General features: G+C 42.1%; 2 protein-coding genes across 5 annotated transcripts; one reads left to right on the top strand and one right to left on the bottom strand.

Moving 5' to 3' along the window:
- The first annotated feature begins 15,584 nt into the window (after positions 1-15,584).
- Positions 15,585-77,549, top strand: TRIM71 (tripartite motif containing 71). Its single transcript, XM_037385707.1, has 4 exons — positions 15,585-17,543; positions 56,894-57,061; positions 67,398-67,532; positions 69,806-77,549. Exons 1-4 carry the CDS (start codon positions 16,653-16,655, stop codon positions 71,255-71,257), a joined length of 2,646 nt encoding a protein of 881 aa, XP_037241604.1. The 5' UTR covers positions 15,585-16,652; the 3' UTR covers positions 71,258-77,549.
- A 2,516-nt stretch (positions 77,550-80,065) lies between these two features.
- Positions 80,066-116,481, bottom strand: CNOT10 (CCR4-NOT transcription complex subunit 10). 4 transcript variants are annotated; one of them, XM_037383465.1, is made up of 19 exons: positions 116,305-116,481; positions 110,162-110,253; positions 107,317-107,478; positions 106,649-106,799; positions 105,497-105,642; positions 104,517-104,603; positions 103,135-103,218; positions 102,291-102,408; positions 100,362-100,511; positions 98,867-99,069; positions 94,691-94,812; positions 93,858-94,034; positions 91,151-91,231; positions 86,018-86,131; positions 84,043-84,173; positions 83,339-83,374; positions 83,101-83,228; positions 81,706-81,781; positions 80,066-80,369 (listed from the first exon to the last, which is right to left on the bottom strand). In XM_037383465.1, the coding sequence occupies exons 1-19, from the start codon at positions 116,324-116,326 to the stop codon at positions 80,215-80,217; spliced, it is 2,235 nt and encodes a 744-aa protein (XP_037239362.1). In that variant the 5' UTR covers positions 116,327-116,481; the 3' UTR covers positions 80,066-80,214. The 4 variants fall into 4 exon arrangements, with proteins under 4 accessions (XP_037239362.1, XP_037239360.1, XP_037239361.1 ...); XM_037383463.1 differs by lacking the exon at positions 116,305-116,481 and adding an exon at positions 115,701-115,964; XM_037383464.1 differs by lacking the exon at positions 116,305-116,481 and adding an exon at positions 115,161-115,485.
- Between the last annotated feature and the right edge of the window lie 26,776 nt (positions 116,482-143,257).

Consider the following 143,257-nt stretch of genomic DNA (forward strand, 5'->3'; position numbering starts at 1 on the left):
GCCTGCAGGGGAGCAGTGGGAGCAGAGGCGTGCAAGCGCAGAGGGGAGGCAGAGGAGCAGGGGAAGCCACATTCAGCAACCTTCTCCTGCAATTGTTGGGTGTACTCAGAGCCATACTTCTGGAGCCGTTCTCCTACCCACTGCCCTTGGTGATGATACTGAGTCCCCATGCCCTTTATCCCTGCTTTCCCCCAGTTAAGCATTCAGCTGCTCTGCAGAGCAGCGCGGACCAAGCCAGTCACAGTTCCTGCTTTGTCACCCAAGCCGCTAAAGGATCACAGCAGGCATAAGGCAGGCTGGCGAGTCAGACGGCCCTTCATTCCCGTGTGGTTTAAGCAGCAAGTCCCAACAAGATGCATGTTATCTTCCAAAGGCATGGGGAAGACCTTGGAGCAACACTTAGTTCAGAGAACCATGTCAGAAGATAAAACCCCCAAGAGAAATGAGAGACCAAACAAGCTTCACTCAAAAACAGTAGTTTCACCTGGTTAAACTGTAGCACATATCTGCAGCACAACCTTGGCATCGCACTGAACACAAACAACATCCAGTGAAGCCAGCCGAGCTCCCCAGGTGCTTAAGATTGTACTTGAGCAAAGCACGTAAGGAACACAAGTGGTGCCAGCTTAGGCATACAGAATATGTAATAAGTCACAGAGAAGCATGCTTTTTATTGTGTTTTAAAAGAAGTCTGTGCTCTTATTTCCAAGTAGTTCCAATCCTGCCAATGGATACGACCCCGTGCACTCGGGCTTTTTTGGGAGATGTTGTATTCACTCCAGTGAAGTTATGCTGGCAGAAATCGTGGTTCCCTGAAACTTAACTGTTCCCCAAAAAGCCTATTAGCTAAGGCATTTGCCATGTCTAAATACATGTTTTCATTTAATAGTGGCTACCCTGCTATTAAAAGCTTTTAAGACAACCCCAACCTTGCTGCGAGCATCCAGCTAGAGCAAACAGGCAGACAGCCCGGTGGAGCACTGGCGAGCACTGAGAAGGATGGCAAAGGGAACAGGACAGGGCATCAAAGGGCTGCTCTGCCCAAAAACCAGAAGGGAGCATGGCCCATTCCTGCTGCTACAACATCCCTGCTCTGCTATGAGGGTGAGAGCTCGAGCATTTTGCAGGGCTTGCTCCCGGGAAATGGTTTAGCCCAGAAAAGCAGAGCAAACTCAAGCAGCATCATTCTTACCCTGCAAACATGTCTGAGGTTAATTGGCATGGCAAAGCATTTTGAAAAGCACCAAACCTGACGTAGGAGCTTTACCCATCCCTGAACAGGTGTAAACTTCTAAGCATTAAATTACTTTAAAAATTCCCTCTGGGCTTAAAAGTCACTTTGGTGACTCATGACAGGAGGCTGGTGTTTCCAGGCCTTTTTAATGCAGTCCTGGGGGAAGGGAGAGAGAGCAGAGGGAGACAAGCCTTTCCTTGCATGGCGGCGTGCTGGTCCACAACCTGCAGGGAGCCCCCTCGCACAGAGAGGCTTTTGCCAAGACCTGGCTGGTCCCAGGGACACCTGGGCTCCTGGGAAGGGCTCCAGCCCAGTGGGAAATGGCTGGAGATGGCAGGCAGCTAGGCTGAAGCACTCCCAGAGATTTCTTTGAACCTAAGGACTTGGACTTCATCCTGTAACGCCTTTTTGGTAACGAGCTATGTCTAAATTCTGTCTCATAGCAGCCAGCATGTGTCAGTGCTGGCTCGGTGCTGCCGTTTGCCAATGAAGAGAGCTTCTCTGGGAATTTCTAAATGGTCTCATAATTATATGCCCTTGCTCACAGGTCTGCTTACCCACAAATACCAACGCAACACTAATTAACTCCTTGGAAATGCTCTCTTAGCCCTCAGTTCCTGCTGTCTCTTTCCAACCCTGCTGATGTTTCCTCTTTGATAGATTTTATTGAGCTCAGGAGAATCCAAACATTGCAGGCACTGCATGAGGAGGGCAGGGCTGTCCCAAGAGTCACTCCCATTTGATGGTTACAATAGGTTTTGACTTCTTTTTGAAACGGTCCTTCCTCCACCTTACAGGTTTTTTCCCTCGGTAACCCCAGAACCTTTTTTGAAAAGATACAAGCTGACACAGTTGGTTGATGTCAGGAAAACTGTCAGTTACTGTATGGGCAGAAATCAGCCTTCTGGGAGATGCAATACATTATTCATCATCTTCCGAAGATCATCTAAAGGTCAGGCTATTTCGGCCTCAAGGTGGATAAAATATATGTTCAGCCTTATGGGCTGACTTATGGTTCCTGTATCTGGAAGCCTCAGGTATTACGCAAGGCGCTTGCATCAGAAACCTGAAAAGCAGAGAGGGCTTCATAGCTTTGCAGATCGCTGTTGCCAGGATCAGATAGCCATTTATGGGGTTTGGGAGATACCCTCCATCCACCATGTTGGGAGAGAATCCGTGCTTCAGGTTTTGTGAAAAGATAGAGCTTTTCTCTTTTGTTGCTGAGGAACTACAGTTTTTCTCCTAATTTTTTGATCTGCACAGTCAGAGAATAAACATCTAACAAAACTTCATTGTAACAGACAAATATATGCATTCAGTTCAGATCGGCTACCTGCCAGGGGCAGCGCAGCAAGGTTCCCAAGGGCAGCTGAGGCAGGGCAGATGCTGCCTCAACTCTCAGCTCCTGCCGTCAGGGTTCCTTAGACATCCAGTTTCCTAGGGCTGCTCAGTGCTCTGGGAGTTTTGTTTTGACAGTCACTTAGTCAATCATCCCCCTGGCCATGCTTGTGGCCAATATTCAAAGTATCTTTGGGAGCTTTTTAACATTACGGGAAGTTTAAAATATTTCCACCTTAAAAACAAAATACAATTACCCAGTTAGGTGGAAGCTTTTAGGGTTTTGTGTCAAGCTGTATCAAGAAAAGATACAAAATCAATTAAAAGATTACAGGTTTTTCACATCTGGGATTTAAAAAGACACTGACTGAAAGACAATTGGTTCCAGCATAGCAATTACCAAATAGAAATACTGTTTGCATCCAGAAAATACAAAGCATTCCCTCGTACCTCCAGAAATACCATAGAATTTTCCATCTGCTCTGATGCTGCCTTTGTTTTTACTGGTGAAGATAGCCACATCAGAAGGGCTTAAACTGGACCAGATTTTCATATCCAGATTTGTGCCTCACATTCATTTTGCAACATACATGCAATTAAAAGGACTAACAAACACAAACAGAAATGGAAACACATCAGGCTACTAACTGCAGCAGTGGTGTAGGATAATGTGTCATCCTCTTCCACTTGAGGAACATCTGTAAACCCAATACAGTGACTTTTTTCAATTGTTTGAAAAATAGACTGTAATGCCATGGATTAGTCATTGGTCAAGCTGCAAAAGTTCTGCAGTTTTAGTAGCTGTCATTAACTGTCACTGTCACCCATAACCACTATTTGGGGCTTTGCTGGGTTGCCATTTTCCAGGCTGTGCAATGCTGGCTGTGATGCCACGAGTGGTGTGGTGGCTTCTGCAGTAGCAGCGATCATGCTGCACAGGGATCTTCACTTGCTCCTTTTATCTTACTTGAAAGCTGCTTTGTACATCCGTCAGCTTCAACCAGGTCTGTGTTTGATCTGCCGATCGATGCCTGACTTGAGGTCTGCCGTTAGCATCAGCTCATATACTATCCTGTTTGGGTTTGGTTGGCAAGATGTAAAGCACGGTACTGTTTCTGCTCTCTGCTTTGGTAAGTGCAAAGCACACCTGGCTGGGATGGAAAATGCAATACACCAGCACATGCACCACTGCTGGAGAAGGGCATTAACCTGTCCCAAATCCAGACTTAGAAACATGCTAAATAGCCTGGAGTTATGCTGGGGACCACTCTGCTGTTCCCCACCATCAGGTGCACATAGCAAGACAGGGCTGGGTGCTGGGGGTAGACTTGGTGTCATGTCGACTTGCAGTGCATATAAACTGAGATGTTTTTACTCGGCGGCAGCAGCTTTAGCTGCCATCAGAAAGAAAGGCAGAGTTCATCTGGGTGGGCACCAACCCCACCAAGCTGTGATGGCACACAGCTTCCTACCTAGCTGACACCCAATGACAGACCTGAAGAAGTATCATTCAGTGCCTTCTTTGCCTTGCTTTTATTGGCAAGGTCTCAGCCCACTTCCACAGACTAAGGCAGAGAGGCAGTGCTCGTGCTACAGGAGGGTCAAGCTAGGGACCACAGAGGTAAGCTGCATAAAAGAAGTCTGTAAGTCATGGGACCAGAGGGGATGCAATTGAGGGTGCTGGGGGTGATGGTCTATGTTGCTGCGAGGCCACGCTTCTCTCTGGAAGGTCATAGCAACCAGGAGTGGTCTCTGATGACTGGGGGAAGATTCCTGCCTTAAAAAAAACAAAAACAAAAAACCCCAAAATAACCCCAAAACACTGAAAGGAGACTCTGGGGAAGAACTACCTGGTCAGACTCAACCCAGTGCCTGGGAAAATTATAAAGCAAGTCCTGAGGGACTCTGTGTCCATGTCATGAAGGACAGGAGAGTGACTAGGAATAGGCAGCATGGTTTCTCCAAGGGCAAAGTGTGCCTGACCAGCCTGCCTGCCCTCCCAATGGAATAAGCAACCCACTCTGGGAGGGTTGGGGAAGGCACTGGATGCCGCTTTCCTTGGCTGTAGCAATGCTTTCACCATGGTGTCCCATAACGTCCTTGTAGCCAAACTGAGGCAGTATGGGCTACATCGATGGACTAGAATGTGGGTGAAAAACTGCCTTGGTGCTTAGGTTCTGGAGGGAGTAGTCATGGATTCAGAGTCTGTCAGGCATCCAATTATGAGTAGTGAGTTTTGGGGTAAATACTGAGGCCAGAAATGGTTTATACCAACATCACCCATGACCTGCACAATGGGAGATAACACCTCCCCAGCAAATTCACAGACAACGTTAAAACAGGAGAAGGCCATTAGCCTGGAAAGCAGGGCTGCTGTTCAGACGGACCTGGACAAGCTAGAGAAATTGGGCGACAGAGACCTTATGAAGTTCAGCATGGACAGATGCAAAGCCCTGCATGCACCTCATCTGGAATAACTCCCTGCAACAGTGGGGACTTACTGCCTGGGCAGCAGCTCTGCAGAAAAGAACCTGAGAGTCCCAGAGAGCAATGGCTTGAACATGAGCCAGGAGTGTGCTCCTGCAGAGATGAAGGCTAACTCCAGACTGTACGTAACCTGCATGTAACCAGCAGGTCAAGGGAAGAGATCCCTCCCCTGTTTTCAGTAGTAGTGAGACTGCACCTGGGGTATTGTGTTCAGTTTGGGCTTCCCAGTGCAAGAAAGATATGAATATGCTGAAGCAAGTGCAGCAGAGGGTCACTAAGATGGTTAGAAGACTGGAACATGATGTGTGAAAAATAGCCAAAGGAAATGGGTTTATTCAGCCTGAGAAGACTGGATGGACAAGAGGCAGCAGTCACAGGGTTTAGCAAGGGAAATCCTACTAGGATGTAAGGAAAAACCTTCCTTTTTGTAAGAGGTGGGTCAGCACAGGAGCAGGGGTACAAAGAGGCTGTGGAACCTCCATCCCTGAACATTTTCAAAACATCCTGGTAGCATTTTCTCTGTCTGCTACCAATGCAACAGCCACTCTTGCAGGGACTACAAGAAACAGACATTTTTACCTGGCTTATTCTTAAATGCCTAGCAGGCGCCAGAGCAACAAAAAGTACCGTTTACTGAGTGAAGAGCTGAACACCTCTTAGGAACAGAAATGATGTGACTGGCCCAAGGGCAGCGTGAGGGCAGGGAGCTGAGTGCCTGGGGCTGCAGCAACACTTGGTCTCATCACCTTGGTATGGGACTTCCATCACCTTGGTATGGGACTTCGTGAAATGATTGAGAAAGCTGCTAGTGGCCACAGTTCGGTTGGAATTTGGCCTGGAGTGAAGTCAGCAAGAAAGAAAAAAGCCTCTAACATCAAAGCTTTCCTTTCAGGGTCAATTTACATCCTGAAATTGTCTGTTGTCTGAGTCAATCTAACAGCTCACTGCTGAACAGGGAGGGTTTGTTTACCTCCAAGGACCCCAACCCTCTCCTGCTCATCCAGTTCCCCAGTCCCACCACCTTCTCTGCTCAAGCACTCATCAGCCCCTGCTGTCAGCTGCCCGGGCTGTCCAGAGATGAGCAGCAAAGAGCCGGAGTTAGAGGGAAGGAGCAGGACTTGCCCCTTTCTGAAGTGTTGAGCTGTTAGATCGGCTCAGTCACCTCCTGTCACCTCCTGCCAAAGGGCTGGGTGGGAGGGAGGGAGAGAGGGAGGGAGGGAGGGAGGGAGGAAGGAGCTAAGGGAACTGTCTTGCTGCAAAAGAAAACCCTGCCATTGGAAATGCACAAGACAAAATTTCCCTAACCTAGTGCTGGCAAGATCATTTGAACAGGCTCAGCATGGAAGAGATTCCCTCATACGTGGTGGCCACAGGTGTAGCAGTGGTCCCCCCCAAAATGCTCACCCTCTCATGCCACTGGCAGTGCCAAGGCAGGCAGGCACTGGCTGCTCTGCTAGGTGCACAGTGGATTGCAGGGTGCATCTACTGCCTGCAGAGGGGAGGTCACTGACTCTGTCCCCTCAAGTGCCGGAAGGCCGAAACCACAATTCCCAGGTGGATGTTTTTCCTCCACCTACCTAAGGCCAAGAAAGCAGGATTTGCAGCTATCTAATGTTGCCTGGCATAGGGACTGGCAAGGGGAGGTGACTCCCTATTTTTATGTAAAAGAAGCCAGCAGCATGTGTGGGTCAAATTGTCTTTCTTGCTTCATGCATCGCCACCTAGAAGGCTGCTTTCCTACCACTGCAGCACATCAATCTTTCAGAAGTTTCCTGTCTCAATCTCCAAATCACTTATTTTTGATTATTTCTAGTTCTACTGTACAGCCCATCGTGTCTTGAGGCCATGGGACAAAAGCCAGGAGTCCTACAGTGCAACTGCTCACTTAATTCCTTGGGTGTCTTCCCTGCTGATACATAGCAGAGATTGGCAACTAATCTATATATAGTACAGCACTGCAGCCGAGACACAATGGCTGCATTCAGCGTGCATACATGATGATGTCAGCAATGGCTGTTTAATTGCATCATGGGAAGTGAGGGGAGAAAAGAATTGGAAGAAAAAAAAAAAAAAAAAAAAAGAAAGGGGGCCCCTGGCCCCTCCACTTTACATAATTTCCTTCACTGCCAGATGGAAATGCATGGGAATGCTGGCCCCGCATCTCAGGAGCTCCCTCCCCGAAGCCTGGCATGGCCACATCTGTTTCCCTGATTTCCTACACTTCTGATCTTCTTCACCTGCCCTGCACCCCACCACCTTGGGCGAGCTTCCTGAGATGCTGCTACCGCCATTTGATTTGGCTTCCTGAGGCTCGCTCCCTCCTTCCTTATTTTTACTTCTCCAGCTTGCAGTAGCACCCCAAGGCCGGTAGCTGTGAAACACCGCGGAAGGGTAGGGTCTGCACTGCAGAGACCACAAGCCCCTCGGCTGCTTTTATTTAAACAAATGAGCATCTGTACTGCCAGGCAGCGGTTCACAAAAGGGGCTGTCAGGCTCAACGCAACTCCACCGCTCTGCGGCTAGCAAACAGAAGATATACAAACTTCTCTTCCCAGCAGCTGTCCGTCATCATAAATGCACATGGGTTTTATTTGAAAGGAGACACAACACCCTGCTTTAGTAAAGCGAAAAAGGGGAAAGATCCTCAGAGTGACAGCGTTCCCCCCTCCGAGACCTACAGCATCAGCCAAATCAACGGCTTTAAAATTCCCCTGAACCCCTGCCTTCCCTTTAAAGTTCCTGCTCCAACAAACAGGACTCATGGTATCCTCCATTTTAAGAAAGCTTCCCTTTGTCTTATCCCCCGGCCTATTTATAACTTCCGTGGTGGAGGTATCCTGGGAAGGATTTACACCAGCAGGCGCAGGGCCCGTCTGCACACAGAGAGGAGGCATGCTGCAAAGGGACATTTAACAGCCTTCAAGAAACGTGCAGCTCTTTGGGGCTAAATCTCTGGGAGGAGGCTCTCACCGAAAGGGTTTCAGCTGCCTGTTTTCCCAGCGGCACGTGAGAGAGGCTTTGGGATGGGATGTGAGTGACAGGCTGCTTTCGTAAGTCCACTTTTATGGATGTAGGGATGCCACTGGGGTCCCGCATAGGAAAGAAGATGGCTCCTACTTTGCCCAGGCAAGAGCTTCTCCCTTCTCGGCTCCCTGGTGGAGCAATGAGGAGAGGAAAGGCCTTTTCATGGGTCACTTCAAGTTTCCGAAGACTTTGCAGGGAAGCCGGGATCTGAGACTCTAACTTTGTGCACGTACCACAAGCGCACAACAGCCTCATCCTGTAACCTGAGTCTGGAGGAACCACACGATGCAAGGTAGCAAAAGCTTCCTCCGGGTCCATCTTACAGCTTTCCCTACAGGAAACGTAATTATAACCATGATAAACACCCACATGAACCAGGAACTCTGATTATCGCCCTGCATGGCTACTTGCTTGTTCGTTCGCTCTCTTAAAGAAGCGTATTACCTTTGCATGTACTGTCACTGACCCGTGTTGGTTTCAACATATAAAACTCATGACATTTCAGGTCCAGGTTAGCCCAAAGCCTGTTTCCTTCCTGCCTCCACTTTTCTCTCTCAGCATTCAATCGATACCTTTGGAACAGCCCTGCCTTGATGAGAGCAGCTGTGGGAGAGAGCCACACCTGAATGTGGGTCAGGATTAGTGCTGCATGTAACACAAAATCACCTGAGGGCACATGCTGCAAATGAGAGTCCTGGTTTGCCGATGATGCTCAGGGAATTACATTGCATGGCCCTGAGGGAGGAGCAGACTGTCCCCCAGGGAGTGAGGAGGAGGCAGAAGGGGACCGGCAGCACTTGGATGCAGATAACCCTAAGATGTAGATGACGTCTCTTTGCAACCAGCTGAAGAGATGGAAGATACTAGTGTCCCTCTGAACAGGCTGCACAAGCGCTTCATCTTTCCTGGCACAAGGTCAACTGTAGTGATGCTGCAGCGTGTTAGGGGACACTCACATGTCCCAGTTTACGGGCTGAACCGGGTAATGAATAGCTGAGGGTGCCAGGCTTCCCAGCTCCTGCAGCCAGATCTGGAGGGGAACAGCTGCCTGCACCCGGAGTTTACACAGCTGTGGAGAAGCATTAACAGCTGACAAGCCATTCTCCCTTAAGCCGTAGCATATACCACCTCTTGCAGTTAACAGCACTCCCCCAGCTGAGTAAAAGGATCTCGTGGATGTGAACAAGAAACAAGGTAGGGCGGATTTCTGAGTTACAGCCGAGTTAACTGTGCGGAGAGGATGAATGTGGAGTGAGGTATGGGAGCAGCAGCAGTGTCAGGAAATGGGAGGCTAATAACAAAACATTTGCAATTATTAGCCCATAATGTTGGCACCTGCTTTCTACCTCCAGCTGCTCAGAGTTTGTGTTTCTTGACCTGCAGATCATGTTTAAAAACCATACCTACTCTGCCAAGCTCTTCCTGAAGGGCGAAGTGATCTGATGGGACATTTTGTTGAAGGTGAGTTTGAGAGCCTTTAATACTTACTTCAGCATCAGTTTTTGCATGAGGCCAACATCCAGTCAGTGAAGTCACTCCTTGTGGGCCAAAGCCTGGATCTAGACCATTCTTAATGGTAGGCATCACATTTGAAAGCTGCAACAGGGTCAGAGCAGAACCAGGGTGAGAAGAACAGACATTTGCGTCTTCTGGCCTTGAGCCCATCCTTGGGGGGCAATAGCTGCACTGTCATCATCAAAGATTAAAGCCAACACAGGTACTTAGTTTAACAAGAAATCTGATTGAACAGATGGTGAATAGAGGGAGATTTGAGATGTCTGGAAAAGGAAACTGGTTTTAGAGATGCAGTCTTTAGAAGGTAAAGGTGCTAAATGTCCTTGTGATGCTAAATCTCACTACGTGGTTAGAAATGGGTGATTTTTGGACAGAATTTCTGAAAGGAAGAAGGCATCAATCAGAACGCACGGAGGGCGGGGGGGAGGTCATTCAGTTTCCTCTCAGATGCATAGCAAGCAGTAGGACAGCTAGAGCAAGGCTTAAGCATAAAGGTGTGCTGGGAGACTCTGTCAATAGAAGTAAGAAAACCTTTAGCACATGTAGAAATTGCACCTTTCCATCAGTTGTCTGCAGAGCTCAGTGTTGTAAGGCAAGACACTAGGGTTTTTTTTCTCTCTGGGAATGGAGAGTAGAGGATCGATCCCTAAACCTGGTTGTGTCTCCAGGCTTAGAAGTTATGTCAGCTGTTTGAGTGCAAGATCTTTTCTTCCCAAAGCCAGCCCTTGAAGGCTGTAGAGATGTGAAGATGCACACCAAGATCTACAGATTTCACTTGCACATGTGTATAGGGGAGGCTACCTCTGCTCTCCTGGATCCCATCACATCCTAACAAGCACATCTTTAATTTAAACTCAAGGTGACCCTGCTGTAGGGGATATGGATGGGTGGAGGAGGGGATGTCAAGAGCTTGAATTAATATGCTGAGCAAGCCAGTTCCCAATGTCTATGGGGACAATAATTACTGCTTCTTTTCTCCCCAGCCCTCCACCCTGCTCAAGATCCAGCATACCATACAGGAAGCTCAGCAACACATGCAGAAAGTTGAACTTACTACTGTACTTACTAATGGATCCAATGACAGATATATGGTTGAGCAAGAGGCAGTATGCAAGAGCAGGCATGGCAAATTTGGAATCTGAGGCAAATTTAGAAGTTTGTGTTTGCAAGAGGAAAAATGAGGAAAGGAAGAAAAAAAAAAAGCACAAATCAGGGCTAAAGTGGTTGGACTTAAGTGGCACAGTTGTCCATGAAGTACAGTTGTGGTGAAAGCCAAAAAAAAAGATGGCTATTCCTCTGAGTGTAATGAATAAATTGCTAAGAGTGAGCTAAAAAAACAACAGCAAAACCTTTCTCTTTCATTTATCTGCACTATTTGACAAATGTAAAATCCCCAAAGACTACACCAGCATCAAGGTCTTGCTGTAGCCTTTCTCTATGGATAGACCTGTTGGAACTGCTCCCTTTGTACATTGATTTACTAGTCACGTTCTTGAGCGTGGGAGGCAGAGATCCAAGCTGGATGCAGTGCTGTGCCTCTTGCCTCTTTGTTAACAAAGTAAGAAGGGGATTCTCAGGTGCACCAGGACAGGGAGTTTTGGGTTTTTATAATCCCTAGAAAATAATATGCAGAACTTGAAGTGATGAACCACTGTCTTGGCTTTTTATGTACTCAGACCTCTGTGGTATAGCAATACTGAAGATGGAAATGTTTTCGGGGTCCTTAGGTGTGAAACAGCAACAATGACAACAGAAGTTCAGTCCTATATGTTCATTATTACCTGTGCACGTTCAGGGACTTGCGCCAGCTACTTAGCGGCTTCTGTTCACAAGCCCTGCTGAGCTTTGAGCTTGCACGCTGCCTCAGCGCTCAGTACAGCAGGGCAAACAGTATCTGGCTGCTGGACCATTTCACGCAGGTGGTATAGGGGAGAGCTCCTTATGTGAATGTTTGCCTCTAAAATTACAGTAAAATATCCCCAAACCCACAATTACTGTACCTGGTTCTATTTAACAAAGCTTTTAACCTCCAGACCCCCGGCTTTTCCAGCTGTATTGCTTTTGGCAGGAACACCGTTCTGTTTGTCCTGTAGTGTTGCTGGCGGAAAGCAGATGCTTTTCTTCAAGTAAATGAAGCTTCCAAGTATGGACAGTGGAAAGCACATCCCGACATTGGAAGCAGATGCTAGAGAATGACTCAGGTGCAGTCTTCAGCCCCGATGTCCTATTTTCCAGAGAAATATAAAAGGAAAAGGAGGAGAAAAAAAAAAAAAAAAAAGCCACGTATTTTTAATGCGTACTTTAGCTGCAGTGGCTGGGCAGTTAGTCAAGGACAGATAAATGTTGCCAAATAGAGATTTTCCAACTAGATGGAAGTTGGCCAGTATCTTCGGAGCTATTTTTGTGCTCATTAGGTGTCTCTGAAGATGTGGCCGGTTGTGCCCAGATTTTAGCATTGTTAGAATGTTTTAACGGTTAATGTTTTAACACAGTTCTGATGCCTTCTTGACACAGTTATGATTTCAACACAGTTTAAATAATGGGCTTACCTTTAGTACAAACTACACTGTTTCAAATTCAGACCAGCAACAGTGTATGAATGGGGAACAAAAGAAAGATGAGAAGAAACGGGTGTGAAAAGTACTGGAGAGACAGGAATAAATGCAAGAAACCTCAGCAGAGCAACACAAAGGAGAGCGAGCAGAATGCAGAGAAATGCCTCAGAGGCTCACGTAAGCAGTGAGATTTCATTTATTTGGCACAGACGGACAATAGCCCCGCTAACCAGGATAGCTATTGTTCTTTTGTTTTTGAGAAACAAAAAGGGTAAATGTGAAGCACTAGCTTCCCAGGGAAAAATCATAAAAATAAGTTCTCATCCTGCTGTCTACCAAGGAACCAGAAGCCTCTCGTACTTCACCTATCGCCCTCATGCTGTTGTTCACCCACGTGTTTGTCAGCTCAGAAAACAAATGAAATATATTGAGGCCTTGCTCTATCTGAGGAGAGCCAAGGATTTCTTTAGAGCAGAACACGTTAATTGGATCGAAAAACATTGAGTCAATGCGCTAAGCAGAAAAACACACGGTGCTATCTGCTGTGTAGTCAAGCATACAAGTGCTCCAGCAGCTAATGTTTCAGAACTGAGTATAATATTGGCATATCCCCTTTAGCTTTGTTTCAGTGGTTTTCATAATGAAGACAGAAAGCCACCCAAAATCAGAGGAAGCCTCAAAATGTTCCATTCCTTTGGCAGCAGTGGAGGGAGAAGAAAGGGAAGACTTTGCTTTAGAAAGACAGAGGTGCTCAAATACGAGGATGACAGCTGGGGAATAAGGACCCACTGTTCAGGGACAGTGAATTGCTTATAGCCTTTACAAGCTCAGGGAGGGTGTAAGCTGTAAACAAGGTTCGAGAGCTTTGGCACAAATACAGTGGATCCTGTCAGTGAAAAGAACCTTCCATAGCATATAGGTAGCCTCATGCACCCATTAGAGCCATCTGAAGCATGGACGTGCAGAATTCTCCTCTTTAGCTGGTTAGCTGGAAAGCAAACAGCTGTCACTGAGGAAGGCAGGGGTGTCAGATATGCCTGGAGACATGCATCTGGGAATTTCTGCCCAATTAAAATATTTCTGAAAGCAAAAGATGATGGTTTTTACTGAGGCAGCTAGTGGAAAGCATCATCTAGGAAACCTAAACAGATCAACCATGCATTTGTTGTTCGGGGAGTTACCGTTCTCCACAACGAACTAGCTTCATCTGGAAAAGGACAAGCTCCACAGCATCATAACCCTCTGCAGCAACCACAGGACAAACAAACAGAGCTGAGGCAAAGCCTGACGATTTTTTTTAACCTCTGCTAGCCAAATCTGTGATGGGTTTCACCTGCATGCTCAAATGTGAACATATGGATATGCAATGTAAAGAACACAGCCCCCGAGCCAAATCCTTTAGTGATACATAAGGCAAGTTCTCAGCTGAATATACTACTGAGGGGCATAATAAATATTCATGCTTGTTTACACCTTAACGCACGTTAGTTGCCCCACGGACTTCATCAGTGATTCCCATTGCTTGGTCTTGCTGAAGGACATTAGCGCTCCTGAGTTTGTCTCAGTTTGCTGAAGGGCTTTTGGAGAGAGATCCTCACAGGCACAGCTCATTGCTGCTGTGTTTAGTCCTGTCAGCAAAAGACTTTTATTTTTAAGCAGACAATTTAACTGAGTGTTATTTGTGTTTAAGGCCTAAATAGTATTAGCTATTTGTATGTCTAAGGCCTAAACAGAGGAACATAAATCAATATATTTTAATAGACAGCTTTCCTTTTCTGTGGCATTTTTGCAAATTTGTTATCATTACTTAACACCAATTTGGTTCAAGTTTATTTCGCATATTTACACTCGCAAATCTCTGTTTGTTCCTATTGTTATTTTTTTTTAATTTTTGCTTTCCCATCCCTAAGCCAGTTTCACGTGTTAAAACTTTTCAGCACGCCCAGTTTTACTCATTAAGGGTGCGATGCAACGCGTTCGGGCCGGCTAGCAGGAGCCCCACCGAAACAAGAGGGTGGCCACTCAGCCACGCCGCGGCTGGAGCTTGCCCCGCAGCAGTCGCTGGTCGCCAGGCCTTCGATTAAACCGAGGTAATTGTTGCGTGTTTGTTTCCGTTGGGTCTCGCAGCACTGCAAACGTCGTCGCCGCTCGTTTTTTGCTAACTTCATCGCGTCAGTTTAAGGGAGAGGAAGCGCCTGCCCCTGGCCAGCAGCAACCCTCGGGCTCGGGCTCGCCCTCCCGGGCACGGCAGAGCCGGGGCGACCGCAGCGGCGCGGAAGGAGCCGCTCGCTCCAGGCTGGGCGTGAGGAAACCATTCACCCAGCGACTGCATGCAGAGAGCTGCGTTAACGCCCCGGTGCTCGCAAAGCGCGGCCCCCCGGGCCCCGCTCCTTCTCCGCTCGCGTCTCAAACCGGAGAAGGGCGAGGGGGGCCGGCGACCGCCTGAGCCGCGTAAAAGCAAACCTGGAGGGGCGGGGGCCTGTGTGTGTGTGGTGGGGGTGCCCGCGGCGCCGAAAACGGCGATATTAAAAAATCGCGGGCGAGGGCGGCGGGGCTGGATGCGGACGGATGGGGGCAGGTCGGGCAGGAGGAGGGCTAATGTTTCCTGCCCGCCGCCGCCGCCCCCCGGCCGCCCCCCGCAGCCGGGCGGAAGTCAGCCCGCGCCGTCGGAGCTTAAAAGGCTCCCGCACGCCGCGCCGCCCCAGTGCCGGCGGCCGCAGCGGGGCCGGAGCCAGCGCCGCCGCCAGCCCTGCGGGCCCCGCGCTGCCCCGCGCCCTGAGCTCCCTTCCCCCCCTTTCCCCCATCCCCCGCCGCCCGAGGGCCGGGGCCGCCCAGCTCTGCCCCTCCGCACCCCGCCGGGCCGGGGGAAGGCGCCCGGCGCGATGGCTCTCCCCGGATCCCACGCCGCCCGGGACGGTGCTGCCGCATCAGTGAGTAATTCCTGCTAATTCACCCCCCGGGGCCGGTGGGCTCCGGCTCGGCAGATCGCGGGGGAGGCGGGCGTTTTGTTTTTTGCTGCCACCCCCCTACCCCACCCCATCCCCTCCTCGCTCCCCCTCTTCGGGTTTTATATTATTTTTGTTTTCTCAATAAAACACCACGCGAAGAGGCGAGATGACAAAGGAAATGTGATCCCAGGCGCTGCAGGGGCTCAGAGCGAGCGAGAACCGGAGAGGAGGAGGAGGGGGCGAGCGTAGCGCGCTCGGATAGCATTGCACAGCGGCTCCAATTTGTGCGAGCGAATATAATACACCCCCCATGAATAATTCAGGGCGGCCGGCGGGGACCTGCCGCTGCTCCTCTGCCCGGCCGCGGCCGCCGCAGCGTGTGCGAGTCGCGCCGAGCCCGCGGCGCTGAGCGCCCGGTCCCGCCGCCGGGCACCGCGTGTGGCGGGGCCGCTGCGGGCTCGGCGCTGCCCTCCGCGGGGACCCCGCTTAGAGGAAGGCGGACGGCGAGCCGGGATTTTTGAGAGGCGAGAGGGGACCGCTGCTTTTAACCGTCCGCGGAGCCCTTTTCTTCTTCCCATCTCCTCCCTCTCCTCTGTGTCCCGCCAGCGTGAGTCTCTGCCGGTGGGGTGGGCACCAACGCCGCCCTCCATCCCCACCCCCCAGTCATGCGGTGGTGGAGCAGGCGTCGGCGGGGGAGGACTGGAGCCGGAGAAGTCTGCCTGGCCACTGTGTTTCAGTGCCTCTCTCTCTCCTAGAGCTGCTCTGGATTGCAAAAGTGGAGGGGGGAACTGAAACGAAATTTCCCCTTCCCCCCCGACAAGCACAGGTTTAAAGGAAAAGAGGAAAAAACCCCACGCCCCAAGAAGAAAGCGCGAAACTTGAGTTAAGCCCCTGCAGCCCCTCACCCGCGTCCTCCCCGCCCAGCCGGAGGGACTTGCACTGCCGCCCCGACCCCGTCCTGCGGCCGTGGGAACCGGAGCCGAGCCCCGGCGGACAGAGGTCCGGTCCCCGCTGGACGCGGCGGGGATCGGGCGGTCGGCGCCCATGCACTTTCTGTTTAGGAAGACAAGTAACCAAACCACGTTGTCAAACTGCTGACCCAAGGGGGAAATGAGAAGACTGTGTGAGGTATTGACCGCTCTGGGAATCGATACAATTTGTCTAATGCAACGGGGGATCGGGGGCTGAGTACATGTGAGGGAAGAGAGGCTCCATTTGCCGAGGGAGAGCGGGACAGCTACACCTTGATACCAAAAATACCCTCTCGCCAGCAGCAAGCCCGGCAGCGGCGAGGTACGAGGCGAGGATCCAGCTCCCTGCAGACGCCGGATCGATGACACCGTATTTGCAAAACCGGCCAATCGATCCCACTTGGCAAAACGACTGATCGATGCCAGCTTGCTCGTAAGCCGCTTGCAGAACTACCTTCTTCTCCCCACGCCTTTACAGACGCCCCCCGTCTTTTTTTTTTTTTTTTCCGCCCACGCTTCTGTTCTGTGAGGGAGGGGAGGCGCGTTTTCACCCCCCATCGGGGAGCCGGGCCCATCGCAAATGGCTTCGTTTCCCGAGTCCGACTTCCAGATCTGCCCGCTGTGCAAGGAGATGTGCGGCTCGCCGGCTCCCCTCTCCTCCAACTCCTCCACCTCCTCGTCCTCCTCGCAGACCTCCAGCTCCTCCGGGGGCGGCGGCGGCGGCTCCTCCTGCGGGGGCCCGCCGCGGCGGCTCCACGTCCTGCCCTGCCTGCACGCCTTCTGCCGCCAGTGCCTGGAGGCGCAGCGGCACCCCGGCGCGGGGGACGCGCTCAAGCTGCGCTGCCCCATCTGCGACCAGAAGGTGGTGATCTCGGAGCCCTCGGGCATGGACGCGCTGCCCTCCTCCAACTTCCTCCTCAGCAACCTGCTGGACGTCGTGGTCGTGGCCGCCGCCGCCGACGAGCAGAAGAACGGCCGCGCCGCCGGGGCCGGCCCCGCCGCCGGCTCCGGCGCGGGGGGGGGCGGCGGCGGCGGCAACAACCGCCACCACGGACGCCCGCCGCCGCCGCACCGCGCCGCCGGCTCCTCGCCCGCCGCCGCCGCCTCGGCCGCGCCCTCCTCGACGTCCTCCTCCTCCTCCTCGGGCGGCGGCTCGGCGGCGCTCCTGCTGCGGCGGCCCCACAGCCGGCAGGGCGAGCCCCGCTGCAGCTCCTGCGACGAGGGCAACGCCGCCAGCTCCCGCTGCCTCGACTGCCAGGAGCACCTGTGCGACAACTGCGTGCGGGCGCACCAGCGCGTGCGCCTGACCAAGGACCACTTCATCGAGCGCTTCGCCGCCGCCGCCGGCCCCGCCGCCGCCGCCGGCCCCGCCGCGCCGCTCGCCCTCAGCCCGCCGTACCCCGCCTCGCCCTACAACATCCTCTCCGTCTTCCCCGACCGGGCCAGCTACTGCCAGCACCACGACGACGAGGTGAGCGAGTGCGCGGCGCGACGCAACGCGGGAGGGGGCGGCCGCGCTCCCGCCCCTCGCCGGCGCCAGAGGGCCCCCGCACCCTCGCGGCGGGCGGGCCTGAGGGGCCGGGCGCGACCGGCCGCGGCGCTTCGTCCCACCGGGTCCCGCCGCCCCGCGGGGCTCGGGGGCCGGAGGTGGGCTCAGCTCCGCCGGGGGGGGTGGGGGGTAGGGCCGCCCTTCCAACGGGCGGGCGGCGAGGCGGCGGCGGTCCCGGGCGGCCGCTCGCTCCCGGGAGGAGGAGGTGAGGCGGGGAGCCCGCGGCTCGGTGCGGGCGGCGGCCGTCGGGGCCTCGGGCCGCCGGTGCGCGGCGGGAAGCCGCTGCCGCGGTCTCTGAGGGAGTCGGTATGTGGGGCGCGTAGCCTGGGCGGCGAGGCCGCGGGCGGGGAAAGCCCCCCAAGCCCCTGCCGTTTCTGATGCGAGGTTCAGCTGCTTCGTGGGGTCGGCTTTGTGCCGCGTTCGGCGTGTGAGATACCGAGGAAATAAACCGAATACGTAGGGAAGGAGGGTGGCCGTGACGAGGGAAGGACTGTGTGTTTTTTTTTTTTAAGGCAGTCAGAAATTAGCAGAGATGGGCATCCTTGCCACAGCAGCTGCATCTCCTGCTCCGGGGCAACGTTGGTGCAAACGGGAACTTTACGGATGCAAAAACGAGAACTCGTTTTATGTGTGTTTTGCTTACAAAGCTTTGCTTGCAAGATTTTGTTTCTGATGATCCTAAGCGTTGTTTCACAGAGGCTGCGGCTTCTTCAAAATGTGCTTGAAGGTGTCTTGAGTTTCATTGGGACATAGTTTCTTGCTGTGATAGTTTGAAACTTGATTTCCATCTGAAACTGGAAAATGGCGGTCTGCTGTCCCCCCCTTCTGCTCTGGGGGTCAACGCGGGGGATTTTGCTGGAATTTTCCAGTAACTTCAGTGTTGGAGGTGGTTTCCTCCCAGTATGAAATCGGACAGCACAACAAGCAGCTTCAGGGGAAAAACCTGCCTGAGAACAGGGAGAGTACCCATGCTTTTCGTGGGATGCTTGCTTAACTGATAGGTGAAGGCGTTTAGACTAGCAAAATGTGGTGATGCCTTTGTCTCCAGTTTGCAAGGACACTTACTCCTATCCCACTACTGTACCTCTGAAATAATTTTCTAGAAAGCTCTGGAAGAGCTTTTCTTGTTTCTTAAAGCTGCTGGTGTCAGGGAACAAGAGTATGAATTTCGTGGGAAAACAAAAAAAAAAATTAAAATGACGTTTTGGGAGTGGTGGGGTGTACTTAAGGGGCCAGGAAGTTTAAAAAGAAAAAAAAAATCCAAATCGAAACGAAAAAAAAACCAAAACCCAACCAACCAAAAAACCCCAACCCAGCAACCTTATGGCAGTTGGGCTGCTTGCACCTTTTTGTGGTATCTTCCTGCTAGTGGGCTTCCCAAAGAACATATATAATACTGAATGCCAGAATGAAATGAAACACGGTGTTCTTAATATGCTAAACCCCCCCCATGTTTCTGCATTCATTCTGGAGTATAACTTTGGACTTGCAGTATGGGCTAAAAAGCTGTCTAGTTCTTGTGTTCTCAGTATGACAAAATTCTGTGTGTCAAATGAAACAATGGAGAGCTTTTGGCCACAGCGTAGAGCATCCAACTTCTAAAACAGATTTATTTTCCACCATTTGGTGAAGAGTAGCTGGGACAGGAGCTTCGAGGTATTTTGTAGGCTGTACAGCTTTTTTAGAAGTAGCTTGTAAAAAACAAACCCAAAAAACCCCGTTAATTTATTTTACATAACTAATTTTATAACTGATTTTTATTTTCGACACTGCTTTGAAAAGATTGTGTGTGTCTTAGGATTGGTTTTGGGTGTCCTTGTGTGTCCTGTAGACCTAGGAATTGTTTTAAAACAAGTGAGCGTTTTCAAGCCTCCAGCTCCTGTTGAGAAAGGCTTTTATTCTGCAAATTAATGATCTACTACTGTTCTTGATTAGTGAGTTTTGGTGGTTCCTTAATGTGGGTGTGCCTGATGAGTATTTGCAAGTATTTATTATTCACTCAAGGGGAGACCTTTGGGGGGGGGGGGGGGAGACTGACTGTTTGGAACAGTTTATACTGTAAATCTTTCTCACTTCGGCTGAAAATGTGGGCAAGGTGTACAATTTTTTTGAGAAAGGGTGGCTGCAAAGCTGGAGGGTTATTGCTTGTTTAATTCTAAGAATGCTATTTACAGCCTCATAAAAGGAACAATAATAGAAAGGCAGCCTTCCAAGAGAGTACTTAAATGATGCACTGAGGACTTCGGTTGTCTAATAGTGTAAAAACAAACCTAAAACACATAGCAGGAATGGTAGCTTGAAACCTTAATATTAGTTATAAACTTTGGTTCTGCTCAGTGTGTAAGTGGGAAAAGCTGGTGACGGAGCAGGATATTCCCTCAGAATAATGTCGTGCGTGTAAGTTTGAGCACAGGTAGATCACAATCTGTAAGCTGCTAGGAGTTCTTTCAGATGTGGAGTTCTCCTTCTCCAGGATGTATCTTCCTCACCTTGTTTGAGATCAGTTAATAAGGCGTTTGACTGACCCTGTTCCTGAGGCTTTTCTGGGCCAAAGCAGCTGGCTACCTTATTTTTTGCCTCCTTGCATAGAGCCTGATAATCCTGTCCTTCCAACATCACTGCTTCACTTCTTACCTCTTGGTTCTGTTCCTCTCTGGTCTTACCGCCCTTCTTCCTGGGAAGGAAGCACTGTCCATTCCAGAAACATTCTGTTCCCTGTAATTTTCCTTTCTTCCATCCCCACTTCGAGACTCCCTGGAGTGAGGAGGGGAGTAGCATTGTGGGTGGTTACTTACTAGGTGTTCCAAGTCTCAAAACAAGACTACAGATACACATTTGCAAGGCAAGATCAACATAGTTGCTTATCCTTTCAATAGAGGAGTGCAGGCTTCTGCTCTTTACGGGGATGTCTGGAGCAGTATCTCTAGAACCAATGCAACTAGTCTCGGTTGAGCTGTTTACTCGTCTAAAAGAACAGTAACCTGTTGTGTGCTATGAGTACATACAGTCACTGACAGCAGAGAATATTGACTGTTACTGTAGTAGCAAACACTAAAGAAAATGGGACTCTGAACACTTGCTTTCAGGGTGGCTAGTGTCTGCAAATACTACAATGATGCATGAAAGGAAAGCAAGTAGACTATTCCTTGGGGGGGTTGGGAAGGCAAAAGCCAATCTTTCTTTGTTTATTCAAAGTTTATTTGAATTGCAGAGGAGTCTGGCCTAAACTGAACTAGTATGAGGGAAAAGGAGGAATAGTGTGGCTAGGAAGGAAGGGTAGGTTAGATAGTCTCTTTTGTGTCACGGCTTGCCATCACTGCCAAACACTGAGCTTTACTCCACGGTGCTCTTAAATGCTGTCCACCCACATGTTTCAGCAGAACAGTTGGCTAACACAAAGGGAATATGGCTTTCTGTGTCTCTTGTGCAAGGGCTATTTATATGAATATGCACATATGCAGTATGTGATGCAGGTTCTTGCCATTACTTTTTCTAACGAGTGGTTAGGGTTTTTCCCTCCTAACACAATGATTACAATGATTAAAACTTTTTCGGAGTGCATCCTGGAGGCAGTGGTCTTAGTATGTGTACTTCATTTTGCTGCTGCTGTTGTGGCTGCTATAGCTTCAGCTTTAGAGGAGAATGTGCACATGAGCTAGAGAAATCCATACTTGCAGTATATGTAAGAAACTGCATATGCTGCTTTATACTGATGCATCCACCCTCCATTTTATCGTACTTTCTGTGTCTTTTCTTTTATAGCAAACATGCATGCAGATGCCCAATCTGAAGACAGTACTTTGGATTCAGTTACTGACACCTGTGTCTTTTCAGTTTTTTCCTGGTGAAGAAAGCAGGGCAGCAAGTTATTTTGTTCATATGTGGTCTGTGTAATGTGGATTTAACATCTTTAGAATGATGAAGGGTTTTAATAATCTCTTAATTTCACACTTCTTTTTTTTGTTTACAAATAATGTTAAGATATCTGGTGCTAAACAGGTTACCTCTTGATTTACTGTGCCTTACTTTCCTTTTAGTTGTCCCTTCCCCAGCATACTTTCAGCTCCTGGCTCTTCCCTATACATAAAAGTACTTTATTTAACTGCTTATTTTTTATAAGAGAATAAAAGCTTTGCCGGGCTTAAAACTAGCTTTAATACCATACTGGACAGAATCTAGATGTCCTTTCCTTCCCCTGCTTTGCCCCGACTAATGTTGAAATACTCTCAACATTTTAGGGTAAATACAGCACAGTTGTATGCTTTTTTTCCCCCCCGGGTAATAATCCGATATCATTATGCTACTGTCCTAATCAAATGTGACTTCAGATAGTTTTCAGTGAGTAAAAACTGGAAGAAACTGAAATGCCTTGTCTGCTCAAGCAACTGTAATGAATTGTTTTTACTTTGAGAAATCTTTGAAAAAAACAAGGGTATCAATACAAGAGAAACTTGCAGGCTGCAGCGTAGACCTGTGAGGTTAGACAACTTTCTTGAGAAGATAGATAGGACTGGAGATCTGCATGCAATCTCCATGAAATAAGCATGAAACTAGTCTACTGTATACTGACCTTAATTTTCTTAAGCTTCGGTTTTGCTAAAACCGATGCCTTGAAGTGTATCTCGTAAGCTGGAGAGAGGGTCTGACTGAATTTTTGCTTCAGTTTAAGTGATGAAATCTTGCATCTTGTGTAGGAGTTTCTGCTTTCAGCTAAACCTTCAGAGCACGTGAACATGCTTGCTATATCATGCTTCCTTAGAGGAAAACTACCTAGTTCCTCTGTTTTAAAGCTAAGAAGGTATCATTCCTCTCTCGATACTGACTTGACCCTGTCCCTTCCTAGTTCTCCTCCCATACTCCCTTCCTTCCTGCAAAGCTGTTGGTGTCTTTCCATCAGACAAAGAATCATGATGTGTTGAGAGCACAGATCTTAAGCTGTACGAACAATGCACCAAATGTTAAGACTAATGTTACCACAGATAAGATTTCACAGAAGGGGTTTATTGTCTTTAGCTGTAATCCACTATCAATAGAGCAGTTAAAAATATAACCATGGTTCATAATTATGTAGTACATAATTTTTAGTGCTGCTGTTACCCTATCATTCCAAGTCTTAATTAAAAGTGTAGAAATACTGGATGGGAATGGGACTGTTGCTTGGCAATGTGAGTATTGGCTAATGTAATGAATGGATGTCCCTGATCCTAAAATATATTAAACATATGTCCTTGTTTTAGCTGTTCTCATGGGCTTAGCTGCAGCAACTTCCACGGGTTGTTTTCTGCCTTCCCTGGCTGTGCTTGTGGAAGGGCTCTGTGGGTGGGATGGGTTTGGTCCTCTTACCTAACAAATTATGCTTGTGCATCCAAATAAATTCTGAAAGTCACAGGATAGAACAAAAACATGCAAAAGAATTGGAGCAATACTGTCTGCTGGTTTTAAACTTTATTTCAAAAGCTTTACTATGTAGTATCATTTTGGACAATTTTATCTCTCCCTCTTTCCCCTTCCCCCTCCCATCTTAAGGAAGAGAAATTTGTATGTAGCTAATACAGGAGTAGTACTTCTTTCCTAAAGTTCTTTTGACTCTAAGCTGCTACTTTCCTCTTCTTTATCAACCCTCAACAAAACAGCACATTTTTCAACTATGAAGCCTATAGTTGAGGAACTAAAAATGCTGACCAGCTTTTTTTAGCTGGTGTAAAACTCAGCCACAGATGAGGCTCACAAATACACGTTCTATGTTGTCCTACTGTGCTGCTTCTTGGATATGTATGCAATACTGACACTTCCTCACAAGAATTAATTCATGGTTACATGTTCAGCTGTAAGAAATAAGAGCTCCATTCCTGCTATTTCACTTGAGTGTATAACATGCATTTCTAAAACCTCAGGTGGTGAGCTTGTTGGATAGGATGATGTCTGATCAGCAGTTTTCCTACACATGTAGGTGAAATATTTGTGAAGTGACTTAAGACTTGAACTGGAAACTTTAAATGAGAAGCTTATTGTTTTATTATTCTGCATACCTTGTGCTATGTTTCTCTGCACTAGTGAAGACTTGGGGAGGAAATGGCTTACCTTTCAGCCAGTAGGTAGGCAACTTGAGGCAATCTCTAAACTTGTCTCACTAGCAGTGGGTGCAAGTCACTTTTCAGAGTTATAAATACTTTAAAATTTAGGGGACTGTGAGCTATGTCTTCAGTGCTATAGTGGAAGTCGTCCCTACTGAACAAGGAACTGTGAAATATCTCAAACTTTATTTCTGAAATGGACAGATTAATCCAGCCAAAGGCAGCTGTTGTCATCTTACCTTGGTAGTTATGTCTTACAGGGTCCTGTTTGTTACTATGGTATAATTTTACTAAGATCAGACAAGTAATGACTAAGGCTGCTCTCAGTACCAGTACTTTCCAAGACTGTCAAAATAGTGACTGCCTGCCCATGGATCTCAGTGTTTTGGGGTAGAATAAGGGCCCTTTAGTGAGCTAACGGTAATAGGTAATAGCTAAACTTGCGTTGCATCACTTTCCCTTTAATGTTGGTCTCCATGCATAAAAAGTATTTAAAGGTATTTTGTCAAGTTTGCGAAACTTTATCTTTTCTAGTTGCTTGCTTGTATTACATGCCCACCCCATACATTTTGAGGATAGTCAGTGTTGTTATAAACTTACCTACTGGAAATATTTTATTTCCCTAGTTAAGGTGTAGTAAAGGTACAGAAATACCAAATGCTGTGTTTGGCTGAATTAAAAGGCTGGCAGGGACCTGAGATCCAGAAATCAAAACTACATCCGAGTATCCCGCTGAAATGTTAGAGCTTGTTGTGCTCTCTTCCCCTTGTCCCATGTTGCCTTGGGTTTTGCAGGTTCTGCTTGCATGTTTAGGTACTTGCTGTCCAGAGTGGCAGGCATATGCTAGAAGGCTAATTTTATACAGCCTTTTGTTCGGCTGCTCTTGGTTAACAAAAGACAAACTATTATTTAGGGGGGAAATGTCACTATCGAACTTCAAATCCTCTCCTTTCCCTCCCCCTTCACTTCAGTGGTTCTTGCTGCTCATGCCATTCATGCTGTCAGGTGTACAATATAAAAATCCCTTAGCTTAAATCTTTGGTGCAAGATTTGGTGCAAGCTTGAAAGCTGTCTGCATTATAGGTGCCTTTTTAAGCTTTGCGATCCAACCTAGTCCTGCATCAAGGGACTAGAGAGTGCTGCTGCCTTGTGTGGGGGCTGTGGTCTGTGAGTTGCCAGTGAACTGGTCGGTACTGGTCCCTGTCATCTGACAAGGTTACTATTCCTGATCTTCTGTAACATTGAGTAATACCACATCAGGTGATTGAGAGTGTGAGAGATAATGATCAAGTAGCTTCTAGGGGCTTGCTGTTGCTGTGTCTGTCAGTGGTTTGAAAGTCAGCTCTGTATTTCTAAGATTTTTAAGTGTATGAATATGGAAGGCAGAGCGAGCCTGTTACTTTGAGGAAAATCTTGTTAGAGAATGGAAAGAATCCGATTCTATGATCATGCTTCCAAGTCGCCTTTTTCCTTTAGAAGCCATGCTGGTAAAGAGTTAAATTTCACCCCCCTGCAGCACACCCCGCCCCCACTGCTATATACGGTGTGCCCAAAGGCGCTGGAGATTTAATACATTGAAGTTGGAGCGTGAAGGGGGTCTGCAGCCTGCTAGACAAAGTCACTCAAATTTCAAGAATACTTGATCCATACAAGGATGTTACTTGAGAAAGGCATGACTTCTCTGTAAGAAACTGGTTGCCAAACGAGCTGGCTGAGTGTGTCCTAAACACAGGTTTTTTTGACTAGATGAGCAAATTGGAAACCAGATTTTCTTTAATTGATGACTGATAAGCAAGCCAGCTAAAGTTGTGAGAACCATCTCCCTCCAGAGAACAATGGTTATTTGTAGGGGAAAATTAAAATTGTGACTCTGCCGTTGAAGTGTTTGCAAGTCATAGAAACTATTGTGCAGATAACTAAATTATCAATTGTCATATTGAATTGACTGAACAAATGGCAAATATAACTCCCTCTCCAAGTTACTGTAGAAGCAGCTGTAATATCACAATGGTGTCCCAACACAATGCATTTGGTGTCAGCTTCTGGTAAAGGCTTTTAAATGGATGGGCAAATATTTTGGGAAGAGGGCCAGTTTGTGAAGAAGTAAAAACAAAATTTGGAACTGGAAATGTTAGACAGTGGTCTGGAGTGGATTCTACCCTGAAAGAAACAACCATCAAACTAATAACAAAACATTAGAGAATTAAAGAGGGTGAAGCACAAAAGAATTATAAACACTGAGGTCCCATTCTTCCCAGTGATGCTCTTGTACTTAATAAAATGGTAATAGGGGAAAGATGTAATAACTCTTCTTGTTTGTCCCCTCTTGTGCTTAACACAATTGTGAGGGGGTGGATGTAATACTCACCCCGCGCCTGTTTCCCCCCCCCCCCCCCCCCCAATATGTAAGATAAGATGATTACTGATAAAATGAGAATTAGGAATTAGATTGGGGTTATAAATGGTGGCTGTGACAGTGTCCCAAAAGGTAACAGCATTGCCCTTCCTTGGAGTGAAAATATTGTCTGCTTTCTCCATTCTAGACAACATATATTTTAACCGACAGTACCATTCCGTGGTAGCACACTCTCTTTTCTAGCATTACTTATTTTTTTTCAAGGACTCTGAACCTGTTACTACTAGAGCAGAGAGAACCAGTGTACGAGCCTTGAGCTTTCTGTTGCTGAAGCATGGCGCCTTTACTTGAGTTACCCTGTATGGTGGTTAGCATGGACGTTAGTGGGCAGTCTAAGCAGGCTGGTGTGAGTGGAAGCAAGCCTTGGAGGGTCTTGAGCTGGTGTGCTGCTGGAGGGCTGTCTGCTCCAAACGTCTAGCTGCTCTGGAGAGGTACTCTTCACAATGACAGGCTGCATACATATGCATGCAAATCTGATGTACTTGATGGCCTAAGTTTTAGATGATTGACTTGTCAAAACGAGCATGATTTTATCTTCATGATATTGCCTTTCTGGCAAAGGTGGTGTTGTCCCATCTTTGCATCTTATCAAAAAGTAACTTGGGAAGCACCTCTGAACTGTTACTCTCTAAACAGTAGCAGCTGTGTCAAGCCAGCCTAACTTTGGTACCAAACCCAAGTGGAAATCCTCTAAGGCAGTGTCATGTGAGCCTGAAGGGGTGGTGGTGGTGGGGCTTCCATTCACAGTGGCTTACTCTTGAAATAATATTTTCAGGGAGCAATTGTATGCTTTGATTGCATGTGATGCTGCTAGTTACAATTAAAAAGTATTATCTAGGAAAATGGCCTCCTGGAGAACTGCTAGAGAAATTCGGCTGGAAATTCTGAAGCACTGCAATTAAAATTAACATGGCATGTACATTCACTTCCCCTTGCATGAGCCTTCGGCATTGGCTGGATATAAGTATGGTCAGCATGTCTTTGCAAAGACTGGAGTAGTTGGTTCTTTGGCCACTTAAGCTTGTAGTGGCATTACTATACACTCTGGCTTGGATTAAATCCAAAGGCCCTCTTTCACCTGAACACCTTGTCAGTTCTTCCATTATTCTTCCTATGCCTCTGAGTCAGTGAAGTGAATTCTAGTATGTGATTACTGCCAGTTTTTACTAGTGTTCCTATCTTGGTCTCTGGGCAACAATGACAAAAAACTCTCTAAATTAAGGTTCTCCCATTTCTACTCTCAATGTAAAAGTGCAGGTGTTAACATGAAGCTTGCTTTTACGAACTGGAACAGAAAAATCACCTTGAACCTTTCTTTCAATTCATGGTTTCATTTTCATGTCAATCATTAGATGCTGCAAGCAATTGAATCTTATTTTTCTACAGGAAGGACCACAATTTGTATGGTTCTAGAAATAATTTAGGGTGTTAAACTATTCACTAGCTTTATTTTGATTGGTTTCTGATTTGCTCATCTAGCCACAAAAAACTTCATTTGGAGGACTTAGCTCAGCTGGCTCATCTGGCAACCAGCTTCTCACAGAAGTCATGCCTTTCAAGTAACATCCTTGTAAATACAACCGAAGGTTAGCATTTTCATTCTGTATGCTGTTGCTTCTGAAACCTATTCTTAATGCCAGCCTACACCGTTCAGCAAAGAACAGGGCTGCTAAGGAGCTCAAGGTGATGAAACCCCTCAGCTGCGTGGACTCCCAAGCAGGGTCCAGGCACAGAAAGCTGCATTCATTGCAGGGGAAGTGACATAGTGTTTGATACACAGGCAAAGCAAGGTGGCTTACACAACCCGGCTAGTTGCCATGCTAGCCTTGGCACAGGTATCCCTTGTCATCTAAATCTGCATGTCCCTTCTGCTTCAGCCTCTTTCAGACAGTCAGTGTTCTGTATCTGATCCGTTCACGCATTGTTTAGCAAGAAGTAGCAGGGTGAACTGGCTCACATGTAAGAAGATGAAAGCCAGTGCCAAGCTGGCTGAAATCGTTGGACAATGGAGGCAGCAAAACCCTGCAGCTGAAGACTCTGTAGGGAAGAAGGAAGAACACGTACTGAAGTTCCTCTTCTCTTATCCAAACCTGTTGACCTCCTGTCCTTCCCCAGCTCCACCTTGAATCTAACCACCCAAACTTTGAAAAGGAATTAAATAATTTGGATGCTTTCAATGAATGCCTTTTCTGTTGCTGTTCATTTGTCTTCATTATATATTGTCAGTATACCTATATAAACATTTTAAAATACTATTTATGAGGGTTTGGCTAGCATAGTAAGACCGACTTATTTTTTCATAAATGAAAGATAAGTCTTGACAGTTGATCAATCAAGGAGTAATGTATTGAACCAGTATTCTGTCAGAACTGCTGTTTTGTCTTCACCAATGTTCAATACAGCTATTTCAGAAAAAATATGGGAAGTGGTATAGTGTATAGCTCTATGTTAACTGGTCCACAAGGTGTCCTGCCATTTAAATTTATATCTAAAATTCTAATGTGGAAGCCTTGATGTCCTGTCTTGTTCTTAAACATTAGTTTTCTAATGAGCAACAGAAAAAAAACCCTAGTCTCAACTGAAAACACCATATAATGCATGAAACAATATTTTGGCTGGAGGAGAAGACTGTATTTCCATCAGTCTTTATTGTTTGAGGTTTAAATTCATCTTAATGCCATCCAAGGAGGACACAAAAAGGAAACACTTCTCATAAGCTAGGGGATAGATTGGAAAGAGGAAATGTTGCTTGTTAAAACAAACACCAAAATAAAAAATAGAACAGTGATACCTCCCAGCTGAGATCACTGTGTGCTAACCAAATATGCTTTCAGCAGATGAGAGACTTACTGAAGTGGTATGCTGTCAATCTTGTTTACTCTTCGAGGTATTTGTCAGCATATGAAAGAACAGTGTTCTCCTTGCAGAATTCAAGTGCATTTGGATATGGCTTACCTTGGGATGGCCATCTGCTGAACTACTCATGATAACAAATATATTCTTATAACCTTTTTCCAGTTGTCTGTTCTTGGGTGACTGACAGTTTGGTTTATTCCTTGTTTTTGAGAACAATCCTGTCATTCTAAGTTGTGGCTTAGTTTTACTACAAAGCTTGCTGGGATGAGTTTTCTGAAGGTATGTGTAAAGACATAGTTGCCACCTGTATTAGGGGATTCTCATTTTGGAAATAGATTGGCAGTTTTCCATTTGGCTTCTGTGGCAGAGATACTTTGACGGACAGCTATATAGTCTGTTGCTCTAAGGAGAGGAGTAGAGGGAAATAATTCAAGGTGACATCCTCAGCTGTGAATCTAGGAACTTTTTCTTGTATGCACATATTCTAATGAAGCAGCACGTTTTTGAGCAGCATGATGTGAAAAGATACCGATTACTATACTTGTGATCTAAGAAAGGAAACTACTCTTCAGACACCCCTGTCTGACCCAGGCAGACTGCTGCCAGCAGTTCACTAGGAACAAATGGCTGTTGTTGAAAGATACTGCCTAAATCAGTGAGAGTCAGAACATCGTGGTATGTGGGTTGTTTTTTCCCCATTTCATGTATCTTGTTTTTATCTAAGCAGGGGAGACATTCCTGCCAAATACGTATGCCATGGCTCTTTTTCTGCTACGACTAGGTAGAAATGTTTTCAGAATGAAAGATCTTTATAAATTAAAGTTTAAACAAACAAAACAAAACCAGCCAAAACAAATTCTCAAAACACCCAGCTCTCATGTGGTCAAAGAAGCCACTTCTTGGGGTAAGCTGACTGACTCGTTTCATGTTTGATCCCATATGGAGTTACGGAGGGAAACCATTCCTTGAGTGCTTTTGTTAAATAAAGCTGTTGCCATGAATTAAGCAACACTGCCCTGGAATGTTTCTGATCATGGTCTTGCAGAGCTTGTGACCTTTGCACTGAACATGTGAACTGAAACTTCATCTTCCAGTGTTCAATAACCATGTTAAAAATTCAGAGGTGAGGCAGTCTTGGGATTTCCTTAGGCTAGCTTAAATGCCAAGTGAAATTTAAGTACTGGTTTATACAGTTACTCTTCCTGTTTTGTAAATCATAAGTCAAATTGAAAAAAACCTAAAATCTTTATTTTAAAGCTGAGACTTCTTTGTCAGGTTAAAAAAAAACTGTACAGACCATCTCTTATAATGCTTACCTTTGTTGGAGCCTACTAAACCACTAAAATATTGCTGCCTTCTTGTCTAGAAGCATCCAATTACTATTAATCTGGATGTTTGTAGTAGTATACTACTACTACTACTTAAAGCAGTTGCTTTAAATAACAGCTGGATGTAGCACCTGAAGAGGCTATTCCGTTTAACTGGGCTGCAGCTGAAAGGGAGAAAGGAGCATTTTAAAACCTGTGTCTCTTGCAGGATGCCACTGGACTTCCTAGCCTACTAGAATGCTATAAACATCAGTATGTTTCTTGTTTACCAGATAGAAACACTGCCACCTCTTGGCTATTTGTTGTTCTGGCTTTTTTAAGAATACTTTTTCTAGTTTCTTGTGGTGTTTTTCTGAATAATCAGGTGATGGTGTGGTGAAACGACTTGCAATTTTGTATGGCAACTGTAACAATTTACTGATTCTACCCTGGAACAAAAGGAAGAGAGGGTACTGCTTGGTTCAGTGACAATCAACTTTCTGACCCATCTCTCTGTATTACCTCCTGTAAAAATATACTAGGCTAAGTTGGGCTTCTGTCCTTGCTAGATTAGCAGACAATGCCAGCATCTGAAAGTAGTATCCGGCACAAGGGGATTCAGCCTTTATGCCCTAAAAAGGGATTGATATAATATTTCCTACTGATCTGAGTTTTGACCAAATTCGAATAAACAATGCTGATCAGATCCTGAATTCTATGGAGTTGGGGAAAGAAGGTTATGTTAGATTCTGACCATGTTTCTGATGGCAGTTTTGGTGAAGCTGGCTTGAGGAATTGTTTAAAATACTGCAGTTTCAGTATTTCCTATATTGTGTGGGGTTGTAATAATTAACCCTTAATTTGGGGAATACTTCCCAGTTGAGAGGGCAGTTATGCTTCTATCCAAATGCCTTTTCTTGCTGTAAGCAGCCTTGTCTTTTCCTATAAGCACCCAGTGTTGCACTGGCCATTCGTCTGGTTGTGCGGTGAACCTTACTCCTGACAATGCATAGAGAAGGGTGACTTCTTTAGCCCAGTCCAACTTGCCAAATACGAAACCAGCCTTGAAGAACACCCCCGATGCTGGCTCTTACTCTAACAAGCCAATCCAAGGGTTCTGGGAAGGCTTCCTCCTTAAAACCTGCCTGTGTGAGAGAAGTTGGACCTGACACTTCTCCCTCAGAGGATTTTTCCTTTAGAATAATTCTGGTGCAAAGCAGCAACATCCATATCACAAAAGGGCTGTAATACCATTTAGCATGATCCCTACCCCAAGCAGCAAGTTTTAGTGGAATAAAGAAACTTGAGACAGAGACAAGGTGCTTAGGGAACATGAGAGGACTTCAGTGGTTGAGTGGGATTGTCAGGATGCTAACAACATCCTGACTTCTATATTAGCAGCAAATTAATTTCTAGATGTGTAACTTAAGCTCCATGATGGAGGTAGAGGGTCCAGGTTTCCATCATCTGTTCAGAAGTTGCAGCTCAAACCCCTTTACTAAAGGTAGGCTCTTCCCTACACCCTCTATCCCAGCCCCTTCAAGCGTGGGGCTGGGAGGTCATGGTGGAGAAGCGGCTTTGCTCTCTTGTATATCCCCATTGTATGCACCTCTCAAAGATGAGGCAGGTGTAAATCCAGTTTTCTGTGAATGAACTTTGGAGTCTAACTTCTGGGATGATGGTTTGGAGTCTCTTGTGGGGAGCTGTTCAACTTCATAGAGCAGAACCTGAGTGGCTTGCTAAAGAGAGCACGGATGAGCCTGGTTTCCCTCCTTGGGTGGGATGGTGGTGGGGTGGGAGTTTTTGCTCCAGTGGCTCTTAATATTACTAAATTCTTTATATTGAGTTAAAAAAAACCAACAGAGGACTTAGACTTTTGTGTTACAGCAGTACAAGCTGGCAAATAAGCTGGTGTTGCTTAATGACATACTGTAGCCATAGTAAATAAGGTTTTACTGTGCAAGCTATATGCTTCCTTTTTTTTGCGGATTTTGGAGTGAGGAAATAAGAAAGGATGAAAGATACTACATAAGCTTTACTAAGCCTTCGCTTGCATCTTGACTTTTTGTAAGCACCATTAGTTGTCTAGCTGTGTACAATGGTAAGGTATAGAAGAGCTCTGAAATACCATTCTTGGATTTAAATGGCAAGTAATATGACAGTCCCAGTGGTTTCTAAAATGCTTTTGTTCAATCACCACCACCACCCCCCACCCCCCCCACGTCGTGTTTAGTTTTGATGGCACAGGTTAAAGTTGCATTGTGCTGATGCACCATCACTAATAAAACTGCTGCTTAGTGTCTATTTTCCAGCATCCTTATTACTGTGGAGTCAGTCGTACTGTATGAGCAGTAGTGACTGATTTTTAAAATGGAGACTTGCTGGAGGGAGGAAGAATTGGCAAATACAGTGCATCTGAAAATTACTGGAAAACTAATTTTCAGAAGTGTTTTTGTAGTGGCAAGATTTATTAAGATAAAATGTTTTAACTGAATAGTTCTGGCTAATTTGTGATAAAAGTGAACAGATAATGGAAATTTCAAAATTGCTTGCAGCTATTATGATGGTTAAGTATTTTAAATGGAAGAACAAAACACTACCTTAAGATTTTTTTTCAGTCTCTTTGACAAAGCTTAAGAGTTTTTAACATCTCAAAACATGTTTGACCTCCCCACCCTTAAGCCATTTTGACACACTTTACCATTGCATTTCAACAGGAAAGAAAGATCCTTTTTATAGCCAAATGGCTTCCTCCTCCTCTTCTCCCTCTTTTCCCTTCCATCCCCCACCCCAGAGTGCATTTCTAGTGCTCAGGCTTCAGCTGCTGCCTGGATACTGGCTACATCTGTCTTGTTTAGATGGTCCTAAGGAAAAACAGCACAGAATGTGACCGGAGGGCCAACAACAAGATATGTTTCTTTTCAAATTTGAAAGGAAGCACTGCACTTGCTTCTGCCTGTTTCCCTAAACTTTTTAAATCAATCATGGCTAGGGCTGGTAAATGCCTTCTTTTCCCTCCCTCCCTGAAATGGTCAAAATCCAAAACATTTGAACAGGCTAACGAGTTAAATATGGTGGTGTTCACAGGAGTGTTTCCCCTTGTACAACTTCGAGTTTGATGAAATAAACTCTTTTATGGGCTCTTGCTTTGAGACAGCCATTGGGAAACCTTTCAAAGAGGATAGTGTTGCTCTGGGTGGAATTTGGAGGTTTGCAACTCCATAAAAATGCTTGGACTGACAGCAGACTGGGCTTTTGTATTCACATTAAAAGGGACGGCATTAAAAACTGATTCTGGGTCTGAGCAGTGCTTGGTGTTTTGTGGGGATTGTGGTGCAAAAGATGGTGACTGTCAAGGAAAGAGTAATTATGCGGGGCAGATAAAGGACAGTGTAGTTCCTATTTTGGGGGGGGATTTTCTGATGTTTTTTAAAATGCAGGATGAAGGCTGGAACAATGACAATCTATGCCAGTCAAGAATGGGGTTGTAAACTTGTGGGGTGGTGGTTCTGTTTTTTAAAGGTTTAACAGCTTGGGGGGAGCAATGCAACCTGATCCTGTTCATGAAATTTAGCTATAGTTGAAATGGTTTTGCCCTTGTGACAGTATCTTGTTACGCACAAAATAGGAGGAGACTGTCTTAAAACATCAGCATGTTCTCATGCATTTGCATCGCAACCTGTGTGTGTGTGTGGCTGGAGGTGCTAGCTTTTGGTTAGCAGTCCCTTTACCACCCCCCACCCTGGATAATGTGTATTATAATGAACTGTAGGGAACAGAGGAGAAAAAATTAGCAGCAGAAGAAATAGCTCTTGTAAGAGCTCATGTTAACCCATGTTTTAATGGTTACTGCTACCTTTATCTGTTCAAGAGCTTATTAGCCATTTCATTTTTAATATACTTATATCGCAGTGAATAGATGCGTGGGCTCTATTCTGTTGTTCATTGTGTTATTTCAGCATCATAAGGACAAAATAAATATGTAGGCTTAGGAGATGCAGCCTAAATAGTTTGCATGTTACTGATGTGAGAGGTGTCCGTTAAATTTTGTGGAAGCCCTGCTAGAGTGTGACTCTGGGTTTCATTTCAGCATTTCCTCTGTAGTAACAGTGCTTGAACTTTGGAATCCACTTTCCTGGCTTTTGTGTGGGGAGGCAGAGCAAAATGGATGTTTGCACTGAACTGGGCACGTGCACTGAGCTTCAGATAACAATTATTCGGCTTTTTAACATCCTTACATTTGGCATGTTGAACCAGCCACACAGGGTTGTCCTACATATTCACGCACAAGGTGCAGAAATTAACCTGGTCAGCTTGCAAGAGCCTTAGTTTTCATTAAACCACGTGTTGCTGAAGATTGGCTTGTGATTCTGTGCAGAGATGTATACTCTAACCCCGCTCTGAGGCTGCTTTGGCTTGTGTTGGGGAACAAAGATTCTGAAGCGTGTGTCTAGGATGTGTTAAAAGGGCAGTCTCTCTTTCCCGATACATGTTGCAGAATATGTTGTAGAATGGGTAGCTTAGGCCTGGCCTAAAACGTAAGGAATGCTTTTAAAATGTGTTTCCTTTGGATTGAATAGGGAAATGGACTTGCAAAAAGTGAATTCAGTAACTGACTCTCTGTCTTCCAGACTTGAAGGGGTAAATTTCAGTTTTGTTCACTGATTTAATAAAAATTAGTGGCCTGACATCTGTTGATTCTCAGCAGACCTGAAAGAGGTCACAAACTAGAGTAGGCTGTGCCTGCTAAACTGTGCCTATACTGATGGGATTTTAAGTGCTGGCATAAACTGACATGTACGCTAGCTGGATTTTGTCTTAACGCAAAGAGCTGTGGAGCCCCCTGAGTCCAAACACGCTTGTAAATAAACTAGCTTTGTCTTCAGACTGCCCTTGAGGTGTGGATTTTCCTGGCTGAAATGACTTCCTAATGCCAAAGACATCCCTGTTTAAAACCTGTGTACTGTTTTACAGTCTGTGCCTTTCCCCTGCAGAAAAATGAGGGGTGGGGGAGGGGAGTGCAGATCAATATATTAAAAAGAAATCAAGGGCCCATAACTTGCAATTTAGTAAAAGTTGAGAGACTTCGAGTTTCTGACTTGGCGTGCTGTGAGGATTGGTCTTGCTGCCAAAATCCTGCACTTGGGCCATAGCTCTGTGTGCAGCCCTCTCCCTCTTCCTCCGGCGTGGGGTGGGAGGAGGTGCTCAATGCCCAGGTTGCTGGCGAGGTGGACCTGAAGGATAAATACTCACTATACACAGAAGCAGCATGGGATGGACGGGGGGAACGCTGCAGGCATTAACAATACCTTGTGTTGGAATGTGCTAATACAAATCTGCCTTTTTTTTTTTTTTTTTTTAAATTCCTGGTCATTGGAAGCTGATGTTTGGCCGCTCCAGGCTGCCCTGAACACCTCCAGCTCCTCAAAATGGAGGCTGTTTGCTGATACAAAGGCAATCGCAATGCTGCCGGAGGGCGTTCCCTCCCCACCACTTTGCTCCTTCAGGCTGTGGTTCTGCAGTGGCCCCAGCGAGCGAAGTGCATGCTGCTGCAGGGAGGAGGGGCAGGCTGACCCCTCTTGCTCTCCAGCTGACTGCTTCTACCACTTGCTTTTGCATCAGCTTTTACACCTGTAGTAGTATGCCTATCACTTCCCCACCATTGGTACAACGAGCCGTATTGGGGAACCAAGCTGACTTGAGAGCAACTTCATTCTTTATAGATTATGGACAAGTTCAGCATAGTCTTCAGCCAGATCAGTTCTCTGATGGCACTGCAAAGTGCTAACGCTTGCACGAGGGAGCTGACTAAACTGGGGGGATGCAGATGGGGTGACGGCTCTCTAACAGGAGAGTTTGCCTGAGTCAGCTTTAAAGCAGTTGTTGCTGCATATTTGCAAACGTAAATCTGTAATGTCATACTACAGGTTGCATCATGGAATTGATAAAATGCTTTTTATAAATTCATAATCTTTTTTGGAAGTAGAACTGACTTTCCCTGACTGCTTCCACAGTGCAGCCCCGGAGACTTGTAATGCGGACGAAACTAGAGGGAAGAAATGGTGTGGGGTCGGGGTAATTGCCTGAAGCTGAGAATCTCTCAGGATGGCATTGCTTCTGTTTAACACTGTGAAACCACAGTACTGAACAGCTATCTCTTGCAGTAAACTGTGAACCACATGTGCCTTCAAGTCCAAAGTATTGCCTGCAGTGAATTCGCTTGCTCTTTTTTTGTTCAGCACGTTAAACTATGCTGCTAACAGAAGAGCAGTCTTTATCTAGAAGAGGCGTTGGCTCCACTGCATGAGCTGAACACAAAGTCAGTGTTAGAACTGAAATCTGTAGTAGTGGGTTCTTCCCTTGTTCCTCAGTTTACTGAAGCCTTCTGCAAATACCGTCTTAGAATGGAGCTCTTGACACTTTCAGAGCTGTTAAATTGTGATCTTTCAGATGTGCTGTTTGTGTCTGGCACCACAACTTTTCACCTGTCTTCTAATTCAACACTTGTTTTTTGAATCTGGCTTTAGTGAGCAAATGTAACTTTGGGTTAAGGGAAGAATATTAATATACAGTGTAACTGGGGCTTCTGTTCACTGTAAGGGTCTTTTGACCTGCTTATTAGTGGGGGCATTGTTCTGGTAAGCCATTCCAGGACCCATCCTGCCAGTCTTCTGCACAGGATTAATCATTTCCTCTTGACCTCCTGCTCTCTTTTCCTAACATGTTGCATTGATCAGAATCCTTAACTTGCAAGTTTGCTCCTGTTTTTTAAAAATGGGAGGAAAAGGAGGGGGGAAGGAATGCAAAGAAATTAGATATAATGTCTGCTGTTAACATTTTTAGTAAGCTTTTTCCCCTTTTTCCTTCTCGACTCCTCCCTTCTCCCAAGAAAAGGAATCCCTTCCTGGTATGTATTAGCTCCAGATCTCGAGCATCTTGAGTGCCTCTTTTTCACTGGAGTTACTTTTTTTTGAGCGTGCAACTTCCTGCAAGATCAGCTTTGCTTATAAAGGTCATATTTAACGCTTTACCTAGCTGAGGCTTTCAGCTACTGATCTATCTACCAGATTAGAGCACTATATTAATCTTCTCAGTCTGCACTGTTTCTGTCATAGGTAAGGCAGTGTCAAGAATACTGTATGGGAGTCTTAATTTCCCTCTTTCTTCTCTGCCAGCAGAGGAAGGTATTTGTGAGATCTTACAGGGTGCTTCCTAATAGAAAAAACTCGGTGTTTGTCTTTGCTGACATCTTTGTTATGCCTTTAAGGGAGCTGTTGACTTTAAGGTACAAGGTCCTGCTGCCAGCCAGTCTTAGATTATATCAGTAGCAGAAAGGAATACTTGTTCTGTTCAAAGCACCCAGCGGTCCTTGTGTTCCCTACTGCCTCTGGCTGGCAGCTGACCCAAACTTCCACAAGCAGACCTCCCTACACTTCAAATTTCTCTTCTGAGATAGTTGTCCTGACCCACCATGTCTAAGCATGAATCTGGCTTTTGAGAAGGCTGCTGTGGCTTTGCACTTCCTTTTCTAAGGTGTTAATGGCAGCTCCAAGGGAGAGTTAAGCTGAAGAAAGCCAACAGCATAAAAACAAAAGTCTGTTTCCTCTTCTCATAGAACCTCTTTCTGTAAGGCTGCATGTCAGAGGTAGTCTTCCACTCTTGGCCCTTGCTTTTCTCCAAGCAAGAAGGAAACCAGTGGGAGGACTTAACAGCCCCTGGAAGTGATCATTTAACCTGCCTTGTGTCTGAACAGAGTGATCACCTTGCTCAGATCAGGGGAATGCTGCATGTTTGCGCCTGTTCCCAGGAGCACTTTGTGCTACTCCAGGCTACCTGGGGATTCATTGTTGCACCCCAGTTTAGGCTTGGAATGGCTCCAGAGGGGACTGAACCATGTGACTGACAAAGCACAGACCTGAACCACACGCTTCTGAATAGCAGAAATGGCAAAGCTGGAAGTAGACCATGAGCTGGAAAGTAAAAATCGATGAAGTTCTCATATCGGAAGCAAATGGATTAGAAGCTCTGCCTCTAGTGAAACTCATAGTCCCATGGAGTGAGAGCCCTGACTAGAAAGCCCATCCACTAAGTCCATGGATTGGGAGGCACAATAGCCCTTTGTTCTTGGAACTGTTTGGGTTAGCTTTTGTTAACTACTGGTTTTGGAGGAATCTCCAAATTACATTTTGTTTCCTGCCCTGAGGTAGGGTTATGGGATCATCCTCCCAGTAAGAAAACTGATGGCTGGTAATATCTTCTCATTTCCCAGAGCAGCATGTTAGGACCAAGCAAAAAGACCACATCACAACCCCCCCACCCCCATCCCCTTTTGTTGCTTTGTGTGCATCACAAAGATTTGGAAGTAAAGAGGACCTTTTAACCAGAACACCTCTGTGGAGATGGAAGTGGGCCTGTTGCCTGCTGGTAATAGACAAAGTAAACAGACCACCTGCACGGACCTGAAGGAGGGTTCTGGCACTATGCATAGCAGGCCTGGGGGTAGGTGAGAGGATCAATTAATCTTTCGTGCTTCTCCTCTCAAAGTACTATGGGGTGGGGGTGTTTTCAGCCATGCCCAAGACTTTACATTAAGTGGTTGTTTTTAGCTGCTGTTGGCCACCACACCCGAACACCCAGGCTATTGACCCTGGCTTCTACTTGCTGGCTGTTGTGCTCTCCACTGGCTCCACTAGCATCTGGCTGTAGTGATAAGAGACTTAATAGCAAAGATGAGGAGGAACATGCAGTCCAGAAGGGGGCCTCTTGGTTGCCCCTAGTCTAACTCCCAAAAGCCTGTCTTCCTTCTCCCTAACCTTCATTGTAGAAGGCTGCAAGATCCCTTGCTGTCGTTAGGTGATATCAAATGGACCCCTTCAGTTGGGGTGCAGAAGGGGATAGTTGCGTGACATTTTACCCTGTTCGTGTGTTATATTGATTGTGGCAATTATTACCCTATTCAATAAAAAGGCCTATTGACCAGATGCTTGCAAAAATAATTGTTAATGATACTTTAGGAGTTTATTGTGAATGGTTTCTAGGTCTAGAGTGTGGTTTTTTTTTTTTAATACTGTAAGCTTGAAGTCCTGGCTCTAGTCCATTTACAGAGATGAGAACAGAGGTCTAATGTAACTTTTTTTTTTTTAGCAGAGAAAGTATTTTTCAGTTACGCATGGCAGCCAGAATAGGGCTGAGTCAAGACCCCAGGGCTAGTCAGTCAACTGGATGATTCCCATCTTGTTTCCCTTCCATGCTGTCTTACCTTGAAGAGCAAATGACTACCTGTAAGGCTGGTCCAGCATTTGGCTGCAGGTTATGGTCCAGAGAGTATATTTAGAGCCTCTGAAGAGCTCTAGGGCATAGTTGTAGCTCAAGCAATAAACAGAACTGTCTTTTCTGAAAAAAAGATGAAATCCAGGTACTGATATAAGTTTTTTGTGGCAGAAGCTGTGTCACTGCAGTATCCAATTCCAGAATACCAGTTCTGGAAATAGGCTTATTATCCAGTCGAAAACCTATGTAATTTAGTGACTGGCCTTTTTGAGAACTATTTTTTAAAACAAAAAAAGTGAGGAATAGCTATTTCTATACATCTTACACCACCTGTCTCAGGACCATTGAATGTAGTGTAACAACAGCCATAAGAGTTAACTCAAGTTGTAGCTTGCAGACTTGATGAAAGCTTTGGCCTTTCTCTCTCTTGGAGGGAAGTTTGCAGTGGTAGAACATACTCTCTATCTAGGAAACAGGATACACGCAGGCTGCACAAAGTGAGGGTAACACTTCCATAGTGGTTCAGTAGCAAATTTGAGCTGCTGCTAATGTGAATAAACCAGAATGTTAGCTAATCAGTTTGGTGGTTTTTTTTCTCTCTGAAAGATTTTGATGAATAGCGTGTGTGTATGTCCAAGTCTCTGTAATAGAAAGGTTCTGGCTACTTGTTTTGCTCCTTCAGTGTTACCCAAACTGGGTACCTGCAGAAGGGATTAAGATCAGCTGACCATCTGTACCCCTTAATTTGCCAGCCGGATGTACTTTGAAGCTGCTTCCTCTAAGAAAATTACCAGTGTGGTCTTTCAGTGTTCTGCTTTGGTGTAGTATTTGCTATTAAAGCAGACTTAGATAATATTTCACTGGTTTGAGCCTTATAGCATAAGGTTCTTTTGAGAGGTCTTGCTTCCTGTTAGCTCTGTGACCTGTATATAACAGTCTGTATGTTCAGAATGTGTTATGTTCGTATTGGCTGTGTGATCATGAAACCTTTCCTAGAAAGAAAGGGTGTGGGAAGAGGCTGTTCTGCTCATCCTTGGTAAGGTACTCGTTAAGGGTGGTGAGCTTTTCACCTTGCCAGTGAAAATACTGGTTGTATTTTTTTTTTAAAAAAAAAATCCAACATATCTGGGTGGCTAGTCCTTAATTGCAATTTTCTGAAAATACACCTGCTTCCCACTTGTGCATTAGGGTTTGTGGAGCTATGACTCGTATTCCATACCTAAAGGTGCTACTGTGACTTAGTTTCTCTTGTAAAGAGCTTGTAGTGACTCAGTGGCTCATCCTGGAACTGGGCATAGGATGGAGGGGGGGGGGGGGCGCTCTTTGTGTTCTGTTCAGACAACTTGGTGCTCCCTAAAATGCAAAGGAAAGTAATAGCTTTACATTTTATCACTCTTAAAATAAAGTGTTGGCTGGCTGACCGTTTTTTTTTATACTGAGAAAATGGCTTGAAATTGCTTAAAATATGCATGTCTTAAATTTCTTAAACATAGACATCTCTTAACAGCTGATTGCATGAAAACTGGTTTTGCATGTGTGTGCACGTGCTCAGCTGCTAATGGAGGATCAAACATGCTCTTCAAATGTACCTTGGTTGTGTCGGAAAGCCCTTTGATACCTGTGCTGCTCCGTGCCAAGCAGCAGTAAAACCAACTCCTTTCTAGGAACTTGAAGCAGCCAGGCCAGAGAACTCTGCATGTACAACACAGACATTCAGCAGGGCAGTTTATAAGGACCAGTTGGGAACTATTACCAGAGAGGGCAGTCCCAGATGAAATTTAAGATCGTGGAAGTTAAGGGAAAGACAAAACAAGAAACTGGCCTTTGCTTTCGATCTTTGCTACCTCAGCTATGTTTAAAAACAAACAAACAAAACCAACAAAACCCCAAAACACCCCGTGATCATTAATGGAGATACAAGTAGACAAAATGCAGTGTTCTGGTCCTTCTCAGTCTGAAGAAGCATGATCTCTCTCAGATACATTGTTTTAAAAACATGCAACTAAGTAAATGGCTTTCAACTAATTTCTGAAAACTTAAATCCTTACAGGAAACATGTACAATATTCTAATATTCTCTAAAGTGCATTCACTAGGTTCTTAAATTCTACTTGCTCTCCCAGCTAGATGAATAAAAGCTACTTGAGTGATTCAAATGCTTGAGGGTCTTTGCTTTAAAGTTTGAATAACTTCATAATTTGCGTTTACAGCTTCACAGTGCAAATTTGGTCTGGGGAGATTAAAGAGTTAGTTTAATCTTTGCCTGCAAGAGCTTAAACTCCTCTTGCCTTCCCACCCATCCCTTTCAAGGATAATATTCCACTGTGCCAGATTGCCCATATTGCCACCAGAAAATTGCTTGGACCACTTCTTACAAAATCAAAGGTCACCTCCATGCCTTGGTGGCAGCTGGGAAACTAATGATTTAATGCTGCTCTGACCTTTGGCTTCCTAGTCCGTTTGAGTCTGACCCAATGTTTTAATTTTCCAATACTGCTGGGCAGTTGGCTTTTGTCTGTTTCCAGATGTAACTTGCATATTGAGGCCTGTTACTGAAGTGAGAACAAAACAACAAAACATCTTGGCCTACAAGGGGAAGGAAAAACAACAGCACCTAAATGTTTTCATGCTACAAAAATCAGCTGTCTAGTGAGATTGACTCTTACACAGCTAACAAGGTCAGGTTTAGAATAACAAAATGTGAATATTTGTCCAGTGTTTACATCTAGACTTGAAGTGTTTTAGTGGCAGTCTTTTGCTGAAATGCTGCTTTTTTTACAGGTCTGGAAGAAGTAACAGTGAAAACGTAACAGAGTGAAAACGGTAGCTCTTCTCCCCTTCTGCCCTAAACCTCTCCAAATCATTGTTTGGGGTTTTTTTTTTTGTCTTGGAAGAAAAGTCAGTGTTTGATCTGATACTGGGAAGCATCAGAAAAATAACCAGTTGGTTCCTGAAAATGTATGTGCTTGCTGTTGGTGGGGGCATAGAAGGCTAAATTGAGATGGAAAGCAGTTGTGACCTGGGCTTTCAGCATGATTAGGAAGTTCCTGTTGTGTTTTTTTTTTTTTAAACCACTGCAACATTTGATCAAGAGTACTTTGTCATGGACTTTTGGTGTGTCTATTCACCAAAAGGTGAATATTGCATTAGGATTTTGCAGTACCGGTAATCTTGCAGCCGTTGCCAATACAGTTTGGATTTGCTAGTAATGGTATGATAATGGTGGGGAAAGCACCCTAAGGTAGCCAGCCTTTTCTCAGTGATTGTTTGGAAAGATTCCCCTTGAGTACTGATGCATATGGAAACCCCTCTTTGCCTGAAAGTGCAAATAGCTTGTTTTGTCTGGTCTATCTGCCCATCACAAGTACCAATCAGGCTTGATTCCTGCCTGAACTACACTGCAGCTCTCAAAGGTCAGCTCCTACCCGGGCTTGTGTGCAAGAGGTTAGTTTTGCAGAGCAGATGGGCTCCTAAAACTTTTATGGTCTCCAGTCAAATCACCTCAAGCTGTAATCTCATTAAATCTTAAGTGAATCAGTGGGTCTGGTTATAACTTGAAAGCAGTGTTACAGGAAGCGATGGTCCTGATGCAGTAGGTCTGTCTTGGTTGTAAGCTACCAGAGGTACTTGCCTGTGTGTGGCTCTTAAAGCTGCTCTGTTACTTTGATAGCAAAGGTGGTATGCGGGGTGCAGCAAGTTAACCTTTTGGTTAAGGTTAGGTGGTAGAGATGTAGTTTTTCCTGAAATACTTACTGTGTGAACTTAAGGAGTTTTAATTCTTCCTTGCACTCTTGATCACACGTGCCCATTACACTGTCCCAGTAAGCCATTCGTGTCATAGAATAAATTAACCTAATAATCTATTTAGGAAACTTAGCAGTGTGCTTAGCACGGTGCACGCAGTTGCTGAAAGAACTGCATGATGACACTGTCCAAATACCTGGCCTTTTTATTTCAGCATAAATGTTTTGAGGAGTTCCTGCGCTAGAAAACACTAGAAGAATATGCTAGAGACAGGCAAGTAGCTTCCTTGAAATAAAAGTCTTTTGGCCAAGCAGGCTTGACTCAATAGGTTTAATTGTCTTGAGCTTGGCAGTCTGGTTAATCGTGTTTTGTTCTTCTGCCTGGATTGCTGAATATATATATATTTTTTTTAAAGAGAGAATAAATCTAATCTATGGCCTCAAACTTCTTAGCAGGCAGGGGACGTGTAGGACTAGTTTGGCAATACCTAAAAAAAATTAATGATCATGGCTTAACATGCAAGACTTGAGTGTACACAAGAATGTTCATAAACACTTCCTCCTGATTGTGCAGAGATAATAAACATTTCTTCTGCCTTGCCTACCTGCTTCCTCCCTCAGGGGTGTGTGTGTGTGTGTTGAGGAACTATCCTTGTGCAAACTCAAGCTTTTTGGTGACTTGGTGTACCTAAACTGCAGTCAGATTCCTGCTGGTGCTTGCCAGAAACAGTGTATTTCTAATGACAGTGTTCTTGGTGCACCTTCACATACTTTCACTGTAAGAATGGTCTCTTCCTTAGAATATATATATATATATATATATAAAGACTTGTATTATATAAAACCAGACAGAAGACAGTGTAGATTTTATCATAAAATAGCTTTTTTGTATTAAGGCTAGTGCATGTTTTTCTCTTGAAGAATTCGGCAATGGTTTAACTTTCTTAGCCACCCTGTCTCCTTCGTTTGGTAAAGTGAGTCACATTTGACACTTCCCCTTTAGTTCAGCCTGGTTAGCCTTTCTTCCTTTCACTGATGATTGAGCACGCCTTATATTTGTATTTATCCTGACTTAAAGCTCAAACAAGGCTACGGTTAAAGCTTAGGGTAAGATTAACTTGCCTGCACAGTACAAAGTGACGTAAAGCTAGTGTTACATGGAACAGTTGATGCTGCTGTTGAAAAGGATGGTGCTTTCACTGAATGATTCAAAGTATTTAAGAATTTTAAAAACTCTAAATGCTTTCCAGTTATTAAAAGGCCCTTGAAGTGAACCATAACAGGGTGGCACCAAACCACTACAGTTTGGTTAGACCAAAACTGTAATGCTCCAAATCAGAATTTATTTTATGAATACATACCGTCATATACTTCACGCATGGGAGCCTCTTGGAGCCGGTTAAAAATAGAGTGTGTGTATCAATTGTGACTTAAACCTTGACTGGGATGGAATATTGTCCTAATTCTCCGAAAACTGAACCTGCTGCTTAATAAATGGTGTCTTTGGCATGATGACTAAGTACAACTACTAGTATTTCTTATTGACTGTAAGCACCTCAAATCTACCCTGCAGTTTGAAGGAGTAGTAATTCTACTCTCCTTCAGTTTTCACTTAAGCATTCCTGAATGAATATTCAATTATCTTCCCACCTCTCCCAAGTTCCAAAGGAAAGCTATCTTAAGTAGCTTTCATGAGTAGTAGTGTCCATGAGGAAAGGGTTATTATAGTAGGATGCTGTGCAGCACTTAAATCTATGATGGAAAGGCAGAAAATACTTCTATTCAGGCCAAAACCAAAAACCAACAAAAAAGGCCACTTTATTGGAGGGGGGGGGGGGGGGGGGGTGCGGGGTGCGGGGCGGTGGGGAAGAGCAGGGAGACACATAGGCTTTAAACTTGCTTGTACCTGTGTTTCACCCATATGGAGATAAGGGTGAGGCAGGTAAGTGATTACTTTAGGAGTTCTGAAGCTTATGAAGTCTTGCTTCTGCTCTGTTGCTGGAGAGGCAAACAGCTAGAGAAATATGAAGACATACTTAAATTGTCCATCAGGACTTGTCTTAAATCTTCAGAAATAAAAATGTCTCTTATTTCGTGTTAATGGCTTGTAAACAAAGGCTTATCTGTTCTTACTATGCTATAGTGATGGAGAAAAAATTATTCTGAGTAAATACTTCTGACTTCCTGGAACAGATATCCTTATTCTTAGATGTTTTTCTTTTATGATTTACAGTACCTTTTTGGCAGTAACTGCAGCGCTGTGTCATTATATGATAGATGGACAAGAATTTACTCATTCACTCGCAAGGGATTAAAGAGTAACCTGCAGTAGTGTTTGTTATATGATTATTGAAATGCCCTGTGGCTGTTAAGACAGCTAGGTCTTCCAAAACAAACATTAAATACTAGAGTTCAGTTGGAAGTAATAGTGCACTAGCACCCATAGGATAACACTGTCATGAGGAGTCTTTCACAAAATGTGATTGTTTAATCCTCCTTAAAATTAAGAGGAATTGTAACAAGCGTATTAATCTGACAAATTTGGTCTGGCAATCTACTACAAGCAGCAAAGCTTTGATCCTCAAGGACAACATTGTTTCTCTGAATAAGATACTTCAGGGTATGTGCCAAGTCCTGTGCTGGGAACAGATAATGATTATTTTTGACATGGATGGTACAATTTGATGGTGTTAGCTGAGGAACCCTGATACAGTGTGTACATATAATATACTTTTAGAGACTACTGCCTGCGTCTGGAGCAAACCAATTTTTTTCTTTCAGTGCAATCCAAATTTGTTTTTGCTTAATTAAGATTTCTCATTTATGAGGAATCCCAACTGAAACCTCAACATGTTGTAATTTTTCTTCCTGCTCTGAAACATGTGTACTTTAAGCTAGTAAAAATTTTACACTTGCATATTTTTAGTGTGTGAGCACTTGAGAGGATGATGGTATAGAGGGAGAGCTTGAATGCTTTTTGAAAAGATACCTTCCAAATGTTCATGTTCGCCATTTTTTTAATTTCGGTGATGAGAAGTTCCTTCGAAGGCCTTATTTTGTAAGGACTTGTTGTGTGGGTATATAGTAATTGTAAAAATAGTGTTTGAGGCTGAGTAAAGCAAAGAACAGAGTGGGCCAATTCAGTGCAGCCTTTGTGCTTTCCAGAAAACCTGTTCCACATAAGCAGTAACTAAAAACATTGCAGTATAAAACACTTGGTATGGGTTTATATGTCAGTTTTCCCAGACAACAGTCTTGCCTGTATTTCCTAATAAAGGCTATAGTTGGTCACATTCACTTTGACCTGAGCTTGATGTGCACATGGCATTGGTGGTAACTGGGCTTGTTTAATAGGCATGGATTGTTTCACAATTAAAGAAGAAAAAAAAATTAACAGCTCCTGCTGTGATTCAGTACCATGGCTGCTGCTGTTACAGCTTTCCTCTGAAAGCAGAAGCGGTGCAAAGCAGAAAGGGGAGGAACAGCAGAACCACGTTGTTCATCAGACACCCAGGCTGTTGTAGTAGCCAATACCTAATGCTGGGGTGGTGGAGGGAGGAGAGAAGGACGGTGCTTTCTTCCCCCTTCCATGTCTGTCTCATGCTTGGCCAACTGGGCTGTTTCCCACTGAGAAAATGTGTGAGGGAGGAATTCCTTCCTCTTGATATCACAGGTGACCAGCTTATGCCCTAAATGCATAAATTCGTGTTGCTGTTATTTGTTCCACTCCGTAGTTCAAATTACCGTAGGATCACTATGGTTCTGTTTCTAAATTTAAACTAATAAAAGTATTTAATTTTTTGTGTACATAAGAGTCTGAGCCTTACCACAAGGAGTCATGCAAGCAGCCTAATCCCTTCAGTAATTGCTATCTCTGTAGTAATATTAGCTTGCCTAACACTAGGTAAATCTCTGTTGAAAAGCTGATACTGGAAACGGGGGGAGGGGCAGTATCTTGTACAAGTATGTGGACTGATTTTGCCTACCAGGCTGTTACTCAAACTGGAATTACCTGAGTCTAGTGATTGTGGTGTTAGGTATCTGAATCACTTCATTTTGTTAAGTGTATGTTAACGACCCTCTTTGTTAAAAGGACTTTGAATTCCTTAGTCTAAAAGTTGATGTATTTTTTCCTTCATCCTAACACAAATAATTCTTTTTTTTTTAAAAAAAAGGTATGAAGAGATGCTTTTTTAAATTTCATAGAGAATATGTAATTAAAATTACTTTAAATGAATGGTAGAGACAAATCTTCCCCAAACAGATTATGCACTTGAAGATAGAAACTGAAGATGTTGAGCTGCCTCAGACTTGTGATATCCTGTGGATGGTACTTCCATATAAAAATGGCTTTATCTGAAACTTACTGCTTTTTGAACACTGTTGTTGCTCATTGAGCTACTAGTTGTTTTGACTCTGGTTGGGTTTTGCGCTCTTCCCCCATTATTGGCAGTAAGGCCATACAAGCAAGGGGGAACAACTAGACAATCAAGGTGCAAAGTAGGTTCAGAATTCATAATTGCTTAGTTTTCTAGTATTTAGCTTTCTAGTGTTCTCTAGTTACTGCGGTCAGAATTACAGTTTAAATTCACGTGGTGGTTCAACTGGGAGTTTTCAAATTGCACTTTCAATCTTTTGTAGCAAATACGTACTAGATGATGTAATTAAGCATTAACACTGGTGAAAGAATAAGTGCAAACTCATGTTCTAAAGAATACTTTTCTAAGCCAAGATTTCTAGTACTGTTTAAAATAAAAGACGAAGAAGCAAAATGCAAAAACCTACCAATCAAAAAAAACCCCACATGGAAAAAAACAACTACAGAAGAACCTATCACGAAGTTAAAATAGGCAAAGGCACAGTTTCTTTGGGTAGACATGTTCTTTCTCCTTATACTCAGTTTTCCCCTAACAATTGAGCATTTTGCATTTAAAATGTCTAGCTAGTCTGGTAGGCTTTCTGATCCACCTAGAGAAGCCCTCTAAAAACAGTAATGGGAACCTGTTGCACCAAAGTAAATATTCTTCAGTAGTGGTGGTTTAACTGCAGCCTAGCTCTAGAAGAAAATTAATCTTACAAAAGACCTGTTTGTGCTGGGATCAGGAAACCTCTCTGGCAAGCTGCACGAGGCCCATCTGCTTCAATTGTTTCACAATTACCTTGTCTTCAGCACGGGGACTAGCTGGCCCTTGAGTAGAATCTGAGAATTTTAGGGTTGTTTTCTCTTCCCACTCCCTTCCCCCATCAAATAAAAAAGAATAAGGTTTGTTTCCAGTATATTAAAAGACAAAAATGTTTCCTAGCTATTAGTGAGGCATATAATAGCATCCTTGCCATCAGCTTTTCTTGTGAAGGTCAACGGGTGCCAAGGACCTGAATGGAGGTAGTGTTCTCTGTAGTGGTGTAGGGACAGCATGGAGTTGAGGAACATAGACTTTGAGAGCTGAGGCCTGTACTGATGTTAGTCACAGAGCTGGATGCAGGAGCCTTGTGTGTATGTGGATTCCTAGCCTAACCCCTCCTGTGCACAGAAGGAAAAATTTCAAGAGCTCTAGCGCTGAGCTGTGCAGGAAAGGGGAAAATGTACTGGTTTGTAAAGACATTGAAGTTTGGTTCTCTCTAAAAAACAAAATACCATGTGCAGTAGCAAAGCAGTTGTCAACTCATTACAGTTTACAGCATCACTGAAGTCTTGGCCAAGCTTTGGCTGAGAGCTTCAGGACACTAGCTTTCAGAGAGCTGAAGAGTTAGGGAGGTGCACTGAAGGATTTGCAGGGACTTACAGCAGTGACTTGGACAGATGGGCCTGAAAGTAGAACTAGGTCTGCTCTAATGTCTGCTTCCACAGCAGGCTATTTGCTAGCTTGAACTGTTGAATATTTAGATCCACCCACTGTCCCCTGTGCCAAGACCACCCTGCTGCTACTCGTGTCATGTAGATTTGGCACAGAAAGCTGCATTTAAACGGCTAATGAGTTGTGTGTTGAAGCACAGGCTGGTCCTCCCCTATTGACATCTGTAAAAGAGCTGACTTACCACTGGCTGAGCAGTCTACTAGCTGCTGATACTGTTGCATCTTTCCATAGACGGGCTGCTTTACCTGCTTTAGTGCTGAAGCAGATGCTGTGACTTTTTTAAAAAAACAAAAGAAATTCAGATGTTTCTTAACCTAAACAATTCCTGTTAAAAATTGCAGTTTGTAGACGTACCATTATGCAGTAGTTAAAGGATAGACCACTGTGGGATAACTATACCTGTGCCACCTCAATATTAATGTTAAAGAAGACTATTATGCCCTGCTTATGCCTATTTAGGAAGAACTGGAGTGGTAAGTTAAGGTGGGTGTGAGATGTTCTTTCCAGTCCATTGGTGACTGAAATGTTGAAGTAATGCGTTAGATCACCTGGCCAAGTTACTTTGCACCCAAGTGCTTTTAGAAAGCTAGCTGATGAGATGGGTGAAATCCAGGTGAGTGTTGTAGTGCTCCCTCCATATTCAGAGTGGATGAACGGGGTGGGTGGGGTGGGGGTACTGGAGCTGGCAGAGATGCTGCTGAGAGAAGTGTTTTGGATGCTGCGGTTCCAGGTGGGTGGCTGTAACCAGGAGCTACAGTCATCACGTGAAGTTTTGTTTATAAGATTTTAACTCAGGATACAATTTTATAGCATGCTGGAGCCAGCAGGTCCTTAAACCAGCTTTGTCAAAGGTGTGACTTCCTGTCTCCTACCTCTAGTTTGTGTAGCCTGTTGGCCATGTGATGATGTGGCCTTGAGTGAAGTGGACCTTGATTGTCACTTCTAACCCATCCTTCTGAATTGGCAAATGCTGTTTGCAAATGGTCTCTGTTCCACTCAGTTGTTAATACCCACTGGGTTTTCTAAACTCGATTAATGGAGCTATGTGTCTTTCAAAAAACCTTTGCTTTTAACCTAGATGATTTGACTGACCCAGTGTTGTCACATCACCACTCTCTTAAATATGCAGCTGTTTTTAATGGCTTCATGACATCACAGCAGGATCAAAGAACATAAACATTAAGAATTTTAAGGAGTATGGTAGTCTGGTTTAACAGCTTATCTGACTTGATTTGGGTTGGATACTCCAGTTCATCTCCAGTTAAAACTTGAGATGAACACTGTCGATGAGAAGATTTACACAGATTTCCAGCTGTGAGGTTGGTGAATTACCAGCGCTGAACCATGCAGCTTAGTATTATGGATCAGCTGATATTTAATAGATAGTTGTCGTCAGAGGTCTCAGTGTTCTTAGTTGTGGGTTCTTTTTCTTCCCTTGTGCGGGCCCTACTGCTATTCTGATCCCAGGGTCAGTTGATAGAAAGTAGTTTATTCAAAAACTAACTTTCTGCTGTTTCTGTTTGTTCTGGAAGAGGATCCCCAAATATCTTCACTAAGATTGGAGGGGTAGTGAAGAGGGGAAGAAAGGAGGGAGGCAGGAGGTACAGGGCTCCCTTGTAGCACAGATGGCAGTTTCTGTGAGGTGAAATGGCAGCCTGGAGCTGTGTGTGGTTTCACAGAGGGAGCAGTGCTGGTTAGATTGGGCTTTTCATTAGTGAGCTTCCTTCCCCCTCACGTGCTGGGCTGGAAGATACCTGTGTTGGCTGAGAAGCTGGGACAAGGAACCAAACCCACTGGGGGCATCAGGGCAAGGAAGGGTATTGACAGTAGCGCTGGAAAAATTGCATGTGCAATTACAGCTTTATTTCCTACAAACAGACTTGCATGAGTCTGAAAGTCATCTGTTAGCTGGGCTTTTATTATTCCAGGTGGGGTAAGGAAATAAAGCTGAATTTAACAGAAGGGCTGAATCATCCTCTTGCACTTGATGAACTTGTAAATGGACCAGAACTGATCTCTGTTCATCCAAGTGGCAAAAGACGGCAATAAATAGTAAACTGATTTCACTAATCATACTTGGTACAACTTTCTTTGTGTGCTGTATGCCCTGTCTAGTGTAGGGCTGTAATGCTTCAAGATGCCCATATTTTTACAGAAGTTTTGTTCAAATATTGGCCTGAACTTGAATTAACTCTTCTGCTGTGGAGACCTTGTGGAGTTGGTGTACCATTTCCCGTTACCACTGGATGCAGCAAGGAAAATTGGTCTTAAGCCAGTCTCTCCTATGCCAGAACATTAGGTCAAAATACAGATTTGAAGAGTAATTTGATCATTAACTGGTACAGAGAAACATGAAGTTTTTAAGTATCTCTGAAAGCAAAATGTTTCTGGTATACTGGGAAATAGCCTGTAGTTCTGATGTGTATCACATGGCTTGCTGGTATCTTCGGTGTTTATATTTAGTATTTAAATTTAATGTTATATTGGTGCAGAAATAAAGGTTCCTGAAAATATTACTCTGATGATGGTATGAAGAAGTTAATTGTCACAAATTGCTATTAAAATGGAAACTAAGGACCAGCTTCCTACAAAGTAAAAAATATTACCTGTTTCCACTTAAATTTGCAACAATTATCTGAATCAGCCATCCTGGGTGGTGTATTTATATGCTGTTAAAAAAAAAATAATTGCTGCATGCATGATGCAGGGAGGCAGCTTTTTCTCCAGTTTGGGGGCGGCCATGGAAAGCAAAAAAGCAAACCACATTGCTGAGGAAGGAGGACCAAAATTCCTTGGAAAATTAGTTTATACTAAATTCATAGTCATCTAAGCTTTACACACTACCTAACAAAGCCCCTGGTGTTTGAGTTATTGTCAAGGGAACTAGATAATAAAACACCTTCAGTAATGGAAAATTTTAAAACTGACTATGGGAAGTATTTTCTTTTTTTTTGGTCATAAACTCAAACTAAGTTAACTTTCAAATATTGTTCTGAAACTTCTCCAAAAGGTGGAAACCAAAAGGCTACTGTTCATAAGCTTTTTTATTGTTAAGGTTACAAGGTAGCTTTTAGAGCATCAGGCTTATATTTTAAAATAATGTGACCTTATGTGTGGCTGCCTTGTACAAACTGTTAACACTCTAGGCTTAAATGGTATCATTAAAAGACACTGAAATGTCACGACAGAAAACAAATGCTTAAACGTGGCTAGATTCCACGAGCTTTATTGGCAACGGCATGCATGTTTGCTCTTAAATGTGCTCTGAAATGAGAGAAATCGAGTGTTTGCAAGCTGAGAGGAAAAGGGCACTGTGAGTATTGCTGGAAGAACACTTATTTAAACACAGGTTAAGGACAAGCCTCCTCAGATGCTGTTTCTGCTGAGTTCTCCTCTGTCATGGTGCCTACTACATTCCATTGCTTTTGTCTGGGCTTGGTATTTGGGAAATTTTGGTGAGGGCTGGAAGGTGGAGGGGGGGGGGGAGGGGGGGCATGCTGGAAGCTGGTCAGCAGTAAGGAGAGGAGAGCTGGTGTGGGAATTGTGGAGTGGGGTCAGGGTTTAACTTTAGTGGCCATTCATCAGATGATGATTGATTGCTGTGCAGTCCCAGGGGACATTTAACAACATCTCCGCCCATCCCCCTGCCCCCTTTGAAAGCAGATGGACCAAAAAATGGGGAGAGCGACACCCAGGAATTCCTGCTGTTGTAAAATGTTTTTACGGTGCACTGTACAGCCTTTCCTGAAGCAATCACATTTATGGCCTTGCTGTTGTATTTCTTGGGCTGCTGTGGCTGTAAAAGATGAATAGCCCTGTAATATGGTTCACTGATTCTGTTTAAATTGAAGTAGGCTCCCTTTATTGTTTTGTGTCTAAAATTGTATGCCACCAATTCAGGAAATATTTCCTGTTTGGGAAATAATCAACCCATAGCTGATTTATTTTAAAATAAATCACTTTTAACTATCTCTCTAAAACTGTTCCCCTCTTGCTTCTGACTTCTTCCTTTATTTTTGGTGGAAATTCTAAAATACTAATTAATTAAGAAGCAGTTCTTAAAAAAAACCACAAAACCAAAACCCCCCACATTACTAAACTTGCTTATGAATCTATTTTCCCTTACTAGATTAACAAAATGGGAGTTGGAAAGGCACCAGTTTTTATCTTAAACAATTGTATATTTACTTACATAAAAATGCAATTGTTTTTAATTACTACAGAAAGAAAGAATTAATTAAATGCAATTTACACAACACTGAATTTCTTTGAAAGGAGAAATCTGTCTCTGCTTTCTAATTTCTTTCTTCCTGCCTATCAGAATGTTTGTGTGGCTTGGAAAAAACAGCAGGTTTGAAGGTTTTTGCGTATAAACCAGGTTTTGATACACTTGGGGAAACAGTGAAATTAACAGGACAATAGTTACTGCACAGCTTGATGGATCTCTTGACTGTATCATCTCTGCCTCTTCAGGTAAGGTAGAGGGGGGCAAATTTTAGGACTCTTCTCTAAGTACTGTGGGGTGTGTTAGTGTGTGGGGTTTTTTAGTCAAGTATCGTAAGCTGATCTCTGTTATGGAAGACTTAGTATTACTGTTGCCTTCCTTCCCACTGCCCCTGCTTATCCGTGGTTCAAGACCAGTCTTGTTATTTGTCATATAATGATCACAGAAGGAGCAATATGTGACTATTCTAACAGTGCAACTGAAATGTGGGACAGCCTTTTCACATTGCTGAAATTGGAAGCTCTGCCAGCCTTTTAGGTACACTACAAGTGCATCAGATCTGAACTGAGAACACACTTGTGCATTGTACTACTTTTGTCTGTATGTGTTTTTGCAGGCGGTAGCCTGCTGATGGGGGTGGGGTGCAGGTTTGGCTTATTTTCTCTCCCTTCTACTTAGAAATAGGCATAGAAACTTAAAACGTAGCAGTACGTGACCTTTGTGGCCATGACCTAGGGACTGGGATGTGAGCAGGCTTGAGCTTAACAACGAATGCCTGGTTGTGGTTACAAGCACAGGCAAGCTGGATGCTGTGCTGCAAGCTGGGTTAGCTGGGCTGGCACAAATCCCCCTTGCTGTGGCACCCTGCGCAGCCGAGTGCTTTCCAGTTCAGTTCTCTGGGAGCATGGCCCCACTGCTGGGTAGAGCTGATGTACAGCCTCTTGGGTGCTCCTGACGGTGAGTATGTGAGATTGACCACAGGAGGGGAATTGCCCTTGTACCTCTTTAAAGTTTGGGGGGGGTTTATTGTAGTTTGCGTCCAGAAGGGAGTTTCTGGGGAGTTGCTAGTTCATCTTGAAGCTGGCTGACTCTTGCAGTTGTCATCTGGTGGCTAGCTCCCCCACCGAGAGCAGTAGGGGTTACACATTTGTGTGTTCTCCTGTGTGTGTAGTAAATGACAGTGCAATGATGGAGATAAGTCCACTGCTTTCTACTTTTCACCCAAGCCTGGTAACTCTTTTGCTCTCAGATTTAAATCTAGGTTGTTTTTGCCATTTTGTCTATTAAGAAACAAATACGAGGCTTTATCAATGGCTCTGTAGTATTCACCCAAGACTTTCCGGTGCCCTACATGTCCTACGTAACTTGCATATTTCTGAAATGAGATTATGGCTCTTTTCTCCATTCTAAATTCAGGAGTGATGTTTTCCACCACATTGTGGTGGGTGGCAAGAGGCAACTGGACAGCTTAAACTTAGTTTCTCTTTGGTTTGAATGGCTGGATGACTTTTTATCACTGGATGCTGACTTGCAGCAGGAGTGCTTGGGTGATAGGACTGATGATCTGTGGTGTTTTACTGAGCTTTTGCTTCTAGTGTTGACTATTTTGGAGGACTAATAACAGATTTAACTTGCTTCTGGACTTCTGTTCATATGGTCACCATTTTCCTTTCAGCTGCTGTGCTTGATTGAGGCCCCAAATCCCTGCTGTATGTTTTAAAAGTGTAGCTGATTCATATGACTTAACTTGATACCCTGTCTTGGTTTTCATTCACTCTCAACTTCTCAGTTGTTTAAGTGGAGTCATTCAGCAACATGTAGTAAACATTCCCTGTAATTTCAACAGCAAAATTACAGAACTGCATGAGTAAGTGAACATTGTATACAGATTTAGACAACCGCAGCATAAAGACAAGGAACCCTAGTCTAGCTGAGGAAGATGATGCATTTGAACAATGAGTTTCAGAGCCAAGGCAGCTTTTTACTTAGAAAAGACAGAGCATGAGAGATACTGCTTGAGAGTTTTAATATTTGAACAGAAGCAAAACGTAAGTGTTCCAGTTTCTCTACAGCAAAACTTCACTTCTTAAAAAAAAGAGGGGGGCAGTGTTAGTACAATCTGACACGTGTGCACAAACACACACACAGGCCTTTTGAGAACTTAATCCATCTACCATTTCAGCTGTTGTGCTTATAGGAGCTTAAAATGTCACTTCATGCAGCACAGGCAATCTGAGGGAATCACCTGTCCTGTCCTCCCCCTTTCCTTTTCAGGGAGAAGGGAAAGGGGGATGTTATGCACCATATCGTGAACCGTTAGCTGGAATTGGGAGTGGCTGTATGACAGCTGTGAGAAGACAGGCATATCAAACATTTGTCTAATCTTTGTTCTGTTCTTGCTCCTTTCTGTGAGGTAGATTTCAAATAGCTGACGATGGAGAAATTGTTTGTGGTTTGAAACCTTGTTTGCCATTGTATAGTGGATTGTTGGCTCTTCTGTGGTAATCTAGATTTTCTAACATCACGCTCTTAACAAAAATAGTGTATGCAGCTAAGGGCAAGACTTTGAATACAGAACTTGTGTTCAAGTGTTGCACTTCACTTGCATCTTTGAAAACAAAACAGCTGATTCTGCATCTAAGAAAGCAGGCTTCCATGGAAGACGCTATTTCTATGTGCTGCTTCCCTCTACTGGGTGGAATGGGAGCAGTTATGGCTGATGAATAGATCCCACTTCCTAGGCTAACATCTTGCTGTAAGACTTCACTATGATTTGAATATAGGGGTTTTAGGGTACTTTGTGAATAAATGGAGTTTTATTGGTTATCCCCAGGTCACTGTAGCATTCAAATACTCTGATGGGCATGCTAATGTTCCAGTCTTGTTTTCCAACTCGAGCATCTCTAAGTATCACTAGCCTCGAAACACTATGACATAGCAAAGGTTTTTTGCTTTGCTGTTGGGAGTGGCAGGAGGGAGTCTTAGTCTTGCCTGATACTGTTACTACCCTGAACACAAGAGGCTTGCATATGTTGAGAACACAGAGGTTGCTTCTCAGCACGCATAATGTGTTTTCCCCTTCTGGGGGGTGGGTGTGCTGGTGCTGCAGCTCTCCAGTGCATTGATTATTAAATGACCCACTTAAGAGAATGCAGGATTTGTGTATGCAGGAAAAGTCTTCACCTGAAGCTTGCCATAGATGGCATCTCCAGTCTGCAAGCGTTGGCAGATGGCTTCCGCTCTTAAGAGAGGCGATGTGGACACTCTTCCTAGTATTGTATTGCAAAGAAAACAATGACACTTCCATCTAACCGTTAGAGTATGATTTGGAGCTTACTGGTAAGGATAGTTCTTCCTCTGTGGAGAAACAATTGTGAAGTTTTTGCCTATTGCTACTGCTTGTAACAATCTTTATAGTTGAGCTGTTAAATTTTTATTTACTTTTTTTTTTTTACATCCTGGCTCTGTTTTGTCTTCAATTCTTCATTAGATAGTGATATAGATATTTTTTTCCCCCTCTTTTCTAGGTACTGCATTTCTACTGTGATACTTGTTCTGTCCCCATATGTCGGGAATGTACCATGGGGCGACATGTGGGTCACAGCTTTATCTACCTCCAAGATGCCCTACAGGATTCCAGGACACTCACCATTCAGCTCCTGGCAGATGCTCAGCAAGGACGACAAGCTATTCAAGTAAGATACTCCCAACTCGAGTACTTTATTTCTACTGCCCCCCTTCCTCCCCGCAGCTTGTCTGTTACAGGGCAAGGTGTCAAGGCAAAAAGCTCTCTGCTTCTGCTGTCAGTCTTCTCACCCCTTCTGTTCTCTCAGATCTCTGACAGAAGTGGCTGTGAAGTTGCAAACAAAGTGCTGTTATGAGTTTTGCATTCTTGCAGCATAATGCTGTCATGTAAATCACAATATATATGAAGCTCTTTACAAATGCACTTGAGCATGAAGCATTTTGAAGAAAGTTCTGGTCTTGTATAGCAGTGTCAAGCCTGGCTTTGTTTTTACAACTGAGACTTAGTTTCAGATGTCTGCTAGAAGCTGTACAGTCAAGACTCTTAACTACCCATGACTCTTGTTATGTCTTCGGTGTTGCCACCAAATGTAAAATATTAATCAGCTGTTGGATTTGTATGAAATTTCTACCCTGCCTGTGCAGAGGATCTGAAGTTATCTGCATACAAAGATTACTCTACACACACAGATGCATAATATTAGCTGCCTAACCTCAGCTATGTTTTATAATGCAAATATAAATACCTGGTGAGGACTGAAAGGCAGGTAGTAGTATGGTGCTTCAAACAAACCACAGAAGGAACTTACATAGGGCAATAACCTGCAGGGATATGTAGATAGTTAACTTTTGCTGAGTAATACCTAGTAGTAACTATTGTATGATATTAGCAGTAGTTTTGCCTGTATAAAGAGACTTTGAATGGGGAAAGCATATTGGGAAGCTTCACACTGCTATCTTGTAGCTTTGTTAGCCTCAAATGCTCTAGATGTGAGCTGGATATTCTAAAACTCAACACTTAGGATTTAACTAACAGGATTTTTTTGAGTAAACATTGGTAGAATGCCATAGATAGGAAGTAAACTTACTTTCTGAATTGGGTGTGCTTTCCTGGCACATGCATGGTGCAAACAATAATAATTAAAAAAAACCCCAAACAAACAAACCTTTTGTCCACCCATCATTGCTTGTTTTTAGTAGATGAGGAAGTAAGCTTGTTCAGTGGGACAGCAGCAGCTAACTTTCTCTGTAACTTGTTAAAACAGAACCACAAACGCCAAGCTTTTGGAGCTGAATAGCTAATTTAAAACTGCTTCTTAAGACAGAATCCTGCAAACCATAGCTTCTTCCAAGATTTGTTTTAAATTGGATCATAAGGCGCTTCAGTATCCATACTGAAACATTTCACATCCCCAAAATGAGCAAGAAGGAAAGGATTATACTAGTTTAAAGAACCTCACTGGTGCAGTATTATGAATTTCTCCAGGCTGTCCTAGACAAGGGCTTGTCTGTTAGTAATTCAATTACTGCTTTTGACCTCTAGGGCTCTAAATCATCTAACTGGTGCGGATAAATCATCTAAGAAGGGGCTGTCTCTTGGGGTAGAATCTAGCAGAATATCATTGAGTACCACTCTGCTACTATTGCATGAATGCTTTTGTGCCTGGTTGCTTCCTACTGGGTTTAGTTTGCTGATTCCTCCCCCACTTTCTCCTGGCTTTTATGTTGGAGGCTCCTGCCATTGTGGTGAGCCGACTGCTTTATGATGGTACAGGTTAAAGGTGGGTGGTCCTGGCTATGCTCATGTAACTTGGAACAAGCAGCTCAACTGAACTTAGTTTGTGTAGTTTTGCCCTCGTCTAACTACAGCCCATCCAGGTTAAGAGACTATCTTGGAAGTGTTAACTGGGGGGCAGCTTGTGTAAAGTTTCTGTAAAATGAGCTATGTTTTTCAAGAATCAAGTAGTTTTATTAGTTTAGTGGGCTTTTTAATCTGGACCACTGTATAGAAAGAGGGTAGTAAATGAGCAGATCAGTGATGAAGTTGAGGAGGTGGTAATCTGGGGGAAGAAAACGGGAAGACTATACAACTCAAGACAGCTCTACTACCTGAGCAATATCAGCAACAACTGGAAGAGCATGTGGTGCAGTGGAAAAGTTGATGCAGTGAGCCTGCTGCATAAGAAAGTTTTCACAGAGCAGAGCTTTCCTTGTTCTTGGGGTGACAGGGCTGTGAAGCTATATATTTATCCTAGGGAGGAGACAGCATGTCAGCATGAATTTAAAACAAACTGTAAAGTAACTAGACTCTAAATTAAAAGCAATTGGCTTGAGTGCTTTTCTTAAAGTTTGGAAATGGTCAACAGAGAATTAAATGCTGTTACAAGCTGCAATATGAGGAAAGTAGACTGGAGCTCTAAGAGGCTTGAAAAGTAATATGGTGTAGTAACACAAGTGGGACTGATTCGTGCTGCAGTACTAGTAACTCTTAATAGGCTGGCAAAGTGATAGCTCTCTGACATGAGATGTTGAGGTGGATGAGGACGGGTAGTTGAGAATAAAGGGGAAAAGGTGGAATTTGAAGGGTGTTGCAGGAGAGGGGAAATCAAGCCATGAATCAACTGGCTGGAGAGTATCTGGTTAACCAAAGTTGAAGGCTTTTAGGAAGAAATGTTTATTTAAACTCTTCCTGCAGCTTTGGAGGAAAGATTGTTTTTCAGACTTTAAAAAAAAAAAAAAAAAAAAAAATGCTGTGAGTTGGGATACATTTCAGCCTCTTGATCCACTGAAGCCTGACATTGTCACTCCTGAAAAGTCCAAACCTCACTTTTCAAAAGGACTTGAAGTCCTCTGTAAAAAATAATAATCCTGGCAGCAAGAGGATTGATTTTTTTTTTTTAAATTATTTTTTATTATTATTATCCCCCCCTCTGCCCTCAGTGGGGTCCTGCAGCAATGGAAAGCTTCCCTGTGCTGTGCTGGTCCTGGCCTGGATCATGTGTTTCTAAGCCTGACCCTAACACAAGAACTTGTGCTTGTGTGCCAGAGTGAGCTGATCCAGCTGAAAGGGTAATCTTTTTGTGGGATTACTTTTTGGCTGGGTCAGTCCCCTGGCTGGTTCACTGCAGTGCTACAAGGATTATTAATGATGCCAGGGAATGGAGCAGAAATGCCCAACACTGTTGCTTATAGGACCTCTTTCTTGTCTCAGTGGAAAGGTATCTTCCTTGCTGGAATACTTTTTTAGCCTTTCCCAGGGACTTGAATTGGTTCACAGGATGATATGAACGCCAAAGTTGACATGGGATTAATGGGGTAAGGGGACGCGGGACCTGATACCTTCCTATATGGGGAGCTTGTCCTGCTGCCATGTTTTACCTCATAAAAGCGCACATTTAACTGTCTTCTTTCAGAATTTTTTCCAAGGACTGGCCACAAACTGAACATAAATCTCTTATGATGAAAGATAGATGGCTTCTTCAAAATGTCATGTTCTTAAAATACATCTATACATGTGTAATTGTATATATGTATGTATGTGTGTGTGTAATCTAATGCACTTGCATAACAGTAAAGCATTGAGCGCTCATTCCCATTTAGGGTCGATTTCCAGGTGAACATGTTAAAATACAGTTTGATCTGTTCGTGTCAGTTGTCTTAAAAGTGATTTTATTGGAAAACAAACATTCTTTCCCAGCCAAACCTATAGTTGTTTTTGGGATGTTTGACAGCGCAGGCTTCTGCATGTAAATTAATGCAGTGAGACTGGTCATGCCCAGCTCAGAGGGAGCCACTCGCCTACAAGCATGAAAGGCTTGGGGGGGGTGATGGTGGGGCGGTGGGGCAGGTCAGCCCTTAAAGGCAATGCCTCTTCTCCCAAATTGTGGGGGAGGTGGAATGAAGTAGACCAACACCTTTGTTCTAGAGAAGTGGGGGAGGGAGGTACTGTAGGAAACTTGGCCAGCCAGAGGAAGAAGCTGATCTCTTGCCTTGAGCCTCTGCCCTTCAGTGGAGGCTTCCCGGTGGGTTGCCATGTGGATCTGTGCTGCCCGGGAGGTCGATACCTGAGAAGGATGGCACCGCTGTGCTGCAGGGGATCATTCTGGGCTTGTCACGTTGAGTTAGCTCAGGCACCCTTGTGTGTGGCTTTGAAGTCGGGCTTGCAGGTTTTTGAGAATCTGAAATGAAGCTTTATAAACAAAATGGAGTTAATTGTGCTTTTTTGAAGTCTAGGATTTATATCAAGAGACTGAATTTCTTTGTACTTCTAGATATTGTTTTGTGTTGTGTTTTAGTGGGTTCCTTAGTGTAACACATGAGCAGATGGTTATTGGAGAAGAAGGATTTGACATGTGTCACTGTCCAAGCTACTGTTCTGCCTAGAACTGTAAGCAAAAAGTCTGTTCTTGCAGTACAAACCAGAGTGAGTGAGTGTTGGTTTCTGACATGAGTTAACATGGCTTCTTAGCTCTCCCTCCATCAAAAGTTACTTTAAAATTCTCTTTACGTCAGAATTTTTCTTTTAAGTGAGAATTTTTTTAGTGTTACACTTTCTAGGCTGAAGCCTTAAATTGGTCCAATTACAGTGATTTGTGCTATAGCTGTACTCTAGTATTACTGCAAAGCCACTGCTAAGCCTGTTAATCTTGGTCTCTTTACTGCAACTATACTTTATAGGAACTTCCAGTTAATTTTTCTAGTATAAGAACATTAGAAAGTTTATATCCAGTTCTTGTTGCTGGAAAAAGCTGGTTGTTATATGTCCTGGTTGTTATATCCTCATCTGAAATAGTGATAACTGGAAAATTTATGTGAAACAAACTCTCTGTATCTTAGTTACCATACAGAACTGAAAACAAGCTATGGATGGCACACCTTCCACTTGGTGGAAGAGGGCTAACTTGAGATACATGGAAGGGATTCCTTAAGATTTTTGTATTTAATGTGCTTTTAAAAGCTAGAGACGGGTTTGCTAGAGAGTGTGCATCTCAAAGCTTTTTTTTTTTTTCTTCTCTTAACCTCTGGAGAGGAATTTCAAACTTTGCACCTTCACTGGAGAACTTAAACTAGCACACTGAAATACGGGAATAAATGTCTGAAAAATGAGACCTCCCTTCTATCTTTGGATGGATGGAATTAAAAATCCCAAGGACCTTTTAAAAAATGCTTATGCAAGGTAGTGTTGATGAGTTGCAGTATAGCTAGCATAAGCAGCTTTTATGTGTCTCATGGTGTTGCCTCAGTGGTGAGCTGTGCTGCAGTTTGTTCAAATGGGTAACTTTCTGAACGGAATTGATAGAATCTAACATTGTGGCTCAGCTTTTGGATTTAACAGGCTCTGCTGTTTCAGAGATCTAAGTTAGCCTCTTTAAATAACTGTGTGCAGCGTGGATATATCTGGACATACTGATTTAATTTCAGTATCAGACTGCAGAAACCATGCAGTGAGGGCATCAGCACCTTTACAGTAGCTCTGCGGTTCTTGTTAGTAGTCCATCAGAACACATACTTTGTAATGTTTTTTCTTTCTCCTGGAGTCATTATGTGCTTCTGATCATAATTTTTCATTTAAAAAAGCAGCACTAGTGAAAACTTTGGAGTAGTGGTATTTCTAGAACACAACATTTAATTACTCTGTAGGAATAGTTAAGTAAAGATAAAACGGTAAAAAGGTTTTTTGTTAACTTGAGGCTTCAGTTCTTAATGTCCAGTGGAAGACAGGAAATGTGAAAAATGGCTGAAAACCACCATTCTGCAAAATGGCAAATATGATTTGGTCCCCCCTGTAGTCAGCCCAGATACCCAGAAGCGCAGCCAAAGGTACTGCTTTGTTACTTCTGGCTCTTGCAGTCTGTTTCTTCATAGCTTTGTGTTGTAGCATCAGTGGCTGTGTCAGAGCCACTGTAGCAATAGCATGTTACTACTTTTCACCTCAAGTGGTTAAATGTAGCTAAAGGGGAGCTCAGAGAGGTGCCCACCTAAAAGGGGGCTCACAAAGGACTCCGGGGGTCCAATACAACCGTCGCCTTTTACTCAAAACTGGCTGGAGCATGTTAGCGACTGGCCAGGCATGCCTGGCTCTGCTGTCTTGTCCTGGAGAGGAGTGTTTGGTTTGGCTTGTCGTACGTAGGCGCTGGCACCCTGGGTGCCAGGTCTAGTAAGATGTAAAGCACTGTATGAATCACAGGAATAGCAGATGTATTAACAAAGTAGCCTTTTCTGTTTGTACAAAATATGCAGAGAACAAAAACTGAGACCTGCACATTTAATAATCCTCGTTAAATACTTTGAAATCTCAAAGTAGAAGTAATACTGCATGCCATTATCTTCTGCTGAAGTGTGTTTTGAATGTTGTTTGTTGCTATTTAGATAGGCTTACAGACAGTAGCAAGAAATTCTGAAATGTGCTGGTAGCAGTAGCCTAGTTAATGATGGATGTCTGCATTGCTTTCCTTCACGAAAGCATGCTTGTCTGCACCACTGGAAGCTCTATGTGGCAGGTTTTCTTTTGTTGGAGACTTTTGGAACATAACACCTACACAAACACTGTTGTTACTTTAAATTTTACTCTGAGGAATTGGAGTACTTTCAACCCTAAAGTTTACAAGATACATTGCAAAGTCCCTTTTTTTTCTAAACACAAGACACTGATGACACCTCTATAAGTATGGGGAGTGGTACTGGCCATCTTTGGAACCCTGAGAAGCCACGAGTGAATAGGTACAGCTGCAAATAAGTGATTTACTGTATCAGCCAACAGCAGGAGACGAAGTAGTTCTCCATCTCAAATTCAGTAACCCAATGCGATTCTTTGCTAAACACAGGGTCTTGTCTTCTGTTTTCCAAGCATGTGAACTGGCTGACCGTCTCGTTCACTAGCACTGGAATAATTATGGCATACCATAAGGAGAGTGCATCATAAAAGCTGCTTTCCTTTAAAAGGATTTGTTGTTAAAAAGATTGTGTGGTGTCTGACCAGAACAAGAAATGCTGCCGCTTAACATGTTTCCTAAAATGTTGACCTCTCTGAGACAAGTTCTGCACAGGAAATGCCTGCAGAACAGCAGGAGGGAGTTATCATGGCAGAGCTGTGGTATCTTACAGTAATCAAAGAGAACAAGGGATTTCCATGTCAAGAAGGCTTCCAGAAGTTGTACTTTAAGCTTTTGGCTTTTGCTTTGGGTAGATAACTTGCCTGTTGCTGTTTCACCCCCCACCATACCTCTGCCTGCTGCTGTGTGTTTGATGCTGGTTGGCCTCCCAGGCTGTTCTAGCCTGTGTTGGCAGACTGCAGGATCATGTGAATTTTACCAAAACCTTACCAATATCCTGGACAATATCAGAGCCCCTTAGTGTTTTGGGCATCCTTTACACTAATCTGATCTGTTCAGGCTCAGGCAAGTAGAAATAAGTCCAGTTGATGACAGGAGTTGTTGGTAGACAACCTTGTGCTATTCAGTATGGCTACTTGCCCTACCATAACTGGTTCCTACAGATGAAAGATCACAGCATCCACAGGGAGTTAACACCTCTCCTGCTATGACAGAGTTCTTGAAAGGTAGACTGTTTTTAGTGAAGAATCGTGAGGGAAGTTTGGATTGCTTTTAGCTGTGGAGTATGAGGAAAGCATACACACAGATCATGTCGTTGTCCTAATGGGTACTGCTGTACCAAAAGCTCAAACAAGTAAAACAAAGACTTCCCTGCTTTCTCAGACATGCTTGCTAGAATTGGAATATGAGTGGATAGTGTTGTTTCCCTAACACTTCTCAAGGAGATACCCATTTCTCTTGCAAGAGGAGGGTGTTTTGCTGTTCTTGACAAGAATCTGTTTTTGAGGAAATGCTACCTTTTCCCTGCAGTGGAAGCTGCTTGTGTATTTGAATGATGATGTAGAGGTGGCAGAGGCACAGTATTCTTACGCGTGAATCCTTCCAGCTAGGACTGAGACTTACTGGCATTTATGAAGCCTTAATCTGTGGCCACTTGTGACTTCATGTCTGCTTTGCCAATTGTTGCGGTGAAACTTTTCACTTTCTGTCAACTTGAAGTGTTGAGTGAAACTCATCTGCCAGAAGCTTTGTGTGAAGGCAGGTGAGGTCTGCCTCCAGTGGGGCTGGGGTATTTGGGCTGTCCACGAGTCTGAAGACGTTCCCTGTTAAAAACGTAGTGAAGGTGACTCTGGCCTGGGAGTTGCATGAAGAAGGGATAGCTGAAAGGCATGCTTGATCTTACTGAGCCCTGTGCTGCAGGGCTGCCAAGTAGCACTCCTGTTTTCCCCTGCCAGTTTGCAAGAGAGTTCTCCGGATTAAAGATCAGAAACATTGCCGTATTTCCTCAGGGTTGTCTTCATCTTGTCTCTGGAGACTGACCACCTGACCAAGTTAGTCTTCCTTTTCCTTGCAGTTCTCTATTCCTGGGTGACCTGGAAGAATACATCTAATTCAAACTAGTTGTCTTGAGCTAGCTGGAATAAAAATGTCCCAAGTAACAGTACACTTGTGTTTTCATGGTGTAGCTTTCCCATTGTTGGCATAAACTAGATGCTGTTGAACTTGCTAGATCAGAGTTTGAAAATACTAATTCTATGAAAGATAACAAAAAGGCCCTGTCTGACTTTCTAGACAAAGCTGGATCACATTGGGTAGTTCATAGATTGTTGCATCCAGATGGTTCTTAGATTGGTACACACATACAGAATTAAACTAAGGATATCTTCCATACGGCCCTGAATGTACAGTAAAGCCTTTAAATTACATTGGTACCCACTTCTATCAGGTCTGCGTTTCTGAAGATGTTTTCTGCCAGAGCATTCCTGGCTACCCTGTCTGAAACAGCTCAACTTTTGAAGTGGATCAGTTGCTCAGAGCAGAGTGAGGGAAAGATGGTGTAAAATCTATCTAAAATGCTGTATTTAAAAGCAAATACCCATAGCTATTTCCATGGCTTTCAGTATGTAATGTGGAAAACAAAGGTGAGTTTGAATAACTGTTCTCAGCTGTCAGCAGCTTGTTGAGCTACTACAGCCATGTGTAGTGTGTTGGTAGGGATTTAGATGTTTTCTGTATGTTGTTTAGTATTAAAATCTTGTAAATAAAATACTGTGATGTACCAAGCTTATGAAAAGAGAAAAAAGTAACTGCTTGATGGTACAGTCACAGAATCACAAGATGGTTGAGGTTGCAAGGGGCTGCTGGAGGTCTTGTCCAACCCCCTGCTGAAGCAGGGCCACCTAGAGCCAGTTGCCCAGGACTATGTTCAGGTGATTTGAGTACTCCCAAAGATGGAGACTCCACAGCCTCTGAGCAACCTGTGCCAGTGCTCAGTCACATTCACAGTGGAAAAAAAAAGTTTTCCTGATGTTCAGAGGGAACCCCCCATTGCCTCTGGGCCTGTCACTGGGCACCACTGGAAGGAGCCTGGCTCCATCCCCTTTGCACCCTCCCTTCAGGTATTTGTATACATTGGCAAGATTCCCCCATAGCTTTCATTTTTCTAGGCTGAAATACCTTCAAATATTGTCATTTTGTTCTAGAATTTTGTAACTACCAAACTAGTATCTTTTTAATATCTTAAAGGTTCATGATGTCATCTGCATGTTAATGCTGGTTCACTGTATGACAAAGGTGCTGAAAAGATTCTGTTAACTGATGTTAATGAACCTTTTCCATTGGGAGCTGTGATCCTTCAGATTTGGCTGCTTTTAATCGTATTTGGTTTTTATGCCCTTTTCTGTAATATCTTGTGAAACTGGGAGCAGTTTGGGGAGGATTTTTCAAGGAAACATTTTTTTTTTCTTTGAGGGGAGAAGAGAAGTGTTTCTTCCAGATGCATTCTGCATATTTGCAGAATACCGTTGCAGAATGTTTTTAAAATACTAGTGTTACAAGGCTATATTAGAAAGAATTTGGTGTCTATCCAAGGAGTGAATAACTACATGAATGCTGTTTAATGATAACAATCTAATCTTTGTGTTTGTGTTTTTTTTTTTTTTTTTTAAAATTGATTAACTTCATATTCTGCTAGGGTGTTCCTGCACAGCTCAGATGCATAGATACACCAGTGTTTCCTACAGCAGCCTTTCTTACTAAGGGCAGAGCCATCACACAAGAACAGTTTTGAAACATTTTGAGGGACAAGACAAACTGGGTTTTCTGTATCTAGGAAAACACAAGTACGAATCGCTGTGCGAGTCTCTGGTTTAAGTTCATACTAGCTGCTTGCTGGAATTGCACAGGGAATCAGTCATGTGGTGTTGGTGCAGTGAAGGCATTAAACTCCGTGTAATGGATGGATTTAAAAAAAAAAAAAGGTCTGTTTTCAGGCTCTGATGTATGAAATGGGCAAAGGCCTGTTAAAAACCCAAGAACTGTCATTTTGTGCCTTCACCTGAAGGTGTAGTGAAATGTAAGCTGCGGTCTTCTGGTGCTCTGATGCGTTTCTAATTGTTTTGGTTGAGCCTTAAGTGTGTTGTCTTTTTTTTTCCTCTTTTTTTCTCCTCCCCAGCTGAGTATTGAACAAGCCCAGGCTGTGGCAGAGCAGGTTGAGATGAAGGCGAAGGTGGTACAATCTGAAGTCAAAGTAGTGACTACTAGACATAAGAAGGCCTTGGAAGAGCGCGAGTGTGAGCTGCTGTGGAAGGTATGCACCTTACATCTGTGGTTTGAACTGCTGGCAAGTGCCTTTCCGAACTGAGAACGGGCTTTTTTAACTAGCCCGTGGCCAGTTTTAGATGTCCTCCCAAGGAACACTGAATCGAAACGCTAGGTTACTGTTTTCTGTAGGTAGCAGGATGCTGGATGCTGGCGGGGTTTGCGCAGGAGGTGGTACCTCACCTCTCACCCGAGGCGGCGGTGGGGCTCCGGGGTGTGCTGTACCCCGCCGGTGGGGCGGGCACGCCCCCTGCTGGCCAGCGGCCGCGGCACCGCGCGTCCCAGTGCTGAGCGCGGAGCACATGGCCTCCAGGCGCCGGCTTTAAAAGGAGCGTCTTCAAAACCTCTGTAATATATTGCTGTAGAATTAGGTATGTAGTGTGTGGGTTTCCTTACACAATCCACTGCTCATAAACAAAGGGAAGGAGCAAAGCTATATACGCTCTGTCCTTTTCTAGAAAGGCTAGTCGCAATTGTGTGAGACTTTTAATCATCCCCACGCCTAAAAAACTTTACTTGACTCTCAAGTTAATGTCCCTCGGATTTATTATGGGGTTTTTTTACCAGTAAAAAAGAATACTCTCCAGCAAGAGTATCTGTACAATCCCAAACTCCTGCACTCACTTCAGCTGTGATCCTTGTGTGGTATTTTGAGAGAGGAAAGGAAGAAGGAGCAAAGTTTCTTATTGTAGAAAGGTAACTAATATATGTTGCCAGCAAAGTGGCCAGTGGTAAGAGTTTATTGTTTGGAACTATTCTAGCTACCGTGAAACTAATCCCCTGGAAGAGAAGTTATTTTTTCTATAGTTCTTTTATAAGTGTCAGTGGCAAGATTAAAAATGTACTTTATATGGTTACTGTACTTCTAATGCTGCTTTTTCTGAGGTATTTGGATTGAGGGAAATGAGTTCCCCTTGTACTGTTAGCCTTCCCCAAGAAGCTTGGCAGCTTTTGAGGTATTCCTAGTACAGGAGAAATAAAAGCTGCCACTAAGCTATTTGTATCCCAAGAGGCTGTATAAATGCATTTGATTGGAATGTCTGCACTGTAAGCGCGTTCTCGTCAGGTTACAAAACATTATTTTAAGAAGGAAACTAGGCAATGATGGTAAATCATTTTGGCAAAAAAAGCTGAGGCCAAGGATTAAGCTGAGACCTAAGATGAGTAGTCTTTTGGAAATCTACTGGAAGAAGCATCTCTGACTTTTTTTTTTAAGTCTGGAAAAACCTGCATGCCTCAAATAATAGCTGAAATAGCGTGTTTGTACATCTGTTATCTAGTCGGTGTATAACCAGGGAGCCTTCAGACAGAGTTGTCCATCATTAAAATACATTGCTGGTATTGTTCTGCAGCCAAGCAGGTATTAAGACTTAAGGAAATGTATTTTTACAACAATAAAGCAATTACATGTTTCATTAGTTTTACAAGACAGGTGTCTTTGCCAGATGGTCTAAAGTGTTTTTTCACAAGTAAAGATAAGCATAGGCTTGTTTAAAATAGTTACGAACAAACCATTTTTGCTTGAGCTTCAGTCCCCCAAGGAAGGACTGGCAGCAACCTTCTGTGTCATTTGAAGTGACATGATAAAGCATCCTGTTGTAAAGCACTAGCTCAGCGTGACTGCCAGCGTTTGCAAGAAAATATTAAGATAATTGGACCTTAAAAATCCCTGGAGATAGGCATCTGGTATTACCCAGTCACATGAAAACAGTTCTGGCAGGCAGGGGAACAAGAAGAACCCATGTGTGTGAGCTGATGCAGACTGCTAGCCTTAGCTTTGTGTGATAACAGCCTACTTCTGAAATTGGTTTTGAGTCTGGCTAGAGAAGCCTCTTCTCTCTCTCGGGCCTGCAGTAATCTCTGTCCTCCCTGGAGTCTAAGTAAGGCATAGATTTGGATGATCCGTCAAGTACCTTGCGACTAGAACACAGAACAGCATTTGAGGAAGCAAATCATTATTAGTGAGGAGGCGACTCTTCCTTTCAAATGGCGCTGATGCAGCAGGCCTGCAGAGCAAGAATGTATGATTTTGGCTGGGGGGTGGGAGAGAATAATAATCCTGAATTTGGATAAATAATTAACTTTTCCTCACTTCTGTCTGCATCACGGCTTTTAGAGGCTTGTTCTGCAGTTGTGTGTTAACGGGCTGCAACAACTGCACGGCAGTTTTTATGTAGAAGGGTGACATTAGGAAATGTTTGTGTTATGCATTGTCTTCCCTCACGTAAATGTGCTTTCTCTCTCCGCCCTGTCCCCCACAAGGTGGAAAAGATTCGTCAAGTCAAGGCTAAGTCGCTCTACTTGCAAGTTGAAAAGTTACGTCAGAACCTAAATAAGCTGGACAACACCATCAGTGCTGTTCAGCAGGTCCTGGAGGAGGGTCGTACCATGGATATTCTTTTGGCTCGGGACCGCATGCTGGCTCAGGTGCAGGAGCTGAAGAATGTGAGAGGCCTTCTCCAGCCACAGGAAGACGACAGGATCATGTTCACCCCCCCTGACCAGGCATTGTATATGGCCATTAAATCAATGGGCTTTGTCAGCAGCGGGGCTTTCGCTCCTCTGACCAAAGCCACTGGGGAAGGCCTCAAGCGTGCGCTGCAAGGCAAGGTGGCCTCGTTCACAGTGATAGGCTATGACCATGACGGTGAGCCTCGCCTCTCAGGAGGTGACATGATCTCTGCAGTAGTGATGGGCCCAGATGGAAACCTTTTCGGGGCAGATGTCAGCGATCAGCAGAATGGGACCTACCTGGTCAGCTACCGTCCACAGCTAGAGGGAGAGCACCTGGTGTCCGTGATGATGTGCAACCAACACATTGAGAACAGCCCCTTCAAAGTTGTGGTGAAATCTGGGCGCAGCTACATAGGCATTGGGCTGCCGGGGCTCTCCTTTGGCAGCGAGGGAGACAGCGACGGCAAACTCTGCCGCCCCTGGGGGGTTAGCGTAGACAAAGAAGGCTACATCATTGTTGCTGACCGCAGTAATAACCGCATCCAGGTGTTCAAGCCATGCGGGACCTTCCATCACAAGTTCGGCACGCTGGGCTCCCGGCCGGGCCAGTTCGACCGCCCTGCTGGCGTGGCCTGTGACATCTCGCGTAGGATTGTTGTGGCTGACAAGGACAATCATCGCATCCAGATCTTCACGTTCGAGGGGCAGTTCATTCTGAAGTTTGGAGAGAAAGGAACAAAGAACGGGCAATTCAATTACCCATGGGATGTGGCCGTCAACGCAGAGGGCAAGATCCTGGTCTCTGACACAAGGAACCATCGTGTTCAGCTGTTCGGGCCTGACGGCGTGTTCCTTAACAAGTATGGCTTCGAAGGGGCACTCTGGAAGCACTTTGATTCCCCCAGAGGTGTGACTTTCAATCACGAGGGCCACTTGGTAGTGACAGACTTCAACAACCATCGCCTTCTGGTCATCCATCCAGACTGCCAGTCAGCACGCTTTCTGGGCTCGGAGGGCACCGGCAACGGCCAGTTCCTGCGCCCGCAGGGAGTGGCGGTGGATCAGGAGGGGCGCATCATCGTGGCCGATTCCAGGAACCACCGGGTGCAGATATTCGAGTCAAATGGTAGCTTTTTATGCAAGTTTGGCACTCAGGGAAGCAGCTTTGGTCAGATGGACCGTCCTTCAGGTATAGCTGTCACCCCTGATGGCATGATTGTTGTGGTCGACTTTGGAAACAATCGAATTCTCGTCTTCTAATCTGTGTTTGAATTAGGAAGAAACTGTCTCAGGGAAATTCTTCTAAGAGAAAATGAAAAAAAATACAACGTTAATTCAAACCTACCTCATCTTTAATTTTTTTACAGATGAATGTACTTATCTTTTCCGCAGGGAGTGAGCCTGTAAAGTTAAATTCTATCTACCTCATTGTCCTCCCTTCCCTCCCCAGTTTCTCGCCCTCCTCCCCATCCCCACACACTCACAGTTCAGAACGTTTTACCTCTCCCCCCCGCATGGGGTTTCATGCACAAACAAGTGTTGCTGTGCACATTAGGTGGTTTGTGTGATGAGTTCTGTAGACTGACTAAGCAAAAAAGAAAAAAAAAGGCTCTATGTAACTTTTTTAAACAGAGAAAATGGTAGTAGGTGTTTGTAGAGAAATTTGTGTTCTTGACCGTACTGCAGTTCTGTGGGTGGGGACATGGGAGGGGGGACTTTTGTTTTTTGAATTGCTGCTGCAGCAGAGAACTTTTTCCTGTTCTCCTTTTTATACCTCAGTGTGTTTGATTTACTGGTGAGCACAGCGTCTTGTTCCCAGACGGCTTTGAACGTTTTGTGAAAGTGAGTGGGATTCACTCGCCGGGAAGAGCAAGTTTGCATCTTTTTGGCATTTCTGTGTATTTTTTTCTGAAACACAGTAATCCAACAGCACAAAGTGAAGCTGATGAAAATGCACAAAAACTCTTTAAGTTTAAACCAAATTGTTCAGTTTAGTGGTTTAGTGGGATTGTTGTAAAGTTTAGATGAGAAAAGCAAGGCTTCCTTTAATGTATCCTGTCATTGAGTATTTTTTACCCTTTTCACCTAAAAGCTAAATTAGTTTTTTAAAAGTTACTGTTTCTTTATCAGTGCACCTAATCTGGATAACAGAAGAGGTTACAAGGAGCATTGAAACAGGGAAAATCAATCCCTTTTGATTTACTTTCTTGTGAAATGACTAGCTTTTTTTGCCCCTCCCCATAGAGAGACTTTAAGGGAATAATGTTTGATGGATTTGTTAGAACAGAAGTGGTACCTTTTTCCAAAAGTAAGAAATAAGCACAGCTTTGGAGATTCAGGGTGCGTTTTGGAGAATTCAACAGTTTTTTGTGTTTAAAGAGGATTGCAATAACCCTATCAGTGACAAAAATGTATTTATGGGGTTTTTTTTCATCATCTGGCTTCCCCAAAGAGCTGGACTGAAAAATTTAGGCAGGTCTACTGTAGTTTTTAGGGCGGGGTGGGCCTGTAGCACCGTGTATCTCTTGCGACAGATCCAAGTGAAAAGTTACCAGTACCAGCATAAGGCAAACTGCATCAAGTTGAAACTTTGCTGCTTTTTTTCCAGGGCAGTACCAAAGAATTCTTCGTAAAAGTAAAATGTATATGATTCCTAAAAGCTTGGAGGCAGGGAGAAGTTAGCTCTTTCAGGGGATATAAAAAACAGCTTTTCTGAGAAGCAGAAACTTTTTGGGAGACTAGAGATAGATCTCTTTAGCAAAATGTGACTTTGAGTCCCTGGAAGTATTTTGTTTTGTTCTTCAACTTCTTGCATTCCAGTTTAGCTGTTAATGCAGATAGATACAGTCTCTACAGAGCTGTTGCTTCACCCTCTGAATAAGGCCTTTGGTGGCAAATGAGTGGTTAAGATAGGGAGCAGAGGGCTTTTCTGTCTCTTTTGCAATGGAAAAATTAATGTAGTAGGCTTGAAAATGCCATGGGATTTGATTTACCTTACTGTTTGCAAGAGAAGGTCTCTGAAACATAAACATGGTTATCAAAAAGTCTGAAGAGCCTTAACCATCCTCCAAGGAAAGGGTTCATCTCTATGCCATCTACCATGCACAAAAGTGACCTGAGATTGAAAGGCTCTTTACAAGTTTGTGAGAAATCACAAGGTGCACTTTCCTTCTTGCTGCTTTTCCCCAAGGAGCGTTAACTTTCTGGGTTTTGTAGAAATCCTGATGATGTGTGCAGACAGATAGCTACCACTTCAGAGGAGGCTTTAAACTAAAGGACCAGAAAGACACAGATTCATGAGATGGCAAAACCTCTTTTTAAAGAAGGGTGAGAAAAAACCACCTAAATTAAACAGGATGAAATAACTGTGCTGCCTTTCAGCCTAAGCCTCAAGGAAGCAAACTCTTCAAAGCAGTGTGTTTCGGTTAGGCTTAATCTTTAGGATAGCATGGTTTAAAAATAGTCTTTAAAGGATAATCTTTTATATGGATATCTGTCATTAAATTTCTGTGGCCACTCAAAACATGGATATGAGAGAAAGCTAGTTTTACCTTCGACTTTTTCAAGTTCTGCTTGTGTACATGCCTCCCTTCTTGGGCGGCCTACAGTTGTGACAGATGTCTATGTGTGTCTTGTATTATTCAATCCAAGAATTATTTGCAACTTGGGCTGTGGAAACTAATAGCCTGCAAGATCTAGATACCAAAGAAAACTGGTTTAAAAAGCTTTAACGTTTAGTTTGCAGTGTCCTTGCATTTATCCTATCATGTCTTAATGAAAATGCCAGGTCTCTTGATACCTTGACCAGAGTTGCTGACAGTGTTGGAGCGTGCTAGAGACGCTCCTGTGCTTCAATGCTTGTTGGGTTCTCCCTTTCTCTGGGGCTGAAAGGGAGTTGTTCTCCAGGCATTAAAAAAACAAAGTTGTGTGCTTTCAGGATTGTGTTGAACTGCAGAAACCTTTTTGCCCCTCTCCAGGGGCACCGTGTTGAAGGTGACAGACGCTGGAGCTGCCCTTTGCTGTTTTGTGTGGAGCCGTTGCACAAACCCCCAGTCCAGCTCTGTCAGGAGGACTGACTGTAACTCTTTTTCGGTTGCTGTCTACTTAATTCAGTGGGATTTGCTTACAAACCAAACCTCTCGAGTGTTTGACCTCAATGTGTTGGGGAGCTTTTTCGTTTTAAAAACACTACTGTTTAGCTACCCGAAATAATTCCTTATCTTTGTCATAGATAGTGCTAAGCACGCTTGGTCTCATTGAAAAGTGGTAGTGTAGCTTATAAAATGGAGTGTTTCATACGCAATGGAATTAAGTAGCGGTAATACACAATGCCAACATCAGATGCCTCAGTAGGGGCTTTTATAAAAGTAATACTTAAATGAGATTCAAACCTCGCTCGGTTTTTCCATGCATGTTCTCAGGCTATGCATGTTCTCAGGTTAATGCCCCAGCATCATAACGTACACGCGTGCAGAGAGAAAAAGCAAGGCTTTGAAGCTGGATTGCAAACTGAACATTCAGACTAGTTTTAACTAGTGGAAATGGCCTGGAGAAGGGTGAGGTGAGCGGTGCCTCTTAGCTCTGACATTGGGGAACAACGGAATGCAGGTGGCAGACCTGTCTACTAGAACTCCCAAAGGAATTTCGCTGTGCCAGCTTAAACCAGTGGCTCTCCGTAAACTTTTTGCGTGACAAAACATATCAGCAGTCAGTATGGCTAGTTTGAGTTTAGCCTGTGAAGCAATCTTGTCCTTTCTCATACCTCTTTAAGCAGGAACTTCAGTAGCAAACTGAAGCAGACTCAGTACTTAATAATGCAGGTCCTTCAGATAATTCAGTCCTTTTTATTTAGTAACCTTTTAAATATAACTTACTTAAGGAAGCCCATAAACCTTAAATGTGTGAAGAAAGTGAAGGAAGGAAGACAACACCTGAAAAGTAGTGTATTTTGGGGCCAGATGTAACCAAGTTGGGAGAAAGAACCAAGGCACTTGGATGTGGCATTCCCTTGGAGCTGCAGGAAAATGGGCACAGTCTGTTACGTTACAGTTAAATTAATTTTTGAAGAGAGCAGGCTTGTAGGCTTATCTTGCCATGACTTTGATCATAAGATTTCTTTGTTCAGTTCTGGTTTAAAAAAAATAAATAAAAATTGTGCCAAAGTGTTTTGTTTATTTTTTTAAAGGAGTGTAAGCCAAATGGTGCCAAAAGGTAATAGGGTATTTAAAAGTAGAGATTTAGAGAAACAGTTTGGAGCTGTATAAAAAACAAACACTGGTACTTGCGTTAGACAAATATTGTACCTTTGGTCTTTGAGTCCTTGGGAGTTTGAAACCCAGTTTGCTGTGGTACAAAATGCACAACTAGAGATGCCACTATCTTTTTCTTGAAGTTCTACCTCACTTTGCAGAAGTAAATCATCTACCTCAATTTTAGCATCAGACAGGTTTGAGAAATAATTGAGAATCTGCCTGGGGGAAGGATTCATCCTGCCTGTTGGACAAGCATTTTAACCGAAAGGGGAGATAGTAAGTGTGTACAATGTGGTGACTGCTTGTTTTTGTTTGCTTTTTTGCTGCCTGCCCATGGAAATGCTAAGCTGCCCTTACTAGAGAATCTGTAAATAAACCTGAATATTCAGGCAAACTGGACTGATACCTGAAACACTTTGTTCTGTTTTCAGAAGTATGGAGATGTAAACTTTTCTCAGTATTATGACACTACTAGCTGACATGACATACTTCATGTTCATTTGCAGTGTTCTTATGTCTGTAAGGCCTTTAGGTCTTTTCTCTACAAGAGAAAAACTTTTATGCATGCCTACAAATATATCCTGTTTGGGAAGACTAAAGTTACGATTGCTGTAAACACAATGCTATACCAAATGCTTGAAGGGAATAAGATCCTGATTTTTTTTGACTTGGTGATTGTATTGGTTAGCTTTCTTGACTCAATGGGATTTTTTCCACCATGACAAAGCAACCGTGTTCCTATTCCTGGAGGGCAGTTTAGGTTCAGACATTCTCAGGAGAGGCAGTTTAAAACCAGTTTGTTGGGGGGTTTATGCAACTTTATAGCGACATGCAACATGCCCCTTGTTTTACCTGTGGAGTACAGTTGCAGAAGCACATTTTCAGATTACTATATTGAAAAAAATCTTTTTTCCTCTCCTGCTCATATTAGGGGGTGACACAAGTGGGTACAGGAGACCCCTAATAATGATAGGCTGTATTGGGTTTGGTAAATGTTATGGTGGAAAAACGTACATTGATGTCTCTAAGTGATCTTACGGGTTAACGAGCCAGACTGGCATCTTTTTCCATCATTGTTTAACCAATAATGGTTCTAAAAATGCTTTGTGTACCTGCATGGTCTTAGACCTTCTATTAATGATTGTATCAACGTACAAACTCAGGTAGATAATTTTTTAAGCTCTTCTCGTAGAGCCTTACTGACTGAATGTTAAGTGTCCGTGTAGTGATGTAGTTAAGTAACTTCCTTTTGAACGACCAGACTAGTTTAAAAAAAAAAAAAGTCCTTTTATAGGTTTGTAGAGTACTTTTCGGACAATGTAGTAGTTTTTCCTTCAGAGGGAGAGATGTCTGTTTTTGGGTTTTGTTTTTAGTTTCTTTTCTAAAATGACTAAAAAGTTTTTAACTAGTTTGTAAGGTGTGCTTAGTCACCTGAGTTGGTGGGGGTTTCTTACTGTATGTGACTCTTGTTTATACTGTGCATTACCTGTCATGCACTGCTTGGTTCGTGCACAATTTGTTGGAGTAGTGAGGGTGTTGAACGTGCCTGCAATTTAAGTCGGATAGAAACTGGAAGCCTTGAAGAAAGTGGAGGTCAGCCACATGAAACCATTGTCAAACATGCGTTTTTCCTCCCCTCATTTAATTGACTGTAGATGTATGGCCTTGTCCTATAAAACTTCATTACTGGTGTATTAAGTAGTGTTGCCTCGGTGCAGGTTTGCATCAGGGTCTAGAATGATTTTGTCAGTCTTTGGATGTTGGGCATCTTGAGTCAATTTGGTTTTGTAGTTTCCTCTTCTGTTGCAGCTGTTTCTTTTCTACTTTAGTGATTAATCATGCTGTTCTCCTAATAATAATAATAAAAATGTCTCAGCAGGACAGACAGTATTCTACTTATAATGAGCTGCTCAGAGCTTTTCTATCTAATTCATAATGAGACAGGCTGTGACAAGAACTTCCATGCTCCAAAAAGGACATCACATTTCTACTTGAACAAGAAGTGACATAACTTTTAGATGTCAGATGTTGAGTACTGCAGAGAAGAAAGCATGACAGGTTATGTGCAAACTTTTACGTAGAATAAGTGAGCAAAATGTTAGAACCCTTGTGTTAATGGAGGCTTCTGAATGTATCTTTGTGGTCCATAGGGAAGGCTGAAGGATGTAGCAAGGAGACGATGTATCAGCTACTGGCAGCCTTAAAACAAAGTCAGTGTCTCTCTGGACTTTAAAATGTTCCTATGCAGTTTATTTTATTTTTGTTTAATCGAATAAATGTGAGGTTTTTTTCATGGCAAATCTGTGTATGTGTGTTTCTGTTATTACCCAGACAAAGCCTTCTCCTCTGTCAGAATGCAAAAAAGAAAAAGGTCTGAATTTGAACCTGGTTGCCTCCAGATGACGACTACTGACAACTTTAGCTAGAGGCACCTGCTTTGAAAGGAGAGGAGAAATGCTGGGCTGCTATGGAGAGAAGTGTTGTTTGTTGGTGGGGTTTTTTTTGTTGTTTGTGTGTTTTTGTTTTGGTGGGTTTTTTTTTAAGTTTTGATGCAGTGTCAGACTTCTAGTTCTCTGGTCTATTAAAACAGCCTCACTGTCATGACTGGAGGAAATGGCTTTGATACTGAACTCTCCACCTGTACTCCATGCAGTTTTTCCAGTATTTTGTCAAGAGTTCCTGGTTTAACCTTGGTCCATTTCCAGGTTTCAATTTCTTCACCTTTGCAGCTGTCAAAGTAATGCTTGTTCTGAGTGGCAATGTAAAGCAAAGCCACGAGAGCATTTAATAATGACCTGGCATCTTGCCGAGCGGACTGCCAGCCCAAGTTGGGTAAGCAGAAAAGGTGGTCTCTTTCCCTCACTACTTTGGAAAAGGTTTGAAAAGAAGTGGTGAGCATGGGAAGATGCTCTTCAAGTGAGGTTTGAGAATTAAGGCCACCGACTGCATGGGTAGCAGCAGAGGTGATTTCAAGCTGAGATACTCTCTGGCCCCAGCTGTGTACAACCATAGGACTACTCAGCACCATGCTGTGTGCTATCCATCAAAATCCTTGAGCAGATGTCATTCTTCCTTTGTGCTGGAGCAGCTGGCAACATGTCAACAGTAGAGATCACTTCACATTGAAAGGGGGGAGAAGACCCTGTGAAGGAGCAGGAAAAGGCTGTTGAGGTGAGTTTCAAGACTACTAACTTGGCCAGCTGTGTGTAGTGCTCTGTATTTGCTTTGCTTCTCTGTGCCTCTCCCTGTAGACAACCAGAACCTGGAAGCTTATTGAGCATGTGAGGTGGCTCTGGACACTGCTGAACAAGTGCTGCACAGTTCTTGTACCATGGCTGTGGTCCTCTTCTTCACTTTCTTGCCGACACCTTTAGCTTTGGGCCCGCACCAGCATGTGGCCAAGGAGGCTGAGATAGCAACGGGGGTTGTAGTGCTTCGGGGGGACTGGCAGTGCAACCCCTTCCTCCTGCTGCGGGTGAGATCCTGAAGGCAAGGAGAGGGCAGGAAAAAGGGGCAGGCACACTGCCTTTACTACAGCACAGCTTGCACTTTTTTACCCAACTGTCACTTCTTTTGCTATCAGAGCCTAAAAGCACCTGGGGGGACAAGTAAGTGGACTGTGACTCTACAGCAATGCCAGAGAGGAGACAGGTCTTTGACAATTTGCTTCCGTGATGTGTTTTGATATTTATTTTTCCTGTTAATGGTAAAACTATAAAACCCAACAGCTGGAAGTCGCCACTGCTCACCCCTGTCTTCAAGCAGCAGTGCTACAGGCACGGGGGAAAAAAAACCCAGAGCTCCTTTGGCCAGTGCAGGCACCCTGGGGTAGAAGAGCAGTCATTGTTAGGGGCTAGCTGCGCCTGAATGCTGCTGCTCACATGCAAATGCAGCCGTGATAAGATGCGCAGTATCTGGGGAACAACAACTGCATCCTTCATGGAGCCCCGAGGGGAGTGCTGGGTGCCCCCGGGTGGAGCTGGGCACTGCTGAAGCAAGGCATTAGCATCCTTTGCATCTGAATACTCTGCATTCCTGGGGGGGTGGGGAAGGGCAGAGAAGAATCTTCTCTATTCAGGGCCTGGGACCACACAGCGAGCATCTTTAACCTTTTTGTATTTAATCAGTCAATCTACTTTGACCTCAGGGATGTATCAGCTCCCTTTCTCCCTTCTTTCAGAAAGGTGATCACTGTATAAGTTTTCCCCGATTTTTTTTAAATTATTTTTTTTTATTCCTAGTACTTCTTAACTGCTTTTCCCCCTGCATAAGGACAGGGTGGGTGTCACCTACAGCAATAGAGGAGTTACTGGGGAAGTCAGCTACTTCACTGCTACTCTGAAAGCCTTGAGAAGTGGCAAAGCCAGTTACCTGACAAGAGGGAGAGCAGCAGGGCTCAAGCTTTCTGCTGTACTGCTTCATGATACCCAGCTTCCCGCTGAAAGGACACATGCTTGTACAACTACTCCCAGCTGAAAAGCAAGAGTGGGCACCAGTGCTGGTCCCTCCAGTGCACCCAGTACCTGCTGCAGCCATTGTCCTCCCACCCAGCAGCTGTACTGGGTTTTGTCTTTGCTGACCACCTTTTCCTTTTTGGCAAACTGCCTTTTGGCGCCTACCACTGCTCAAGCTGAAGAAGCGGGCAGAGCCCCTCTGGTTTATGGTAGGGAACAACTGCAGCCTGCAAGCAGCACAAGAGGCTGCTTACTAAGCTCAGTCCCACCACTGCACTTCTTTTTGGTAAGTAAACTGCTGCTCGTATTCAAAATGGATACCAACCTCTCTTCCTTTAAGAAATAACCTTTACAGACACCTCTAAGCATGCCTTTGTTTATCTGTTTTATTAAAAATTTACATAAATGAACACACTCCAGCAAATGGGGTATGCAGGTGTCCTAGGTTAAAAAAAAATATACAAAAGCCCAAGCCCTCACGGGCAGGGCAGCAGCAGGCTGAAGCACAACCTCACTTCCTTTGAACAGTGGTGAAAGCTGGCATCTGAATGGGCTGGATTGAGTGGACTGGCTGAAAAACAGGCTTCTTCCGCATGTCGGAGAGTGTTTTCACAGAAGGGAGAAGCTGGTTTCTCTTGATGATCTGCAGTGCCAGCTGCGTGTTACCTACAAGACAACTTTCGATTAGACGAAGGTACTTTCTTTTTTAACTTACAAATCACTGTTCTCAGCACAGAACTGCCAAGCCAACCCTGGGCCCAGGCCATGTACACCCAACGGTTCCCCGATTCAGTGAAACGCTGACACGGACATGAAAAGCATTAGACAAAAGTTAGTTTCAGAAAATAGTATTGCTTGATTCTACCTACTCTGAGCTGAAGACATCAGGCTTTTACCTCAGAGCTGGAAGATGCCAGAGCACCTTCTACATTTCTGAAGGGCACCTCTTCTCTCTCCTGTCTGCATAGTGAGGCTCTAGCTTTCACACCAAATGCGCTCACACTGACATTACAGACAGTAATGCAAATGTCAAGGGTGCGTATAACATTTGTAAAAGAAGAAATCTGATTTTTCAACTGACGGCCCATCATTTAATGGCCTATCAAATAAACAATATAAATGGAAAACTTAACATCTCTCCCTCTTATCAAATACTTCTCTTCCACTGAAGTTTTAGTTTTAAAAGAGATGCATTGGTTTGTTGCCATTTATAGAACAAAAAAATGTCTCTAGTCCTTTTGGTTATGTATTTTGAAGGGTGTGAGAGATGTAAATCCAACTTTCCCCTCTCTTCTGCTCTGTGCTACTGTGTTGCAGAAAGAAAGGTTTCCAAAATTCCAACCTAGAAACGTTTTTGTAAGAAAAGCATTGTAGAAGTCTCAATTCTGAATACCGACGCTCAAGTCCTTGGCCTGCCTGCAGTGCAAGACAACTGAAGGGCAACAAGCACATGGACCGTTTCACAACACTGGGGTATTAAGTCAGTCCTGAAGGGCACAGGTCCACAACCATGACAGCTGCAGGCTGCTCACGCTGCAGAATTCAAGTGTAATCCTTCCTGTTTCCCATTATGTAGAGTTTTGTTCCCAAGCAAACACAGTGAACCTTCAAAAGGAAGGATTTTGGAAGACAGAGTTATCAATATTACAAGTTTTGTTGCAGTACTTGCTACATAGGCCTTGACATGGCTTCTCTGGGAAACTGGGATTGCAGTTGTCTTGTAAGGAAAAGCCTTTCAAACCCTCTTCAGAATATAAACCTCAGCAAGGGTTTTACTGAGCCTGTCCAAGACTGCCGACTTCTGCACAAAGTATAGAAGATTGCAGCTCAGACAGGATGGCAATAAACTACAGAAATGAAGGTGTGGATACACAGATCCATAGCAGTGTAAAATGAAGTACCATCCAAAATACTGGCACGACTCTAAAGACCAGGAAGGATGACTACCACCCTCTCCCCCTTCTATCCCAAATCTAGGTTGACAGAACATTTCAAAACTTACCATTCTGTAATTCAAGATACACAGCCAGCAGAATAGCCTCTGGAGGGATCTCTTTGGGGTGGATCAGTGAAGCAGCCTTATTGAAAAAGAAGAGGGTGGGGGAAAAAAGTGCTTAAGAGAAACATCCAGCTCAAAGAAAGATTAGTTCCAATCCAGCTTGACAAGATTGTTACTGCCATCTTAGCTAACAAAAACAAGTAATTCACGAATTAAGAAGACTTTTTTCAAACTAATACATTCCATCAGGTTTATGCATGCAAGGAGAGACTAAATGATTATCTGCATCTTGTTTCACACTAATTAGCAGGACCATCTGCTCTGTTTATGTTAATATAAATCTGAAATTCTTGGGCCAGTCTACTGTGGTTTCCTAGTGAGATGACAGGTGAAGAAGGTAACTTCCACTGTTCCAAAGTTCAGAATACAAAGTTGACAAGTATCATTTATTAGCTTTCCATATACAAACATTTTTCAGCTATGAAGTCAATTAATTTAGTGTAGATGCAGGAGACCTGCTATACGTTACATCCACAGATGGCCTTCCACTCCTTTGGGCTTTACACATGTGCTGCAGAGCCCATGCACAGGCACCTACCCACTCCTAAGAGGCCTTGGGAGGAAAATAAGCAAAACAAGTGCCTGAAGCGGTTAAGAACCTCACAGAATTTGAACTTGTTCACCTACACAACTACTATGAAGTAATTTGGAAGACTGCTGTTTCAGTTTGCAGCTCAACAAAAACGCATCCGAGTAGTTTTTCTGACAGATAGGAATGGCTGCGAAAAAGAGACTAACATCATCATGGAAAGACTTTGGTCCCAGCCATAAGAAATAGCAAATGACACAGGCTAAGCGAAGACAGAGTTTCAAAAGCAGTACTTGAGAATTCTTGGGACAAGAAGCAGGTAAGGACCCTACCACCAGCAGAAGTGCGGTTTGTTCTCATGAACCTAAAGTTAATAGCTTAGATGGCGAGTTATTAACTGATAAGAGGGAAGTAAACTCAAGGTCCTCAAGAACTTTTTCCTCTGAAATAGAACCATTACTAGTGGACCATTTAAAAATACAAACACAAACAAAGCAATAAACCCCCCACCAAAACAACTTAGAAAAACTGAAAAGGCTTCCTAATCATATTCCATTGTTTTGGTATGATCTAAGGAAAAAAACCAATAATGCTTCCCATAGTGGTACTGAACTATTTACACAAGAAATATGGAATTCTTCATTTTACGTTACTAATAGAGATTGGTTCATAAAGGGAAGAGAGCTGCCTTCTGAGCAAAGTCTGCAAATAAACCTGCCTATGAAATCACCAGGATTTGCTGTGGTACAAATGACACTCTGAAAGAAGTACGTTTGTCCCTAAAGCTGTCTGAGTTTTGTTTTTCGTACCTGATGAAGACATTTTCGAGCTTTGTCATATTCACTCCTCAAACAGTAAGCACTTCCAAGGTTAAATAACATCATTGTCCGTGCAGATGTGACTGAACTGGGGTAACACTGTGGGGTCTGCTTGCCAGCTGAAATAAAATAATAATAATAAAAAAAGTCTCTTTTTCTTCTTACACTTTTATTCCGAACTGGCCGAGTAAGTTCCTGTACTCTGCTGAGTACAACGGCTGGTACTTACAAGATTCCATTGCCTCATTCTCTCCTTTGTCAGACCCTGCAAAGAAAAAAAACAAACACAAAACCCATCATGTTCTGTGAGCTTTTTAAAAGCTTGTTACAAAAATAATACAAAGATACAAACTCACTTCTTTCTTCACAGTCTGACATTAAAGAGGAAAACCATATCAGTTTGCTCAAGAGTTAACATCACTTAAGACTTCCTATCTCTAATGTTTTGCTTTTACATTTGTGGATGAATGCAGTGAAGTTTAAATTGCAGACATAACTGACATCAGAGCTGCTGTAGACTTGACTATACAGATGGGCTCTGAAGTATTTTTCTGTTACAGAATAACACTCCCAATTGGAAGCACTGCAAGAAGATTAAGATACAGATTAACTAAATTCTTCCCACTCTTATCTCTCACTAAATGCAATTTTATCTTCAAACAAACCAGAAGGCTAGAATATTCAATTCCATTTATGTTACAGAATTAGCCACTTCAAAGGAACACAAACACACAAAAGACAAACCAAACACAAAGTAGGAACGAAGGCAAGGAAAACAAAAACACGGCAACAGAAACACAAACAAAAAAGCCCCGAACAACCGATGGTGTTAAAATAAGATGTCTTCATCATCATTATATTTGTATATAGAAAGTTACAGCAGGAAGGCAGCTGAAAGCACAACCAGTTGTAATGAAGTGTAGATTCATTAACCTTGATCCTGCTCATTTGAAGAGATCCCGAGGGAAACATCAGTGACGTTCTCGGGGTTCAAGTGAGTGATGGCATCAGATATTCTGTCTAGAGAGATGAGAGCCTCCGCTGCATACAAATGCCCAAGAAACCTACAACAGCAAAGAGTTAGGTACAAATGTCAGCCTAACAACCCCCACAATTTCTTATACATGACAAACCAAATGTAGTTTTTAATGCAAACACTTGGAAACTATTACTTGAAATACTTGCATGGAAGTTAGCTTGCTTATGAAGTACTGTCCTAATACCCGGTTCTGCCATTTGCTGCTTTTAGGCACTAATGTTGTCAAAAAATATGCATCCGAGTAATGACAATTCATTCATACACAGGAATTGCTGTTCCAGAAAGACAGTACCTTGGTATGGCTTTTATCTTGGAGACTTCAAAAAGGAATCCTTACAAAAACACCGCAGGATACAGATACATCTACAATTTGAGGTGTTAAGTGACTTTATGCTCAAAAGCTAATTCTGTAAGGTAGCTGCATTTCTAAGGACAGCAACTCTAGAGGCCTGTCCATGGGGCACAAACACGTTCCCAACTGCAGATTTTGCAAAAGAATTAAGCAAGTCTGATGTTTGGCACTGGTAGTTCAGCTCAGCTAATCAGCAGCTTTCCTTTTCAACTCTGGAACAGAAGGAATCCTGTTGATCCAGAGTGTGTAGTTAGGTCACAAATATTTATTCTGAAACAAAAGTTGAGCAAAAAGAGTTCATGCTTGTTCTGTGCAGCTGTATACAGTACACTTCAAACTGACTGTACAGTTTGCAACAGATTACAAAACATCAGGTAAAGGATCAGTCGGTTATCCAAAATAATTTCTGCAATTCAGATCCAATACAGCAAACTTAACTTTCTACATGCAATTTATTTCACTTAACAGGAGCAGTTCAATATTGCTGATCTGCGCAAAAGCCTAGTTTCCTGGGACTGAGGACCATGGCTCCTTATCTTTGTAAAAACCTGTCTTCTGGCATTTCTTGCATTACATAATGGTAACACTGCCCTCATAAAATTATGTGTTACCTTGTAAACTCCTCTAAAATCTTGCTTATACAATGACTGCGTAAAAAGATGAGCTTCTGCAGTAGTCTGCAGCGTGGGAGCCAAAGAATTTCATTGGCATGGGCTATTATGGAGTATACTGCCAGCATATAAAATAAGCACAAGTTAGCTTACTTCCCACAAGGACATTACCAGTTTTGAAAAATATTACTGCTTTAAAAGTCTGCTGTATTTTATCCTGTATATGACATAGGAATTAAATGCACAAACAAGGTCAGAAGGATGAAGCTAAGCTGGGTTTTTTGAATTTGCACAGCTGTATGAGAATTGGTGGGTAAAAATGGAATGAGCTTTAAATATCCTTCCAAAAAATACAGTGCCAAATGAGACCTGGAAAAGAGAAACTGAAGAATGGAACCTATATAAGCTACAGTAGCAGGTGAAGTGACAGTCCTGCACACCCAAGACCTGGAACCCTACTGACTGAGCAAACCTTCCCCTCCAGGGCTGTAGTTTCCTAAGTGAACTTTCAGCAGCACGTTGGTTTGGGCCACCGGCTACCCCCAGCTGCTCGTTCCTGCCCTCTGTGCTGTGCCAACACAAGCATGTGCAGCCCCACAGTGAATCAGGACAGAGACCTGACAGCCATGCCACTGCATGGCAACCCGTAGCTGGAGGTTAACAAATAGCAACAAAAAGCAGCAATAGGTTCCAGATTACATGGAAGTCACACACAAAGGAGGGGACTCACGTTCCTGCGTGTCAATGAACATTTAGGTAGGGCTTCGACAAGAACAGGAGCGGGCCAAGCAATTCTTTGCATCAGATACAGAATTGGCAAGCAGCTACAGACATTGGAAGCTTCAACTCAGAACTCTCCAGCAAAAAGCAGGGCTGAGAAAGAAGAAATGACCGTATCAGACTTACTTAAGAGACCCTGACAGCTTTGGTTGCTGAAGAAGTTTATCTGCATGATTCAACGCCATAAGGTTATCACCCAAAGCCAGAGCCACGTAAGCACTACACGCAAGTATTGAGCACCTGGAGGAAGGGGAGGAAAAAAAAAAAGAAAAACAAAAGGGAAGGGGGAAAGCCAATGTTAAACAGAGAATTCCGTGATTCCAAATGCAGCTGTTAAATTTCTTTCAAGTGCTGAAGAAACAAATCATAAACTTTCAATAATATCTTTGCATCAAGGCACGAAGTAAAGGAGCTAGTGTTTCATAATCTATGGCCTCAATCCTATTCACTGAATTAGGAAATATACACATTGTGCTCTACAAGTGTAAACCAAGGATGACCATGGCATGCTCAGCAAGATTTTGCAATTTTGACCACAAATAACAGATGAAAAAAAGATGGATGTCGCCACGTTTCATTTTTCTCATGGACAGTTTCCCTTTCTCCCCCTCTTGTTATGCATTTTGCCTTGGACTCTCATCTGTACTTCCCTGCCTTCCCCCGCTTCTGCTGCAGCAAAGGGCAGCAGATTTGTGGATTGTACCTTACAGAAATCTACAGACACACAGTAGCAATCAGTTAAGTTGTAACATGTTTCACTCTTGTACTGTACAACGTTTGCACACAGGGAGACAATAAACACTGGAGAATTTGGTGCTTCCAGTTTTGTGTTCAACAGAGAGCTGTAACCCGCTGCCAGAGACTCCGACTGATCTGTGGCATTTTGTTGCTGTCACAGGCTTTCTTATCTTTCCAAACCCACAAAATCTCTGACAGTTCCTGTAATGAAATCTGAACTACTCGGATTTTCCATCTTCAAACAATAACCCCACGTCAGGATGGCATCATTAGGCCCGGCTTTATACTTTGTAATAACTCCCCACCCCTCCCCAAACACGGCACTCGGGGAGGGGATATTTTCCACTTCACAAGACATTAGTCAGTGCAGGCTGCCTTGTCCTCGGGGCACAAGCCTCTGCCCACCATGCCTTGCTGTAAGCACGGAGTCTGTCCTTCTCCAGGGAGGAAGAGCAGATCCTCTTGGTTGGGAGCGACGGGAGGAAAGCCTCCGACTCTCCCGACAGTAGGTGGGCTATTACCATGCCAACCTTCTGGCAACTGTCAAGCCCACTTTCAGTCCAGCAGTAAGTCATGTAATTCATGGCAGGACCTGGGGTGCCTTTATTCCCCTTTCCCAGGAGGCATGCTCCTTAATTATGCGCAAGAAGGATAAGAAACTCCTCCAGTGTTTCTCCCTACCCCCCACTTCCTCTCCACCGTGCCCAGATGTCACATCAAATCTGAACACATACAAAAGCTTGAGAGAGGGAGAGGAAAGCTTCCCCAGCTCAAGTCCCAAACCTAAAATATTTCTGAAAGGTTACGGCTGGGGAGGGGGAGGGAACAGGGGTAAAAAAAAACAAACCCCAACAAAAAACAGCCCCCCCCCCCGTAATAACAGCCTGCTTCTAACCAGTCTCTTCTCATCTCTGCCTCAAAGTAAGCAGAGATGCTCAGCATCACCAGCTAAACACCCTTAGACAAAAGTCAAGGCCTGCAGAGCTGGCTGCTACTGCCCCTTACAATAATAGGAGGCTTCTATTTCCCACAACTTCTATAAAGCCTATTTTTATTTCTGAATGTTCAAACACAAGATGCACTCTGATCACACAATAGGTAAGTCCAGCAAAAACGGAAACCTGCTCTGCTCTCAGGACTCGTCACTGTTTAAGCCATGTAAGAGCTGGGAAGATTCCTCAGCAACAGCCACCTAAAGAGGAAAATATTCAGGTTTTCTTCCCTGCAGTACTGTTCTCGCACATTTGGATCCATTGTTGAGCTGGCTAAACCAAACGCTCAGGAGACCTGACAGCTAACCGGAGCAGAAGAATTGCACCACAAGGGAAAAGACAAACTAGTTTTTCACCCCGGTCAGGATTCTGACAAAACTCCACAGGTCGCCTTTGAGCACGGCAGACTTCCAGCATCACTGAGCCTCCGCATGCCCTAAATAAAACTGCCTTTGCACTAGGAAAAAGAAAAATGTTTTTTTAAACTGCCAGATTATGTCAAACAGCCTCTTGCATAGGTTCAGGCAACAAGATTTGTCAGCCCACACAGACTGCAAGTTTACAGAACCCAAACTGCACATCTGACTTGGCTTATTTCTCAGGCAAAGGGTGAGCCAGGGCAAATCCAGTTCTTCAACACTTAAGATGAAGGCACCAAAAATGGCACTTCTAAATCATTTAGAGAACATCACCAATCTCAAATAATTTCAAATAGCTAACTAAGCACAACAGTGGAGATAAACCATCTACTTTTTAACTTTCAACGCATGCAAAACAATCCAAAACATTAAAAAATACAGAACGCAAATGGTGCTTACCCTGTGGGGAAATTCAGCACCAGCAAAGGGGAGATGGGGACTAACTATGCAGTGGCTGAGAGTGAGGAAGAAGAAACTGCTTGGGGGATAATCACTGCAAGCTTCCATTATCAGCACAGGGCCAAACAGACCGCCGAAACCTTTAAGTGGATAAACGAGGCAAAACTGGGTAGGTGTGGAGAAGAGGCAAGGTATATAGGTGGGCAATGGTGGTCCTTACAGTACTGTGAAATTATCAGCAATGCTCTTGGAATACCATAGACAATACTAGGATATGCACACTTCAAAAATATGTAAGTAAATAGAATAAAGCCAGCCTAATAAGGGACTAGAGATGGCCAACAGAAAAGTCAAATGAAAGGAAAAAAAAAGTAAAATTGGTTCACATGCCTTATAGCAAAGCCTTGCAGTTTAAATCTGTTCAGGACAAAGCAGGTGATCCATCTATTCCTTTATTTCTAGCTGCTTTGAAGGGAAAAATTAACATTCTCACACAAAATTGTTCAATATAGGGAGAAAAAAGCTACAACAAGATCTGTGGCTATCCATCTCAACTTTTACAATAAAATCCACACAATTTTCCCAACGTAGTACTGTGGTCTACCAGAACTCCTTTACTTTTGATGTATCCTAACAGTGTTGGGTCGTTCCGGCACACTGAAACATACCACAGGCTGAAGCGCACGGTAAGGGATGCGGCTTCTCAGAGGACGAGAAGTGAGGAGCAGAATTGTTTAGAAGAAACTCAGAAGAAAAAACTGGAGTTTCCACTACCTATGCATAAATTCTTAGCAATATTTGGTGTCCTCAGACTTCTGCTTGTCGTTTTTAAAACCTTGCAATTGAATTACTGCTTATTGTGAGAACAGTCTGCTCAACTAATTTGTGCACAAGTACCAAACTATACGTATGATTAAAAATACCGTCTAGAAAAGGCTTATTTTAAGAACTATTTAGGGGCACAGTTGATCAGTTATTTTAAACTTGTATTAGGATGTGCAACTGTACAAAAGCATGCAAAAAAAGCATTTAAATTGCCCATTTCAGGTCTAGAAGTAATCCAGTGACTTAACAGGGAAAGTTACTGAATACAATACTGAATTGAACTGAGGCCTATTCCTCAGAATAGTCCTTGCCAATATTCACAACTTTTTTCTAAATTTTCCCTGAATAGGCAAGAATTTTAGTTTCCTCACTTAGCTCCTTAGTGAGCAAGACTACTGAAATATACTAACACTTGAGTGCGATGTACTTTGCTTTTCACAGCTATGTGCAGAAACTTTGAAGAAGTTTTAGCAGGACCACTCCCTAGGGGTGTTTCGTCCTCTGGATTTAACCACCAAATCAAGTACTGCAAAAAAATAAACCAATGCTTTTCCTTTCCTTATATTGTGTTCTTTACCAGAAGCAGTGTAATTCTTGCTAAACTGCTAAGTTTTTCCTGACATGTTGTCAGGCTTCATCAGCAGATAACAACAGCTGATTGTGAAAGACTACATTTTTTTTTTAAAAAAAATTTAAAAAAAAAATCACAAAGTGACACCACATACTTTTGACATGTGGCAACCACATTTTCAACAGTTAGGGGGAAAAAAATAAACCCACCAGCAAAACCCAAAAACCCAACCAAGCCAGATCACTGCTTTTAATTCAGTGCTTTCTATTTTTGAGTAGCATACTCTTGTACCACTTGAGAATAAATAATCAAGGTCTCAGTAACATCTCCTAACAGATTCCTGCTAAACAGCTTTTAAATGAATACAAGTACATTTGCTACACATAGTGGAGCAAAGTAAAGGTTAAACTGGTCATTATAAAACACAGGTTACCTGGGGTTAGGCTGGAACAGAGTATTTACCCAAGAGTTTAAGTGGGAAATTACTGTATGCTTTGTCCATAATGGAAACTTAAAACAGATCTCTTTTTTCTGAGCAGGTGCAAGCTTTACAGTAAGGGAGATTTTCAACAGGCTGGCAGCCACCTGAAATAATTAACATTGCCAGCAAATGATAACCTTGTTGGGGAAAAGTAAAGAGATTCCAGATAACGTGATACTTACTTAGACACATGTGAGTTATTCTGTTTGGAAAGCACTCAGACTGCTGAACAAGTAGTTTAAGGATCTTTGAGAACAGGAAAAAAATCTACAGTCACATTTCACCTGTGTTCTTCCATGGGGAGGAAGTCAAATGCCTGGACAAAGGCAATTTTTCTTTCTATTTTAAGCGAACTACAGATTTATTCCTGCTGAAAGGAGGACCGTTCTCATTTGAAAGCAGCATAGCTGCTTTTACAGCTTTCATATTTTTTCCCCATCCAACAAGCATATAATGTTGTGGGAGCTGAATCAAGGCCTTAAAGGGCAAAGGTACCACACAGTAGTTTCCACCCCTTCCCCAATCACAACAATCAGGTTTTTTGCTTTGTCATTTATGGGGCTTGATTTTTTTAGTTTTGCCCAAGATATTAATAATGGGATCAAACAGACTGATCTACCTTCTGAACTGAAATTCTGGATTGTTTCTATTTGTTCTGAATCAAAGCCCAGAAGAAAGGAAGCACACATATTTGAAAAAAGGCATCCTTAGATTAACAGCTACAATTCAATGTTGCAAGCGCCTAAAAAAAAAGAACTAGGAATGACACCAGCATCATAGCACAGTTTAAGAGGGGGCTCATTTAGTGGTGAATATTTTGTATTATTTACTTGCCTTAAATTTTCTAATTCCTGTTTCTTCAAAGGTGAAGAAGGTGGAGCTGCAATGAATTTATCCCCTTCATGACTTTTATTGCTAGAATAAAAAAAAGTGTATTAATTATAAGGAGCTACTATAAATAATTTAAAAGTTATTAGTGTAATAATCATTGACATTTACTCACTCCATTTAAAAGGACAGCAAAAATTCTATAGCCTAAATACCAGGGAAATGGTGCTATGCAGAAACTGAGGCACATGCTCTTATCCTAACTGTCTATTTGAGAAGGAAGAATGAGGACATTTGTGACTGATAGACCAAACAACCCACACCACTCTCCACAGCCTTGAGTTATTTTTGAAGTTTGGTGTAGGACAAGAACTTTCAATTGGAGATACACAAACCTCACTGCATTTGTAGCTTCTCTTCTTTTAGCCTGTAAGAAAATCAGTAAACTAGTTCTCTCCCTAGACAATTTAGAAACATAAATATTACAAAAATATTCTAGAAAAATAACCCAAAGTGCTACAGCTTCCTTTAGACTTCTAGCTCCTTCTTACTTTTATTTATTTCTTTTTTTTTTTTTTTTTTTTTCTCTAAAATTCCACTTTAAGATTACATTTGGCTTTTTTTCGGGGAGCAAGTATTCACTCTATTTAAAAAGTATGCAACTTTGCTCTCCAGTCAGCTGAAAGAATCTTCTTCTGGAACGAGAACTGAAGAGACGGCTGACAGCTGCACCTTGGCAGAGAGAGACACTAAGGTTTAGAAATAGATTAAAAAACCCAGAATTGAAACTGAGTCTGCCTGCTTAACAAGGACTTTTGAATTGATGTATTTTTGAATCTGTTTATTAGAAACAGGGAAGGTAACTCTGACTTAGACCTTCAAAACAGATAGCAACAGACTCCAAGGAAACCTGTATTCAATACTGTTGCAGCATATATACTTCATGCCTTTGCCAAAAATTAGATTAAAAAAATACCCTTAACCACTGAAAGTATTCAGCGTTTTCTTGTCAACAAGAGAAGAATCTGCTTCACAGTCAGCCTGCTCAATTAGTGGGATTTGCTTCAAAACCATCCTGTTCAATTAGTGTGATTTTCTTCAAATGCCTTATATGTTTTACTGTTCTCTCACAGAGGGTCCCTTATCAGAAGGAACAAATCCTTAGAGAACCTTTCAGAACGTGACACACAAATTCAAGAACAGCCTGCCTTGTTGCCAGATATTTTGAAATTGGCAATGACCACTGGGAGACACAAGGGGGTCTTCTAAAAAAAAATTTTTTTTTTAACCTGAAGAAGCATCTGGTTTCGAAAACAGAAGGTATTAAAGGATCTTCCCATACAGGGCATGTTTTCCTTTCCTCACTCCTACAAAAACGCCCACCACGCCCCCACCCCCCCCAACCAAAACAAAAAAGGAGGTCTTGTCTGAGTAAGACCTATCATTTTGTTTTCATCACTGCCCTTTCATGGGTCTCATAAGCTTAAAACTGAAGTCACATTTAAACCAGAGGAGTTTCGTCTCAATGGGCTGCTTACAGCTTACCAGGGGAAGTTAGTTCACAACCTCTGACTTCAGAAAGGTAAAAAGAAAAAAAGCGCATGCACACACACACATGCACGCACATGACTTTTATAAATCATTTGGTCACTTGACATGAAAGATTGTCATTGGGTAAAAAGGGTTGCAGAGAAAAGCCTTCAAATGTGGCTGTAGCAGTAACAGCCACAGACCCCCAGCCCTAGTCTATCTCCAGGCAACCTCAGAATATGTGAGGATGCACCTTGTGCCCATGCAACACAGCACACGTGCAGTAAATCCTGCCATGTGACAAATGAATCTTACCTTCTTAAAATTTATCTATACTTGGGTCTGACAAAAACATATTTTTTCATTACTCTTCAAGTAGTTCAAGTTCTAACATAGCCACTTTTTCCAGAACAGTTATTGTAACTCTTCCCTTCTCAAAATGGTCATTAAATGAAAGCAGAGGCTATGGCCAACAAAGCTTAGAACGTATCAGGATCAACACAAAAAATTAAAACACCTTCCTGCTATTTAACGTTTAACATACATTGTATACAAGTTACTTTTTCTGAAGCTTTAAGGAGAAAAAAGATGATTTTTCTTAAACTTTTTTTTTTTTAAAGTGTGATTTATTAAGCAATAGCCCCATGCTGCTTTCCTACTTCTCTTCTAAATCTTGTTTTAGACTTGAAATGGGAAACTAACACAACAAAGCATACTAAGGCTGATGAATGTCAAATCTGATTACGGGGAAAAGTTTACAACTGAGTTGCTGGGCGTTTATATATTGGATCAAGTATATGGCACACGTGCGCACACACACAAAATCACTGTAACGTGAAACTTCACTTACAATTAGAGAAATACCAATATGCATGGTGGGAGGGTGTGGGAAAAGATAACATTTGCAGCACCAAAAGAAAGATGGCCAGTGAAAAGAAGAATTTCAGTGTCTAGCTTAAAGTTGTTAGGAATGGTAGGAATCAACTCAGTATTTTATTCTTAAATTAGCATACTAGCAATTAGTGTAATGAGCTGTCAAACAATTTCCTTAGATATCCCACCACTGCTAAAAGAATTTACAAATGTGTTATTTTTTTCTGCTGGCCAAACAGGACAGGTAGCAGACACAGACTGTCAGCCCAGACTTACTGTGGACAAAAGGTTTATATGCAATTCCGTTTACCTGCATGCTTCACTGCTTTCGCTGTTTTCTGTATTTCCCCCCAGCTGATTACTAGTTTTAGATCCATTTTCCTGCTTTGGCTCCTGCTGATCTTCTGGCAGTAGCAGCAAGGCATTTCTTAGACAAATTGCTGCAAATTCCATACTGGCTACAGGTATTGCTGAGGACTGCCCATCACTTAAAGAGACACAGAAGTTAACTAGTGAGTAGCAATCCCACTAAATTAAAAAAATAAAAGCAGAGCTCTAGAAAGATCTGAATGCAGAGAAAAAATTATCCTAAAAAAGTTGAATTGTGTTTAATACAACACATTTAATTTAAGAAAATATATGTATCAAGCCTGCTGTTCTTATCTATGGAAAGCACACCACAATGCCCAAATAGAGTGGACAGATTCAACCACATAATTACAAGAAGTTCTCTTGTTCTTCTTGACTTCACTTCTTGAAGTTTTATGGCAGACCAACTAGGTTCTTCCTGCACTTTTCTGAAGCAGATTACTGAAAATACATACTTTTAAGTGAGAAAAATAAGGACAGATGTAGCTAACTGGAAATATAAATTTCAGATAAATCAGTTTTGAGCTTTAATGCCCTTCTTAGTTACAATGAATACACAGTTAAGCCCTCTGCCGGACACCATAGATGAGACATCCAAATGATTAAGTAGGACTCCTCAAGCACTTTAGCATGTCTCTCTTTTCACTGCATTAGTAATGCCAAAATAAACAGCAATCCCACTACAGTTTTAAAGACTCCTGATGAAAAGATACTATCCTTAACAAAGCTACGATAAAAAAAAATAAATGAATAGCCCATGGAAAACATACTTACTTATAAACAACATTCTGTATTGACTGGGACGCTAGGACTATCTTACGGTGATAGCCTTGACCTACTATAGATTGCACAATTCCCTTTTTGCTGGGAAGACCTTTAGTCTCTTGTTCTGATGTCTAAAAGGAGAAAGAAAAAAAAAAAGCAGCCAAAACTGAAATATCAAGGCTGTTAAATGAGAGCTTGACAAAATAAGTGAAAGCTGGAAGACGACTTTGAACCCTGCTAAAATGTCAGAATTAATAGTTTATATGGGTACAATTTTAAATCTTAAGTACCATGAAGGATCAGGCACCTTCTATTGTCTTTTGTTGCAGAGGGATTTTACTGCAGTGTAACCACAGATTAGTTCTGACAGCTTGTCTGATAGCCTACTGACCTAGTTTCTCCTCTGTTTTGAGAGCAAAAGAACAATGAACCAAGTCGTATTAGAAGAACTGCTAGGATACCTAAAAAGAAATCATATGATCTGCCAAATAATATTCAGAGTTGGCACTCTTAACGCTTGCCATCTTCTCTCCCTGCTTACACAGCATTCAAAGCGCTCTCTGAAATAGCTGCTCTCAAACTGTTCCATGGGGAGCATGAAGCAGAACCACAACACATGCAAAGCTACATTACATTAACTTGTTTAACAGACTGTTGAGTATACAGGCATTAAGGAGGTCAAACAAACTCAAAGCACCCTAATTGTCAGCCCCAAGAATTACCTCTACAACATTTAATGGGGTTTATTTAGCTGTTTTACCATGAGTCATCTTAACAATTTTGTTGGTAAGTGAAGTTAGTGATGAAGAGTCGCACTTGTAAGGAAAAATTATCCTAAATCTGTATTTTGAATAGCTATCAATTTTCAGAAAATGTATCAGAATCTATCATGAAGAAGGATATTGACATTATAATAGCATTTACTGTCAAATAAAAAAATACATACTGTGAGTTTGGATACGAAACATGTTTCTGCAAAGGTGTGAAAAGAACTGTAGAAAGGGAATCATCTTCCTTCTATATTTTATAAATTAAAATACTAAAATGGGTGAAAATAGCTTTTTAAAAATTGTTTTACTTTTTCTATATGGTGTTCAGAGCATAAATGTGAACCCATACTTAGATATCAAGGAATATTATTGCAAATAGAGTTACAATGTCAAATTAAACACACTTGATTTTAGGGCCTCACTTGTTATGTTTCAAATCTCTTGCATAATTTATAGACACTTCCACCTTACCTTTAACATTAACAACATCCAAAGCTAATTTTCTTCTTGTAAGATTACAAATTTAGGAAACAGCAGACTGTTTTTGTGACAAGAAATCAAGCTGTCTGGTACACCACACAACATAACAACCGTAGCAGGAAGAAAGCCAGGCTTCAGGAGCCTGGCATAACCTCCTGCTTTGGCTTGTCTGCAGTAAACAAGGAATTGCCCGATAAGGGTCTGTATTTCCCTTTTCTAGACTGCAAAACACCATCCTCGTAAACAGAATTAGCTTTGGTTTTTGCCAGAAAACCTATTCTAACCCAGTCTCTCATACCCAGCTTTCCACTAGAGATGATCAGCTGTGTCTTCTTTATCTACGTGTGACTTGAAACAAGTAGTATAGACACAGAAAACTGCAAACTTAGTATGAAGAAAGCTGTTCTTCCTGCATTTTCTCTGCTTTATAAAAGTAAGTACTCAGAACTATCTGACAACAGCTATCATACACAATATAAGTCAGTCCATCTTGGACCGAAGACTCTTGAAACCTCTATGCTGTGCCTACGAAATGGGGATACTAGCAAACCTCTCCTATAAAGCTATAAAGCCATTAATATCTTTCTTAAAAGTTCTGAAGTAGAGATACCAAAATAACGAGCACCATTGAAATTCACAAGGTAAAATTTATGAATATTGTATTGTGAAGGATTTGGCTAGGGTGTAGTAAATAAAAGTGCAGAGGCCACTCAGAGAGGGAAAACAATGAGAATTTGGGGGGCAGTGGGCATAAAGTGAATATAGCCATTTGTTCAATTGATCCCACCCATCCCATGCACCGAGCGAAATGGGCACACTGTGGAAACTACTGCACAGGATCATGCAATCATAGATCGCATCGTCACGCCCACACACAGGAGGGGTGAATTACAGTTTCACAAGGAAACAAGTACAGCGTCTCTTAATTTCACAAACATACGATTTTAGTGCAGTTTTCTGTTCAAAGAAAAAACAATCCTGTCCCCACCCCTCTGTATTTTAACATATTCATGTTTAACAATAACGGGCTTATCCTAAACAGACATGAATCAACAGGTTGGAACCAAGAAGCCCCAGAGGACATTCAATACCATCTGCTGTCAGTACGCTTCCACAGACTTTGGCTATGATCACCATAGCTTCAGGATGGAGAAGGCTGATCTCTGCTTCCTCAGCCTCTGCCCCCTCCGGGCTAGCCACACTACACTCTCACCCCTCTCGGCCTCTAGCGGCATCTGAGCGAGGAAATAATGAAACTTTAGATGAGTTCTGGCTGTATGATGACAAGGAAGATCACATGCAAAGATTTCAGTGGAAATCAGAGCACATCTTGTTACCTTCATCCACTTTAGTCCTACAAAATGAAGCCATGTCTGAATTTGCATAATGGATTTACAGTAGACAGAATTTAAACAAGAAGTTTAAGGACTTTATATTACTTTTACACGAAGGCATAATTAATAACATCCCAGGAAGGAAGGAAGCTTCTCTTTAACCAAATACCTTTAGTAGTCCTCTACAAGAGTCTTCGCATCTTCCAATAAAGTTCTAGGACACAGCGCTACATTTCGGTTTTAAGTAAGATTATTCACCAGTCTCATCCAATAACCATATTCATTAAAAACATCAAAATAACAACCTTATAGCCTACTAAAACTGTAGTAACATACTTTCAGTCATACCTTTTACACCACAGTATGTAGCCTTGAAATAGAGACAAAGGATCTCTATTTTCTTCTACTTCTCCAGCTACAATTTAAGCTAGAACCTCACTGTTTCAGAAGCGTAATGCAATTCCTAGAGTCTAAACGTAAAAATCCAAGATGTTTCAGTCAAAAATTTTCCAAAAAGAACAACCACCCTTCCACCTCAAAGTATCAGCAATAAAAGTTATCAAAGTTTTTTCTGTGCATCAAGCCTCCAAGTTAATATCAAATCTCCAAGAGCAGCTACAAAAATTTTCCTTCCTCGGATACCAGAAATGGTCACTGACTCCAGTCTCACCTTGTTATTTCTGCCACCCAGGAACAGAAATCCTTGGGAGGTACAGAACTTGGTACAGAGAGAAGATCTTGAGCAAGTTTAATTCTTCCATTCACACACAAAAAGAGACAGAATTAGCTGTGGGGTTGGGGTTTTTTTTGGTTTTGTTTTCAATATATATACCATGTATTATTTTATATGGGGTTTATGTATACATAAACATACACACACCCCAAGATTTTGCAACCAATGTGAAATGAGTGTGGAAAGCTGAGGCATCATAAGATATCCATAAATAGCAAGTTAAACTATTTGTCAGTATCTACCTTTTAAGCAGAGAGCATTCACCACAGAAAGAACATACTGCTTCCTGTTATAAAGTGATGCCTCCAAGAGTAATACAAGTTTCTTTCCAAATAATATCTTCACGTTTATTTCTCAATTATTTCAAGACAAAGGAAGGTAAACCATCAGATGACTTGGAGAAAACTAACATGCTTCAAATCAACTCAGGATTACCCATTATGAGCTGGAACACCAAAGGGGTGTGCGATGGTGAATTGCCAAAACAAAATCATGCTTAACCAGTCTCTCCAGCAAAAAACTTGTAACTTCATAGAAGAGCAGCTCCAACAGACACTTGCGTGGTTTTGCTTCATCTCACGCCAATTTTTTGAATTGTTTACACAAATTCTTCTGATCTTAGAAAAGCCAATTAAATACTAGGTCTCAAGACATTGTTTCTATGGTGGTTTTCTTCCACCTGTTGCAGTTTCAGATTAACCGCACAAACACACATATACAGAAAAACAATTATTTTGGACTTACACAGAGGTGTTCAACATTAGGCCTTAAAAACGCATAGTTTAACTCAGGGCTATATTTCTTCCTTCCTGTGATCACATGTATTTCATAACTACAATCAAAATAAGGAATTTGCAAATCTACTTACCCCTTTATTGGCAGCAATGCAGCATTCTGCTATTCTCAGCCAAAGACGAGGGTTTGAGTGATAAACCTGGACTGCCTCAATCAGGCATTCAAAGGCAGCTAAGGGCCTCCCAATATGCAAGAGCTGAATTCCACAATTGTAGAGCAACTCATACCTTTTGTTAGTCAGTAGCGTACACATGGGTCTCCCTGAAAATTTTTTACCTGCAGAAAAAAAAGATTACATTGTACTGGATGTTCAGCTCAGGAGAGCAGAAAATATAACTGGGAAGAGGAAGCAAGCTGTGGGACACACCCAAGAACTACCACAAATCCCTTTCATGGCAGAAATTCACTAGCCTCCCCATGTAAATAAATTCCTTCCACATGAAAGCTGACGATAAAGACAAATTAACTGTGTTAGAACCATAGAATGGGTTGGGTTGGAAGGGGCCTTAAAGATATCTAGTTCCAACCCCTCTCCCGTGGGCAGGGACACCTTCTACTAGACCAGGTTGTCATATTCTTATTACCTTTATTCTATATTCTTCATAAAGATTCAAGTACATTAAATGCTAACCACTTAAGCTCCTTGTTACTCAAGCTAAATGTTAAATAATAATATCGAATCTCAAGTTTGTGAGAATACACATCTTTGTACACATATAAATTCTAGAAGAAAACCACCTTGCTGTTAACAAGCATAAAACATTTTCTGTTTTCACGCTGGTACCTAAGACTGCACTGAGGTACAGGGCCAGGGGAGGGATAGGGAAAACAATAAAACGTGTGATCATAACTAGATTTTAAAGAAAACAAGAAATGAAAAAAATTATCACTTCATCATGAAATCATTTACTTGGAAGAGAAAAAACCCTTAGGTATTATTAATCAAAGCAAGAAAACTTACTATAATGTTTATTTTCTGTCTTTTGTATACTTACTACAAAAACAGATGAGTAAAACTAAACATAAAATGAAACAATGAACATTTCTCCTACAAGTCTGGGAATTGTTCAGTAAGAAAGTTTGAGAAAAACACCATCTTCCAAATGTTAATTTAACAGTATTTCACTCCACATTTTCTATGTCTTTGAAGTTAAAAAAACCCCAAAACAAAAACATCCACATCCTTCAAGTTCTGATGATTGCACCCACTGTCAGCAGGACTATAAATAATACCTTTAATGATGCATAATAGGTCACAGACTTTATTTTGTCATATCTCCCTGACTGATGGCCAAAGACTATATAAACAAGAGAGAAGTAATTGCCCAAGCCCCATAGCACGTCAAAGAAAACCACAAAAAAGAGAACATATTTCATCATCATTATTTCTGGCAACTGCAACTATACTTTGAAATCAAGCTACAATCAAAATTCTCACCCTCCTTATGCTCCTCTGCAAAGAGACGGAACATGAGTTTTGCTGATAATTACTGAAAGTTTCTATCCTCTATTTTCTTGATTCACTCACCCCTCTTCCACCAACTATTTTGATCTCTTAAAAGTCTTACCTGGATCTGTGCTGCCCGTTCCTAGCTGTGCACATGCATTATCGTTTTCTTGCAAGGCTTTTTTAAAGTAAAAAATTCCTAAATTGTGCTTTCCCATTGCAAAGTGGATGCAGCCAAGATTATTCCAGAACATACACCTTAAGCATTCACCTGAGAGAAGAGCAAATGACCATTTTCATAAACTGAAAAATGTTACTGAACCCATTAAATACTCCTACCACTCTCTCATGGGTCAGCATACTATGGTAGTCTATTATTAAACATGTTCTTCAGTGAGATGTTCATGGATTATGCAGTTATGTCCCTGCCTCACAAGCATTTTAATAACTTACATTTCTGCATACCATTCTATTTCTCTTGGACAGTTGACCTGAAATGCCCTATATATAAACAGCCACAGATTTCCAGGTTTTGTGCACCATATTATAGAAGAGCCAGTGGTAAAGCCAATTTCGACAGACTACGAGTTGAAGTAAGTTCACCTGGAGGATTTCATAGAACTGAGCATGCAGGCACTCCAAGTTTCCTAACAGATGGCTCTTGTAAAAAGGAAATTCTCAAATGATTTTACCTGCCTACGTTTTATAAAATAAACAAATATGTCAACCTAATCATACAAGCAGGAAATACACCCTCCTTCCTAAACATATCACGTTCAGGTAACACTGTAAGAAGTTCCTTCTAAAAAATAAAGGACAGAAAATTAAACTTTTGACTTATCTGCTGGTAACTGAAGCTTTACAGGGTTACTATTGATAAAAAAAAAAAAAAAAAAGAAAAAAACCCCCACCCTAAAAGTCCAAACCACCAAGAAACAGACCATTAACAAATTAGCCAGACATTATTTTAATTGTAACCTAGGATGTCTGTCAAGTGAACATTCTACTGTGCAAAAAAGTTACATGAAAGTAAAACTTCCCAGAATAATTTAAGTTATAAAGAGAACTTTAGGCATATAAGCTGTCAGATATAGAAGTTACAGTAAATTCTAAAAGAAGTGTGAGAATATGCCAGAATAGGTATTATGGCAAGTATTCTGAATGTTTTCTATGAAACTTACCTGTAAACACAGAAGTTTAAAAAATTTACTCAGAGGGCCAACTCTATGACTTCTAATTCCAATCTATGCTGCAATATCTACTAGGTAAAAGATCTTACAGCACAAGAAATTAGGAATACTATCAAAAAAAACCCCAACATTGAACAAAGTAGTAAAGAAATTCTGTAGTTTTACAGTACAAGTATTTTTTGAAATCCTAACTCCCTACTGACACAAGACAAAGGGTTCTTGTGTACAGGTTCTCTCTGTACTTTTCAGCTAATGTTTTAAACAGTCAACTAAAATCTCAAATATATTTAAATAACACCATATACAGTGTATATATACACAGCATATATATTTATAGTATATTAATGTATCTAAAAAGTTATACACACTTTTGTGCTGTTACATTTCTGTGCATGTCTACACACATATACCTTCAAGACATAAAAGTAACTTAAAATGGCATACAAGTCACACTTTAACACTTCATGAAACATTCACATTTCTCCTACAAACATCGTTACAACTGCTGTAGTCTCCTCTGAGTACAGCCTGAAATCTCATTTCTAGATCTAGTATGTTGCCTTTTGTTTCATGTCTCGATTTACAGACCCAAATATGAGCCTTGCAAACATTACATTTACACTTTCACAAATCCGCTTTCAGACAAGTGCTGCATTGTCTAGAACAACATTAAATGAAAAACTCAACAGTGTTATGTGAAGAAGCACAACAAGAACGACGTATTCAGCATATAAACCATGACATTCAGGGTCTCCTCCATCAAGTAATCATTAAAATGCTTAAAATTAAGATCAACAAGTAGTCCTATTATACTATACATTTAAGCACTTGCAGGATAAAGGTTTTTTTTTCTATTTTACCTGTTTTCATGAAGCCTGGATGTTCAGCAATGTTTGCACTGTTTAAAAGTTTGACCGCTTTACGGTAATTGCCCCTCAAATATTCAAAATTGCTCTTAAGAAAGAGAGAAGGAGCTGACTGTGAAGGAGAAAATAATAGTTAATAATCTCTTGTTTTACGATTTCTACCGCTAGTGTTAAATCACTCAAACAGCTTGCCTCTGCTGTCATTTTAAAAATACATGGGCTAGGCCCTAATACTTTCAAGAAGCAGCATTTCTTTGGTGAGCACGTGATTAACATTCACCTCCTCTGAACTACAAAACTACACATACTTCGTTACCGCTCAAACCCCCAGCGTTCTTCTAGAGAACTCTGTCATGGCAATGGCTAAGTGCAGAGGATCTCCTTTGCGTTTAAGAGGATCTTTCTCCAACCTGTCTTCTATTACACTCCTCCCCAAGCTTCCCTCCCTGTGGAGTTCAACAACTGCCTCCTGGGCTGCGATCTTCCGGTCTGCCAAGACAGCTCATGATCCAGAAGGATTTCTGCCAAACTAGTGGCTGTCAAGACTGGCAACAAAAAGGGAAGTGCTCTCCTCCCATTCCCCCTGCTCCTCAGTTAATGTAAAAATTATCTGGGATGTTAGACACAATTCTGAGTTGAGTACTCCTATATATAAAAAAAGAAACTGCTTTCTAGCAAGAGGTAAGCCTCCAAAAAACTTCAGCAAAAAGGAAAACCCAAAAAACCTGCATATCCCAGAATTAATCTTTTATGAACCCATTTAAACCACCAATGACATCAGAAATTTTAATAGAGAACATATCTGGACTAGAAAAACAACAGCCTTTAGAATACTTACATTCCCAGCTGTATTCATAACAGACTTGATCTCCCTTTTGCAAGCTTTTAGTGACTTCATCTGGATATAGGCTCTCACCTTATACTGTTAAAAAATTAAATTGCTTAAATTAAAAAACAGTAACTTGTGCAGGTTTGCAAGATGAACCATACATCTAGAGATTTATTACAGAATATTTTATATACATCTTAAAAATAGGTAGTAAAAAGCTGTTCAAAAAGCCTTCCCAAGAAAGAAATTCTATTCAGACTTGCAACAGCAAATCTATAGGCTTCGTATTTACAGCAAGCAGATGCACATTTTGTTCAGTGGTCAACAGCTACTCTATATTTAAACAGATACTAGCAATTAAAATGACAATTAAAATAACCTAACCTCTTAATCCCAGACATTTACCTACTAAACTGAAAATGCCAGTAAGTGAATGCTGATAGAGAAGCACTTCGTTTCTTCACATATTCTTCCACAGAACAGTACAGTTGCCCTGGTTTCAGCTGGGATACAGTTAATTTTCTTCTTAGTAGCTGGTGCAGCGCTGTGTTTTAGATTTGGTGTGAGAATAACGATGATAACACACTGACATTTTTAGCTGTTGCTAGGTTATGTTTATACTAAGTCAAGGACTTCTCAGTTTCTTATGCCCTGCCAGTGAAAGGGCTGGAGGGGCACAAGAAATTAAGATGGGACACAGCCAGGACAGCTGACCTGAACTAGCCAAAGGGATATTCCATACCATGGAACGTGACGCTGAGTATATAAGCTGGGAGAAGAAGGAGGAAGGGGAGGGACATTCAGAGTGATGGCACTTGTCTTCCTAAGTAACCGTTACACGTGATGAAGTCCTGCCTTCCTGGCGACGGCTGAATACTGGCCTGCTGATGGGAAGCAGCGAATGAATTCCTTGTTTTGCTTTGCTTGCATGCATAACTTTTGCTTTACTTCCTAAACTGTCTTTATCTAACTCATGAGTCTTCTCACTTTCACTCTTCCGATTCTCTCCCCCATCCTGACAGGGGAGCAAGTGAGTGGCTGCATGGTGCTTAGTTGCTGGCTGGGGTTAAACCACAACAGTGAAATAAAACCTCGGCTCATTTAGACTGTTGGAGGTCTAACAGATAAAAGGTCAATGCAGCTAATTGCAGTTTAAAAAAATTATGATGAACTGCAGAGACTGAAACAGGTGTGGGGGGGGTTCTGTTAGGTCAGTTTTTGCTGTACAAAAAGGAAGAGTTAAATAAATTCCCTCTCTTGCTTTGCAACATGAAATTCAAGGAGAGACACGGTATGACAATTCATGCCGAACTAAATTTGAAGGAGACGGTACTCAGTTTTAAGAAAAACTTGAACTACTGTTCTTACATAAATAATATGCAGACACCTACCTGATGTATCTTAGATTTAGCAACTTCTATCAAAGCTCCACTTTCAGCTTTTTGATTTGAGGAATCTTTATTTGTATTATTACCTGACTGTCAAACAAAAAAAGGAAGTGTTATTAGTAGTCACCTCTTAAATTCAGTTTACACATTCTTTCATAAGCTATTTTTATCAATCTCACATAAAGAAGTATTTAATAGTCAAAAAATACACATCCCACCAAATACTGTAACTTGTAACAATCAAAATCCATTAACAACCATACCAGCCTATGAAGAGCATTTTATATTAACATTAGTGTTATGCTGTGTTGCTCTGCAGTTGAGGTATTTTAAGAATTCTCTCATCCAGAAGGATGATATGTGCTTTCTAGAGACACTAATGTTTTTTCCAGTAGAATTATGATATACTTAAAGATAAAATGTTTCATCGGAAGTGTGACATCCCATCAACAGGAAAAGACTGAAGTGTCTTTTTCCCCCACTTCCAAGCCACTACTTGTTCTACTGATTTTTACAGAAGACACGTAGAAAAAAAATATAATTTGAAAGAATGCCTCATACTTTCGTATACTATGTAAAAAAGATGCTTGATTTCCTATACTATGGTATGCAATTGCAATCCCTCTCTGACATCAACTTCCCTTTCAAATTTAGGGTCACATATGGTCATAAACCAAGGCAAACAAGGAAAAAAAAAATAAAATATATTTGACTCTGAAGACAACTGTTTTTCCAATGCAAGTCTCTGACTCAAGAAACACTTCTTAGCTCCCTGGGAGTAAGAGAAAAGTGTGAAAGAGCGGGAATAAACTGCTGCTGTATACAATTACCTCAGTTACTAACATGTATAAGTTGCCGTCTGAAGTTACAGGTGATATAACATAGTTCTATAATTCAAGAGTATTTTAAAAGAGTAAATTTGGATTCAGTGAAAGCATACTTCTGGTGAAGACTTAGTGGCATTCATATGATTTGAAGCTTACCTCATTTTTTCCATTCTTGCTGTTATTATTGCCCTGTGAAATCATTTTTTCCAGAACAGCAAGCAGATGCAAGGCTTTCTCAGCTTGGTAAGTTAGAAGGTATAAGTCTACAAGCAAGAAGCACACAGCCTGGGCAAACTTCTCTTCTGTATAAAGCAAAGAAGTAAAAGTGGTTTTACAGCTCTAGTACCAGTCTTTCCAAACATGACCGAAGGAAAAAAAAAAAAAAAAAATTGACTGTGAAGTGCATCTACGCAACATTATGAGAAAAAATAATATATTTCATAAGAAAAAAAACACAGACATCTACACAACATAGATAAGTACATATACTTTAAAAAAAAGGTAATTAATTCAAACAGCACCAGCATAAAAGCATAGACTAAAACCAGCTTAACATGTATTTTATGTTTATAGACTTCGAAAGTTGGTCTAAGCAGATCAGCACCCAAGATTCAGCATCTAAACAGACAGAGCCATATGCATAAGTAGAATCCCATAGAACTTGAAAGGATTCCATATAAACACATCTCTGCTTGGCTGGCTTCACAGAATAAGCCCCAAATAGGCATACTGAAAACCAAGAGGAATTGAAGGAGAAATACAGTAGCATTTATTTAATTTATTGAGACACATACATCTTTCAGCCTTACCACTTCTAACTTTGTAAGCTTTGTTGAATTTTATTTCATACAGGTATGGCAATTCCACTACATGGGCTGCCATAGCTCATAAAAGCTGCAGACTTTATATTCAGATATGAGCACATATCATTACATATGACCTAATGAAGGTATTTAAAAATGTGAGTGCCCTGACAAATACATACCCACCTATGAAATTGTATGATGGCTCAAAATACTAGATTTTAAATAATTTCATTAGCTTGTACATATTATTTACAGAAATACCTTTTAAAGTTGTTAAAAACCCATTTGTTTCATTACACTTGTCTGCTAAATGTCTCTGAAATACCTTCCCCCCAAATTCAATTATTGGTCTCAATACAAGTAAAAGCATTTTACTTACTGAAAACTCACTTTTTCAGAACCGTATTAGGCAAATTACGAATCACTTGTCTGACAGTGAGAAAGACTGAATGATCTTTCTGTAGTTATTGCATGAGCAAAACTCTTCTTTTTGTCTACATACCAAAAGGCTCTATGAACTGGTACAACTTCTCCCCAACCGATATAGCCTCAGTATACTGACGCAGATGATACAAAATAACAGCTTGATTGTAGTACAGCATACTATTCTCAACGTCATCTAGACCATCCATTTCTTCAACGACAGAGTGAACCTGAAAGAAAACCCACTTGTTTCATTAAACTTTCAATACCTATGATTTTAAACAGTGTCCAGTTTGGTTTTTTTAATCCAAAGGTATTAATCTGTCTAAAGATAGGTCAGTAAGAGTTATAAGCTAATAAACTTCATTGTTGTTCCACATAAATCCAGAAAAGAAAAAAAGACAATGAAATCGCTCTGAAATTGAGTAGTAAAGTAACATTTTCACTTTTTTATCATTTCACAAACTATTTCAGGTTAAGGAACCTTCTATTGAAGAAATGTAACAGGTCTTTCTACAGTTATAATCTCTGAAACATTTCAGCTTCAGCTCAATTTCAACAATAACTACAAACGTAACTATAAAATCAGCACCCTAAATGATTAAACAGACTCAGAGGTTTAAAAGCAATGCTACTTATCTTATTCCTTTATTAAATCTAGGGGACAAGGGGCAGAACCTGTTTCACTGGAAGATCTCACCACCGTTCACAGTACTCAAAAATACCATGCTGATATGTTTGCATTACCTGGTTCTTCAGCTGGTTAAGGGTTTGCCTCAAATTATCTGTTGTAGTCTGGTTACTTTTACAGAACTCGGCAACAGCAGTATTCAAAGTTATTTTGTAGTCATCTTTGTTTATGTCTTGAAGGGTATTTAGGTGTTGTAAACAAGTATCATAGTTCCCAGCCTGGAAATCGCACACATACCAAAAACATGCATTAGAAGATAAAAGGTTTAAACTAGCAGGCTACTAAGTTTTAAAGCCTGTATCCTCTTTAAGTTTAGAGAGCAAAGTAGTACTCCCTTTACCAGCAGCAAGTGAAGCAAACTAAATGTCTACACCCATACTTCACTGTTTATGGCGATTAATATGTATGAGATGTTAACTCTAAAAGTTGCAGTCATATCCAAACTTCAAAAAGCATTTTGTGGAGGAAGGACAAATGAAGTAGGTGATGAAATCCCATGAAGTGTTAATCTGATTTCTCTTCATCATATTATTTTGAGTTTCAAGATTCTTTACTTCCTCCGTTTTTGTAATCTTTCCCCATCACATGTACACTGAGTGGCTGCGGTTGCTCGCGTAAGTCCCAGCCCATCATTTTACATTTATTCTTCATCTGGAGTGGTTGCTCACATAAGTCCCAGCCCATCATTTTATATTTATTCTTCATCTGGAGAGACTATGAGTTGCAATTTAGCCTGTGGAAGTCAGCTTAAGACAAGTTGGAAAAAGAAGGTGTCATTTTCCCAGCACGGCTTTAAATAGTACCTTTTACGAGCTTTACCTGTTGAATGAAGTATTCAATCACCTAGGCATGCCTAAATAGAAACTAGGATCCAAACATGATGCTCCTCTGAGATGCGATTTAATCATCAAATCCCTTTCTTTGACCCCAGGAATAAGCAAGGACTTCAGAATGGCTCACCTCTTTCTGCTTTCAGTTTTAGTCTTTTCTGTGTTTGTGCAGGAGGAATTTAGTGGCATCAAGGAACGAAAGAGAACTCCAGGCTCTTTCAGCTATGTTAAGCCTAAATGATCCTTCATTTTCTACTGTTCAATTCCTATACAGAAATAATCACCTTCACCACTTTCATACCAGGGTTACTTCCTATCTGGTCAGTCATGTAAGCATATTAATTTCTAACTTCCTTTATTAAGGGAAGAATTAAAACAGAGAAAGCTTCTGTAGTCCTTCTGTTCTTCCCCAGAAAGCTACCATTCTGCAGATACTTTCAACAGAACTATCCCAGTTCCTTCAGTCTCCCGTGTAAGCACAGTTACACAGTTTACAGAGGGAGGTAGCAGGACATTGACACGCATATTTCCATAAATCATCAACGTGTAACAACAGCATGGATCGCCTAGTGATCATAAACACAGGGTCTTGCAGCTCAACTGTTGGCATACTCTTTAACTGAGACACTTCATCTCCCAATGATTTTCTTCATGCATTCACGCTCAGAGCTTCTCTTCTAACAGGAGTAGCTTTCAGATCACAGCCACAAGGCTTCTGACCACAGCTGGAGTAAAAGCCTTCAACCCCCTTAAATGCTCAGCTTATTTTGTGATGTTTTTCCTCAGCTGAAAGTCCTTTACACCACTCTACTAGACAAGATCTAGAATATAATATACAATTTTACAGTAATTCTATCAAGACTGAAATTGAAAGTGCAGTATAATAAAGCAGTGTGCAAGGCAGTCCACAAAGCTATTTACAGCAGCTCAACAGCAAGCAAAATTGGCAAACAAGGTACCAAATTAATTCTGCTCACATATGTCACCACCTCACAACTCTGTGAATTTAGGGAGCTCTTAAAGCAAGAAAAAACAAGATACACTGGACCAGTATAAAACTAAAAGATGAAGTCGTCAGCAGATCGAAAGTATTTTTGGCATGTAGATCTTCGGGCAAAGCAGAAATCAGATGACCCTTTCATGTGCCTTCAGTTCTCAGGATCAAATGCCAATGAGCAAAAAAGTTATTGAAAAAGAGTGAGCCAGAAAGCACTGAAGATGCCACCAGTGAACATCATCAGCTGCTGTCAGCTTAAGGACCAACTACATGCACTTCTTGTAACAACACTCCAGACAAAACAAAAGTAATGAGGGAAACATACAAGCAGGTATCTCAAAAGGCACATCCAAAACTGAATTATGTAAGGCATTGTGGAGACAGAGATACAACAACTGAAAGGAAAAGCAATTATCATTCCTGTCACTTGCTGCACTAAATAAAATTAGGAGACACTACAAAGACAGAAGTAAACAGAAACACTGGTACCTGAATTCTAACACACAGACAAAAAAAATTTACAAAAATCTTCCAAGAAACTCAAAACAGGTAATAAATAATGCCTGTAGGTTTTATGCATTGAAGAATATATTTTAATGCAATGTGACAGAACAGTATACAATGCTTTTCGTGAAAGAACACAGCAAGATGCTAAAATAAAGTTTGTTTGGCTGGTGCTTTTTAAATACATGTTGTTCTTTTAAACCCTTTAACACATTTTTACCTTCAAGAGATTAATTCTTCAGAGAGATCACGCATTTCCAATGCTGACACAGAAAAGCAGCCTGCTTCTTCTAATTAACTCATTATACAGCTTTTAAGGCTGTGAAGTTTTGAGAATCAAGATTAAACACACTCACTCTTGCGTGCTATATTTAAGTACCCCTTTCAGTTTTCTCAGATCAGAGCAGATAGAAAATGTACATGCTGGCTTTATAACACAACTAGCACTACTTTTGCTGTATCATCCTGTTAATACATTTGCAACTGGGCTTATACAATTATTTTTCCTGTTTTAGCACACTTAGCAGTTATGTGGTAAATTAGATGCCTCAACATTTGGCTTTGTCTTACCAGAAAAGCTTGTAACGCACTGCTCGACAATTCCTTTTCCTGATCAGTAATCCCAGAAGTACCTGCTCCTTCATGTTTCTCAGTACCTTGATCTGTAAAGTGGACAGAAGATTACAAGAAAGTTTGCAGATGGATGACACCTATTCAGCTTTAAAATTTTGTTTCTTCCCATTTTCAAGATCCTCCTGCCAGTACAAGTAACCTTCCAGACAACTGCAGCACTGCCTCCCTACTACACTAAAACACCTCAGGTTTCACCTACTAAATTTCACCTGGTGAATTTCTCTCCATAACACACAAATACAAATAACCCTAGGTATATTACTGTGCTCAACCAATAACCAAAGTCCTGCAAGTTAAATCTAAAATGCATTGCCAATTCTCTTTGAAGCTGCAATCACATACTAGGATTGTCTTTATTTGCACAAAAATTACCAGTGAAGGCCACACATCATAAAATAAGTACCACACTGCGTTAAATAATAACCCATGCATCCTGTATGCTGCTTCCTAAACAACAAGCAAGGGATGCTTTAGGGAACAACATAAAAACCACAATAAACACTGGAACTTCCACCCCGCTCCCTGCTTTGGGAGAGCAAATCTCCCTAAATAAGAGGCTGCATTCGAACCATCATTGTTAATAATCACTGACAGACCTGATATATTTTTTTAAAGCTCTCTATACTTTGATACTCTTCAATATACTCCATCAAACACTCTCTAGTGATTACACCGCAAGACATGAAAAAATGCTGCCTATTCACCTTTTCAGCCTCACTCCTGATCGTACAGAGCTTTCTTTGAATCATCTCTCTTCTGAGGTAAGCAGACACAGTTTATTCTGCATCTTCCTCATGTTTTTCCCCAGAATCTTCTCCAATTCTACTATGTCCTTTTCCAGATTAAGACAGGAAGAGCATGTAGCAATTACGACAGTGCATTTATACAGCAGTATAATAAGGTTTTAATTATCTTCAATTTCTGTTACATAGAATTCCTAACATTTTACCTTTCAGTCACTATTGAGCATATTTTTCAGAAAGGAGCCTACTGAAACCTTCTGTCATCACGTAATTAAGAATTCGGTGAAGTTGCATTAAAAACCACAGTACAGACACTGCATGTCAAAGCAGCTGACAAAAATCCCACAAGACGCTTCCTTGTACTGAACACAAACTACTAGAGGGGAAAAAAAAAAAAAATCCAAAACACCACACAACCACAACACCAGAGAGTTTATTTCTAGAAGCATTAACTCATGTACCAGAACATACAAAAATCATTTAATGTTTTTGAAACAAAGCCTTTTTTATACTAGCAATGCTTTTCACTCCTACAGAAAATTATTTCTTGAATTTCACAGTGGAAACTTTGCTCTAACCTACCTTTTGCTATCTTAATAGTTGTAAATTCAATGCCTTCTTTCTCTTCCCTAAAATTCACAGATGTCATAAACTCTGCTAATTTTGTTTTCACTTTGAACAAATGAAAACACTTATCTGTGAGCCCCATTGCAAAAACCATTCCCCATCATCACCAATATAACTGTATCATCTGCTAATGACTAGGAAAATTTACAAGTATAAGATAAACAACAACAGTAAGGGGCAACCAAACCTCAGAAGATTCATCAATTAACATTCACAGTAAGAATAAAGCAGACTTAGTAATCTATTCATAGTTTGTGCTTGTGTTTTGCTGACTGACTGGATACCAAGCAAAAATGGACTCCAAATCAAATACAAGAGTAAATGCAGTTGATTATATTACAACAAGGGGAAAACAGCATGCAGTATGACAAAAAGAAACAGTTACTATGCACAATACAATAAAAGACTAATAGCAGCGAAGCATCAAATCGTTACTGCAAAGTGTTACAGAGACTAGGAAAAGGACACACCACCAGTTACTGCTTCAATAACACCATCCAGGCCCACACTCTGGCTGGGAAGCCTGTGCCAGGAGTCTCTCAGTAACTGGGAGATTCCTGTGCGCTGCATCCACCCATAGGTGAGGCTGCTGGCCCAGTCCCGCAGCCTGCCCATCTTTATACTCAGTGAGAAACAAAACCAGTTTACATACCTAGTGTATGCAAACTTTTAAGTTTATGCCAAGTGCAGACATGCACTGTCTCATGACTTGTAAGCTTCACACACGCCAGGGATGTCAGCCAGATGCCAAGCATGGTGAAGTTACTGTCATGACAGAGCTGCACACAGTACTTATTGTCTGGATGGTCCTGCCCACACCTTGCATATTCAGGGGGCTCAGGATAAACACCACCTGTTCACTACAGTTGTCCTTGAGCTCCCTGTCCAAGTTAAAACAATTCCTAATTAAAGACTTCTTCATAAGCAGTAATCAATCTAATAAGCTTTTACCACAGATTGTTTCTGGGAAGACAGCGAGATCCCTTCCATTGCCCTATGCAATAACACATTTGAGCAAGAGCTGTAAAGACTATCATCCTGCATCAAGATGCCGACAAAATCGAGATTTTTACAATCTCAACAATCTTACACCTTACACCTACAAGTCAAAGTAACCCACTGTGATTTAGATAAAATTCAGGATTCAGCAATTTTAGTACTCAGGAGGGGTGGATACTCAGGGGCTACAGAACAGCACGCACCTGCTATAAACTCTGGCTGCGCATGAGGCATTGATCAACACCACCTGCACTGCCTTTTCCTCGAAAGGGAAAGCCAGGAGAGAAAATAAAAACACAAAAAAGCTCAGAAAATTTTTGATGTGCCAAGGTTTTCCACAGCAAGAGGAAAGGAGCAAGCATCATCTCTCCTTCAAGCTAAATATAGACTAGATCTGATTCCTGCTCTAAATCTTGTGGTTGTACAGCTGAACAGCAAGCTATCACCCTCCAAGCACCTCTAGAACAGCAGCAAATAAGCAAACACGCCTTCCCTCAAACTTTGACACTGTTACGTTACCTGCCTTACTTGCTCAGCGTGCCTTTCAGATTATGTTAGTAAAAGTAACCATAGCGGAGAGACTTGAGACTCTAGAACTTTTGAAGTTGATAACACTCAACCTGGTCAAGAAGTCCCTCATGTACAGGCTTGCCTAGCTCAGTGCCAGCAGCTACCGAGTGCATTACTGAGGACTGCCATTGTACGCAAGTTTGTAAAACAAGCATCTCCAATGAATCTGGGGCTTATGGAAGCCTGACTCCTGAAGTAAAACATCTTCAGTTGAAGGACAACAGTCTCTTTGGTTTACCTAAGTTGTGTAATAAAAGCACTACTTACATAGCTGTTTGATATACTCCTAGGGAAACATCAGGACAAGTCCACAGATTTCACTGTCTCTAAGTCTGCTGGTACATTAAAAAAACCCAAAATTAAACTGGGGATGATAGGCGAAAACAGAGCTGTTCCTTCTCCTATAAAGCCAGTTTTAGGGCTGCAACCTGATTAACTGCAACTACTATGACTCAACAAACAAAGCAGATTTGCAAAACCTGAGCTGGAAGTTTATCAAGAAAGAATAAAACTAAAGTTCAGCTGACAGTTCACAGCATAGCCCTTTCCTTTGGGGAAAAAAAAATGCTTTGGCTACTCTGTCCTTTTTGCTCAAACACACTTGAAACCTGTCGAAGAGCTAAAGGTCTTTCTAATCTACTGCAATTCTGCCACTCTTGTTTCGACTAGGATCTACTGCTTCAGCTGATCTTTATTATCAAGAGATTTCACAGACAGGAGTCATCTAAAAGCTGGCTGGCACAAGGTATTGAAACGACCCTCCAATTCCACTTAAATGGGGGGGAGGAAAAAAGTGCTCTTGCTCTCTTGGCTGCAAATAGACATCAGGTGCTTGCAAGTAAAGTATTATTTCCATATTTCCTGAGGCATTTGAAAATTAAACAGGTAGGTGCATTGTTTCCTGGCAAAAAATACAGCGTGCCACTTGTTCACTCAAATCTAGTGATCTTCAGCATTCTTGGCAGAAGCATGTGGTATGGATAACACATGGCACACCAGTCACTACCGATGTGCTCCTATCCGTACAGTAGCTACCATCATCAGCTGAAATATCTGAAACGGTGCAGATTCTCTGCTTTACAAATGACAGGACTCAACTTCTCTCTGTAAACTGCACTTACACATGGATCTGTTTATTTAACTTCTCATTTTGTCCAACTTTCACAAGTACAGAACAACTCTAAAACTAATATTTGTCAGGCTAGCGATGAAGGGCAAAAGGGGCAACCTGGAAAAGGATGTAAAAATCAGCTGCTCAGATTTTGATCTGGAGGAAGCTGTTGCACTGAGTTTGAAGCTAAAGCAGCAAGGCAGGAAATTATCTTCCAAGTTAGCAATCCTGAGGCTGAGCAGCAGAAACACAATGTCATGGAAGCTTGTTTGGTTTGCACAAGCAGGCAGTTGTTCCTGCTGGAGAAGTTACATCACGGTGACCAGCAGAACTTTGGGAAAACGGGCTCTATGAGAGGAGAACAAGTAAAAGCATGGGTCTGCCACCTGAAAAGGGAGATTGCTCTCCTCATCGGGTTGCTGCCACAATACCATGCAAGCAACAAGAAGCCAAATCTCTCACATACACATATCCGAAGATACCTAGAGAGTGACTGCAATCATTAGCCTTCTCATACCTGTTCTCTGTATCTCCAAGGACTGCTGTTCCCGAGCTCTTTTGCTTCTAGGCCCCATATTACATTATGCATGAACTGTGCTGTTGAATACCACAGCATCTCTGGAATTATTTTTTATTTCCAAACTCTGCAGGCAGGGGGATAATCTATTCCTTGGAAGGGGAAGAACACATGACTCTTGCTCCAAAAGCATCTTGAAGGGTATGAAGACCAGTCAGTATTCACCCCTTATAAGACAACGACAGTTTGTGGCACCAAGACTACATTTTTCTATGAAGCACTCCACTACTAGTATAAATACACTAGACTTCTTTAACACCGTACAATAAAAAGCAAACACTTCTCAGGGGAAAGTTATTTATAACTCACCGCTACAAACAAGTACAGTATGTAGAATATCTTCCCATAGCTCCCATCTTTGTTTCATCTGGGCACATACTTTTCTTTTAACAAAGTACAACTGAAAAGTTCCTTCAGCACTTCCAGGAACAATAGCAAAAACTATAAAAAACTTAATGCCGGTTTTTTTCACATCGTTTAGGAGACGCTCACAGTGCTTATAAACAAACCCAGGATAGTTTACTACACGCCATTCAGTGCACTACAGCAATTTTTCCCACAATCTTTTCCAGATGCGGATGAGTTTCATATTTAGCATCCGGAGAAAAATGCTTACGGCAGTTTTAAATAATGCTCCCACCATGTAAAAACAAGGTGGGCTGAGAGAGACCAGCACAGGCAGATCCCCTTGGCTTCCCCTCAGGCCACCCTGCTCCCCATCCCCGAGGAGGGGACCCCTGCACGCAGGGCTTCTGCCCCCCGGGCAGGCTGCGGGAGGGGCCAGCAGCAGCTTACAAACGCTAATGAGTTACGCTGCAACTGCACTTGAGATTTATTTCGGGTGTTTACCAGAAAATGATTTATTTTGTAATCTCGTCGGTTTCTCTCTACAGTGTCTTTTCAGGCCCGAGGTTAGGGACGGCCCACTCATCCCCCGAAACCAAAGCGGCAGCTCAGCGGGAATCAGACCGAACTCTGGCGCGCAAGCAGCCGGGCGAAGCGCTCGGATCTCCCCAGCGCCTTCCGAGAGCCCCGGTTTAACGGATCAACCCAGAAGTTCAACTTGCGGTGTGGTGCGTCGGCGGTGGGAGACACCCCCCCCCGCAACAGCGCCCGCGCAGGCCAGGCGGCTGTAACCGCTCAGCGCCCCCGGCCGCGGCAGGCCCCGGCCCCGCACGGCCCACCCGGTGACCCGCCAGCACGCAGGCTCACGGGCGGCGGGCCCCGCCAGCGCCTCGGCCCCGGCCGCCCCGGCCCGCAGCTCTGCCCTGTCGCCGCGGGGGCACTACTTCCTTGGCGGAAGGGAAGAGCACCGAGCAGACTGCCATGCCTCCCCCCTTCCGCCCGGGACGTTCCGGCACTCATCGCCCCCCGCGGGAGCGTATTCCTCCGCGCCAGGCGGCCCAGGCCTGAGGCGTAGACGGCGGCGCGCGGCGGTTTAGCTCGCACTCACCCGCTGCCTTGTCCGCCGCCATCTCCCCCGCCGCGCGCGTACCGGCGCCGCGCAGTCCGAGCGCGCCGCTAGGGGCCTAGACCTCCCCTCGCTGTGCCGAGTGCGGGCCGCGCCACCGCAGACCGGCCGCTGGCTCCCGGGACTACTTTGCCGCCGCCGCCACCGCCCTCCGCGGGCCGAGCCCGCCCCTCTGACTGCGCCGCTCGCTCCTATTGGCCCGCCGCTTCCGGGTTCCCGGCGGCCTCGCGACCGCCGGCCGTTGCCGGGGGACCGCGCATCTGACGTCAGGACGCCGCCGAGCTCCCCGGGGGGGCGCATGCGCGGCGGGACCTGTCCGGGGCCGGCGGGGCGGGGGCGCCATCTTGCCGCCGGCCGCCCGTCGAGGGGCTGGGGTCGCGGCGGCGGCTTGCGGGAGGGCGCGGGCCGTTCCCGTGTGGATGCTTCCCGGTTTTCCGCCGCACTGAGCGGACTGGCAGGCGTCGGCCGCTGTCTCTAGTGTGTTTTGCCTTTACCCCAGGGGCAGCCCGTGCTGGAGGCCGTGACCCGCCGGCTCCCTGCAGCTCTCCCCAGCCGGTGCCGCGGCAGCCGGCAGAATACGGCCTGTCAGCCCAGCGGGAGCGGCGTGGCGGTGCTCGGCGCCCCAGCAGCAGCCGCCGGCGGGGGGCCTGGTGGCCGCGCTCCTCGCTAAGGGTCCCTGGAGCGCCGGTGGGGCAGCCCGGTCTCACACCGCGAGGTCTGCACCGTCCTGGCGACCCGGTGCGCTGGGGCCAAAGGCACCCTCCTCAGGCTGAGGAGTCCAACTGGCACTTGTTGTGTTGTCGTCTTTGTCATTAAAGTACCAGACATGGGATAACTGACATTGGCAGCATCATACCTATTAAACATTCTTAAATGTTTATAATGACTTGGATACCCTACATATAGTATTTGAGTGTTCACCTTTGCTAAGACGTATCTTTGTAGGCTCGGCAGCCATATATTGTTCTGACTGTTGGGTAGGGATTCTGCGGGTGAATCTGGGGGAGCCACCTTCTCCTTGGAACCCCCGGTGTTATATACAGTGGGAGGCGGGATGAGGTGAGGAGAAGGGGCCCCTGGGGCGTTCCGACTGGGGCACCAGCAGGCTCCCTGTGTTTCTGTCCCTCGGAGTCAAGCTCCTGAGGCGCAGGGACAGCTACCCTTAATTGCCACTCTGTGAATGTGAGCTTTCATCATCGGTGCTCTCTGTCTGCTTCCCCTGTGTCACAGCGGGGTTCCTGTAAGACACTGCTTCCACAGTTGTGCCATCTGTTAATAGGAGAACACTTTCTTGTATTGTTTCTCCAGATGTGGTTCTCTTAAGACTTCCCCCCTTCTTCATTTATTTCTGCTAAACATTGACTTGTTTTTCTGCTTGGGACAGTAACTGTGAATATACCCAATTCCGATTAACAGGTTTTACATTACATGATTTTGACCTTGTTGCCAGTGGACAATGTTTGTCGAGAAAGTCCAGAGTATCTCAAGCATACTGCAGCTGTTGCATGCCTCTTGTGCATTAGGTAACAATTTGAGGATGAAAATTTGTCCTTGGGGAAGTCGATGGCAGAAGTGATTGTGTGGAAGCAGGATTTCCTACTAGTCCTCTGGCAGTAGGATCCAGCTGCTAGTGCAATCCAGCTACAATGTTTTCCCTAACTCTACTGTCAGCACCTGGGAGAGGTAAGGCTTGTGAGGAAAGCTGATACTTTGTTTAATGGAGAGATACAGTTGGAAAGAAAGAAACACATTGTTGCCACACCAGCTCTGAACACCTTTAAACCACCACGGCTTTTAACGAGCCAGGCCCTGTAAAATGAAAGATTCTGAAAACGCTGCTGCAGGAATTTCAAGATCAGGATCATTCTTTTTTATTTTGTAATTGAAATTCTGAATATTCCAAATTACGTGTAATGACTTCTATTAATCATAACTTCTCTAATTCACGTTCACTGAACTCTGATCTTCAGACTTCCTTTTACACACACACATATATAAGAGAATCCTGCAATCCTTATGAATAAGTATCTTATTCCAAGTCTCTGAATTTGTTGTATTTTCTTTTGTAAGAAATAGCTGCTGGCCCAGACCATTAGGCCATATCTGCATCAGAGAATTGTTGTGGTTTAACCCCAGTCACCAACTAAGCACCACGCAGCCACTCACTCACTCCCTGCCCCAGTGGGATGGGGGAGAGAATCAGAAGAGTACAAGTGAGAAGACTCACGGGCTGAGATAAAGACAGTTTAATAAGTAAAGAAAAAGCCACGCACAAGCAAAACAAAACAAGGAATTCATTCACCACTCCCCATGGGCAGGCAGGTGTTCAGCCATCACCAAGAAGGCAGGGCTCTGTCACACAAAAAGGTTACTTGAGAAGACAAGCGCCATCACTCTGAGTATCTCCCCCCTCCTTCTTCCCCTAGCTTTATATACTGATCGTGGTATGGAATATCCCCTTGGCTAGTTCAGGTCAGACATCCTGGCTGTGTTCCCTCCAGCTCTCTTGCTGGAGGGGCCCAAGAAACTGAAAAGTCCTTGACTTAGTATAAACATTACCCAGCAACAACTGAAAGCATCAGTGTGCTATCAACATTATTGTCACACCAAATCCAAAACACAGCACTGCACCAGCTACTGAGAAAACCACTAACTGTATCCCAGCCAAAACCAGGACAAGAATATTTGCCAATAAAGTTGTAATATCAAGTCCTCCTAATATGTATATATTTACTAGTGTCTTTATTTATGCTGGCATTTCATTTATTTACACGTGTATTTATACACACACACACACATATGTATAAACCATGCTTCTTTGGTAAACCATTGAACCCTATAAAGGCAAAAGCACTGTACTACTAGTGTAACTGCACATTGTCTCTGACTTTTATCAAAACAAGAAAGTCACCAAAAATCCACCCTGAGTGATGGAGCAAGAATGTCTAATGCAGATCTGATGTGAATGTACATCTCCCTCTCTCTCAGGCTTGGTACAGTGTTTATTGCCAGTACCTAAGCAGGAGTCTGCTTGTTCTGGCACATTCGGCATCAAGATGAGCACCACAATGAATTTACTATTCCCTACTGCATCTTTTCTTTAACAATCTTGTCAAAGCTCATTCAGCTTCAAGTATGGCAGCCCTGGATCCAGCTCCTCAACTCTTCTTCATCAAAACATCTAGAGGACAGTCATAAGAGTCTGCTTCACATGTCGTGCTGTGATTGTACTTCAGGGCTTGTTTACCTGAGGGGTACTTACAGCAATCTTTGGTATATCTTCCAGCATCATTTCGCCATGTTTGCAGCTTGTGGTTCCAAAATATTTTTTTTTCTATTTCTAAGAGAAAAACAAAGCATTTTTTTCTCAGCTGGCCTTTTAATTTTTTTCAGTATGGATGATTTCGAAAAGGAACTTAACACAAAATCAGGTCTTGCCCCCCTTCTTGTTAATAATAAAATCTTGCTTACTGAGGAAAGGGAAAAGACACCTGCCCTTTATTACAGTTCAAGCATTCAGTCATGCAATCAAAAATGTTGACTTTTTCCCTCAAAAATTTTGTGATAATATTGCTACCTTCCTCTAAGGACAGGGGAGAGAGTTTCTGGACTAAGTGTACGTACAATTTACATTTCTGCCTGAGGCATAGTAGATCTTGCCAAGTGAGCAGATCACAGAAAGAGCCTCTGGTCACAGTGAGGCAGGTACGCCATCTGCTGTGGAAGACAGAATAAAATCAGATGCCCTTTGAGAGAGTAAGTGTGTGAAAAAAACACTTCTAAAATATTACCTCTCCTGGAGTTTTAGTTTTTCAGGAAAGAAATTACCACAAGTCAGGTTTTTAGCCCAAAACTCATTTTGAAAAAACAAACATGGTACAGAGATGGGCAGATTTTTCTAGGTTTCTTTTTGCCCATTCCTAGGCCAAATGAAAAGCCAAAAGGAGCGACCGTGATTTGTGCTATGCAGGGGGTGGAAAGTTTCAGGAGGAATGAAGCGTATCTGTTCACAGACAGAGAGTACTCCCAGCATCTCATTCCTCCCCCATACAGCACCTTCCTTTAGTAGACTTGAGTAAGCAGAAGTAGGCTAGGGTTTCCTCTCTGATTTTGTCTTCACAAAGCAAACTTTTCAAGGCTGTTTTATGTTCTTGCAGACACAAACCCAGCAAGACAGCAATCTCATACCCAGTCTTGCAGCAGCAGACGTAGATAACCTCTCCACTGGTCATATGAGCAGACCTGGCTGGTAGAGGAGAAAATCAGGATTTGTGACATCCCCAACCACTGCCAGACTACAGAAGAGAGAGAAGAGTATGGCCAGCTCCAAAAGGAACTGTGAAATTTATAGTTCTTTTTCCAGACACAACAGTATGGAAATCTCAGTAGCACTTTGTTAGCCTAGTAAATTCAAAATACTAATGATTTAATGTAAGAAATACTTTCTCTGCTATTAATAGGGCTTCCTGTTCTTTGCCACTGTACAGTTTAAAAGCTTGTACTTTAAAGTACCCCTAGGTGGCACTACACAACAAACTGAGGCGTGTGTAAGTACTGTTTTCCCCCTACAGATGGAGTTCTTATTTGAAATGTAAACTAGTGTAAATCGGAGTATGTTGAATGCAGCTATTAGTCTCAGCTTGGTAATCCTCTTTTTCTGAATCTGTCTCTCAAAGTCAATAAAATATACTGCTGTGAATCTCATTTACATACAGTATTTTTGCTTTCTGAGTGCTATGGAATATATTTTCCTGGAAAATTACGGTGCATCACAAACTACTTTATTTTTCTTTCTCTCTGTGAGCAGTGAATAAACCAGCACAGGCTGTTTGCTCTGGCAATTCACTTGGAGCAGCAGCAGACTGACAGCTCTAAATGGCTGGTGCTGAGGTCCCTCACATCTCCAGTACATTCTCATGCAGAGGTTATTTTGCATCAGGTGGGAATTGGTCCAGTACCACACATCCCTGTTACACATTTTGAAACTCCCTGAAGTAAAGCTACCTCACAAAACTTACCTAACCACATCTAGAAAGCAGCAAGTTCCCCTTTCACCTGTCCCACACAAATACGTTTCACACCAGCCTCCACTGTGGAAGGAAGTCCTCTGATTTTTCTTACTCTTGCAGTTCCCAAATGACACTGTTTTACTTGTTTCAGATCATGCTCTTCACTCTGATGCTGGAATGCGCATTGCTTGGTGGCGCAGGGGAGAGGTATTAGCCTTCACCCTGCAGCCACAGTAGCAGTGCCAGGAAAATACCTTGAGTAAGGCCTTCTTCCACCTTGCTTTCACAGAAAAAAACCAGAGAGGCAGAATATCTTTCTGACAGCACTTGCCACTGTGACAGCTTTGCTCACAGTCAAATACTGATGCTGAGCCTGGGAGAAATGCTTAGACAGACAGGACCTTTGGAATCACAGAAGCATTTAGGTTGGGAAAGACCCTTAAGATCATCAAGTCCAACCAGTAACCCAGGACTGCCAAGCTCACCACTAAACCAAATCCCTAAGTGCCACAAGCACCACATCTACACGTCTGTTAAATACCTCCAGTAACTCTATCACTCTTCCCGGGGCAGCCTGTTCCAATGCTTGACCACCCTTTCAGTGAAGAAATTTTCCCTAATATGCAATGTCAACCTCTCCTGGCACACCCTGAGGCTATTTCCTCTCTTCCTAACACTTGTTACTTGGGAGAAGAGATCAACCCCCACCTCGCTACAGCCTCCTGTCAGGTAGTTATAGAGCGATAAGGTCTCCCCTCAGCCTCCTCTTCTCCAGGCTAAACAACCCTGGTTCCCTCAGCCACTCCTCGTAAGTTTTGTTGACATTGTGCCTACAACTTCTATATAAATCATTCTACAAAGATCATATATCATGCTTCATAAAGCAGCTTAGAGGTGTTGATATAAAAACCCAAATCTGGTAATGAATCCACTCACTTAAAATAATCAAAAACCCCAATCAAACTACCTATCACAGATTGAATTTAAAACTGAGGGGAAAGTTTGGTGGGTTGGGGTTTTTTTGCTATTACTTCACTGAAGAAAGGATTTTACCCATTGCCTTCCACCAGTTTTCTCCCTCCTGTTCAAAGACTGAAATTACTTAAATTCTAAGCAAGCTGCTCTAAGGATGCAGTTCAGCTTTTACGACAGCTATAATTGTGTGATTCACAGAGAAATCACAATTTCCAGTATTTCATATAAATTATCCCACAAAATACAGTAATGCTGTAAACACATGCCTATCATAATAAACAAGTCTATTCGCTTTGACTGGCAAAAAAAGACCTCATCAACATTGGGATGTGGAAAGAGAGTAAGTGGGTGCAAAGCTTCTTCTGAGTGCAGGACGGTACCACCGAGAAAGAGAGAGAGCAATGGAGCATAAGGGATTTAGAGGAATGATGCCACAATATCCTCAATAAATTTCTACAATTCCCCTCCTGAAAAGAGGTGCTCATCTTTTCCTTATATTATAGTACCTGATAAATAACTCCTTCATGGCATCACTTACTTCCCCCTTCCCACATTCTAGATCTGCACTGATTTTGCTGGTATATGGTACCGTTATGATTTTCTCTCCATTTGGCTCTCATAATAGCACCATTATCTTTTCTGTTAATGGGTTCAATTTCAGGGATCACCCAAATTGTGCCATGTAAGGCTTTCCTAGGATAAGAAACAAAAAATGGGTTTACATAATCTTTGTCATTTTTCATTTCCAGTGTCATCCAGAAGAAATTTGCGCACCCAATTACAATTACTGTGGAAATCAAGGTGGTTGTGGAAGAAAAAACATACACATATCACCATACATTTTGGGTTGTTTACCTTCCTGTAGAGGCTAGCCTAAAGTTTATGCAACTTTGGTTTCCGTTTAAACACTCAACAGAATGGCCTTTATTTCAACAGAAATATACTAAAGTCCAATGATTAATTTGCAGAGGGGCAAAATTTCCAGTGTTACAGTTAAAGAGCAAAAGGATCAGGTATCTAAAATATTTTGTGATTACATCAGTGCCTTTTAGCACAAGCAGAAAACTGATTTATTCATAACAGTAGGATGTCTGCATGACATATGTGTTTATGCCTAACGTGTCAAGCACCGCCTATGCCCTTCTATATTGCAGAGTGCTTTGACCCTTTCTGAGATGCAGAAATTGAAAGCGAATGTACCTGTGTCAAATCAGAGGCATTGAGTAAACATTGGTTCTTTCAACCCAATCTTAAGAATTCTTCCTGTGCTGGCCTAAGCTGATACATACACTGTAAGGAAGTCTAATGCTTGATGTCCTTGGTACTGCAACAGTTAGGAAGCTGGAGTTTATTGAGAAATTGTTATGTCTCCAGGTGGGAATTACAAATCTGAAAAGAAAATAAAAAGTAAATTCTTACTAATTATTTATGGTAGTTATTTCCAGTATTTCTCCAGGCATTCAGAAAGAGGTGGTTTCTCTCCTGAGAAGTATAAAGCAATTATTTTTTCACTAAAGATACAAATTAAGTGTTTTGCTGATAAAGCCTATATGAGATGGTGCTAAAGCCAAAGAATGTGTTCAGTACAGGGTTTTTTTAGCTTCACAGTGCAGTAGAATCTTTACGTATGTTCTCATTATGCTTCCTTTTTAAAAAAAGTTCTTAGAGGCATTTAAGTAAATTTAAAGTCTTTTTTCCTCCAAAACTTTTAGGAACTTAAGAACATAGGATTGAATGTATTTTGTGTGACACACAAAATACTGATCAATATACTGTCATACAAAATGCTGAAAGATGTTAAGACCATTCTGATGGAGTTGTTTTTTTGAGATAGGAGGTTTGTTTATCTAATATTTGCCTAAAATAGTAGGCTTCTGTAAACCTCACATCTAAATGCTTTCATACTGCACATCTGCAGATCATATGAAGACTTCACATTTTTTTGTTGGTTTGTTGTGAAAACCAACAGGAAACACTGTTGGCAGCTACCATTGTTCTCTGTGTGAGAGACAAAGGTTTTGACTCAAGTGGTCTCCAGTTCAAGTCAAAATCTCAAAATTTAATGATACGTGATTAAAGACAAACGTTTTCTCTTTCTTCAGATTACAGTTTAACTTGCTGTGTTATATACCAGGAATAAAATATAGTATATGATCCCAGATGAATCCAGGACAAAAATCCCAACCCATGTAATGTTTTCTTTACTTATAAAGATCAATGTAGATTTTATTTTGTTTCAATAGTTCATGTTGGCTCTTCAAGTTCCAAATATATTTGACTATAGTAGTAATCTCTGAAAGCTATTTTATTATTATTATTATGAAAGCTTCTTTTAATTAGTCCTTTCTGCCTAATCTCAGTTGTAAATACATGTGGCTTCATAGGAAGGAGGAAAAAAGCATAATGACAATAGTCAGATGTTCCAAAAATGTTAAAAAGATGGAAAGCTATTTAAAGAACTAAACATGTCTCAGGAGCTAGAGAATCACTGTGGACTGACATATGGTAATCGTATGTCAGCATATGCCTGTGCTGCATCTACAGTATATATCCATTTGCTAAATTCTATTTGTGTCCAAAGCTGTAGCAAGATCAGGTTTAAACACAGCTAGAAAAATGTAGAAGCATAATATGTTTACTTTCTCATTTTCTGTAGAAGCCATCTTGCACATTATTTATTCTTTCCTTATCTTTTCTTTGACCTCAGAGACCGTTCTGACACTTAAAATTAATTTGCTTACCTTAGCCCATGTTAAATTTTAGTGTCAGGAAAGATGGGACCAACACTAAGATTAACTAGAAAACAGGCACTACAGACTTTTGGAAGTTTTTACTTTTTTTTGGCCTCTGTATGAGAGCAAAACTCCAATCTCTTCAAGCTGCAGGGGGAAAAGATTCAAAAGATGCAGTGCATGCAAACACGTGGAATTAGGAGAGAGGAAACAGTTTCAGCTCCCTACTCCAAATCTAATAATGTAATAACCTAAGCACTGAGTCATTGTGTGTATTTATTTCTAGAACAGAAATCCCACTCTAAACCTGAGAAATCACCCTTTGGAAAACTTTACTGAAGTTAATACAATTTTAGTTTCAATGAAATAGAAATATTAGAAAAGTGCTGGGAAATTTCCAATGCTAGTCAGCTGCAAACTAGCTGCAAGATATGAGCTAACCCCAACTCTCATGTTGTTTCCCAAGAAAACATTCCTTCCCCCATTCCAAAATTGAGGACAGCTGTTTGTTCCAGTTTTAGAGCCCATACTAGAACTGATAAACTGTATGTTTGACTATTCTGACAACTAGAAAAGTAGGTTATTATGAGCTGCAAATAACATTGACAATTAACAGTGATAATACTGAATATTGTGTAATACTTGATGGTCTAAAATTTCTTGCATTACTCAAGTGTAAATGGAAAGCGAGCATTCTAATTGAAGTTACTGCATAACTGGGAAATAGGTTTGAGTGACAAGAGAGACAAAGCTGTAGAACTTCCAGGTGTAATATAGCATTGTCTGAGTTACATAGGTAAAGGAAATGCAGTATGTATTTCCTTTCTATGCAGAAACATGCAGTGAAGAACTTAGATTTCTAGTCAGAAGGTCAGGGAATGGATTCTATGCTCAAGATAAATCCAAAATAATTTTGTGAAGAGTTTCATTAGATTTACACTGCTATACTAGAGATGGGAAATTTACTCATATTTTTGAGTCTGAAGTACAAACGAATGCAGCAGACCAGTGAAGCAACCATTTAATTGTTTGGTTTCATTAAATGGGAACCAGAATAACTACATGTGTCAGGAGCTAGAAAAAGGAAAACCACTTTTAACACGCATAGGTCCTGGGACTAGGCAATCACCAGCATTTCTGCCTGAGGATTATTGCCCTGAAATCTACTGAAGGTTATTATCATAACCAACTGTGGTGGTGGTTGAGGAGAGGCTGTGTAATGTTAACTGCGGTTTCTGCTTCACTGCATTACCTTCTAATGACATTAGCACATCTCTTACATTCTGTAAGAGGAATGCTTCCCTCCTCTCTGCTGCTTAGAAACAGTGAAGAGATGAGATCTGACACTTGAAAATACTATAGTGCTGTGACCTTGTCAGGGTATAAGATGGTCTCAGTGGATGCAGAAAATTCAGCTGCTCAGAGTATTTTTGCATTGTCCAGCTGGTGTCCTACCATCTCCAGTACAATCTAAAATACAAAGCTGCTTCCAGACAGCATTGCTTTGTTATTCACTTGACTTTACTAGACTTGTCAGAGTTAATTGGATTTGTGACATGGTCAGATGTTTATTTCTTGATTCTGTTGTCCCCTGCCTTACAGGACACATATGCCAGGGCAAACTACAGTACATCTAGCAAATACTAAAAATATGAAGAGATACATGGACATGCTGGTCAAAATTTTTAGCAATGAAAACTTAAGGAAATGTATGCTTAATACTTATTTTTTTAATTCTATTCTATCCCAATATTGTCACTTAGCTCCTGATTTATCAAGATAATTAGAGCACTTACAAATCTTTTTACTTAAATATATCCATAGCTCTCTAGACAGTCTAATAGCACTCTCATTAGTTTGGTCAGGCATAAATGCCCAACTAAAATCTTATTGTAGATGAATGCTATTCTGTGGAAGAATATACATAAATCACAGAAATATGAGGTTACACTTCTGGTAAAATCTCTTAGCTTTTTAAATATTAGAAAACCTATATTGTTTGTTAAAGCCACTGCCTACAGCCATAATTTTATTACGAATTCCTTTGTGTAATAACTGTTATGTTTTGTATATGAGGTGACAGTCTCAGGCTATAAAATAGCTTTTATGTAATTCACTTTCTAAATCTTTGGTACTATTACTATTACAGTATTACTATATTACGAATGCAGTATTTTGCTGTAAACCTTTTTAAAAACAATGAAAATCGGTATCAATAACTGTGATAAACATCAAGTGATTTAAATCAAAAGCCACAAAAGAAGATTACTTCATTTATATCTACTGCAAAAAGCATAAATTTGGGAGCAAATTCACTACAAAGGATTTATTCTGAAATGCAGGCTATCTGACTACAGAAGTTTTGGTTAGGCAAAAGGCCCATACATTGTTTTTGAGAACAGATACACACACATGCTCACACCCCGTAACACTATGGAAGTCACAGAGGATACAGTCTTCGGGCTTGGAACAAAAGTAAATCAACCACCTTTTTGGGTACAAGGAACATATAGAAACAATTAAAGAATCATTCATATATTGGCATGAACCAAATTTCATAGATTTTATATTATATTAGTAGCAACAAGATAGACAGATTGACAAAGCAGTTAGTTGAGCATGGGCTTAACTTTAAGTTTGTATCTAATCCTCAGGAAGTCAACAGCTATGCAGTTGGAACTATGCCAGTATGTAGCTGAAGATATAACCATCATAGGCTATTTTATATAAGCATGTTACTACTAACTTTGTAAGCAAAAATGGAATTAGGCAAATACTTTTAACCTGTAAATGTTGTGAAAAACATGTTAACAAAATTTTTATATTACTGGTGCAAAAGAATAATAAAATCAAAGAGAAACTACTTGTCACCATTTCAGCAAGAAACTGTATAATTTATCTTTGTTTCATTCCGATTTTATTATTAGCATAGCTCCAATGCTTCCAATACACATAGAGCTGCAGCAGCACAGAGACAAACCAATTGAGCTTGGTTTCATTTCAGACAGCTCATTGGAAGCACCTGCTAAATGTACAACAAGGCCAACCTTCTGGATATTTTTTAATTTTAAATAGCGCTGCCATCCTTTGTACTGATTTTGATGAGCCATTGGTCTAATCAAAGGCAGCAATGTTTGTTTCTTCAGTTCTTGCACTGCTAGATAACACTGCATAACTAAAAGATTATCCACCTAGATTCTGAAACCATTATTCTACCTGAGTAGGAACTGCAGGAATGGACTTACTAACTTTAGTGGGACAAGATATGAAGTAAAGATACTAAGAAAAGTTGCTGAAAAAGTTACTAAGCTGGAGAAAAATCTATCAGAATGTCATCCTTTATAGCATCATTGTTTCTATTTGACAAATTAATGATAAGAAATATTAACTAGCTTATGCTCTAGTGTATTATGTTAATTAAAAATTCTTCATTACATTTCCTTGAGGGTAATTATCATCAGGCAATAGTTTGTAAATATTTGTAAAATATTTGGTGTATCAGAGTTGCTTTGTTACATTAACATGTCTCTTTCAATAGCATTATTTAAGTCCAGTAAAAGAGATTCATTTATTTATTTATATGGCATCTAGCAGCAATCTACAAGCAATAGCTGGAGCAGAAAAAGTAGTTCTTCTCCAATCATACCTACTACTGTAGAATTGATTTACTGTTGGGAGTAGAACTCCATTAGGAAAGACAAGTTTTCTAACAAGCTATTTAAAACGCATGAACTATTCAAGATTTATCAGAAAAAGAAAGTGAAATTCCTTTGAGTGCTTTTATTATTTATTAAACCATTTGAGTAATGGTTAGCACTTACTTTTATACAAATGTGAAGAGTTACTATCCCCAAAATTTCACTGGTGTTGCTCTATGGTATTCAATTGTACTGTTCTCAGCACAAAAAAGATGGGAGAAAAAACATTAAGGTCAACACCCATGTACACATTGACGTAAAATTTATCAGCTTTTACTTATTATTGCAGTCCTTCCACAATACATTATTAATACCGAGGGTGTATTAACTAACATGAATGTTTAACTGATTCAAAAATTGCACATTAGTCCTCAAGATATGGCTGCGGTCTGACTGAATCTAAAATAAGATATTTGTAGGAGAAACAGTAACATCTGTCAAGATAAAAAGAAAACCCCAAAACCCAACAAAACCTAATGCTCTGTTAGAAGCCAAATTCCAACTCAAAAAGCAACATTCCTCTAGACATGCTTTTGCATTTTGTGTCATTTCTACATGAACCTTGGAAGCAGCACTACTACGATGTGTTAAATGCATACATCTCCTTTTGCAGACAAAAGGTCTTCCTTAGTGACAGAAATAGGATGTCCACTTATAAAACAGTTTCTTAGAAAACTATTAAAAGCTGGCACAAGATAAAACAACTCCAGACCTGAAAGTTCCTCAGCCTACCACCCTGCTGGGAGGCCATCTGCACAGCACATCACCCCACGATGATGGTGACCCTTTGGGTGGTACCTGAGAGGAAGTCCATCTGGCTGCCCGCTCTGGAGCCTACGGGCCTGGAAGTGCTGCCATCCTTGACGCAGAGGCAGCTGCAGCTTTTGGAAGGCTGGGCAGCCTGCCAGGTGGATGGGTAGATGAGCTGGCAGCAAACCAGCAAGTTTCCGGAAAAAATCTGATAAGCTTGGGTTCCACAACATTTCTCATTTAAAACATAAGAATGATAGCTTCTATTCAAACCACAGTACTAAATAGTTTCTATTAGGAAATGCACCTGTAAAAGTTCATTTTCTCCCTCCAAAATACACACTGAGTAAAATTTAACCTGACAGTTTTTCATGAAGTTGAGGTAAAAACACACATTGAGCAATATATGCCTAATCAGAAAAATTAGCATTGAAATAGGTAGAACCATATAATCTACCTGGTAAGTCTGTGTCATCTAGCGCCTGTATAGTGCATTGCAGAAATTCCGCAACTAGTTCTAAGAGACATCGCTGAAATATCACAAGCAATGTCTCTGCTTAACTGTGGCAATTCCTCAAGTAGGCTAAGGACATGATAGGGCAGCCATTGACTATAAAAATAGTTTAAAATGTTATCACTCTCCTAAGTTTTTGTTGACTTCCCTTAGCTGGATCTAATAAAAAGGATAGTGTGATCTCCCGATTTAGCTCAGCATGAAGTTGCCTCAGCAACTTTAATTAGTGTTCAAAAATGTTTTAGACAAAGTAGTACATATTAATGTTAATGGAGTTATATTGCTTATTGTATCCCAGCTAGAACTTTCAGCTTGGATTGTGCAGAGTTTGCTTACATACTTGGAAGAGCAGGAAAATCTAGAGGCCTTCCACAGCCAAACAGCATAATAATTAAGTAACTAAGTAACAACCACTTAGCTCTTGGAGTAGCTAAACTCTGAAGAAGTTTAGCAGCCTTTCTGTGTAAAACACTATTTGGGGACTGAAGATTGAATCCACACTGATGAATCCAATTTTCCTTCTGTACTTGTGTCAATGCTTTACACTCGGATGAGGTGGCTGGCAAGTCAAGACCCAAGTACCACGTATGTACTGCTTTACGGTCAGGGGTTTATTACAAGCAATGCTGACAGTTGCCCCCTGTAAGTACCTACACCTCACTGCATTTAGTTTTCAATGTTCCTCCTTCATCATTTCAGAATAAACGAAGGATTCATGCACCTGCCTAAGTATTACTCAGCCTGAGGCCTATCACTTGGCAGCGAAGTAGCTTTATGCCATGTTCCTTCAGCTCTTAAAACTGCTAGAACACTTTCAGCTTTTACGTACACTCTAACTTCTGGTTTTCTGCAGAAACCTATAGAATCTGTTAAGGAAGGTAGGAATCACTGTAACAAAGAAGGATCCACATCAAGTATTCCGTCATTTACCAACAATACCAGCATGTACGACACCCTTTTGCAACTTGGAATTTCTGTTGTATCAGTACAAGACTTCAGAGAGAAAATACCACAGAATCATAGAACGGTTTGGGTTGGAAGGGACCTTGAAAGATCACCCAGTTCCAACCCCCCTGCCATGGGCAGGGACACCTTCCACTAGACCAGGTTGCTCAAAGCCCCATCCAGCCTGGCCTGGAACATTTCCAGCGATGAGGCATCCACAGCTTCTCTGGGCAACCTGTTCCAGTGTCTCGCCACCTCACTTCACAGTGAAGAATTTCTCCCTCATACCTAACCTAAAACTACCCTTTCAGTTTAAAGTCATTACCCGTTGTCCTTTACTACACACCTTTGTAAAAAGTCCTTCTCCAGCTTTCCTGTAAGCCCCCTCTAGGTGCTGGAGGGCTGCTATAAGGTCTCCCCAGAGCCTTTGCTTCTGCAGGCTGAACAACCCCCAACTCTGTCAGCCTCTCCACAGGAGGCATGCTCCAGCCCTCTGATCATCTTCAGGGCCCTCCTCTGGACTCATTGCAACAGGTCCATGTTCTTCTTATGTTGGGGGCCCCAAGAGCTGAACGCAGTACTCCAGGTGGGCGTCTCACGAGAGTGGAGCTGCTGGACATAGAGCTTAGACAGACCATCCTGTAGTTACCCCGGTCTTTCTGCACACACACACACACCTTTAAAAATGGGGGTTATGTTTCTCCTTTTCCAGTCTGTGGGAACTTCACCAGACTGCCAGGACTTCTCAAATATGATGGGTAGTGACTTAGCCACTTCACCCACAGATACATCTCATCAGATCCCATGGATGGAAAAAGACAATGAAAAGTGAAAAGCCTTGTCTCAACATTTCCATCTTATATATTCCACAATTTAACTTCTTTGACCAAGGAAGCAGGTGAAGGCCAACCCTTCTTCCCTGATAGGCAGCAGGAATAATAGGGCATAGAGGTAGTCCATGCACATTGTAATGTACTGCTGTCTCATGCACCCTCTGGAGCACCAAGAGAAACTGCACATTCCTTGTAAGGCTTCCACTACAATGAATGTCATCTGTTTGGCTCCTTCCTAATAATACCCAGCAGCATCAAGCATACATGCTCATACTGTATTAGAATATAACAGTATCTGTTATATATATAACAGAATATAACAGTAATCTGTAAATATGGAAAAGATCCACATTTTCCAACTGCAGCTAGCAAAAGTCGTATCATAAAGAACTGCACTGCAGGAAGTGGTCAGATCACCTTATGTAAGTCACAGCCTTTTCTACAGAGGAGGATACCTTTATTTCATGCATTGGTATTAAGCTGAACTTGGGTTTCCACCTTGTGCCCTTGGTCACTGGCATTTTTCACAAAACAAAGCAAATGCTGACACTTTATGGGCTGTAAGGGAAAACAGCTGCTAGTTATAACAAGGGTTTCAAGAGCACTTGGTCAACCAATCTTCGTAGAACGTTTAAGTACCTCCAGACTGTATCACATCTGTCAAAAGCAGCAAAACCAACATGAAATGTAGAGTAGGTCCAATTTTTAGTGTGTCAGTAGAATCAGTCTGCAGTTATTTTTAACTGCCTTGGAAAGCTCAGCAGGCAGATACAGTTAATCCTTTAAAGGATTTGCAGGTATTCATAGCTTAATAAGTAAGCATAGTGGATTAAGCCAACAGAAGATTGTAGACAGTCAAAGACAACCTTTACGTGCTAACATTCAAAAAATAAACAGAGTAGTTTCTTTTTCCTGACAATCACTCTCAATTGTTGATACCTGTCAGAATCCCATACTTCAATTAAATAAAAATGTTAATTAGAGCCATTAAACTTCAACATGTAATAATGAAATAATCAAGTAGTAGTGAATTTCTGTTGTCTCCTTTTCCCATTATCCTATGAACCCTTTTTGAAAAGCTGAACTACATAATGAAAATGGATTAAAACTGCATCTACTTATGCAATAAATAAACAATGAAACAAAAATGGTAAAAATTCATTTTAGGAAGAAGAAAAAAAGGATAAGTGATTTTTATACATCAGAGTTTATATTGCTTGTATTCTTTGCTTCATAACAAAAATATTCACACTAAGGAAGTATCAGGATTCACTGACATAGGCTCAACTGAGAGATCTGGGCCCTTCAATATATTCATAAACAATGTGGAAAAGTATATGTAGTAGGACAAAATTAAAAAAATAATCAGATGACACAAAAGCTGAGGAAATTAAAACTGGCCATGAAAAGCTTCAGAGGACAGTTCAATACTGAATGGGTGATAAAATGCCAGAGGCTATTCGGTGTCAGTAAGTGTAATGCACATCAAGAGAGGAAGGGAAAACACACATATATACATACATACACAGAGTGTTAGTCAGAATCACCAGGAAAGCAATCTGAAAACACTTGCTGCTTTAAAAACATAACAGAAACTTAGGAATTATTTAAAAATTAACAAAGAACAAATGTGAAAGGTCTGCCCTGTATACCTTCAGGCCACAGACACGTTATAAATACTGTATGCAGTTTTGGTCATTCCATTATCAAAAAGGTTGTGGTAGAATTAGAGAAATATCTGAAGAAGGATAGGATAGAGATGCATTACGTCATGAATTTTATGAAAAAGGTGAGTTGGAAACAGTTACTCACTAGTTTTCATAACATAAATACTGGAAGGCATGCACATTTTTTGGTAATAATAAACTAAACTAATTTTCATTAGATATTGCAAGGCCCAAACTGTACATGGATCCAAAAAATCATGACTTAATGAATTAAGCAGTTCTGTTCAGTAGGTCAGCAGCAACTATTAAACAAAAGAGTCTCCTAGCCACTGAAGGCTAGAAGAGCATGACGGAAAAACCCCTGTAAGCATGACTGCCTCCGTACAGCTTTTCCAAAAGTATCTACTTATTAAGACAGGATATGAGGTTAGGTGGACTTTTCATCTGGCTGAATTCAACAGTTCTCAATACTCATGACAAGAATGACTGAAATCATGATGCAAAAATACACCAAACAATGTATGAGAAATTAGACCAGGACCTCCCTGGTTCCATCACCGTTATTTAAAAAGAATCAAGATTAAACAAATCTGTTTCATTAACTGTACAACTGGAGAAGCCAAATTCCCTAGACATTTTTCAGGATATATACTCTGGCTACCAGAGAACCCACTCCTTTCACCCCTCAACTCTGCTAACTGAAATATATACACAATAGTTGAAATATATGCACAAAGATAAGAGCAGATTATCACTCCACAAGGTTATAATTAGGATCTTGCTCTTCCCAGATCATTCAATAGCGGAATTTATTCGTGGCTCTGCCACTTCAACAGAATTGTGAGAGTAGGAGTATAGGACTAGAAGGGAACTCATGAATCACTGCAAATGATCCACTCTTACATTCGCAGTCGTATCACTTAATCCCTTTCAGAAACTGATCAAATCCCCTTTTATAACTACTTGATCAGATAGATGGCAGTCTCAAAGCTTCTCTGCCCTGGCAGGAAACTCTTTTTGATTTTTAGATTCAATATATCCCTAGCCAGTCAATGACACATGCTCTCCTACTAACACTGTCCATTAGTTTAAGCAGGGTTTTACTTCTCTGGTGGTACACTCAGAGAAAGAAATCCTATCTTCTGTTAATACATGTTTTGCCTGGCTAACAAAGTCAAGCTCTCTGACAGCACGTCTATCTCACAACACGGCATGCAACGTGAAGAGGTTCAAGCCGACTGGGACACCATGCCAGTCACTGCAGCACACTGCAACACTCTATACCCACATGCCCCTGGTTGTAAGACCTGTATAGATATGCTAGCACATTCCTTTCAAGCCGATGTGCCCCGTCACCAAGATGGCCAGCTTTCCTCAATATGTATTCAATGCCGAACTAATATGGCTGTACTAATTCACTTCTGGAAATAGTTTAGTGGTGGTTAGATCATTTATTTCTATACCATACTTCACCGTGCAGTGTAATTATGCTCCTAATCTCACACTGTACGATTCTAATCCCATTGATCACCATACCTTTTCTCCTAACAGACTCTGTACTCGTTTGCCTTTGTGGAATGCAGAATTTCCATAGAAAAGACTCCCATTTTTTCATACACATCAAAGTCTGTGATAATCTTTGACATGCAAACTGAAAAGATTTCCAGAGTTTGCAATGACAGCTTGGCTGGAGTACCTAGCCCTAAAAGTTATCACAATGACTCTGAAGTTTAGTGACAACTCTATTATGAGAATGACATCGCTTTTTGGAAGAAACATCTCCTTAATATAGTAATGGCAGAAAACTGGTATCATCATCAGAGATCCTAAGAGACACCTGGAAGGGAAGAAATGCAGTTTAAAGAGTAGGACATGAAGACTGATAGAGCACTTGACAATGATTCTGCACTTTTTTGCCTTTTTAAGAACAGTCTGTCTTAACTTCTCACACATTCCAGTGTTTCCCCTGTACAACCAAATTTGCCTAGCTAGCCTGGACATCTTTAATTCTTCGTGGTTTCTCTGGCTCTGTTCCATAATGCAGATTTGTTACTGCAAGTCACTCTTACTAACAGACACTGCACAGAGAATGTGGTTCCAGGAAATCTACCACTTATCCGACTGAATTCTTCACTGTCATATTAGTTAGCACTTCTTTTGAACTGAGGAAGGGCAGGGCTTTAGGAATGGGAATGAGAGCAACTGCTTGGACAGTGGACTCCATCCTGACACAAGCATGAAGGGAAGACCAACACAAAGATCAATATAAATCTTAAAAAAGGATCTGAGGGCTGAAAAGGGCTCAAAAACACAGGGTTGTAGGAAGAGCTTTATCACAAAGCAAAGAAAACACGAGAAGCTCCAGGACCCTAATGTCCCAGAGTGACTTGGTGGATGAGGGGCATTCATGTTCTATAGATGAATTAGAAATGGTGAGAGGAAAAGAGCTGTGAAAGACACAATGGATTAAGAGAAACAACATACCAAAAAACATTTAACACTGAGAATTTTTTAAAAAATGTGTGGCCTTCTGCACAAATTTATATTTAGTTATTGAATATAACCACACAACAATAACAGCTGTATATGCATATTTAGTAATATTTTGCCTTGCTTTCATAAGAAAAAAGTCAAATATACAGACTATATGTATTTACCACAATATGAAACAACAAAATGTTTATTTCAAAGTAACGTATACTTTAACATAAATTTTGGAAATCTGTAACGCTGTCCTGGTTTCAGCCAGGATAGAGTTAATTTTCTTTTTAGTAGCTGATGCAGTGCTGTGTTTTGGATTTAGTACGAGAATAATGTTGATAACATGCTGATGTTTTAGTTGTTGCTAAGTAGGGCTTTCTCTAAATCAAGGACTTTTCCAGTTTCCCGTGCTCTGCCAGTGAGCAGGTGCACAAGAAGCTGGGAGAGAACAGAGCCAGGACAGCTGACCCAAACTAGCCAAAGGGATATTCCATACCATAGGACGTCATGCTCAGCATATAAACTGGGGGGAGTTGGTTGGGCTCTGCCAGCTGTTGCTTGGGAACTGGCTGGGCATCAGTCAGGTGAGCAATTATACTGTGCATCACTTGCATTTTTTCCCCTGTGTTTTTATTCCATTCTCCCTCTCCATCACAATTATTACTGTTATTGGGGGTGAGGGGTTGTTGTTTGGTTTGTGGGTTTTCTTTATTTCAATTATTAAACTGTTCTTATCTCAACCCACAGGTTTTACCATTTTCTGATTCTCCTCTCCATCCCACCAGGGGCAGAGGGATGTTGAGTGAGTGGCTGTGTGATACTTAGTTGCTGGCTGGGATGAAACCACCACAAACATATATCTGAAATCCCAAGATGTAATTAGAGAGAGAGCTGTATTTGCTTAGCAGAGGAGGCAGGGCAATGGTACTTCCTCACCCCCTTTCTGCCATCACCATAGAGGTCCTATTGCCACGGTACCTGGCTCCTGTGTTCTTCACATGCTGAGGAAACAGCTTGCAGAAAGCCTCTGTGCCTGACTATCTCTCATACTCATTCTATGCTGCCGCAGTACCTCTGGCTTAAGAGAGATTTCACTTGATTTAGTTCAAGTTAAGAGAAGAACCAGCCCCAAAACACACCTCCCCACCACTGAATCCATATACCTATGCAACAAGCCCTTAACATTCCTGACTAGCATTTTGAATGTCTGTCCAAAGGCAAAACAAAGCAACCAGAGACTTAGATGCAATTTGCCTGTAATGTGACGTGAACCAGACAACAAATTCTTCAACTGAAGTGCCACTGTTAATCTCTTTCCAAAACATGGAACACTGCATTAATAAATATCAATACTCATTTCAAAGCCTTCAGAGTACCTAACTAAAATACTTTTACTGTATTCCTACAGTCAAGGATCAGCAAGCTTCCACCATAAGTCATCATCTTAACGACAGATACTACACTGGCAGTTTGCAAAGAATTTGAAGAAAACATTCAACCAAACCCAGCAACCCCCAATGAGAAACAGAATGCTGGACAACTATCAATAAACACTTTTTTGACAAAAAAAGTATCTGAGTTTCTCATAAAATACACCATGTTGAATAAAACAATAATCTTTCTTTCCTTTATATTTCATTTGGTGCTTTTACTCACTCAGGTATTCTTGCTGTGAATGTTTCATAGCACAGTACTTCCCTGAAGTAGGATTTGATCCTTTTTCCTTACCCTGACAAGATTCTTACCAAAGTAATGAGAAATTGCTTTTATTAGCCATGAGGTGCAAGATTTATTCCTTTATTGTGAACATATAAATCTAGAAAATATTCTGGTTTTTTGGTTTTTTTTTTTTTAATATATATATATATATAAAAGCCTGGATCACATACTTTTAAATGCAGATAAAATTAACATTATTTTAAAAGATCAGTTAATCCTCAGCTACATCCATGGACCTGCTCCCTTCACATAGGGATTAAGAATTAAACAGAGGCTTTTCACTGAGAAAAGGGCAGGGATAAGAACCTGGGAGGCTGCTGTGAAAGGGACAAGAATGCAGCACCTGCTCCTGTATGGATTTTTCACTCCTCCTATACATTAAAGGGAGATATGTATATGAAGTGTGTACAGTGTTTATTTTTAGTCAGTCAGGCAAAGGGCCATCACATGGCCCTGTCCCATTACTCTGTTTATCTCGAGGACAGCTACAAATGCCTGGTGCTGAGATCTGATTTTCTCCACTCATGATTTGAGGTTTCTCCCCCCACCCTTTTTAAAAATTGCCTTATATGTTGAAATGTGTCCGGACAATACATCTTCTTGGCACTCTGGGTACAGGTCTGCTAATTGTTTTTGCACTTAGCATCTCTTACTACAACAAGGATAGATTTTGTCAGGAGTTAAATAAAAGCCAACCTCCCCCCCCCAAAAAAAAACAACAAACCAAACCCAACAACAGGCCTCCTTCCACTCTAAATAACCTTTGTAATTCTGTTTACTGAATATACTATTTCTTTAAGGTTTGCTTTCAAGTGAGAACTCCTACCACCAGTATTTCCCCTCTCATCACATTAGTAACTTTTTTCTTAAAAAAAACACCATCAACAACAAACATTCTAAGACACTATGAGGCTATTCTAAAACAATTCTCCACATTGCCAAATTTTTATTTTTCTGTTTGGGCTACATTTTTCTATCAATTCACAGAAAGTAAAGTACAGGTTGGTCTTATATTCATAACTTGATTATACTTACCAAAGTCATCCATTTATGCATTTCTTGAGGATGCTTTTAACAGGCAGTTTTACTGGAAAGAACATAATCCTTACCAGAGATACTACTTGCAATTCAGAAAGAGAAATGTGGAAAAGAATATCCTCCTCCAACATATGAAACAACACATCACTTAGTTAAAAACAGCAATTTCTGTTTGTGTGTGTGTGTATATATATTTTAAAAAGAACTCTGTAGACCTTTAATGACTAGAAATTTAAAGGGAAAAATGGAGGGAATCACATGAGTTTGTGTAAGTAAATAAAACACATTCCAAAGTTTTTGCTTTGGAAACAGAGATGTCTTTTGGCAAGTAAAAAAACTAAGTAATCTCTCCTGTGCAGGATAAAATGGGAGTAGGTCTCAAGATCATTAAGCTGCTGAAATGATGAAAACATAAACCCAATATATTTAATACAACACTCACATAACTAGACTATTTTTTTCCAAGCTAAGCACTCTAGAATGCTTACTTAAGTGGCAGCTAAAAACACTCAGTGTCTTCCAAGGAGGGCTCCAGGTTTTGAAACATTGGCCCCTTTTAAAGTTTTTATAAATAGTTTTGGAAATACCACCCAAGGACTGGGCCAGAGGGAAACGATCAATTAGAAACCAAGTCCTGTACAAGAGATTCTCAGAGCACACAACAGAGCAGTTGGGTGACAGCTTGGCAGCCCCTGCTTAGAAGGGCTTGTTTATATAAATTATTGCAAGGTAGCCTGAGTACAAGTTTACACATTTTTAGCTATTCTGCAGTAATTGTTTCCATGAGCACTCTTATTTTACAGTAAATGGAAGATATCTTACCTTATTCCTACTGAAGACAGAGGAAATACACGTTCCTTCACAGATACCTGGAGACAACATTGACCAAGTAGCTACCACTCCAAAATATCCTTCCTTGTTTTATGGTAACCTATCCAAGCAGCCATGCCATGTGACAACCAAAAACCAGCATAAAGCAAACCAGCTACATAAGAAGCAGCCACTCGGCTCCCTGAGGTAAAGAACTGACTAAAAAAGCAGAATTGTAAATAATGCACAAGGAAGTGCCTGCTGCTGACTGCCTCTAGAGCAACCAGAGAAATTATTCATTTGTATATTTTTTTTGAACAAACAGCACTGCATTAAAAAAAACACAACCATATAAGACATTTCTCTCTTTAAGGAAACCATACTGCTCAAACTAAAGGAACAATCATACTTATACCATGTGGCCCTGAAAGAGCTGAATGTGCCCTGAGAGGGCATATACCTGGTCTCCCAATGGAAAGTAAGGGCATTCAGCTCTCAGCTGCTCAGATCCTGCATAGTTATCTTCTATAAATGCATAGAAAGCACATATCAGCCAGACATAATCACCAGCCAGATATGTAAAGCACATTTTAAATCCCATTGATTCCAAGTAAATTTAAGGGTGTACTTAAATATGTTTAAGGTGCTGCGCTGCACCTGCTGCAGAATGGTAACAAATTTAGATTAAAGTAGTAAAGTATTGTCTCTGTGAAATAAAACAGTATTTGTCCCTTCTGCAGCAGGCCATAATACTCTGCTTCATAAAATTAGTTAGCCCTGCACATTCTTAAAAATTGACAGTGCAGTATGTAGAAAATAAATTTACAAGTGACACATTGCTGCATGGTCTGCAGAGCTTATATTACCAACCAGCAAAAAACAGAACTGGATGAGTAACAAGACTTATATTCAAACAAACGAAAAACAGAATTGTGATTCTATGATTCTAACTGGTCAGTCATAGTCTAATTAATGGGATGAATCCATAAGAAATTAAGTCTCCTAAAATGTATTTGTTATTCCTAAGTATTATCCATACAGTTTATATTAACAAATTTCAGCATACAGATTGAAATACAAATTATGTTGAAATTATCCATTTGCAATTTGTGCTATTGTCAACTACTGAGCAAAGTCATACATTATTTTTCCATTTCCTGACAGAATAACTTGAGCATTGTAAACAAGAAAACAATCAGTAATTCACTTTCAAGATTGTTTCAGATGACTAGCTGTTAATACTACAATAAATGCACTTTCAAAATCATTACCATCTTCACGAATGCTTTCTGAATATTAATGGCACACAAATTCAGATCAACAAATAATGACAAATCACCTTGTCTTTCTTTCTTTAAGGTTTAGTACCATACTCTTTAATAAACTACAGCCAAAGGCAACAAAACATCTTGTCAGAAATTGTATGTATTCCATTTCTTCATTGCTGCCTTTTCAAAGAAGTGCTTTCTGCACAGTGAACTACTAGTCCATATTGAGCTCTGTGACCTTTATGATTTTGGTTTCAATGAGGTCAACATCTCTAAGAAGCCAGGTTTGCCTTAAAGGCAAAACCTCTGTAACAACCCAAAACGGATCTTTTAAATGTAATTGAACTATAAAAATTCATTTCCATAGGCTTATGGGAAAAATGCCTTCTAAATTTGTAACCAATTTTATAGTATTTGGCCACTGACAATAGATGCAGACAAAGAAGCTGGCCTGTTACTTTCTGGTTTTCATACAACACTAATTCAGACAAAAGTTTTTATGTGAAGAGAGAGCCAACAAAGATACCTATGCTAAAAACAAGCACAGAAGTACAGAATAATCGAAGCATATCGGAAACTGAAAAGGTACAGAATATGAGAGAAACCAAGACTCCACTCCTGCGATCACTAACCAGCAGTGTGCAGTCCCTGGTCAGCACAGCACAGCTAGCTCGCAGCTACGCAACTGAATGACTCCACGTCAGGGCCTGCACTTTGGCATCACCCCAGGGCAGCTCACAGAGGAATGCAGATCTTACCTATATTAGGAAATGACATTATTTTGCTGATGAGGTGTTGTCCAAGTTTGCCCTTATGTATGCACATAGTTAAGCCATTTGCAATGCTTTTTCAAGTTAAAACTGTTGCTAACAATCAACAGCTGAAACTTATTTCTCATCATATTTGATAGACCTGATTCTTCATTATCTTCCTTTGTCTTGTATAGTCATACCCACCTCTGCAAGTGTAACAGTGACTGGGTATAAGATACTATCAGATCAGAATGGTAGCTTTAAGTAAGAAAACATACTTGAAACCTTACAATTTGATAGTCAGGGAGGACCTTACGTTTAATGTGCCTGGATAAACAGCTACAGGTTGGGTGAGGTAGGAGAAAATAAGGCTTATATGTTTGCTAGGCGTCATTAACACCAGTTCCTGTTCACAGTTACCTTTTGGAAAAGGCTGTATGGAATGGTTGTTCCCATACATTTACAAGATCATTTTGCCAGATAGAAACGTATTTCACCATGGAGGAAAGGAAATAACATCATATCAATCCCCTCCCCCCCACCGCCCCCCCCCCCCCCAATTTCTATGGTTGCCTCATTACAGGCTTTTCCTAAATTTCAATTTCCTTTCTATCCTGCTGCACAGCTAACTATGAATAATGTAACTGGGATATTGTATTAGCATACTGCAGTTGACAACTTGATTGATTCTCTCAACATTTTTGTTTCCATCTTTTTTTTTTTTAACTCTAACCTGGAAGTATGATGACCAAGCATTTCCATTTTCACCTTCTCTGCAGCTCCCAAGACAGAAATAAAATGGAGAGGAGGCAGAATAGGAGGGAGGGATTACTTCTGGTAAAGGTAGCAAATATACCACACAACCATTATCAGAACTGTTCAGGTCTGACAATTTGTTAAGTGAATCCTCAGAGAATTTTGATTGTACACATCTCTTCCAAAGGAACGCAGCAAAATCCTCCATAACTAGAGGATGAGACAGTGAAAGCCACCTTAAAAAGACTCCAGAGTGAATGGATGTCAGGGGAAGGAGGAGGCGAGAAAGAAAAAGAGGTGGTCTCTCCTTGACTGTGAATAATCTCTGGTAGATTTACAATCACCAGATATTTTTTTTTTCCTCAGCTAGCAACATTAGCCTCTAGAAAAGCAGAAAAATTGCACTGTCTTTTCTCAGCATCACTACATTCCCTACCCAGCACAAAACAATATGCTCTTATTATCATTCTTCCATGTAGCTTTTTATTTTCCACTGTTTTCACATATTTAAATATTACTTGCTGTCATACACATACTGGTTTCAAAAAACTCCTAGGGGAATATCATACCTCAATTTAATATAGATCACATGTGAACAACATGATATGAAACATCATTTAAAATAATGAGCAACATTCATGAGGGTTAAAACTACTTATTTTCAGTGCCTTTGTAAGAGAGATGTTTAAAAGCTAATTCCTTGAATTCTAGACACTTTCCACTTTTTAGCAAAGCTTCACAAAAATCTCAGGACCACACACCAAGATAAATAGCCATCTGTTTGTCAAATTGTGTTAAAACCAATGTTATCCCCTTTGTCTGAAGCAGGTCACTGAAGTTTGGACTCTTAGAAGTTGTTTCAGTTAGGAATTTGTTGGAGGGGGTTCCTTTGTTTTTTTCCGTTCTCTCAGAACTGCAACTTGACCTGCAGCTGAGCTGACCTAACTGTTTACTGTCACTGAAAGGGCATTCTCATCCCACTATCTCC

This window comes from Falco rusticolus, chromosome 4 (assembly GCF_015220075.1).
Source record: "Falco rusticolus isolate bFalRus1 chromosome 4, bFalRus1.pri, whole genome shotgun sequence".
NCBI classification, from domain to species: domain Eukaryota; kingdom Metazoa; phylum Chordata; class Aves; order Falconiformes; family Falconidae; genus Falco; species Falco rusticolus.

What these genes read in the sequence shown, in the direction of transcription:
- CNOT10 (XM_037383463.1), bottom strand. Translation starts at nt 115,782, where the DNA reads ATGAGTGGGCCGTCCCTAACCTCGGGCCTGAAAAGACACTGTAGAGAG. An exon ending in CCAGTTCATAGAGCCTTTTG is followed by an intron (nt 105,643 to 106,648) that starts GTATGTAGACAA and finishes TGCTTTATACAG; the next exon opens with AAGAGAAGTTTGCCCAGGCT. An exon ending in GAAAGCAGTGAAGCATGCAG is followed by an intron (nt 91,232 to 93,857) that starts GTAAACGGAATT and finishes TTTTTATTCTAG; the next exon opens with CAATAAAAGTCATGAAGGGG.
- TRIM71 (XM_037385707.1), top strand. Translation starts at nt 16,653, where the DNA reads ATGGCTTCGTTTCCCGAGTCCGACTTCCAGATCTGCCCGCTGTGCAAG. An exon ending in GCCAGCACCACGACGACGAG is followed by an intron (nt 17,544 to 56,893) that starts GTGAGCGAGTGC and finishes CCTCTTTTCTAG; the next exon opens with GTACTGCATTTCTACTGTGA. An exon ending in AAGGACGACAAGCTATTCAA is followed by an intron (nt 57,062 to 67,397) that starts GTAAGATACTCC and finishes TCTCCTCCCCAG; the next exon opens with CTGAGTATTGAACAAGCCCA.